A 126,129-nucleotide genomic window follows, 5' to 3' on the forward strand; every position below is an offset into this window, starting at 1 on the left:
CTTGCTGAACTTAGCCAACCCTGTGGACAAGGACCATCCCAGCCCACGGTTCTGCTGGTCACGTTTCCCCCTAATATTGTTTGTTATCAATGTAGCAAGGCAAGTTTGACTTTCGAAAGGAACTTAACACAGCTGGTAATGGTTTTTATAACTGTTATAGTAAGTGTAGCTAGTTCCTAGGGCCGTGTAAATTTTGGTGGCACGTTTTAACACGCTTAAATTTTTTGGAACACAATCTCTCTTTATTATATACAACATGACAAACTTATGAAGTCCGATGTTATGTATGACATGTTTTATATTATGAGGCAGAGGGATAAATTCATTGAAGTAAAATATTTTCGAATTCAGAAAAATGACAGTGCTTTCTCGTGGTCAAATAAAAAAAAAATTGTCACAAATCAAGAACACTAACCGAGTTAATTACTTTAATACTTCAATCTGTAAATACTTGGCATACAAGGAAAATCATTTTAAAATTCTGGAAACACTTTTGGGAATAAGATCGCGGGAAAATGACCGTACACTGATAAATTTGCCGAGTCTACACAACCGAGAGCGTCTACATTACACATATGCATAGTTACCTTGTAGAAGCCTTGCTCCAAGCCACGCCCCCACTTGAATTTACTCAGAGAATGCCGACATTCTCAAATTCATCTCTTCGATCCCCTGACCAAATAACCCCGGAGGTCATATCAAGGGCTTCTCTTTTTCCAAGGGCAAAGGTCGTGTCCCCGAACGATGTAGCTGCTTCCCAAAACTGCGTGTTGCATAGGTAATGTAGGTTACTCGTTAAAAGCCGGATACACTGTAATAACATCACTTCAAATATTTGCCAGGTCGCGCAATCTGCACTTTGACCGATTACGGGAGAAAAATCCAAATTGTTATTTTCATTAAAACCACTGTTTACATTGTGATGAAAATAGCATGTTCGTGTGGTTGTTAAAAAAACCCCAATCACAACAAATAACAACAACGACAACAGCAACAACAACAACAACAACAACAACAACAACAAATGTCAATCTATGGTTATTTGTGATTATATCAAAGGAGACACTGTGAGAAAAGGTCTAACCCAGAATATTATGTCAATCAGTAGCTAAGCTCGGGACTGAGAATGTATTGTGAATATTAGAAAATATGAATTTCAAAAAAAAAAACTACTGATTTTTGTATTTTTTTCTGAGTTCAGGCTTAACGTACCGTCGTAAGTTGTGAATGAAATTGTCCGTTGAGGTGAACTTGGTGTCGGCAAAACATGACATTTCATTTCTTCGTCTCAGGTGTGTGGAAGTCTACGAAACATGCACCTCGGGGAGAAGTTAATAACCTTGTTTGGATACAGTAACGGCATATAAAAGCGCGCTGATGTACGTGCCGCAGTTGTGTTGTGTGTAGGTGGGATAAGCTTATCACCGTGAAATAGGAGAATGCGCTCCACAAAGGTACCGGCACGGTCTAGAGCTCTGCAGTTTCGGTACCCCGAGTTAGTTTTGGGATACCGCCAGAACTGCGGAGTTGTTCTATAGACTTCTCAGTAACTTGCATAAGTTTGACAGTGGATTGTGCATTGTCCGAGATAAGCAGTCGAGGTTCCTCTTCCGCCGTGTTGCACTTTCACAGCTCAAACCGGGCATTCCCCCGTTGATAAAGATCGACCATCGCTCTCCATATCGCAATGGAGCCAGCCAGGAAAGATATCTTTGTTATCAGAGGAACACATCATTTGATGGGATATAACAGTATTTATCAAAACCATCACTAGAAATTACAAATTTCTTTCAGGACTGATATTTATTTCTTTGTGTCATAAGCAAACGAGTTGAATTTTCTCTTATTCTGGATGTCAGTCAGGACAATGATAGGGAGCTTTGTTATAACATCAGGGTTTTTTTACGAAGAGTTTTCGATGATCCATTTACACCATTTTAAAAATTTTCAAAGATCATGCCTATCAACCAAGTACTTTTTAAGAGGGCAAATTGTCGACGTTTGTCGATACAAATTTCGGTCAAGCATTTCTTACCCAAGGATGAAATATGTTTGAAGCAAAACAGATGATTTTGGAATGAGGCAGTTGCTCATTGTCATATTTTTGAAGCACGTCTTCCACTTCCAGTGTTGAAAGAAAATACCTTTTAACATCTCTGTTGGAAGTGATAGTGGGTACTTACAGCAGTGCTCTCTGTCAAGTCTCTCACTGGTTGCCAGGCAACCAGCCTGATAATGGATGAGACAGTAAGATGCTCCATGTTTGACTAATTGATTTCCAGCGAGATGCAAGATGATCTGATGCTTTCAGAAGATTTTAATCTCACAATGTTTGGATGGAGAATGCAAAGATTCATACCTAGCAAGAGTTTTTGATTTGGTAATCTTGAGATTCGGTGTAAGAACAGAGAAATTACTATCTATTATTTCTCAGTGTCCTCTCATGCAATTCTAAATTGCCTCATCACAAAGATCAATATTGAAGCTCATTAATTCAAATAATGGAAATTTTCAGGAGGGAGAAATCCACATGGAAGAATGAAAACATAAGAATTAAAAGATTAAAAATGTTAGAAAACATCGATATATAGTCCAATATTTTCAGTACGATTTGTAATTGTCATGACTGAATATTTTTACAATTTGTAGTGTAAAATCTCATAAAATCTGTCCTAAACTATTTTTACCTGGTGTTTTAGCATTTAAAGCCATGTATCTGGTATAAAAGAATGTTATTTATCCTCATTATGAATTGAGATTTGAAAAGTGTCACTCAGCAACAGAATTTCATCAGCAAAACTGGCCACGGACTGCGGAGATCCCAGGGGTACTTCGATACAAATAACTGTGAACTTGAAAATACCCATATGGTATTTCATCTGTCTTTGGTCCAGTTCATATATTTCATTTTTTAAAAACGTTGGCCCTGAGTGGCTATTGTCTTAAATATTTAGGCATTTCCAAATTGCCGTTAGTTGCCTGACAGAACAAAGAAAGACATGGTGAATTCTCATGGTGTGTCTTTGATTTGTCTGTCGTTCATGCACTGAATGATGGGAATAGAATTTCGCAGAGTATAAATTAGCATAATTATAGGTCCTGGGATTGAAAAATGCACCTTTATTCGTTTAAATGATCGAGAGGATTCCCATCTGCGTTCAGGGCACTTCAGAAAAAACTTTACAAGCTTGTCAAGGACACTGCTGAATGTCCATAACAACAGACATTGTTTTCAGGTGTCTGTATTTTTCAGCTGATACTATAGATACCAAGATCACGACTGTAGTGACGCAGCTGAGACAAGAAAACCAAAATCACGTTTTGCGCCATGTGTTGCCATGTAATTCCTACAGGAATGTGATGTATATGATGGTTTAACATGCAAAATAACGTGTTAATAAGGGGCATATAAAAGTTGTGTAACTTCAGAAAATGGAAAATTTTCATCGCCATTGAAACCTCTTTTGACCTTTTTTTGAAGTTGAATCTGATGAAATGCAAACCAGTGTTTCTGTGGAGACAGTGATTCTGTTACGTGGTTTATCTTAAAAAAAAGTCAAAAAGGGTTTCAAAAGTTGTGTAACTTCAGAAAATGGAAAGTTTTCATCAAGGTCCATCTGTTACCATTGAAACACCTTTTGACCTTATTTTTGAAGAATAATCTGATGAAACACAAACCAGTGTTTCTATGGAGACGGTAATTTTTTTCCTTCTTTATCAGTCATAGTTTGGCCATTGTGCGATGACGTATGTCTTATTTACTTTTCTCTCTTTAAGTATTGAACAATTAAAAGGAGGAATTGTTTATCATCGATCCAACACCTACTGAGAATTGTAAACTGATAATTGTCTCCTCTGCGTCAAAAATAATCCAAAGTATTTTGTTACCATGGTAACAGCCAGGCCTGGCACAAAATCGTGCTCCTCAGACTTTCACACACACAGGTTGAGAATTACACGTCTGTCACATTTCAGTCTTGTCTTACTGGTTTTTGTAACAGGCTTGGCTTGTTGCTCTTTCAAAGATTAAAAATATACATATTTTAAATGATGATGTCACATTTTCCATCATGGAAGCCTTGGGAAGATTTTCACTATGGATAGAGATTTCTTTTGTCATGAGTTGGTGCTTTTCAACATGACATATAAATTCAAGTTATGCAAGCACTGTGGTTTATACTGTTATCTAAGCTATTTACATATTATTTTTCAAAAACACAAAACATTGTAGGCCTTTTTGTAATTTTGTGTCAGATGAATAAAGGAAAGTGCCCTGATTTTTGGATTTGTCATGTTAGAGTGGAGTGGTTTAGAATTAAAGATGAATGTAATAGGCATCATTGTAGCTCATTCAGAATTTTTCATTGGGCACTTTAAGGTGAAACATTTCACATTTGAATTTTTCGGAATTTTGGGTTTGAGAACTGATAAAAATCAAATCCTTCAGCAGGATTTGAAAAGCACACAATTGATTGATGTGGTTTCAAGCCGTACATGACGTTGTGGGATCTGCAATTTTAAAGCTCTCTTCAAGAACATGAATAAAAAGCATGCTGACGTGAAATCTCTCCGCTTTTCATGCAGATCACGTTTCTGAGATGATTTTACTCAAATGGATCAGTAATTTCTCCTCCGCTGGACTTACAATGGTAGATAAAATGGCCACGGTACTACAATGGCTTTTCCTTCACAACTGCTCCCTAGAAATGCCATTTTTCATAATCTGACACAGCTATCAGTAACATTCAAGTACTTTGATAATGATTCTTTAATTTAAAATGAATAATTATGCGGTATTAAAGTTTATTTAGACAGTCTCTCACCATAGTCATATATTTTTTTCTGTGATCACAATCATGACAAATTTACACAATTCACTGAAAATAGGCTGCATATTTCAATCACCAGGAGAGGCGACCTACTTTTTTTTCCACATAGAAAAAAAAATGCGGAGAAGAAATGTGAAGCAATTGTAAGGTACAGGAATTTTGATTGCCCCTGATTTGCATAATTGCTCAACATAGCTGACATATTTTTATCCTGTGCATGAATTGTATAATTTCTGAGTAAAGCCATCGAGAAGAATCGAATACATGAGAATTATCATCGGCAGATTTGATTTTTGGGAGGAAGAAAATTCTTTAACATTTATTGTCAATCCATATTGACGATAACGCAAGGAACGGATGACATTTCACTGTAATTTAATATATTTTTAGATTCCACTGCTGAAAGACAAAATTTTATTTTCATCAGAATTCCATTGCTGGGTTTCATTCACAAATGTGATATGATATTTTGCCCAAGGGCAAGTATTTGAGTAACCTTGAATTTTTTTGAAAAATGAAGAGAAGAAATGTGAAGCAATTGTAAGGTACAGGAACTCGAAAAGCAGGGACAAATTTTTTTGCAAAATTTTTTTTCAGGTAATCAAAACTGAAAAAATATCAGGTTGTAAAATGTGACATAAGTCCTCAATGTTTTCTTGCTAATGTGGAGATAGAAAAATGATGATCTTCTTGAGAAAAAAATTCAAGTCAGAAAAGATATTTGGGAAAACATTGATAATATCAGCTGGCTGGATGATCAAAATGGTGTCCTTTTAAAATTTTCTTTTTCTTATCCAAGAGGTAATATTTACATAGTGAATAATACAAGAGAAAATTTTGTTTTTGTTTGCAGTGGCAGGAGTTCATTTTCAAAGGGATAGAAAAAAAAACAAAAAACCACGATGAAAAAATTGGATGTTTTTGCAGATGTTGTAGAATATAAATGTATGAATATGGTACTTGATGACATTATTGGTGTTAAAATTGAATTCAAAATTGTGCAAGATTTTTTTGTCAGGTATGGGACGGGCGTTGCTTAGATGAGTAACAGTGCGGTACCATCACCCAAATTGAAAAGACACGGGAATATTGCCCGGCTAATATCACTGAAAAATGGATGTGTCATAAGGTGTCTGTAACCATGACGACCAAAACACAATTCTAGGGAGTGTACCACGGTATAGTCACATAAACCTTGCTGCTGTGTCAGCAAGCGTCTGATCACCGTAAATCGATGAATACAGTTAATTTAAATAATGAGATAGCCTACAATACACACCCAGACAATGTAATGCAACCGTGCGTGTATTGATTAAGGAATTTTTCAAACATTGGAATTCCATAGCCATGCATAATATTTGGATTCAGTGGAGGTCACTCGACAAGGAATATCCCGTAATGGCAATGTTCAGGGAATTGCAGCCATGCCTTTGGAATAATTCATCAGCAATTTGATCGCTCTCAGTTCTCAGCCCATGTTCATGTCAGATAAATTTCTTTGAGTCGTTTTAGGGTTTGCAGTCTTTTTCAATTTCACTTACACATTTTACAATGTTTTTATGTAGCTCTTGAATCAGTTTTGTGTAAATTTATGTGGCCTTAAAATTTTATTACATCAAAAATTTGACATTAAAATCTCTGAGGTTGTAAAAGCAGTATGTTTGTTTTTTTAAATTTTGCTCGTTTATTATTGGGAAAGTCTTAATTTGAATTGTTAAATATTTTTTACAAAAAAAGTCAGGCATTTATATTTGTGTAAATTTATGTGGCCTTAAAATTTTATTACATCAAAAATTTGAGATTAAAATCTTTGAGGTTGTAAAAGCAGTATGTTTGTTTTTTTTTAATTTTGCTCGTTTATTATTGGGAAAGTCTTAATTTGAATTGTTAAATATTTTTTACAAAAAAGACTGGTATTTTTATTCCTGTAAATTTACACAGCCTTAAAATTTTATTGCATCAAAATTTGAGATTGTAAAAGGGTGTAAAAACAGTATGTTTTTTTAAATTTTGCTTGTTTATTATTGAGAAAGTCTTACTTTGAATTGTTAAATATTTTTCACAAAAAAGACATTAAAATACTAGCCTGCAATAATTCTGCCAGTATTGTTATCTTTATTTGTTATCCAAATGATTTGGAATTTCTCTGGTAAGTTAATGTACTACAAAATTCGAACTGTTTAATTTACTTGGTGTTTTCTGGTTGATGAGATTTCTATACTGTGGAAAATATTTAGCTGAGTGTTGTATTTTACTAGATTTTTCTTGATCTATTTTTTGGTCTGTTTTCTTGAAAATGAAAATCTGAGATATTGGCAATTCTCAACTTGATACTACATCTAATTGATTTGAAATATTGAAAACCAATAGATACACAAAGGTCAAACTCAAGGTCGAAGGTCAAACTGTGACAAGCTGGTTTTATCACTGCTGCAAATTCAAAGGCCATTATGAGTATATAGCACTTGACCTGTTCGAGGTACATCTGCATTGGTTTCACTATTAAACATTGTCCTTTGAATTTGTGTGGTTTACCCAAAATTTAAAAATAATTTTCTTCTAGCATGACAATTTGATAAATATCAAGATAAAATGATTTAAACACTGCCAGGTGAATTTTAAAAAATCTTTAAAAAACTGCAATATTCCCTGCAATCATTATTTTGTAGATGTTGAGGGATATGAATTAGTGGTGATATGTATATCTGGAGAATTAAGGAACTGAAAGTGAATTTTCATTTATAAAGCTTCCGGAAAGGAAATTAGATCGTAAATCTTCTCTCTAAAAAAAATGACGTTTACGAAAGAAAGTAGTATAGTTTTATTTCACTTTGTGTATAGTCAAAAGGAAGGAATTGAAAATTGAAAAAAAATTGAGAAAATACTCTATGTCGTTTGAATACACCTTTTTTCCTGGCCTCCTGATTTCCATCACTTGTAGGCATGGCTCTGCATCTCAATTATGTTCAACCGAGAAAGAAAGAAACGAGCTAAGTGTCATGAGGCATATTCTTCTCGTAAACTGACATGTGCTCTGAAAACCTCGTCAGGTGTGAGAAATGGACGACTGAAATTTGCATATGAAAGCGTCCAAGTCCTTGAGATGGCAATCAGAAAATTAGAAAAGCTAAAAATAAGAGAAGAGTCCCAGGAAGATGACTTCTTCTCCAGGTTGTATGGATCTCTCGCAGTATTACTCTAAAACCCTGAAGACAGTCAGGTTTCACTGCATTGAAGTCAGCGCTGAAATCTACCCAAATCTTGCCCCCCTGTCGTTCGTTTTAAGAGGCCAAACTTGTTCACACAGGGATTTCGGAAGATGTAGGGAATCTTTCGTGCTGAGAAAATATTGAAAAAAGAAATTTTAGAGAATTCTGTCAGGTCTGAATTGCTGAAATAATGTGTAATATTTTACAGTCCTTTTATTCTAGATTAGACAAAATAAATTTTAAAATTATTTTGTAATTTTTTCAAGCTTTTTTAGGAAAAACCCAAGAATTTTCACAGGTTTAAATCACTGGAATAGCATGTAATACTTTACTGTCCTTTATTCTAGGTTGGATATAAAGTATTGAGATAGAGTAAATTTTTGAGATCGATTTTTAAATTTTTTTTTTTTCAAGAAGGTCAAATTACCGACTGTTATTGGTGAAAATTTCTCAAAAGAATAAATCAGATAACAAGAAATTTTGATTGTTGAATGTAATTTGATAATTTTTTTTTACTGATATTGATTTTGGTTGACACTGACATAAAAAGCCTGCAGCGTAAAGACAGTGATTTAAGAATCTGATCAATATTTAGGTGTGATCATCGTCAAAAAAGGGCAATGGAAACCACAGTGAGAAATAGTTACAGATGCTAATTAAGTCAGTACTACTGATGATGATGATGATTTAAGTGAGGATGGTAATGTTGATATCTTTTAATTCTTTAATTTTTCATCAGCCAGAGTCAGGACACCTGTCACATAAATTAATAATTAGTAGTGTAAGATCAGGTTCACAATCATAATTTATAATATAGCAATACATATTTTCCTTTGATTATCACAATTAATATGGCAGGTAAAGAACTGGTAAGCCTTACAAAATAAAAGAAATCAAAAAAAAAAATCTGTGTATCAGGGGAAATTCAGTTTTTAACGGAATATATGATACTCCTCCCAGCAAGCTTTCTTTGTCATGTTGTCTTCGCAGCTTTTCTATCAACTACTGTCAAAAGGCAATTTTTGTTTCTGCATGAAGATTTAATGACCTTTTCATTAATTATGAAGTGTGTGATATTTTCATGAATAATAATAAAAGAATGATGAAAATAAAATGTGAATTTCCGATGAAAGTCACTTTGTTTTATTGAGCACAGAAATGATGTAGTGTCTGACTTATGGTGGATGTGAGTATTCAAGGTGTATGTAACTAGAGCTTGTGCACTGGGCATGTAACAAGACTTTGATAAGCCCCTCAGAGTCACTACCTGTGTCCCCTGTCAGGGAAGTGTGTTCTTCTTGCTATTGAAATGTGTAGCAATATTGCACACCCTTATTTCAGTGAATTTAATATTTTATACTTAATTTTTCACGAGTGAACCTATCATTTGCTTTGAATTTCATTTTTAATCAGTGCATTTGACGTTGATTCTGTTGTATGATGTGGAGTTCGACATTTTGATTTACTTCTCAAAGACAGGGAATGACACTCAAAAAAAAAATTTCAATAAATCACAAGCACTTATAAAATACAAGTGGCTCTCCCGGATCCAAATTGTCTGTGACATTGAAGAATTAAAAAATAGGACACGAAACAGCTGAATAAACAAGAGAGACCTGCTTTTACTCAAGTACATAATATTCATTTATCAAGGTGACCAATCATAGATCTTGTATTCAGCAGGTTTAATCGCTGCCTTCTCAAGGCATAGGGTCAAAGGTCAGCTTTGGTGAAAAATTTGATTGACAGTTTTATCACAGACTTCGGCTTTCAATACCTGAACATTGGATTAAGACGTGTCCTTTCTTGAGATGGAGTGCTCCTGTTTCAAGAAATATATAGATATGAATATTTGATCGCTCATGCGAAGAGACTGCAACATGCTTGTTTGCCAGAAATTTAAAAAATTGTTTTTCTCTTGATTTTGCCGTTCTTAAATGATTTTCTTTCAATTTCCAAATTACTCCTGCAATATTGATCAGCTCTTTACAATGACAAGTACAGGTAATGATACAGAATATATTTTCGCTGGTAATATTAGTAAGTGAATGCATTTCATTTTGCAGTGTCCAGGATGTAAATAAGCAGAATATTATGGGATTGGAAATAATGACTTCGTCATGGCCATAGGCACAGAATTTAATAATGGTCTGGTGAATAAGAAGAGAAAAGGCAAACTGTGAATGCGATACTTTGGTAGTGAATAAAAATTAATTACAAAATCGCAGTGTGCTTGTATATGATATAGCTCCTGTTCATCTTCAGGATGGTTGAGTTTAGGAAAAAATTCATCAATAAATGTTTGTAGTTGTTACAAAGGAAAAGACAATTTTGATTTGCTATTTAAGTTTGATAAAATCAAGCTTTTTTAAAATAAAATATTTTGACTCGCATCTAGCATTTTGAGCATTACATTACGTGATACTGATACCGCAGCAAAGCTTGAACACCAACCAAGGGAACTTAATTTTTTGAAAACAGCGCCCTCTAGCATTTATGATGGTTGAAGATTGTTGGGTACATTTGTAGTCCTATCTGTTCATTCCCTTGTAATTGAGAAATTGCATTTTCATGAATATTGTACACAAATTTTGTGTTTACATAACTACCGCTTCATGCATTGCGTACTTCAATAAAATTCAGACACTGCAACAGATGGAAAATCCTAGAAAACGTGACAGTTATCAATTTTCTTTTACAGCCTGGGCCTTCACTCACCTCAAATACCCTGTATCCCTCCACTTGACAGGACAACGCCCTCCGAAGATGAATTGAAGGTTCACATCTTATAGAGGGCGCTGTCACATGTGAACTTTTCAAAGTTTGAGCAAATTTGTGCAGTGGATAACACATGCTTTTATGAATGTTCAGATAAGAGTACAAAGGCAAGTCACCCATAGTCCTATGTCAAAATCAGTAATTATTTTATTGTAAATATTCCACTGATAACACACTGAATACAGTTTTTAAGCATTGACAATTTGCAAAAACAGTTCAAGGCATTATTTATTACATTAACATCTTCAAAAATATAGTATTTTTATGAAATTAAATAAACCAAGGGAAACATTCTGAAACCAAGACTAACAAGAACTTGTGACAATTTTGAGTTTTTCAGAGAAATGGTAAATTTAGTCAATGTCAGGTAAATCATTCGATGAGTAAATTGTATACAATTTTTTTGAGCACATGTATATCTGTCTATAAGAAGTCAGTTCTTGGACGATTAAATTTTCTAGACAGACGCGGGAACAGAAAAGGTATGAGTGGGAAAAAAACAAATAAATGACAAGATGCCAAGATTCACTTCGTGAAATCATTTGAAAAGCAAGACACAAAATGCAGCACTATGCCCATCTAAAATGTGATACTGCTTTTCTGAAAGACATGCATGAAACTTTTGACAAAAATATTGAATACTAGTGTTTGATTATTTTTATGTGGAACCTGTCTTCCTTAGTACAGCAAACTGAAGCATAGCAAGACATGTTACCAGCAAATTGTCCTGCAGTCCTTGTCACCGTGCAAAATTGACGGTAAACTACACAAGTTTTCAAGATTCTGTAGTGGGGACTCAGAGCCAATATGCCAGTAACATCAGGAAGTAAAAATGAGCTACATTGTGATCTGAAATTAGTACCAACCAGGTTTGTCAAAATGGCTCTTTGTGAATGTAACCAGTCCAGTGCCTATGATTGGTTCATCATTGTGATGTAATGCACTAATTTACATATTCAAGTGACATTTTGAATGATCATCATAAGATAGGTCATATTCAACAAGAGTTTCAGAACATTTTACAATAGCGAAACACAGCAACATCTCGCTCCATGAGCTTGTAATTTTTGATTTGGTGGTTAAGCCGTGAGTTTGCATATTGCAGACAACATTTGACATCTCTGTGAAATTTCATAATTTCGTTGGCAAACCCTTCCAAATTTAACCCTGAAAACATTCTGTGAATTACAATATCTTAAATAGCCGACAGGCATATTACTGTACATGTAGAACAATATTGAGAGTGTGTAACTGTGATGCAATACACTCAACGGCACACTCAAACAAACACCGACATTGCACAGATATTTCTGAACCAGCATGCCACACACTTACCATCATACACATCTATATTTTTCCCACTTCACATATCCCACTTCATATATAATTGTCAACCTTGAGTAGAACGCCCATATTTGCATAATATTATACCTGATTAACATAAAAATTTGCATATATCTAATTTGCATATATAATAGCAAATAATCGCTGGAGCTAGCAGTTTTTCTCACGGAATTTGTTCCAATTTGTTGTTTTCATGATCAAGGATGGCTTCAATAAAAGGAGATATTTTTATGAAATTTTGTAAAAAGTATACATACATTCCTAATTTAATTTGCTCCACATATTTGAATAAGTTTATATATACTCTCTCTATGTCTGCTTAACACCCTAAATTTGATGCAATTTGGCTTTTTCTGAAAATATTTTATAAGTTCTTCCAGACAATTTATATTGAAACAAAGGCAAGACTATAGAACATCAGTCTTTGCTGAGTTGTATTATAATCCGACATCATCCATAAGTCAGGTTTGTATTTCCTTTATGATTAAAGGCACTGTGAAGACAAATTACAAATACACGGAAGTTCAGACCCACTTCGAGCCTCTGCAGGTGCTTCACAACAAACAAATGCAGCTTCAACTACAGCTGATGCGTACCAAAAATCTTTCCTGGATAGTACTATTTTCTGTATTAAGACAGAGAAATTCTAACTTTCTAACCCTTTTCTGAGCTAGCTAGTATCAAAAAGAGACATGACACGTGAAAGTTTAAATGTATCATATAAAGGTGACATCAAAGTATACTGAGCATGTATATGCATGCATAATTAAGTGTGTACATGCATATATTTGCATGCATAATAAATGATTTGCAACATCATTATTATTAATTATGCACCTAAAAGTACTGGATAATCAAATCTAATCTATTACAATAATGTTCCACGTATGATACATATATGATATAAAAATGTCCATATATCATTTTAAATTACTTTTAAATCTTATAAAAAGTCTCACTTCTTTTTATGTTTATAATCTATTTCTCAGAAAAAAAATTTATAAATTTTGTTGTAATGAATAACGAAAAGATTGCAACAATTTCAAGCACAATTAAATGGCATTTCGACAACAGGTTTATGTAATTCCTATGAGGCATTTACAAAATGTTACTTTTCGTCTGTAAAAGAGACGATATAAAATTTAGAAAATTTCTATAGACTCTCCACCCTCTGCAAAGTTTACATAATTCAAAAGGTAATCAAAGTCAGTTTTAGATTCAGATTCAGACTCCTTGCACATCGAATCTATTTCACACTATTGAGTTGACATTACACAAGCCTATCACTGACAAATTTTAGTCTAGCCCAATTGTTTTCACAGCAAAGTCGGACCTCTCTGTACAGGGAAGTGCTGATGAAGGGGTTGAAAGGCTGATAATTTTGATTCCTCATCAAAAATTTTTCCTCATTCATGAAGATTCTACTACAATTTGAAATGGAAAACAATTGGAAGTACTGAACACGACAAAAACTTAGTACTCAGTGGACAATGGAATATCTTCGATTGATGACTCTGTCAGGAGTTCGGCAGCTGACGGAATCATCTGGAGAAATTCATAAGAAAAGGGGATGTGCCTGAAAAATTTGTCGTTTGAGGGCGCTCTCTATGAATTCCCCCCCCCCCCCCCCCCCCCCCCCCCCCAAATAGAAAGCACCGTCAAATAATAGATCTTTCAGTCTGAGGGGGATAGCGCCTACCTTAAAAACAGTAGGCTACTGCACTTTGAGGGGAAATGAAATCTATGCGATGCATTCAAGATTTGGAAGTTCAATATTGCTGCAAAATGTAATACACCCTACATTTCTTTGTGAAATTTAAATCTTGAAACATAGCTGACAGCCGTTTGATTCAAATTTGAACGGTATTATTTTTAACCAGGCTTGATTAGCTTTTATGTACAACTAGAAAATGCTTACTTGTACACAATTCTGACATTAAACGGAACTTTAAACAATATTTTTATAGTGAAACTTACGAATGGACTATTAAAATGTTGTGAAGTAGATATCTAAGTATTGCAGATTTTTACATAAGAAAGCTACAATATTAGTGTACTAACACACATACACACAAAACCTGTGTTCACTGCCATTGCATGAGGTGTGGATGAAAAAAAATGTACTGCACTAGTTACAACTGAAAATTTTCAACAGGCCACAGACTGAGTACTTGATGTCTAGTGTGTGTCTGATTATTAATCCTAGGAATTTTTTACCGGTGTTTTGTCAGCTGTCTGCTCAGCTTTGCTGAGATTCAATATTCTACATAAACTTCAATAGCATTTGTTGCCTTTGTCACCATTTTCAGTATCATTGTCGAATTTAACCTGTTCACCCCCAATTCCCTGCGAACAGGTCCACAATCACCATTGATAACAATGGTTTTGGGACAAACCATGGTTGGTGAAAGGGTTAAATCTAAGACATGGGAATACCTGTTGTCTGGTGATTTTTATTTTCAGTTGCCAGGTCTAATCTCCTTATTTCAGATGCTCTCTTCACAAGAGGCACACGTCATTTCAGTGAAAAAAAAAAATTAAAGCAGGAGTGATGAAAAAAATATTGCTTGTTACTGAGGTGATGGCCACATCATCATGATTGAGTCATTTGATTCCTTCTTAAAATCTGGCGATGTGTACGCCCCCTTCTGCACGTGCACTACTTTTGATTTCTTGCCAAGGTGACACAAAACTTGAGATTCAACTTTGGTATCGAGCTTCTTCTTCTTTGACCTGGCAGAAGATTGGGAAAACAAAATGAGTACCAGAGATGCAATGCACATACGTGAGCCTGACAATGATGTATCTTTGTAGCCTGTGATTTTTTTACCACAAGTTTCTACATGGTGCAAGACAGGGACTCTGAAATATTGCTCTTTGTATGCAACTGTTGTAAGCATAAAACACGGTATCTTGGTTATTTTGCATTGTATGCATACAGAGCATAGAAAGCACAATCAACCCTTTGAGCGCCAAAGTCAATTTTTGTCGCCTACACCAGTCAACTTTTTTCTAAATTTTGCAAAAATTTTGCTAAAAATCTGAAGCAAATAAAATGTGATGTTAATTTGATCCAAAATTGTCCAAAAAATTACAGAAAAATTCACAAAATTGGTAAAAAGTTGCACACAATAATTTTGGTGGGAAAAATTGCAGTGCTCAAAAGGGTTAATGAATATCTTGAGTCATTGCTATTGGATTTACATACTCAATTAAAGGTATACACTCATTGACATTTTGCATAAATGAGCACCATAATGATATCACGCTTCAAGAGCAATAATAGCTTTTTACATAAACTCCTGACTTTACAAGCAGTAAGTGTACATGTATGTCTTTTATAGCCTTGTTCACGGTTACAGGTTTGTTACTAATATAAGCTGTACGCGCGCGACATCGCACACGCAGCTTGAAATGCGGACAAATTTATCAATGTTGCACACATGGCCCTTTTTGCAGCTAGTACTCAGAGTCGTTAATATGTTTTTAGTATTCATTGTTACACTAGCAGTCACCCACTGAGAGTGTATTTTCGTCGTTCTTGCATGCGTAATTTTCAAAAGCGTTATCTGAAAATGCGGACAAATATTTATTTTTGCATATTAATAAGAGAACAGTGACGTAAACTGTGAACGGCCCTATTCAATCCATCATCCAACAGGTGAAAGGTCAATTACACGATGAGGTACCCACTACCCATTACCCAGTGAGGAGTACAGTGCCTTGCTCATTGGCACAACGGCGTGCTCTAGTTTCAAACTCACCAACTCTGATTGTGACTTCCGCTACTCTGGCCATATCTGGGTCTCAAACTCATTGTTCTTTGATTGTGAGTCCAATACCCTACCACTTACTGGATCCACATGTGTAGTTTGAGAGCCTTCTTCAGATTTTTTTATTGTTCCATCTAAAATATTTTCACATTCATTTTCATCAGATGACAAGTATCCAGACGGTACACATGAAACTTTCTACTTCCAGTGGAGATAATTTTTTGAAAAACAATACTGCATAATACCCTTCAATGCGTTTAATACTTACACTTGCCAGAACCTGTTGAGTACACCAACCAACTCTGGCACTCTGTTTTCATTCTTGGTATCCGAGAGACACACCACCAGGTCGTTGCCCCCTTCCAGTTGCACAACCAATAACTGGTCACTTCCTGGGGTCACACAGATACCAGTAACCTGTACAGAAAATGAAGATAACCTCATATTCATCTACATTTTAAATGTTTTGAATCTGACATGGCACTTCAAAATCACACATAAAATGTCAGTAGGCTTGCAAGGATTACAATCAGGGCAGACAACAAATAACACAGGCTTGGTTTGTAGCATGCTCGCGCTCATATTTTATAAGGATGGAACCACAGCGGGGTTCTGGGAACTATATCAAGTGAGAATCGCTGTTCCAAAGCCATTCTCCCTGATGGAAATGTTTGAATTTTATGTGGGAAAATGAAGATGGATACTTTTATGATTGTGTCTTATAATTTAGACAACATTGAGGTCGTTGTCAAATTTGATATGTTTTTGTGACAGTTGCATGGCAGTCATGATATTTGGCCTTAAAAAACTGCCTACACAGTATTCATACAACCCAGGACATGTTACATGATATCCTGACAAGTATTTCTTACCTGACTCATTGGAATGCCGCCTTTCATTGGTTTATATTTCTTGCTCGGATCTAGCTTGTAGATGTGTTTATCTGTGAACAGCAGGGCTCTGTCTGCATTCTTGTTACGGTGGTTTGTCTGTTGGAAAATCAAACACATCAAATTTCTCTGTCAATCTTAGCTCTGTCATGTTTAAAGTGGAATGCTTGGGGACAGATACCAACTTTTTTACTCAACTTTTTACATTACTGTACTCTTCTTACCTATTTCTGTGTGGGCTCATTTACTAGGATAAATGAAGTTTTCACAGTCTTATTTTGTGAAAATCTTTGATTTAGTTTTCCCAATAGAGTTAACATACGGATGGTGGCCATTTTGAATTTTAAATATTCATAGGTTTAAGGTATTTGTTTCTCTCTAGTACAAAACTTTGCAGAGCAATTCCTGATTTTTAGTAGTGATTTAGAAAGAGAATAGTTGAGAATTTCCTTGTGGAAAGCAAACTGGTAATGGAAAATTCTTTAACACTAAATTTGAGAAATGAGGTGCTTTTTACACACAGTACAGCTGTTGAAATGTTAATATAATTATATCACTATTAACACAGTTTACCAAATCAATGCAAGATGATATACCTTGTGTTGTGTTTTATAAAACAATTGACAAAGGATGGCAATTTTTTCATCCCACCCTAAATAAAGGCGACTATGCATTTTCCAATAATTGAACACTGAGATTTTCATTTTTTTTCAAAAAACACATCATATAATATTTGTTAATCAGAACCTGTGAATGAACATTTTAACACGTGTTAAGAAAACAAAATTCTTGACTTGAGAATGACCTTTGACCTACCTTTCGACAAAGGGATGAAAAGAGAATAATGTTGAATCTATCTTGTGATTTGAGTTGACCACACGTATTTACAAAAGCTGCCGTGTCATTGCTGTAATGGACCTGGAAAAAAAAAACGGAACATAAACTCAATTCTAGTCCAACTTTCCTACTTTAAAGGAAAACATGGATGAATCTGTATGGTAAAATAAATGTAATGATGGAGTATCTTTTACCTGCTGTTGCATTACAGTGAAGCATGTTGTCAGAGTGGAATCTTTCTCTGATTGAAAAGAAGATAATTTGTCTAGGACATAGAGGGCGCCCTGCATCTCAAAGCCATTATGTTCTGATACAGTACCGGTATGTTATTTGCATCTTATTACGTCTGATGCCTGTTTTCTGTGTCTACACTCTGGACACAACATGTAACACTTCATTTTGGTTTTCAATGAAACAAGATACTTGATTAAGTTGTCTTTGGTTACAAATTGCAACTTTATCAGTTCTGATTATGAATAGCTTTTTTCCAATTTGAAATCAAATTAGTGATACGCTCAAGTGACTGTTAAAGACATCCGACATGAATTAGTCTGTTTCTTATCCCATTGTTAGAATCCAGCCAGTAACAGGCACATCTAGTGAAGGCACAGGGGATGAATGTAAATTGTGATGAAGTGCACCGAGGTTACCCTCTCTGATACTGTTTGCTATTTGGGTAAATTCAAGCTCAAACTTGAGACAGAACTCAATGTTTACGTCAGAAGTCGATGTAACATCATGAGCTCATGAACTACAACTGTCCTGAAAAGAAACATGAGGACATGACGTCACTTCTAAATAGCCTGACTTTAGCTAACTTACTGATGACAAGTAATTTCCATGCCATGTTCTGTTGTATCCCCAGTCTGGTCGTTTTCCATTCAGTGCATCCATGGCCGCTATCTTGTTCCTTACTTCTGGGATTTCTTCTTTTTTCAAAGGAGACAGGATCTTGGCTGCTCTCCACCTGTCAGAAGAAACATTAAAATCATGAAAATCTTTTTCTTGTTTTGTTCTTGTTCTTATTATTATTAAGCTTTTCTTTAGATTCCTTTAGCTTGTTAAATACTGTCAAAATAAATTGTTATAAAATCTGGTAAATCATGACAAATCTACTTTTACATAGTATGGATAATTTTTCTATGGAAATGTATACCAAACAAAACACACACCAACAATGAACCAACCACAATAAAAAATACGTACCTCCGGTGCATTCGTTTCATTCATCTGAGAACTGGTTCAACACCTTTGGTGGCAGTGGCCAACGCAAGTTTTTACCATAGTCTGTGGTTGTTTCCACATCTTTGAATGTGTAGATCACTTCTTTCATGTACGTCCTGGCTTTGTACGCCTTGTACGTACTCATGATCAGGTATACCGCCCTCATGCGGTGGGCACGGCGACGAGCCATGGTGCCACGCCATATCTAAAACGGAGATGACAACTTGTTAGCGCTTTCAATCTCGAAAAAATCATACAGTTGACTCATTTTGTTAGAATTAAGATAAAGCTAGGTTTCATTTTGCAAACAACTTTACTACAGCTTTGAGTCAGAAACTGGTATCAATAACAGACAAGATTACCGCCAACATTTCTGAACGAGTGAAGAAGTCTTTTAAAGATTTGAAATAAGCACAGGTTTCCTAGGTAGTATGATTTCATGCTGGAGGTTGAAGGTTTGAACGTTTGAACTATTGAAGACTTTCTAAATTTTGGTCTCAAAATAAATTTTAATCTACTGGTTGAATAATTAATTGAAAGGAAAGTATTCAAGAAGCCATTCAAGAATTACTTTACTTGTAGTTGTTAAAGAGAGTGCCACCATGCACTTTTCGCTGTTTTTTGACAAAAACTTTAACCCAAGTTTCACCTATAAACTTTGACCCTTACATTCTGACAACACAGTAGAGGTCATTAACTTTCACCTTACCTTTTGAAGATAGAGCACAATGCCTGGAATGAGTTTTGTGCGTGCTTCCTCAAGAAGGAAGATAGTCTTTGGTGTGCGTACAAATAGCTTGGTACGTCCATATTTGACATCACTCTCAAATCCTTTGTCCTTGATCAGAAACTCCACAGCTTTCCTGTCAACACCTCCCCTGAAGTTTGGCCAGGTGTACTGGGATAGCATCTTATACCTGACATAAGGGAGAATGTCATAGACTTATCATTTGAACAGTGTGAACACAGGCAAGCTATCCATTGTATCAGAAATTCTGTTGTTGTCAAAGAGGTTTTGGCGAGATAGCTTTGCAGCAAAATTTCTGTCCCACAAACCATCGGAATAAAATGTCAGGATGAAGGAAACTTTACATGACACACAATTTCTAATCACCCTAATGATTTCATGTTCTGGTGCAGTGGTTTGCCGAGTCTCTTACAATACTGCATGGACATTTTCCAGTACATTTGTTTCAAATAATGTGATGATCCTACATGCAAATATGTGTTGATGGGTCTTTCATCTTAATTTTGCACGAACATTCTGTTAAGGTGGCTTGCTGGTAAGAAAAAATGAAATCAGGATTTTTCTGAAACTTTGTACAGATGTCAAGCTGGGGTAGATATGTTAAATAGTAAAATAAAAAAATATGGTCCCCATGCAAATTTTGGAGATATGGCGCCCTCTATGTTGTCCCGCAAAAACATTTAGCTGAAATTTGTTAAAATGTTGTATTTTTTGATTAACTAGTGTTATTGAATAATAAAACTGAAATAAAGTAAAAACAATTTGACAGATTTTATACAACACAAGTCCCCGTATTGTAATATATTAGTTTTGTGATCTACTTTTGAAAATATCAGAAAATATAGCAACGTTTCCATGAATAGTGCTTTTATAAAAAGAGCAAAGTTTGGCCAAATTTTGATACTTTCATTACAAATGTCATGATCTGAATCTACATTTTCTTTAAACTCTCATACATTAAGCCCAATAAAATACAGATTTCGAATCAAACGAAAAAAATGGGGGTCACCACACAAATTTTTAAGATATTGGCATTTTTAATACAAAAATGCTACACTGAAGCGCCCTCTAGCGACAGATCCCTGTTTAGTTTAATATATTCGAAACTTTCTTAATAGGTATTAAATAAAGTTTAGTTCACTTAAATACTGCAAATAATCCCACATTTGTCACACTTAAAGCGGGCCTGGTACACAAAGTTTGCTATCTTGGTGTCAACTTATTTGACAAACCAGATTTGAAAGTCGCATCTCAAAGTAATTGTATGCTATATCGCGACAAAAAGACCACTTCCGAAAGAACGCTCGCAGAAAGAACGTTCTTACGCGTGCGCAGATACGATGCGCAGTACGAAAATTCGCGTACCCGCAAGCTACGTTAAGAAGGAAGGATTCTAATGAAAGGAAACAGTCTCTTGGTTTTCCTGGTAAATTTTTCAAAGTTTACAACAACTTCAGTTCAGACTTTCACTTTCCTGATGGAAAATCATGTGAAAATGGACTTTTTCTCTCAGTTGAACCCTCCCTCCAGCAAGCTTGGTATGATTCTGTAGTTTTTTGTGATTTTGTTGGACCCATATATATGTGAAATGGGGGCTGAAAGCATAAAGAATACCTTTGTAGGAATCTTGAATAGTGTTGTCTGTATGCAAATCCAGCTCTCCTGACACGGACATTCTCCAACAAACCAAGGTACCTGACTTGATGTTCTACTCTGACGTCATCAAACAGCAGTGGTGATTTCTGTTCATTTGGTTTGATACAACGTACGTAGTATGGCTCCTGTAATGTGATAATAGATGGCACACAGCCTTTTATACAAATCATGACATAGTGCAAACTATTTTACATGTGGTTAAAATCTGACTTAGTCTCTACAATGTACATGAACACACGTCTATCAAACAGTAGGATAATTGGTACAGTACATCTTATTCATCAATTTTTCATTGATGAGAACATAGGCACTGGAAAAGCAGCATTATCTGGATTGGACTCTAACTCACAATCCATGGTTAAACCCACTACGTCTGTACCCAAATACCATTGGTCACACTGACGTAACATTACACAAAAGTGGCGTAAACTATACATTATACATAAGGTACCATAGAAATGTTTTAGTAAAGAAATGCTGGCTATCTGTCAAAGTGCGTGTAATGTGTGCATGGAGTAAGCCCTGGCATAATTGTTTTATTTCAGTGGAAACAAATTATGGTCTAATCAGAGATTTCTTACAGAATCTTGATATATTTTGATCTACTTTAATGTCAACAAGATTCCCTGAGTTAATGAAAATTACACTAGCCAGTCTCTTGGTTTTCCTGGTGACAACTTCAGTTCAGACTTCCATTTTCCTGAAATTAAATTACAACATGATTACCTTGGAAATTAAGTTCTGGACTAATTCAATCATGGATGTCTTGAACACAGTCGCTGCATTTGCTGGTCTCTTGGTAACCTAAACAAAAAAACGTAAATAAGAAATCAGTAGATGATACAACACAAGTACGGTCATATTTACAGAATTTTCGCCATAAGGTTTTTTTTAAATAAATGACTTGACAATGATTACAGCACAGAAGTGTAAAATCTACATAATCCCTAAAACTCTGTGAAATACCAGTTATGATAATGAGGTGACAAAAATCACCATAGTAACGAGCGATTTTGGCCGAGACAATTTGCAAACATTTCACATGTAGATAAGCCATACAGCAAAGACTTTGGCTGCAGTCTTTTATGTCACTGACACAGGAAAATGAATCTTGTTAAAAATGATTTTTTAGGCAAAAAAAAAATGAGATCATCTGCATTGAATTGCCATTGGTGGCAAACCTGTTGCGCAGACAGTGGAGTTTTCAGATTCTTTTTTTCAATTAATGTGTACATGTTTTAATTCATCACAAAATATGAATTGAGCTGCCAGAAAAATAAGTGTGCCATGGAAAATAGTTAACAAAAAAATCATATCTAGGATTGATGGAATAGAATCATCCCAATGAAAGGCCAGTAAATCCAATTTTTGATGATTTTTTTCCACTGCTTTTGTTTTGAATGACAGCCATATTTTTTTGTTCTACTCCCCTTAGCATGTTGAGATACACTGTATTCAGCTAATCAACCCAGCTTGTACATGTACACACTACATTGCTATTGTTAATGAGTGCATTCTGGTCAGGACTACAATTCAAATGTACACGATAACAGTCAAGACGCTATGTTGACAAGCTAAATAATGGACATTTCAACATTCTTTTAGTAGAATAAAAAGAATTTGCAATTGACATACAAAATAAATATAATGAAAATGTCATCAAAAGTTAGAGTTACTGGCCCTTTAACCCTTTCACCACCATGGTTTGTACCAAATCCATTGTTTTCTATGGTAAAGTTGGACCTGTATACAGGGAACTGGGGGTGAAAGGGTTAAAAGTATTTTTCAGGTTCTTCCACTGTGGTAAATACAGCAAAGTGAAATAGGAACTAACCTCTAGGACTGAGATCTGACCTTCAGGCCACATTTCACTCAAGGTACGGTCACGACTACTGTACAACAATCTTTTAAAGTCCTGGTACAATGTGTCTTTATTCTTGTCAATGAATCCTTCAACATTGTACCTGTGTGTTACATATTAGATATCAAACAAGATCAGCGTCATGGTCATGAGATGGATGATTAGTAAAGAAGGAAAACAAGTTGGGCAAGTGGCAGCTTTTTACTGGTATGCATTTTTATTAATGTGGAGGGTGGATTTCTCTTCGTCATTTCAATATATGGAAACGTTTCATAAGCAACATCAAAATTATTTGAACTGATTTAAATCCTATCAAAGCTGATACGAAATCATATTACACAAAACTGTAAAGATAGTAGGGATGAGGTGGAGCAAAGTTTCTTGTCAACTTACGTGACATCACCTGCGTAATGAGCTATACTGAAATCTCTGTTGTGGGCCAGACTTTTCATTGTGGGTTTGGTCTGTCGGCTGGTGTAGTGATTGTGTCTGGATAGTTTCTGGTCCATGGCTTCTAGAAACATCTGATCGGAAAAAAGCACAAACACTTCTGTGAAATTCTGATGAGAAAAGGTGTGTTTTTTCATCAAAGCTTAAGTTTGGAATGGCAGGATATGTGAACTTACATCTGGACTGGTATGTCGCATGAACATGTCCATCTGTCACTGTCCTACATGTGTACTTTCTCTACAGTACAGGTACAAATTCAAAGCTTACATTTTTCCAAAAATTCTGATAGTGCTGCTCATGGAATCACCAAAAGCCAGGGATAAGTTATTTAACATATCAGTAAAAATAGCAAAGGTTTGGAGCAGAAAAAGAAGAGCTCTGACAAGGAGAAAGCTGGTAGGCATGAGTACAAATCTATTAAAAGCTGTGGCATTCAAGAGTTTAGGAAAGGTCTGACCAGAAATGTGCTGAGGACTAGCTGGGTATGGCACACAGTACGAGAGATTTCCCATAATACATCATGATTTGTACCAACGTAGATTCCCCTGTAAAGTCTACCATGTTTCCCATGTGTAGACAAATTCCTGGACTTGTTGTGAAAATTCTGAAAACGTACTATTAAGGACACCTTTCTTCTCAATTCCCATTTTAAAGGATTAAGAAAATTGTGTGTGATTGAGAGAGGAGATAGCATTTTTGTAAATTTTCCACTGATTTTGTCCTCAGCCACACAGAATAAAGTGATGGAACGTAGGGAGACTAGATGCACCTGTCTTATGAAACAAAAGGATATTGATTTTTTTCCAAATAGAAAAGACAAAAGAAATTTACATGCTAACTTTTTTCAGAGAATGACCCCTTCAGTTGCTCATAACTTGCTTCCTAGAACTGTGACATTTGTAGTACCTGCAGAATGTGACTTTTATGGGTATTTAACGGTTTCTTTAAAATTTATACTACAATATTTCAACGTACTTTTAATAAATATAATTAAATAGTTATCGTGAGACTTCGCATTATTGCTTTTATGCAAAACTGAAAAAGTTATAAGAAAACTAACGTCTTTGGTACAAATCAAACAGGATTATGGGTAATTTATTGTACTGTGTGGCAGTTACATATTGCAACCACAGACTATGAAAATGACCAGATGACATACAGCGTTTTGCTCTGTACTTTAATATCCCTTTGAGCACCAAAGTCAGTTTTTGTCACCTTCATAAAATATACCCCTGTCAAATTTTTTTTTGATTTTTGCCAAAATTTTGATGAAAAACATTAGCCATTGAAATATGATTTCGATTTGCTCCAAAATTATCAAAAAAATTACAGAAAAATTCGTAAAAATTGGCTAAATGTTGCACTAAAATTTTGGTGGGAAAAATTGCAGCACAAAGGGTTAAAGTGTCTTGCTCTGTACTTACCACATCTGTAACTCTACCAACATTGATACAGGCTTCATCCAATATGGATATGATACCTTTGTGCTGTAACTCTATCATGTCACATATGATACGATTATTGAAATACTCTACATTGGTCCATTCTATGCCTTCTCTGTTGTACTCCTCCTGTTCCTGTTTCAGGACCAGCTCAATGAACAGCTGTTGGAGTTTCTCATTGCAGTAGTTGATGCAGAACTGTTCAAAGCTGTCAATTGTCAGTGAAGACCAAATATATTACAGTGATAATCTGTCAATTTACAGAGTTCTTCAAGAGTGAAACGTCAATTTTGAGCCACCCCAACACAGCATGAAAATAGCTAATCGTGTTGTTACATTCTGGAAATGCTCATTTAGCAGTAAAATGCCATTGTACACGTGAATCTCTGTGACGTGTGTGATGTCATTCATTGAAGCAAATTTTCCTGTCCTAATACTAGTCTTACTTGATCGTTGAAAACAGCACCATTTGTTTGCATAGAAGGGTGATGACGTTCAAAGTTTAATAATGAATGAAATTCAAGTACATACATCACTGCAATGTACCAAATTTTACTAGGACATACAATGCCCTGGGCATTGTATTGTATGTCTAGATGTATGGCTTGCACCAGTGGAGGGGACCTGTCTGCAAGGCAACTGGGAGTGGGATGGGTAGAGGGATGGGGGTGAGTGAGTTAGAGTTTATTCAGTTTGTGGCGTCAAGAAATTCCGAATGACACTTTCCCTACCTGTTTTCCTCAAAGATTTCAAATCCATAGATATCCAAGACACCAATGACAGTGCTGTCACCCACTTCAAGGATGTCTCCTTTCACTTGGATGACATCATTGATCTTCTTGACAACCCATGTGAACAGTCTCTCATACATGGCCTGAAAAAATTGCATTTATTTATTCATGCATTTCATCTCCATTTATACAATCCTTTGAATGAATCTATACATTAGACCTCTTCAATGAAGTAATTTATAAATTTCTTGAATGAATTGTCTTAAGCAGATTGAAGGGAAAAATGAAATGGTGAGATTTGTCTTATGTTAAATCATCAGAAACAATGTAACTAAATATACACATATAAGGGCAACTTTATCGATGGTTATAAACATTATATGGAATGTTTTGATGTGAAAAATTGGCAATGCAAATTAACTATTTAATATTAATATATGTAAATTGTTATCTTATTTGCATAAATGTTTACCTTTGCCAATGCATCTCTTCCATATTCAGCATCTTCTTTGGTGTGTCCCTTTTCGATGACTTCCCCCCTGGCGGCAACGACACGATAACAGAGTGCCTTCTCCAAGTTATCTGGGGAGACGTCAAGCAGACTGGATATGGTAGTTAGAAGTCCTCTGTTGGCTACAAAGCTGGTTTCTCTGTCTTCAGTGTCAAATGCAAGATTGCCCTATTTTGGAAATTTAAATGAGTATGCAGTTTCCATTAACGATACTGGTGGAATTACTTTCAGAAAGCAAAAGTAGAACACAGATTCAAACACAGTACAAGCACAGATAGTCAAGCTGTGAACATGCGCATAATGGAATATCCTCAACATCACTCGATGCCAGAACAAAACACAAGGTTTAGCATTCTTTTTAAGGTAGTATGTGCCTCTAGAGTGACAGATTTAGACTTTTGCTCAAACTTTCCTTTAGGAATCTTTCAACCATTCTCTTCACAAATCAAGAATATAAATCAGGGGTCATCATGCAAAGTTTGGTACTAGAGAAACAAATTACCGGTACATAAACTGATATTTGAAATTCAAAATGGCTGCCATCCCTTGTTAACTCTATGGGGAAAAATGAAATTTTTGATTTTCAAAAATCTTTCTCACTCTGAGAGCTTCGGAGTGAGCCCCTACAAGTTGTACATCAGAGACTATTGTACCGTACAAATTTGAGAGTCCAAAAATCTATACCTGAGACACATTCTACCTTAACTCTCATATGAGTATAACTACTGTCAAATATCACATAACATAGAACGTTAAGAATTTTTCTTCCCATTTCATATCCCAATATTCTATATTCTATTCCTTCAGTCGTGCACATTGCTAAAAGAAGTTGGTTTTGCTTTTCACAACTTGTGAGTCTTACCAGGTGCAATGTTGCAGCAATGATTTTCCACACACATTCCTGTTCACTGGCAGAAAATCCTAGTAATTTCATGGCACCCATGTTGTCTTTGTAGTTTTGTCTGTCATCAATGGAACTCACCTAATAGAACAGATCATTAGAAAATAACAGTCACTGCTACATGAATTCTATAAATTATGATGAAAGTAGATGCATGCCTGTGCCACGTTGTTAAGGATAAAATTTTCAAATATAATTGCACTTTTCTGCTTTCTACAATACAGATAGTGGTGTCCGGTATTGAGTTAAAAGTGGTATTTTGACCCAAATAATTATATGCATCTTTTTTCTCCCTAGCGTACATACACCTGAAAAATTCAAAAAAGTTGTTTTTCTTGAAGCATAATACTATTATCACAGCTATTTGTAAAGTATATGCTGATCAGACAAATAGGGCACACACACACAGATGTGGCAATCGTAGAGTTAAATAATTATAATGGAAAGTAACTGGTTTAGCATACAGGAAACATTGATACTGATAGGTACAATACAAGTGTAATGACACTGTACATGCATGTTAATATGTCTCCATGGTAGTAAACAACACCAACTGACAAGATCAAGTTGCATGGTAAAGTTTCTGTAAAAGCTATCAAATACATGTATGCTAGAAAATTTCATTACTGACTTTAAAATCATGAAAGCAAATCCAAAGGCACTTGATCTCTAAATTGGCAATTACATGGTAAAGAATTATTTTGTTGAACAAATGAGGGTCAGTGAATCTTAATTGTTGTTTAATCTGTGTTTCTGTCATCTGATGAAATGAAACACAGGAGTTTCATGGGTCAATGTTGCGTGCTTTCTTTCTGAGGTATTCAATTAGGAAGTAGTGCGCCCTCTTTGTCAAATATGTCTGATCTTTTTTTTAAATAATACATTCAGGAATATTAATGTACGAAGTACCCTTTGGATATCTCCCTGGTTGATGTAGTGATACTGGGATACGTCTCTTTGAAGATGAAACTTTTTCAGACTTGCTTCGTTGGAGCCTTGAATCAACTGATAGAATGCATGGAAACTTCTCTCTCCTGTTTGTTGTCGCACAACACGAGACTGTGTGGTCAAAGACAGAGAGAAAGAAGAGAGAATTTGTGAGTGGGATTAGTATTCATAGGTCTGGTATTCTTTGGGTTACACTAGTCGGAAAGAGGTCATCAACACACCATTAAACACATCAATAATTCCTAAGCACTCAACCTTGCGATGTATTCCAAGCCGACTGCGTGACCTTCCCTACATTCGCTTTTCATTACATGAGGCAGTTTTCACTTTATATCCGGTATCATCTCATGGACCACAACACAGGAAATTGGGGGTGATAAGGTTAAACTGCGAGGGGTGAGGAGGTTGAAGAGACAGTGTGAGCATATGCTCAAAGTGGGTCTTTTACACCGACAGACATAACACAGCATTTTTTTAGGACTTCCTGATGGACGTTTCACATGTCAATTTCAAAGAGTACACTTGTGAAAGAAAACATTCCAGTACGTAATATAATCCAAAAGATTGATACTAAGGCGGTCATTATTTTGTAAAACCTGATACCACAAGAATCATGTCTCTTCAGTGTTTGGTCCATCTTGTGTACAACACATATCTTTGTGTGCTATCATTGAAATACACAGACAGCATCAGCCATTTGTGATAATATATAGAATATATTCAGTAGTTTTCAATGGAAACTTCCTTGCAAATTGATGACGGACAGTGTTGAAGGCCTAATGCCATGCTATTCTAGTTGATTCTCTTCCATTCAAAGGTCCTAGGTTGGTAATTTTGGTATGTTACAATGATCAGTATGCCATTACAGATAAGCACAGGAAACATTTATGGCTTGTGAGATATAAAACACGGTGAACTTCAGACTTAACACATGAGTAAAAGAATGTTTTTGTTTGAAATAGTAGTTCCTTCATGAGTGATAAAATGAATTGCTCTTGTTTTTACAGGTCGCTGAGTATGACAGACAACATAAAAAAAAAGACAAATTGATGGTGTTGGTGAAAAAAGTAGCTCATAGCAAAATTCTCAAAGTTAGCTTTGAAAGTGTGCCCTCACACAACAGGACTTGGAGAATGCGATACTGGGTATCGTTTGCAGCTGGCATTTTCACAGAGAGCTTTTTTATTTGAAGAAAAACCTGGTGACAGTAAATGGAAGTCAATTCTGGTGCTATAAAATGAGAGTAAAACAGGAGATAAATATGAAATAAGCTGGATAGTGTTTGTTTCTAGGAAGATCTGGCTAAATATAGAGGAGTATATATACATGTAATACCCTGGTAATATCACTGACTGATTTACACCTCTGTTCCGCTTTATTTCATTGTCAAATTGGTGAAATTGGTAAAAAAGGCAAACTGGTGAAATGAAATATGTTCAAATATTATCACACATGCAGGTCATTCTTAGAGTTTGTACTGGGTACATGTTCCAATTGTTTAATGAAGATTATGTGGCTGAAATTCAGTCAATGTTGAGAATGGCAACAATTTGATTCGATGCAGTAATGAATACACATAGTTGTCCTCACCTTCTCAAGGAGGTAATTGTTGATGTGTCCTCCTATGGGATCCCCTTTGAAATCAAAATTGATATCCATGTACTTGCCGAATCGACTTGAGTTGTCATTCCTGTTGGTTTTGGCATTCCCGAAGGATTCCAGGATTACGTTAGACTGTAGGAGAATGTTTTTGACCCTGAAAAAACACAAACACGATTTGTTTTAATAATTTGTGGAGGAATTCAGAGAAAAAACTTGTGAAAATCTCCTCACATTGACACTGCAAAAATATCTGGTATGCTGACAGAATTAATCCAAGAGAGGTGTAAATAGAGTTCAAAAAGGATGATAAATGTCTGGAAATTAATTATAATGAATCAATTGCAGCGTGAAATTTCAGCTTAAAATTAGATGTCTGCTGTAAATGGGCCATGTAAGAGGAAAAAATCGCATGTGAGCCAATATGTTATTATACAGTGTTGTTTACAATGAAGACATAATACACTGTACAGTAATTATGGCTGTATGATGATATATTGCAGCCAAATACGGTACAGCAACAGGGTGCTATTAAAATAACAATAATTTCATTTTGAAGTTCCCCTTCTTACTCGCTAATTGCGTTTCATGGCACACACTCTGACATATAATCAGCCAAACTCAATTTCATAAAGTCAAGACATGTGGGGTGGGGGTTGGGGTACCGTCTCTTTATAGATTTGTGAAAATGATGTAATTAATTGCTCCTGTATGAGGGAATGAGGGAACTGGGGAAATTGGTCATTCATTAACTTCTGTTTTGTTCCAATTTTTTTTAATAGATGCAGTTCATGTCTGGGTCACAGAGTGTGCTATATGGGATAAATGTAGGTGATAAATGCCGGCCAAGTACTTTGTGTATGTCTGAGTAAATATGCTTGTTTAGTGATCATTTCACACTCTTGTAAAGTGTATACTCTACAATATCGAATTGACATGTCATTGATCTTCACCAAAGGAAGTTTCTGGTATTGCATTTTGGATTTCTGGATATTCCTAAATTGAGTCATAGAATTCAGAATAGGGAAGCATCGGCACTCTGCCATGGCACGTTGTGAATGCTAAGCATAGCCATTTGGTCTGATGATGCACTTAACACATTTACATGTTTGATATATATGTGTAAACTGCATACGCAACATCAATGAGATTCAAGCTAGATTATGTGGGAGCACTGTGACAGCAGCCGTTTTTTAAGATATGCTTAAACAGGGTTAGACTCATCCACTCCAATGGTGCTAGGATGTTATCGTACTTGTTTACCATGGAATGTACATGTAGACTTGCCCCAAATTCCAGGGTATATGAAATATCTATATATTTCCATGAATTTTGCTGTTTTTTTATTTCATTGGGGGACTGAACATGTTCTGATGGTGTAAGCAGTAATGCCAATGCCTTGGCAGCAACTATTATTGCATAACACAGGAACATGACACAAAACAAGTATTGGGCTGGTCCAAGTGGAATCTCTAGGTCATTACTTTATACTGCCTTTTTTGTCAGAAGGTGGGCTGACTGTGGGTGCGTTATCTTTTTTAACGACTGCATAGAAATCCTACTTGAACCAGCATCCATAACTTTTGAATATTTTTTGTTGTATATTTTTCAATTCAGTTCATCAGCTACTCTTTGTCATTTGGCTTTCTCAAATTCTTTTATTAACCCTTTGAGTGCCAAAGTCAACTAAGAATTCTGTTGCCTTTATAGAATAAAACATAACCAGGTGCTTTTTGTCAGACCAGGTTTTTCCCAAAATTTTGGTCCAAAATTGTAGCCATTGAAATGTTGTGTTCATTTGCTCCAAAGTTATCAAAAACTTACAGAAAAATTCATAACACTTGGTAAAATGTTACATTCAAATTTAAATGGGAAAAAATTACAACACTCAAAGGGTTAAGTACTACTAGTGTTTAGGTGAACCAGCCAAATCAGGATGTTTATGCTGTCACTTTTAACCCTTCCACCCCTCGTTTCCCTATGCATAGGTCCACCTGTCCTATTAAAAACAGCAGGGATATACCATATGTAAAGGGGTTAAAGCATGGTATACGCTATCCTAACTGTGGTTAAAGTAAGCTGGTAAAAAGTGGAGCAAAAAGGCAATGAGATTGCTGCATTTCTGATGATATTGTAGTGAATCTTGCTGAAATAGATATATTGTTATCAGGTTTTCTCGACCATTTTAAAAATTGACTTACAGAGAAGTGTACCAACTACATTTCTACTGATAATGGATATCAGAATTTGAAACCTAATATGCATCAATAATCTTGTTTGCACCTGAAATTATATCCATTCTACCTAAATATTTTAAAGGGCATGTGAACAGAACTCTGTCTAATAATGTTTCTGTGTATTTAAGTGAGCAAAAAAAACATTTACTATAAGTTCTTCCAAGATGATCAACATCGTGCAAACAAGTTTAACAAATGTTCTTTCATACTTTCTCTCACGAATACATTTGTGGAAGAGTTCTCCCTACATATTTTTTACAAGAGGACTTATGGCATGTGGGTTGATTTTTCCTGTTGAAAACTGTGGATGTTTTCATTCTGATTCTAAAAATATTTGTTGAATAGCGTTTCACTAGACAACATTCAGACTTCAATAGAGGGGTGCCACGCCCTTGTTACTTTATTTAAGGAAACTGTATATAAATGTTTGGATAAAAGGTGATCTACATGTATTGTCTGTCCTTCAGTGCCTCAAATACAGTAGCCTCATTTACTTTTTCACTTTTTTAAAACTGTTGAGAAAAATCAAGAATAGACTATCAGGGTAAACTCAGACAGGATGTTAAACCTCATACGGCATAATTTTTTATGCTATAAACATAACGCCAAATGAAAATTTGGAACGTTCAGTAAGAGGACGGAATCACCAGGAATTTTCATCCTGCTGAAAATTTTCATGACCAAATCTAAAATGGATGAATTTACTAAAGACACACCTGTCTAACCTGGGTAAAGAGTTTAAAATTTGCTAATCATAAAGTATCAGAAAACGTAAAAATAACAGTGCAGGTAGGTAAACCCTGGGAGAAACTATTATTTTTCAAATACCGGTATACAACTCACCACATGTGGCCATTTCTGCATTTATCTTTCACTAATTATAGCAATATGGTATTGTGGAGATGAAGGTAATGGAAAATACATTATCAATAAATAAATACAATGTTTGGACTAATTTTAGACCAGTCAACCTTTATCAACGCATGAACTGTTTTGAATGGAATTATTATCCTTCCCATTTTTTTGCAGCATGTTGCACATTATGCTGATATATCTGCCTACCTTTCAATTTCTTGTCGGCCTTGTACGTTTGTCACCGCCGCAATATATCTCATAATGATCTTGGAAGCTTCTGTCTTTCCTGAACCACTTTCACCTGAGGATGAAGAAGAAAACATGGGAAATTGCTATTACAATCAGCGATAAGTGTTTGATCCACTTATTGAAAGTGAATTTCTTCTACTGATGGAATTGAAATGTTTAATGAGACTGAAAAAAGGAGCAAGCATAACTATGTACTCAAGGCTGGTTTTGGCATTCCCAAATTTTCTAGATGAAGTACTCTGCTCTGAATGCACTTAATGGTATGACAGTTAAAAAGACATTAGGTTCTTTGGGGTTAATGAAATCGATTTTTCACAATAATGCCCATGCCTACATGTATCTACTGGTATATTATGTCCATCCTTTGAATTTGCTTTTCTGTGGTATTCATTTCAGCAAATCTTTGACAAGTAATATTCATATTCGATGTTAACACTTTGAGCGCCAAATTGATTTTTGTTGCTCTTATAAAATATGCCCCTGTCAAATTTTGTCAGAGTTATGCCAAAATTATAATGAAAACCTGTAGCCAATGAAATGTGATATCAATTTGGTCCAAAATTGTCAAAAAATTTACAGGAAAATTTATATAAACTGGTAAAATGTTGTAGTAAAATATTTTGGTGGGAAAAATTGCAGCAGCACCAAAGGGTTAAAAAGCATGAGGACTTTCTGTACCAGATAGGTAGACAGATAGTGTCTGTCATCTTTTATCGGCAAAGGCTGTACATAACCGTCACACTCTGAATATGATGTTACTGCAATTCTAATGTCATTTTGTACCATTGTTCTTTAATATTTTTATTCACTACTTTGGCATTGTGTGTGTGTATCTCTTCTTATGTAGGCATAATAAAAATAATTATATTGACAATAAAAAAGTTATAAGATGATATTCAGAAACTGAAACTTTGTAAACACCCATCACTTTTCATTCAGAATTTTTACATACATTGTATAAGAGCATATTCTGTAACACTGTCAAATTATAGTAGAATAGGATGAGTAATATATCCATGATATTTCATAAATATCCTTTATTATCATTCATAGTTTCAAAACAATGAACAATAACAAAAAAATATGATCTTTTCTTTGACAGCAATCACAAGTATCTGTACAGAATATTGTATTTATTGTATTATCTGTCATTTATAGATATCCTTGATACATTTTTAATCAAATGAGGTAATTCCTGTTTTCTGGATTGCTATTTTGGTCTGGATGTTGACCATCTTTGTCCTTTGGCAACTTGCCAAGGCTGATAGGTTATTCAAATCAGATGGTCCACAGACATTACATGTACATGGACAGATTTGGCAGATTGCCAAGGTTGCTTAAAAAATGCTCAAAAAAGGAGCCACAAATTGTTGATATTGCCTCCCTTTTTCCCGTACTTCCTGATAATATTAGTTATCATGGTTTCTTTACATTTACATACAGCAAAGTTGATGAAAAGATATTTTAACTTAAAAAGTTCTCATACACTGTGATAGGAGCCAGGGGATAGGAGAGTACCTTATATATGGCTACATTTTGAACTTGAATATGCATGGGTACTACCATATGACAGCACCAATATGCATGAACTTCAATTTCTATCAAGTCCAATTCCACATTTTTATAAGTTGTTACTTTTTATTGTACATTTTTATTGTTTTCATTTTTCTCTTTTTAATGTAAAGCGCATTGAGATATTTGAATATGTAATGCACTATATCATATAAGAAATAAAATTTACCATTATGTTAATTACAGACAACTGCTCATTCACCTATTTTCTTCATAAATTAAAGTAGTCTGCACCTCAAAGTTGAAAGATGTAAACTTTTGCCCCGACTTTCCTAAATGAAACTTTAAACCTATCCCTTTTGAAACCAAGACTAACAATCAGGGGTCACCATGCGAAATTTGGTACAAGACTGTAGAGAAACAAATTACTCAATATTTACCAACACTTGAATTTAAAATGGCCACCATCCCTGTGTGAACTCCATGGGGAAAATAAAAAGTAAAATTTTTAATTTCCACAAAAATAAGCCAGTGAAAACATTATTTACTCCAGGAGCTTCAAAATGAGGCCCAACAAGCGGTAGACCTATAAAGCATCTTCAAAGTTTAAAGGTATACTGTCACCTGTTCCAATTTTGCCACAGTTACCATGGAAAGAGAAAATCTAACCAATCACAGATTTTAAGCGGGTGGCCGCTTTTTAAAAACAGTGCCCTCACATGGGCATTTTGAATCAAAGGAACGCCCATTTGACCATATATGGGCATATTTAGATTATAGGTGACTGTATACCTTTAAGAGTCAGAATATTGTCTCTGAGGAGCATTCTACCTATTATTCAGTCTCCGTCAACTTCAGACCACAGTACTATGTGAGGTACTATTTCTAATGATTCAAATAGCGTTGATCGTGATTTCCGGTTTGTTACTAAATATAGCTGCACGCGCACGACTTTCGGACAAATATGCTGAAATTCGGACAAATTTTGTCGTTGTATGCGCGGCTGTTGTTGCAGCTTGTAGTCTCAGTCATCAATTCATACGAATAAGTGTGACGCTAAATAGCCATTCTAACACTCGCAGGTTTTATTTTCGTCGTTTATGCAGAAAATGCGGACAAATATTTATTTATGCATATTAATGAGAAAGAACAGTGACGTCATTTGCGATCAGCGCTATTGTGAACTTCATGAACTTTTGGGACACAAAAGAATAATTTTCTTCTATAACTCATCAACTGAGCTGCTCAAAGAGGAAAGCAAGATATCGTACACCATGTTCATAAGTGATTATACGGAACTCTGAAATGAATTATCCGATCTACGAGGACATCAATTTTACAAAATTGTTGAAAGGCAGAAAGCAATGACTTGTTGACAGGCTTTTCGATGCACTGAAACATCCATACGTCCTGATGTAATAACTGCGTCCACAATGCCATGACCAGAATCGATAATGTATGAGACATGTTGACATTTATGGAGCAGTACATTCTGAATATCCATCAGTTCTTTTAACGTTTCTCATCATAGTGCCAAACTACTAGTATTAGGAATCACGATCAACAAGCCAGAAGTTGTGGTGAGAAAGAATGCTGGATGAAGAATTGTCTTTGACGAAGAATTGTTCTTTTACTAGCTAGTAAGAGTAAGAGCAATTTCATATTCACGTTCAGTATGTTTAATACCTACATACCACTTACAAGTGTAAATTTTGTACTGCATTCATTGGAAGGAATGGGTCAGACTTAATGGGGAGGGGATATCCAATTTTCACACTTCAGTCGATTAAAATGTGTCTAAGATTACACTTCTGGAAATTGAGTAATATAGGTACAATATTGGACAGCTTAAAGTTTTACATTCAACACCAAACTGTTACCAGAATGTGAATTGTACTGGTGTCCATGGAAACAAAACTTCGAGGATCTTGTAAACTGTTCTTGTGAATGCTAACACATACCCCGGGTAGTTTCATATTGTGCCACAAGGTGAATGATGAGTAATATTCGTCTTTTTTGGAGGGGCAGAATCAGAAACAACAGCAAGTTGTTAATAAATGCCTTATGCATATTAATGCATATTAACAATGATCATGCTTGCAGAAGTGGACTTGTCATGCCATGAACTGAAATCATGATTTAAGCGGAGTATACAGCCGAAAGAAATGAGCTAGATTTTGTTGAACTTGATATCGATGCTTTGAATGAAAGAGTTTTTAGGAAAATAAAATCATTCCAACTTAAGTTATTGACGTCTCTCTTGAAAATGGAGATATGTCAGATGCATTCAAAACATGCAGCTGGTATGTATCTCTCAGCTCATCATAATAGAACGTATATGGATTTATGTATAGACTATCAATGGCCTGGCAAAATCAGTGATTGGTACCGATCATGATTTTATTGTACATTCGTCACTGACTACCACTCAGCATACTATATTGGCTGCTGGTGACAGAAATTCACATACACATGTACGTTTATTCAGACTGGCTCATTTTCGTCACATCACTATGATGTGCATGCATGTTTACGGTTTTCATCCAAATTATTGATTGGCATCTAAAATTTCTAATTTGCTCACTTTGTCTCACCAAAATATATAATTTGCTTCTCCAAATTATATTCCCATTCAACTGACAAAATAATCACTACTTGGTGAAAATCCTTGATTGGGACAGCTGTGCTGAAATTACAGACTTCTGTTTGACATCTATGGCTACAAACATACATGTAGCTCTCCTGGAAAGTAGATTTCCCGGGTGGATCTAAATCCCATCAGTCGGAAAACATATCAAACAATGGTCAACTAATTGGGTTCTCAGAAGATTCATCGCCATGGAAACTATTCAAAACTTTCCCTTTCTAAGTCTAATACACCTTTTACCCCGTAAAGAGCTCCAACCGGCTTTAGAAATAAAAAACAAGAGAAAAAATTGGACTTCTAAAGCTACTCCCTGCTTCTACCGGCTGATGTTTTTCAAATAGTATTCCAATGTGTTCCCCTGGGTGTGATATCAGAAAAACATTTGACTGTTATTTGCTAAAATTGCAAGCTGAGGATTATTGAATCCATAGTAATGGGTTCTGCCAATGTCAGGCGATGCAGGGTAGGAGATGGCATACATGCATTATCCCTGCTTTTATGCAAATACATGTAAGACTATTGAGAATGAGTTATTCAAGCTTCAATCTAACATTCTGCTTGACAAATCTTCTATCAATACAGCAATCTGGGAAAATGTATAATGGGTGGGGGAGGGGGTTATATTACAAATATGCTTCTCACTTGATTATTTCAGGAGACAAATAATGTCATTAACTTTTTTATGTACAATAACTGCATTAAGCTGTACAGTGTATAAATCTTGATATCTTTGATGGAAGGATCATGGTGATATTTTTATTATTATCTGATATTTTTTTCTGTTGAAAGGAAATATACAGCAAGGAAATGAAATCATTCCACTTTCACACAAGTATGAGAAAGCTGTTATGATATCTATCAAAGCATCCATTCTACTGATTGGATCCAGTTACAACTACTTTGGCATTAGATTTTGTTTTTTCGATTTAATATCATATGTCATTTCCTAAAAGTAAAATCAGGCGACTTACGTTGCCTATGCATTGGTCATGAACAGCAGAAAAAGCATCAAAAACAGAATTTCTGTGTTCATATTGAAGCAATAATGATTTTTAAAGTGGTTAATTGCAATTCTGTAATGGTAGAAATATATATAGTCTGCCTGCCGGAGTTTCATTGTGAGGTATAAATACCGTACTTTGCTGAAAAGATTACAATCACTGTCAGTCCCGTGAAAGCATTGTAAAATTGGCATAGTAGAGGGAATAGAACATTTATATGACAAAGGAGAATTATGCAATATAGGTGTTGTTCCAGAGTGAAGAGAGCATTTGGGAGAGAGAGAGAGAGAGAGAGAGAGAGAGAGAGAGAGAGAGAGAGAGAATGGGGGTAGAGAAGGGATGAGTCTCATATTTTGCAAACTGACTCCTCAAGTCTGATGAACTGACAGTAGTAATTGTGGGTAGCGCTACCTCTTCAATGACAAGCACAGTCAACTGAGGCTGTGTGTTATTTCAATTGATGTTGCCATGGAAACCATCAACAGACCACACAACCTTAATCAATACTGTGATGAATGAATGACTGGGATAAGACATGAAATAAATGTGATCTGAGAAGAGAGGCATCACACATCTCGAATGTGCCAGCCACAATGGTTGCCATGGCAACTGCACAATCCATTAATGATGTCACTTTTCAGGAGATGAATGATGAAATGCTTTATGAAGCAATGTTGTAATCAAAGCCTGTGAGCATGGGTTCATGTTCTTAATGACAATGGTACGTCAAAAATCCCAGCACGATGACGCAACATGCTTTTTTTGGTTTTTTCAAATCGGTACCATCCCTCTGTACATGCATCAATTTGTGAAGGATGTCCTGTGGTTTCTGGCATGTTTGGCGCACAGTGGTAAATTATGCCGGAGCATCACAGACAGGGAGCCCACTAGCTGAGATACATTGCTGCTTGATTCTCTGCTTGTGTACACGGCTGCGACATACACAAATGTAGATCCCCCAGCTTGTTGAGTTGAATGACTACAAATTCACCTCCCTCATGATCAGCAATGGCTAGTTTTCTTTCTATTTATTTTAAGGTAGAATGCTCCTCGCAGACAGACATTTAGGCTCTAAAACTTTTACAATGGTTTTCCGGTCTACCACTTGTGGTGCCTCATTTTACATGTAAAGTTCTTAGTGTAAGAAAAATTTTCACTGACTTAGTTTTTCAGAAAATCAAAAAATAATTATTTTTCCCTGTAGTGTTAACACAGAGATGGCAGCCATTTTGAATTTCAAGTATTGGTAAATCTTTTGGTAATTTGGTTCTCCAGTAAAAAATTTGCACAGTGACCCCTGATTTTTATTACAGAATATGAAGGAAACTGGTTGAAAGATTCCTTGAGGTAAGTTTGAGCAAAAGTTTAAGTCTGTCACTTTTGAAGTGCATACTACCTTATATGGACAACAGCTGACACTTTTATCCAGTATTATTGTTCTGGTAAAACAATTTCTTGTTCTTCTCCTAAAACTTGAAAAAGGGCCTACAGTTCAACTTGTCAATGAAGCATTTATGGGAGAAATGTCCTTCATGTATATTATTGTTGTTGACGATTTGATTTAAGTCTTGACTAGAATTCATTTGTCAACAATAATTCATTGTACACAGTGTATGTGTTGGCGAGGTTACTGCTTTGAATTTCAATTCACTTTACGGAGAAGAATGAGTAAAAAGTATCTGTATTACAGAACAATAATTATGAAAATATTATCAAAAGTGACTGCTTTGGTCTCTCTTTTATACTGCAACCAACCAGGAATAGCTATTTTGGGAAAAAGTATTATACGTGCTAACTTTCAAGGAATTCACTTTTATCATAGCAAGCCTGATATGAACTGAACTAAACATGACATCAGCTGTCAATGTTGCTTTCGTGTTTAGTGTTTTGGTGGAATTCAGGTACATTAGACTGAATTCCTTGAAGCAAGATGTGTAACCATTTACTGTATTTTTATATTCTGTAAATGCATGAATATTTTTTAGCAATAAACTACACCAAGTGACAGTACACCACAAGATTGTGACAAGTTCACTACATATGGAGTGAACTGGTCAAAATTGAGTAGTATACCCATTTCTGGGATGGTTTATTGCTATTATATCATACCAGTATATTGAAATTCTTTTGTGAAATGTCAAAATATGAATTTTTCTCCAGCTGAGAGCTTGCGCATGTTCTCATGTGCTATATTGTGAATAGAGCATGGTTAGTTTCACATCACGACCAATTAGATTGCTTTATTAGCACAATCAATATAATGGTATGAAATAATTATCAATATCGTCGAAATTAATTCAATTCCAGGACTTACAATGACAATGTCAAAAACTAAGGTGTGTATGTAGGCCATACCAGCAACAAGAAAATTTGAAATAATAACATACTTTGTTACAGTAAATGGAACATGAAACAGTAGCTGGTGGATAGATTCATAAACATCCTCACAAACTGTCAACAATTACAGCTTACTACCGGTACAAATAGCAAGCACTGTATGCCTTGAATGTAAACTAAGAAGTAAAATTGACATGTACTTTTAATTCATGAAAGCAGAATGATGCTCTGAAGCTATGTGCAAACAGGGCAGTGATTTTTTAAAAGCAAATAAAGTGGTAATCTGACTCTGCCTGCAGGCACAACTCTCTTGGCTATTGAGTCAATTTTTATTAGATTTTAATTTCTAGACGCTTAGAGGAATCTTGCATGGCATATCGAAAGCTCTTTTAAGACATTTAATGATCTGTTAATGACTTGTTCTACTAAACCCTAATTTTTGCCAGGCGTATGTTCGGGTAGAAAGTTCGGTGGAATATAGGCTCATGATTGTCATAAAAACAGCAATTTCCTCTCTGTAATGTAGCGTTGCATACGGTCATTTGCTGGTAAATTTTACCGGTTGTTAAACCTTGTAAATCATAATCCGGTGCTTTCAGCTTTATGAATGATTAATATCATGAATAGTACATCAACTACAATACTTCAAATTTCATAAATTATGCATCGTTGGAAAAGGAAGTAGAAATGCAATACCTCCTGATTACCCATTGGTCTGTCAAAATTAACTTTTACTGTGGAAAATCAAGCAGGCCATTCTTTTGAAAACTGATACATTGGAAGAGTATGCCTCAATGTTTGAGTGGAAAATGAACCAGAGAACAAAAACCCCCAGAAAAACCATCCAAATTTTATCTTACGGGACGATGGAACTACAGTTTTTTGTTAAATTGACAATTTCTCTGGTCTAGATCTATTCTCCTAAATATTCCTGGCAATTTGGTAAAACAAGGCCTTAGGATGTAAAGCACTGCAGTGATTACAACTTTATCTCAATCCTCGCATGTGAAATCCACAATATACAACTTGGAACCCTTTTTTCACATTCATAACAGGTATCATGAAGTAGTACATGACTTGGCAAGCAAAGTAAGTCTTTAATGTTTGTCATCACTTTGATTAGATAGACTGTACCATTCCACTCTCATGCCAGCCTTTGAAATTGAAATGAAATATTGGATCTGTACAGTATATGGTATACGGGGTCATGAAAGACAGGGTTAAATGGAGGGGTGTGTGCATGTCAGATGCACTGTGCATTAAAATCAGAATTGAGTGCCATCATCAGCTCATCTATATTCTCATCCATATTTCAGTCAGACATTGCCATGGCAACCGGTCTTTGCTCATATTAGGTTTCACATTTTCAGCTGTCAAGTAGCAGCAGTATCTCTTGCAATCATCCAATGACAAAATGCCTGATGATCTGCAGAGATCTGGGGAGACGCCTCCTGATGCATGTCAAGTTAAGTCTGTAGATGTACATTAGGCAATAACACACTGTGAAAATCCATTAGTACCGGGTATACTAAGCTGTTCGTGCTTCCAAAGCTGTCACATACAATGGAAAAAAACGATTTTCACTTTGCAGTAGAACGTACGGTTCATAAATTTTTTTAAGCCAGCAAGGAAAAGTATTTCAAAGGAGGCATTCTGTCATAAATAGACATCTTTGCTAGAGTTCATTGAATTTCCATATACTGTAATGATGGCACTTTGAAGCTACATGTTCACTGCAAACGTTCACTGCAAACATTACACAGCAGTATTGTGCCAAGTACATTTTGTGTTGGAGATGCATTCAGGCATAGACAAAGAATAAATCACTCAATGCAAATATGTGTACAGCCATCAAATCTTCTATCCATAGTAATATTTCACTTCTTGTGCCTGCACTTAGTTTGCCAAGGTTCCAAGCCACAAGAACTCATCTTTTTTTTCATTCCATCAGTCCTCAATGGCTCTTGCAAGCTCTATCATGCATTGATGAGGAGTGTTTGCAAAGACACTGTTCCAAAACCTCACCATCATTTCAGAGTACCCTACCGGAATCGGAAAACTTAACCATTACCGCGGTAAACGCGAGGGAAATTACTATTGATTATGCGGAATGTAGATGGGTAAAAATGTTCCCATGGATAAAGGTACATGATTAATTTTTGAAATCTTCTCACACTGCGCTATACACACTATGCTATATTAAGTGAATGCTAAATGAAATATTTTGCTCAAACTACCTACGAAGTTTATCCCTATTCTTTTGTAAAAATTGCAGAATGACTTTGTATCTGACATAAAATCTGAAACTACTAGGGTTTCATATGAATAAAAGGACACATGATTTCTCTAAGCCAACATGATTTCTGTAAGCCAAGGAATTAACTACAGGGTCCATACACTCATAATCATTTCAAATTCAAGGACATTCATGGCCTTATTCTGCAATTTTCAAGGAACTATTTTTATCCAAAACACCATTTTTCAGATATCATTTTAAATTTACACTATCACTTTCATATATCAATTTACTTGTAAGTTTCACAATATCCTTGCTGATCATCTTCCCACATTTGATATTCTAAATTTAATTTTTCGTGATACAAAACTCAAGGTACTGTTAAAACTAAAAGTGTCCTAACACTAAGGCCAAAAAAAAAAGAAAAATGTTTCTGGTCAACGCGCGCGTCACTTGAACAACAGCGCGTCACCCTTTTTTTTCCTGGTTTGTGGCCGGAGGCGGCGGCAAACTACGTACTGATTACTATGACACCAAACCAAAATGGCTGAAGAAAAAGAGAAAATTCTTTGGGGCACATGATCAGTGACTGCATGAACAATTTAAATGTTACTATATTGATAAAACTGTAAAACTCAGTGTTCTCCCCAGGCCATAGCGCTCCCCCTACGCTTTCGCCTCTCCCCGCTACGCTTTAAAATATTCCTGCCATCCTTTAGTTCACACGCTCTGCGTAGCTACCAGCTGATGCATGCATTGTCAATGTCTACACATTAGCGCTCACTGCAACTTTTAACCTGTTGAAAGAGTGAAAGGTGTGAAGTATGGTATGCATCAGATAAGTTGTCCGGAAGTGTTGAGAGGAACGATAAAACAATAGAAGAATCGGCTGGGTTGTTCACAAATTTTCATTCCAGAACGACTATTACGACCAACAAAGACCTTAATACTCAGTATACATTGCGGACAAGTGTTCACAGAGGTAGGCGGTGTAGCACTAGTAGGGCCTTTGATCATATTCCCAAGCTTTGATCAACGAAATGGACCGCAAAAGAAACAAGAGTTGACTGGTGAGGTTGATTATGATTGTACAACGATGAGTTTTGTCTGAGTACCATCACGATCGTGATCGAGTTCACATTGCATACATTTCAATATGGCGGCGGCCATGTTGGTGGACGGGTTTATAACGTGTTGACATTGATCCTGGCGTCGCATGTGGTTCCACTCTGACACGTTCTCTGAAAGATTTTACACCTGATTTTCGAGGGATTCTAGTCGTACTTAGTTCGTGTCTTGTGATCATCTTGGTGGTATTTTTAAAATCAAGAATTGAACGACGATGTTCAGTGTCAGTAGAAGTTATGCGGCAGCGCTGGTTGAAATCTATCCCCGTGATGAAAAATTATTCGCGGTGTTTGTCGTTCAAAAATGATATAAAACTCAATTACATTTGAATTGTGTAAAGCTTAAACTTGTGAATTTTCCTCTTTGTTGGCAAGTTTTGACAATTTATTAGCAATATATGTATTAATGAAACTCCAATCAGACGAACCATTTCTTGCTCTCAAAGTTTCAATGTGAATCTTCTGTTTTAATTGCAATTGTAATTGCAATACTGTGATGATTTATTTAAGTGTAACAAGTCATCGTTGATGACACAGTCCCCACTTGTTAATAATGGCTACTTTGATTACATGTCCTCAGAGAGGATAGAGTCCTCTTCATTAATTAGGTCTGTGATAAAAATACTTTGATACAGATGGCGCTCAATGGCCAAGAATGAGTTCCATGGTGATGAAAACATAAAACCAATGTAGGCCACCATCCTAAAGTTCATAAAATGAGTCAACTAGGAATTAATCACAGGATGTTGCAAAAAATTTTTGCATACAATTCTATCACTTGACAGATTATCACTGGTACCATATTTCATAAAGTTTGATGCAGTATTTACAACACTATGAGATCAACATCTGTATCAAGTTTCATCACATTTGACGCTGTATTAATTTGTGGCTATATCATCCTAATTAGGAAAGTTCATTACTTATGCAATTACAAATTAATTAAAATGACACTGATGTTCAATGTTCAATGTTAAAGCAATGTGACCTTAACATCAGTATAAAGTTTCATGAATTTGATGCAGTACGTATTTCTTGACATATAAGCCTACTTACGAAAATTCAATAATTGACATGTTGCTGCTACATGACGTGAAACAAATTGACGAGCATATGTATGAAATAGGTCAATGTCCTTGTACCAACTTTGAATGATACTGGTGGAAAATATGTCTGAATTATAGCTCTGTACATCTGAAATTGTAACAAAATCACCGCCATGCAGCGATATTTGATTTTACTGTTTAAAAAATCAACATGTATATGTATGACGTAAGTCAATGTACATGTACCAACTTTGAATAAGATCAGTTGAGACTTAATTGCCAGAGTTATGGCTCTTGACATGAAACAACCATAACAAAATTGCTACCATGTGGCCACATAGGACCATCTCGTGAAACCAATCGACATACATATTATAAATAAGTCAATGTCCTTGTACCAACTTTGAATAAATTTGCTTGATACATGTCTGAGTTATGGTTCCGGACATGAAAAAATCGGAAAAAAAATGGCCACACGGCGGCCATATTGGATTGTATCATAAAACAAATCAATGTGCATATGTATGACATAGGTCAATGTCCTTGTACTAAGTTTGAATAAAATCGGTGAATAAAATTAGTTGAGACATGCCCAAGTTTTGGCTAAGGACACGAAAAAAATTGTAACAAAATGGCTGCCATGCAGCCATATTGGATCATATCAAAAAACAAATTGACATACATATGTATGACATAGGTTAATGTCCTTGTACCAACTTTGAATAAAATCGGTTAAGATATGCCTTAGAGTATTATGGCCCTTGACATGAAAAAATCGTAACAAAATGGCTGCAAGGCAGCCATATTGGATCGTATCACATAACACATTGACATGCATATGTATGACATTAGTTAATCTCCTTGTACCAACTTTGAATAAAATCCGTTGAAACATGTCTGAGTTATTGCTCTGTACATGAAAACATCGTAATACAATGGCTGCCTATCTAGCGGCCATATTGGATCGTATCACATAACAAATCGACGTACATATGTAAGACATAGGTCAATGTCCTTGTACCAACTTTGAATAAATCGGTTAAGATATGCCTGAGTTATGCCTCTGCATATGAAAAAATCGTAACAAAATGGCCACTAAGCAGCCATATGGATTGTATCACAAAACAAATTGACATGCATATCTATGACATTGGTCAATGTCCTTGTACCAACTTTGAATAAAATCGGTTAAAACATGTCTGAGTTATGGCACTGTATATGAAAATATTGTAATAAAATGGCCGCCTGGCGACCATATTGGATCGTATCACAAACAAATCAACATGCATATCTATGACATTGGTCAATGTCCTTGTACCAATGCTTGATAAAATCGGTTGCAACATGTCTGAGTTATGGCTCTGTACATGAAAAAATCGTAATAAAATGGCCGCCTGGCGGCCATATTGGATCGTATCGCAAAACAAATTGATGTGCATATCTATGACATTGGTCAATGTCCTTGTACCAACTTTGAATAAAATCGGTTGAAACATGTCTGAGTTATGGCTCTGTACATGAAAAAATCGTAATAAAATGGCCGCCTGGCGGCCATATTGGATCGTATCACAAAACAAAATGACGTGCATATCTATGACATTGGTCAATGTCCTTGTACCAACTTTGAATAAAATTGGTTGAAACATGTCTGAGTTATGGCTCTGTACATGAAAAAATCGTAATAAAATGGCCGCCTGGCGGCCATATTGGATCGTATCACAAAACAAATTGATGTGCATCTGTATGACATATGAAGTAATCCTTGTACCAAGTTTGAATGAAATCGCTTCTTGCATCTCTGAGATATCTGCGTGAACGGACGGACGCACACACGCACGCACGGACGCACACACGCACGGACATGACCAAACCTATAAGTCCCCCCGGACGGTGTCCGTGGGGACTAATAAAGACCTGGGTTTCCATGATGTTCAAACTGCACACTTGTGTGTTACCATTGCATTTTGTTGTGAGTGTACATCACTACATGTATGTGTGGATGTATGTGTGCAAGCTTACATTCATATGCAAATATAAATTAATGATATGCACATGATTATGCAAATTAGCCACTACGCTTTGGCGCTTTAACTGACCCTCCTCCCTCCCTTGAGGAGAAGAAAAAAAAAAAAAATCTGCGTCGCCGCACCATTTTTTTAAGAAAGGCCTGACCGGAAACATTTCTTTTTTTTTTTTGGCCTAATATAAAGACTATACTAACCTGATATAACGATGCACGTGTCTTTTGCCCTTCTCTTCATTGTTTTGTATGCAGCATCTGCGATCGCAAAGATATGCGGCGGCCTCTCGTAGATTTCCCGTCCTCTGTACTTATCCACAACATCATTGCCGTAGATTCTTAAAGTCTGATACGGATTGACAGAGACGCAAACTTCCCCGATGTATGTGTAGATTTTGCCCTTCTGGAATCTAAGAAACGAAAAATATGGAAGTTGATCACAGGTATAGAGTACAGACTTGTTAATTTTAACCATTCAGACAGTGATCTGACAGTCTACAATGATCACAGGTAAAAAGGATTGACAGTTCAATACTTGGGAGCAATTTTTGAAAAATCAACTTATCTGAAGAAAATTGAATCATTTACTGTTGTTAACCACAAATCTAATACTTTAATTATTGATTATTAATCCAAAGTGAAGTTGACTCAATGTGACAGGGCAAACAACCATACTGCATTAGCTGAGAAATGTTACCTTGCAACGACTCTGATCTATTACTTGGATGTTTACATTAGAGTTGAAAAAAAGGTAAATGTTGGAACTACACACAGCCATGTTTACACAGAGTGATATAATCATGTGTACTGAAAATATGAAATGACCATTCAAATAAAAAGAATGTAAAGAAATATGTTTAAGAACTGATCACGCATCTCATGTTTGTGTATGACTAAATGAATAATCATACAAGTACATGTATGACAGTCTGTCTATATATATATCTATATATATATATATATATATATATATATATATATATATATATATATATATATATATATATATTATATACATATACACAAATATAGATATTTTGATAGATTCATACTTATGTGTATGTGTGCACATGCGTACATGTGTGTGTGTCTGTCTATATATATATATATATATATATATATATATATACCCTCCCACACAGTTATATATATATATATATATATATATATATATATATATATATATATATATATATTGAAGCTTTGTTGTTTAGTGTTGTAAATTGTTATGGGTCTTTCTTTGCCATTTCAAATGCCTGACAAGCTGTGACACAACATACCGAATCACTCTTTGTGAACATGACATGTCAAATACCAGAGTGGAACATATCACGTCAAATACTAGCGTGCAAACAGAATGTTGACTTTTCTTTCATAATTTCTTTTTTTAATAACCTGTCCAAATCACAATGCATATTTACTAGTAAAGTCAGTTGTGCTAGCCACAAAAACTCTAAATTTTTGTTTTCATGTGTTAACAATAGCATTTGAGTGGTGCAATCACCCTGTCACTGCATTTTCAGCTATTAATTTTCTTCTATGAATTCACAAGAGGTTTTTGTCTCTGCAATGACTAGTGTAGCCTTCTCAATCACCATCAGATCAAGTTGGCTAAAACATTAGTACCGTTATGTCATATATTGAACATATATAGCACACTCATTAGACTTAATCACACCAAGACATAAAAAGATGCATGTAAAGTGTTTTCATCTACTTGTTTTGCTAAGTCGTACCAGTAGATGCAATGTATGTAAAAATGGTGAATTTCATTGACTTGACCTGGCAGTGATGTCATACGGTATTTGCCTGTGTTGCATTTATCCTATTGGTAAATTGATCCTTCAGCTAATTTTGAATGACTAGACCTGAAAAGGCGTAATGACAACACTGTCGTTCTAATGGTTTAATTAGATTTTCTGATGAAAGGCAAGCGTCACGACCTTGATCAGAGTCAATTATCAGCTTAGCTACATGCTACATGTTAAATTGCTTTACATGGCTAACGTTACCTGTTGAACTTTGACCCAAAGATTGATGGCTTCAACACACCTAGACCTAGCTATGCAAGTGAGCAAGTGCTGTTATTTGCATGATTTTGATAGTGAGCAGGTCATGACCTCAGTTGAGGTCAATGTCACCAGCAAAACCTGTTGAAATGTACACTGCTAATGCATCAATTAACAAAATTAAAGATACTTTATGCTAATAACTGAAACTCAAATAAGGAGGGTACATGCATAAATGTGCAGACACTGTTTGTGTCCCTCTGAATGACACACTGCATGTCATGGAAAAGTAACGACAAGATAACATCACTAAACATGATAAACACATAACTGAACAAGTTCCCTCATGTAGCAAGCCTAACGACAATATTAATGATGACAAGGTGATACGCAGATAACCGTAAAACAGAAACTACCTTTACTCTTTTCTCAAATATTTCTCAATATTTCATCGTACAAATTCCAAGTAATTTGGATTTTACAATACAACATTTATCATATTTTTATCCTTGCCTTATTCCATCCTTTCACAAACGATCAACTATAAACTATATACCTGCTACATTCATCTGTTAAATTCACACTGATACTGATATTACTGGTAATAATGAAACTTTGAAAACGAGATAAATACTTCATGTATGAAAAGACTATGTTTACCCCTTTCAACCTTTAGTCGTTGTGCTGCAGATATATCTGCATGATAAAATATGCTGGGATTAAAATCAGATCAGTGTGACTGTTTGATGGACCTATTGATTGATTGATTGATTTTATGACACTCAAAATTATCTTGAAGCCCCATCTCCATGTCACCAACTGCCCACACTGTTGCAAATTTGCTCATCTTATAGTATATTAATTTTTGGGACAGGACAGTTATGGTAGAGTTATAATTGTGCTATGTTTAAACTAGACAGACCATTCCCTTGAATTTAACAATCTCACATCACTGGATCATCCACTTTATTGGGACAAGGCACAGATGGGGCAAAGTGCAAAATAGTCACTTATACTGATAACACGAGATGACACCGCAGCCAGAGACATCGCCTGCTGTCCACAATTAAACTTTAATCATGTGATGAAAGAGTTGCCATGGCAACTGGCACAGATATGGTATTTCTGTCATATTTTAACTTTTTGAAGGTTGATGATTTTGAAACAAAATCTTGTCTGTCCATATCAAAGCTGTATAGAGAATCAATATGCCAGGCTGGTGCCAAGACAGTACTGATGGTGTTGTAGGAAGCAATATTGGATCAATATTTCAACAAGTTAAAGATACAAAATTGATGTTAAAAATGTTGCAGTCTCCTCATATTGTGGTAACACTCCAGCATTACTTTGTGAATTAGTTGTGGCTGTCTCTACAAGTTATCTCTACAGTGAAGAAAATTGAATAGAGGAAACTGATATGCTTGACTGAGTGACACAAGTCTTTCACAGATAGGGTCAGACAGTTGGTGACAGGTCAAAGGTCAGGTAACAGACATCAAAATACAGAGGACAATGCACATGCTCTTCTGCTCGACGTGTCATCAAATCAAACATCATGCAACAATGTTGAGGACCTGTGCTTACATCAGGATGATTCTTTCAGCTTTATAATTCATTGTTTTGTTTCAATCACAGTGTTTCATGATAATAAATGTGATTTTAATACATTGGCAATTCACTGTAACGAAAGGTCTTTTGCAAGGGGTTTGAGAAAAGGTCATCTACTGAGTAATTTATAAATACAACACAACACCTGGTAGGTCTCCTTGCAAGGCAGACACGATGTTTTGAATGTAGGTGAAAAAAGCTAAGGATTTCATGTTGCTAATAAAAGTTGAAAGAAATTTACTATGTTGTATTCTTTGTGATGAGTATAATAAAACCATCTCCAGAAAACGGAAACAAACATATAAATCAAATAAATTAGATAAAATGTGTCTTGAAATCACATAAATCAACTATGTAATTAAGAGATGCTATTGCTGTATTAGCTTTATTTGCATATTAAAGATGAAGGTATCTGCCTTAAGCAATATTGACATGTACTTTTGAACATATTCATACCGATCAATCAAAATCTTTCCCGGAGTACCCATGGCTACACAATCAGCTTCCGTAATAACCAACATTTAATAAAGTACACACAATGTCTAGGATAATATGAACATTCATAATGTTCTGTAAATGCTGACAGATTTATTAGTAATTGTTAGTTTAAACGGAGAAGGAGAAGGGGAAGCAGATTCTGACTGTGCTCCAATCAATATGCCACACAATTAATCTCTGTACATAATCAATATAGAAGGAATTTCAACTATTTGAGAAGCAAGATTTTTGGGAAATTTATCTATTGATATCTTCATTTTTAGAATGTTATAAATCTCCATCAGGAAAATACTGCTCTCTGGATGGGCAGTCTTACTTTTAATGACTTGGACATTTTTTCATTTACTACTGACACTCTGCATTTTTTGTTCTTTTTTCGTTTTGTTGATAAGAATTTCACATGCTACTTTAAAGGCCTTGTGTAACTGAAAGATGGCTGTGTGGTCAAGGCAGAATTTGCCTCGGGGGACAGATATTTGGACTCTCAAATTTTTACAAGATTTTTCTGATCTACCACTTTTGTGGACTCATTTTGGAGCTCTTGAAGTAAAACGAAAATTTGTCTATTTTTGTGAATAATGAAGTTTAATCTTTTTTTACTGTGGAGTTTACACAGGGATGGCGTCCATTTTGAAATGTAAATATCAGTAAATTTAAGGTAATTTGTTTCTCTGGGTTCAAATTTGCACGGGAACCACTGTTTTCAATTTTTTATTTTGAAAGAAAGTCTTGAAAGTTCCTTTGAGGAAAGTTTGAGTAAAACTGTAAGACTTTCACTTTCCAGGCATAGACTACCTTAATAACATTTGCAAGAATGAGTATTACCCCAACCCTATCTTTATTCAGATGTACAACTTTGCCATACACATCCAAAGGATTCCTGCATACCATTGTAAACAAGCAACAATTGGAGTAAAAACCAAACATTCACTGAACCTGCCTAAGGAGAATACATTTTGCTGTAATTTTTATCAAAATCACAAATTTATATAGAATATACATATTGAACTGAATGCTGTAGGAAACCAAACCATAATACTTCATTGAAGTCCCCAAGAGAAGTTACGATCATGAAAGGATCATTTACATGTGTTAAAAATATGTTTTCTCCATTTCCAGAGAAAATCAACGGATGTTAAATCTGTTACGCATTATGTGGAGCCCTGCTGAGAAAAAAGGAAATTGATATTTCATTGAGCAACTTCTGTTGAGAGATAATTTCTGCCTCTTTGGATTCAATTACGATAAAATTATCTAACGTTATCTGAAGCAAATACCTGGCACACTGCTGAACTGTTTTGACCACCAAACTTCCTGCAAATCAGCTTCAAATTTTACAAGCGCTGTAATAAAATATGTGGGTTGCATTCTGAAATTATAATACCAATACAAACATCTTTAACTTTCTGAAGACGAAAGCAGGATTTTATTTGGTATCAAATTAGGAATTGAAAGTCTGTTGCTTCCAGGGTATTAGTCTTCCTGTATTCAAAGTAATATACACATTTTTGCGAACTATGGTCGTAAAGTTTTTATCTTCTGCTTTTCATGAATGTATAGCATGAAACAGGTTTATAGGTGCAAAAGTTATACTCAAATCTGTGTTTATATCTGTGTGCTGAGTGGCTTTCACCTATATATCTGACAAGAGTTTTATATTATGAGAAATTTGTATGTATTAACCATTTGGCACACCCCCATTTCTTTATTCTGTTCATCCCCAATTCCGTGTAGACAGTTCCACTCTCACCATTGATATATATCAATAGACCAATGGACCAGACAATGGTAGAGAAAAGGTGAAATGAGGCTAGATTTGGTGTATTGAACATCCTACACAGTGAACAGGGAGTGGAAAGGGATAAGCCTGTATAGGTAGTACATGTGTATAGGAAATTATGCAATCTGTCTACATATAAATTGTAAAGTTTGCTGGTAGGCTTAGAGAAATCAAACCCCTGATTCTTGATATAATATATAAATCAAACAATAGAATATGTCATTTTATTATTCAAGTCCTTTAGTCTGTTTACTCTGGAAATGTAGTATAGTTTCATTATTGTAAACAAGCAAAATATTCTATTAAATTTTGGTCTACGTCAAGGCATGACACTTGGGACTCTAAAATTTTTACAGTACTTTCCTGGGGGATCACTTTAAAGCTCTTCAAATAAAAAAGTTTTTTGCAGTCTTATTTTTTGAAAGTTGAAAATTTAATTTTTCCCAAGAGAATTAAACATAGGGATAGCAGCCATTTAAGTGTCATTAAATATTACCACCAGGAAATTAGTTTCTCCAGCACCAAAATTTCCACAGTGAATCCGGGATTTTATGATTGATTTTGAAAGAGAATGGCTGAAACTTTCCTCAAGGAAAGAAAACAGTCTTTGAGTTATGAGGTGCATATAAAGCAAACAGTTTGAAAAAATGGTAGATTACACAACCTGCAAAGCACCACAGACACACTTACATGTATACTCAGTGTGTGAGTATTTCAATATTGCCTTATCTCCTAATAATTTGACATGTATGGAACATGTATGGGGTGTTTATCATCAAATAGCACATTGTTTTGTGGGAGTGTTTTCATATACTGTGGTCCTAGCATTGCAAGAGTCTTGTTTATGTAAACATTGACTACACGATGAATGGTTTTTTGGTTACACCCTAGCATTCCTGCCTGACACTACAATATCACCGTACAATTTACATTCAACTTCCGAGAGATTACCGCTTGGAGGAATGAACTATTTAAATTTTGGAAGGGGAGATGATTGGAGTGCTGACATGAATTTTTCATTGCTGTTCAAAGACTTCACGATTTATTTCTGGATTTTGTTTGGTATGAATATTTTTTGCCCTGGATTAGAATTCCACATTTTTTCAGTCGACACTTATAAAAGTATTTTTTTGCAACAGCTGCAAGGCTACAAATTTTTTTATCCACATTTTTTCCCTACAGTTTTTTCCAAAATTTGATAATCCCTCCCAAGAGCTAATGGTTTATCCCTAAACCCGCAGTTTCCCTTGGAGATACCGGTATGTCGCGCAAATGAGGTCAATGGCCATGACTGACTGACTACACATGGCCCATTCACCATTCCAATATAGTAATACTTCGCCCATAATGTGAAACGACCATAAAAACTAATCATTTCAATTAAACCATGTCTGGAAAATGTACACCATAAAAATTCATTGCTTACACATTCATGGCTGGGAAAACTACTTGTTTTGTGATAATTTCTCACAATGTGATCATATTCATTTATCTTTGTCCCTCATAATAAACCATATTTGCTGGCTGTCATGCAGTTCTATAAATCTAATGGTTAAAAATATGACCCAGAACTCTAAACAGAATTCACTTTCATTCTAAAGTCCATTGCTAAATAATAAATTTGGTTCTATCCCATCTATCTTAAATTTGACAGCTTGGCTATGTTACTCTCATATCAATACAGTCAAAACAGTATGCTTCTCATTAAACTGAACTATTTCCATTTTGTATGAGTAATTTTGCATATTTATTGCGTGGATATACAAACATAACATTTTTTGAGGGGGCAATAACATGCAACATATCTTTATTTCTGTGACACCAATGTCCACCTTTGTGGGTAGGATTTTGATGTATTGCGATATCTCATGATATCAATGATGTGTTTCAGATACTACTTTGGTTTCTACATGAAAGCTATAGAGAGAGAAGCTTACGCAATTTAGGATATGTTGATAATTGGCAATGCCAATTAGCTATTATATTGCCTGTCTGTGCAAAACCAATCAACAGAAATTATGATTTTCTAATATCCCATTTGCAGGAAATAAGGCCTATTCTGTATTATTGTTGGTCAGCAAGTAGTAATACCATCTGTAAACTTCTTGACAGTACGACATTGGAATCCTTTTCCAGTCCTTGCGACTCCTCTCTTTTCATGTTTATATTGTTATGTTGAATGATCTTAACCTGGAGGTAACAAAAATGTAGATACAACTTTATATACTCCAGTTCCAAAAATTTCCTGGGCTTTGTTGAAATTTGGAAAATGAAGGACTGTGACAGAATGTCTTTTACTTCAATGTATCCTGAAACACACAAACCATGACAGAACATGCTGTATTTTCTGAGATCAGAACATACTGTATTTTCTGAGATACGCCCGTAAAATACACAAGATGCAGTGACGTAATCTGCACAATCCTACCAAGTAAAACATTACATGAGTAGTGAAATATACTTTACTAATGTCTAATTTGCATAAATCAATTGTTATGGAAATGAACTTATTTGTTCAGTTGTTAGCATAACTGTCCTACATAAGAGATTGTTATCAGACCAGTCTGGTTTTAAAGCCCTTATAAAGAATAGAAAGAAAAGAAGCAGTAGTGTTAGCGTAAATTTAGGATACGTCAACTTAGACACTACGACTTGTTGATAGCCACTCTGATATCTGTACTTGGCTGCTTGACAGCTTAGGCAGCTACTTGGTTACTATATAGCTTAGGCAGCCACTTGGTTACTATATAGACTTTCAAGAAATACACAAGCATAATGGCCTGCTGTTTGCAAGAACAAGAATATGGTAACTTGGTAACACACATGTATCTTTGTTAATTCAATACATGTTTTGTCATACATGTATCATAATTTTGCTGTGGTAGAGGAGGAAAACTTGCGAATTTCAAAAAAGGCTGCACTTACAATATTTAATATCTGAATACTTCTGTCTCCAAACCACACAGTGTTTTCATACAATATATCATCACTGGCATTTTAAATTTGACAAGTTTACACAACAAACATTTCCTGTAGCTATTTCTACTCTCAATCATTGTCAGTCTGCCTCAAAATTGAATTCACAGTTGATGTGTGTGTGTGCGGTGGATCTTTCAATTGACCTTTTCCTTACATCAATTCACGACAACTAACTTGCTCTTTTTTTAACTGACTGTATATAAGGTTAATGACCCTGAAATTGTTGATTATGCGTCTCCCATAGAGTACAGTCAATGGGAGCATTTTCACTTCAGCACACTCAGGACAATGTTTGACCTTTCATGTGAGGTCATCCATGTGATCACAAAGGAGTGTAGACCATATATTATCATAACAAAGCACCCATTCTCACATTATTGTTAAGAGAAGATAACTGCCTTGAACCAGGAAACTGTGGACACTTTCTTCAAAAGCTTGTACAATTTGTATACCTTTTCAGTTTGACACAAGACAATCGGCAACTGGAGTCAATTTTTTGCCACCTTTATAAAATGTCCCAGACAATTTTTTCAGATTTTTTCCAAAATTTTGATCAAAACTGTAGCCAATGAAAAGTGATGTACATTTGGTCCAAAATTGTCGAAAAATGACAGAAAAATTCATAAAAAATTGGTAAAATTTTGCACGAAATTTTTGGCAGGAAAATTTACAGCACTCAAGGGGTTGACAGTTTTCTGCTGCTGTTTACTTAGAATTCAAGACTATCAACATAGTAATGGACTAGATCAATATTTGAACCGACTCATATAGCCAAGCAAATTTAAATACCACTATAATAAATTGATGCATTTGCAATTACACAATACATGGCTGGGTGACAGATTAATTAATATCTCTAACCAAGACAGAAGAATTGTCATTTTATAGAAAAATATCTCTACAATAACATAATTTACATTAACACATGTTATAAATGAATGGTTCTGCCTCTTCAGAACTCAGGGTTCTGCCCACGCCGGACGGCGCTGGACGGGCCCGTCTGGCACTCAGAATTTCCGACCAGCATTGACAAGTGACCGACCGGCACTTGCAGTTCAATGCTTTGAACAATCAACATGAATGTCTATGAGGGACACTTTTGAGGTCAAGCAGTTCATAAAAATGCATGAAGAGTTGATGAAAACAATGGTACTATAGAATGCCTTTCAATAAAATGCTATTTAAACAATACCACTGGTTGATTCATCATGAAAGTACCTAAAGCACTTTACTGTTCCCTTGGAACTGTACAACAATTCACCCATAACTGACGTCTTTTGTATCATAGTGGGCTGGCAGCAGTACATTTCCTGCTGGTGAAAATCTTTGGGCAAGACATTCACGACACGAGTCTCACTCATGATAATATCTTTGTTCAGTGTGACAATAGCTTTCATTTGGAAGGTATTTTACTCAAAAACAGGACGAGATAACACACACTGCATCATGGTATATATCGGTAATTGTTTGTGCCTTGAAAGATGCTCCAAAACAGATCAATACAGTGTAAAGAATTTAAATGAAGTATTTAATTCACTTAGAGCCTCACAAAAGGAAAATTGTTTGTCAATTAATGTTTAGCAATGATTTAATCTGTGTGTTTATGAAACATTGAAATAGAATTTTCCATCTTTCCTCTGCTTAATAGATCAGTGGAGCTGACATTTATTTCACAATGCTGCACCAGCTGTTTGTACGTAGAAACAGGGCAATAGTACCGGTAGACACATGAACACAGCATAACATTTCTCAATTATACATATGTACAACATGTAGCCAGATACTCCGTACTAAAATATGGTATGATTGTGCAGATGTCGTGCCATTAATAGACATATGCAGATTGTCAGCTGGTAGCCACCCCAGCTTTGTTGCTTGTTGTAGATTATTGCTATGGGAACCAGCTACCTCCTCACTCTTTTAAGGCCATTTTGAAGTAGTAACATATGACATTGTAGAAATGTTCATTGACAAATGACAGGGTTTTTTTTTCTGAACAGAATGTAACAGATACTGAGAACTTTTACACTTTATTGGGAAATCAAATGTGCATTATATTGACTAGAACTAGCATGTGCAGTGACAGTACATCCTTCATACCCATCATGAGTTCAACACCTGTTTAAATGTATCAACCGTGTTTTGCTACATGCAAATTACCGGGTAATGCAAGTCTGACACGTACCTGGTACGACAGCTTTCCAGAAAAGCGCACCCGGAAATTTCATGATAAAAGTGTCACCTTTGTAAACATATTTATTACGATCAGAATTGTAAACTAACACTTCTGCTATGCTCCATGACCTCTGTGACTGACATTCATGCAGCTGAACCGTCTCAGAAATATCACAGCAAAGAATTTCACACCGGGGTCAGTTATAGCTATTAACACAGTGCCTATGACTGGCTATCCTACCAATGTACCATATGTTTCTGCAATGCCAACAATCTTGTTATCAACAGTTGTCGATAAAAAGTGAACAAACAAATGCTTTTGCGTCTGGTTTTTGGCCTGTAATGATTCGGTATGTTTCAGACTTTCTCTTGGGTATGGTAGAGTGTGTGACGCAAGGTTCAAAAAACTTCCAATGATTTCTGACTAAATTTGTATTGTGATCTCTGCAGGTGTTATGACGTGTTTCATTGTAGACTAGTCAACCCGTTTTTTCCCGTCTCTATATTACATCACCATTAAATACCAATCTCTCATTGCAATAAATGTTGAAAATCAAAACCTACTTCAGTACCAACACAATAAGTTGTACAGTCATTTGTTTGCTTGTAATAGAGATTTGTGACTGGGAAGACTTCTGAAAATATGACCTTGGTATACACACACACAATACCAAATGACTTTGTCAAAAATTTAACTTGACCTGAACTTATCAAGTCCATGGGTCTAGTCCAGAAGTCAAGTTAAGGATTTTGACATTGCTCTTTGAGCTGTACATGTAATGAATGATGCTTATTTTATACATGTACAGCAACCTAAATGACCTGGCATAGATCTTTAACATGGTGCAATATTGAATTAATGCATGCGCATGTTCAATGTTTAGCTCCAGGATATAAAATTTTTTAGAGTAAAATTTTAATACAGTGCCAAAAATAATGCTGTGAAGATTTTTTCATGTCGAGTATTACTGGTACCCAAGATTTTAACAAAGCTTCGAATTCCCCCTGAAAAACTTTAAAAATCCCAAGACAGAAATAACCATGACAAGGTGGGGTGATCACAAGAATAAGAAACACTGCCAGGGTTGGGAGGACTTTGTACCCCCCGTATGAGGGGATGTTGTCACTACCCTGGGAGGAAATGACATCATTAGAGAGCATTGCCGTAATAGGCCACATCAGGTACTAAACAATATGCACTCCACTGGCTATTTATGATTTTATATCATCATTCAATAGCAAGGGGCTTGTCTAATAATTGCACATGGAAGAGACTTGTACCTCCATGCTTTGATTTCACAAGATGACTGATTACATATAAAAGAATCATTGGCCAACACCTGTACTGTATGCTGTTTTCATTAGTGTATACTCACTTCATAGGAATGCTACTATATGAGATACAACAGAGGCATATGACAAATAAAATCGAACAACTCCCCCCCTTAAAAAAAAATTCCAATTAAGAAAACAAATAAAAACAAACAAACAAATCCTCTGGCATAGAAATAATCATGATGGCATGGTAGTGGTTCAGTATGCCACCTATGGGGATTTTAATCTTCCTGTGTGATATGAGACGGAGTCAGTACCCCAGTGAAGAAATGACATCATTTTTACACCCCTCCTCACCTGGGGTAGGGGATTTTGTCCTGAAAAAATCCCTCTGGCATAGAAATAGGCATAATTGGATGGCAGTGGTTCAATGTTTGACTAAGGACGGGTTTTTTGTTCTTGCTTTTAGATGAGATGATGTCAGTACCCCAGGGAAGGAATTACATCAACGTTGACACCCCTCCCTACCTGGTACTACAATACCCTGGACAAATACTGTACATGATAACATGAATAAAAAAAAATATTACTGTAAGTGTAACAGTGCATTGTCTTGTGGGCAAGTGGTGAATATGGTGCTGGGTAAAAGCCTGTTAAATAGATCACATCATCTTTTCAAGGGTTGGTGAACACATATGTACAGAGACACCTGGTGATAGTGAACATATACCGTATGTACATGTATGTTCTGTTTCATTCTTTGCAGGACTTTACAATGTTTGGATAAAATAGTCAACCATGGTTTTGTGGTTTGTTTGTTAAAGGAAAAAAAAAAAAAAAAAAAAAAAAAAAAAAATAAAAAAAAAAAAAAAAAAAATATATATATATATATATATATATATATATATATATATATATATATATATATATATATATATATATATATATATATTTATATATATATTTGGGTTTTAAACCATAGAATCAATACTTTTTATTCTTGGACAGGGACAGAAAGGTGCAGACAAGACTCTGAACTGATAGCACTAACTAAATATTTGAAGACACAACTGTGCAGGACACTGTGCAGCTTCAATGGCATACAGTGTTGAAAAATATGAACAATAATGTCATTGAGATGCTGCATTGAGTACACTATCCTACACTCATGCAGCTACAATTAAAGACTTGTATGATGGGTTAACAACTAACTCATCCCTGAACGGGTAAATAAATGCCAGAATCAAAGTATCACACTGACCTGGTTAAAATACTCTTTGAAAATTAACATGTTATTTAAAAGTTACTTTACAGCCTACCAGCTCTTCTAAATACGGTTGCCTATGAAGTAAAAGTACTAGATTTAATTTAAACATAGCTAAATTGATCTGCATTTTCAACAACACTGGCTCTATTATCATACACTCAATTACTGTCAAGCAAACGAAGGTATAAGTTTGTTTTATTATTAAAGCAATTTCTGAACTCATGCATACACGTAAAAAAATTTAAAAATCCCTTCAAATACAGTTAACATCAAACATTTCTTTAAATCTTACAAGGAATGTCTACAAAGCCCTGGGGAATTTCACCTGTAAATAATATTTCGAGATGAACGAAATAGATCAACTGGTGTATTTCTATAAATAGAGACACGAGAGTTAATCAACAAAAGTTTTGTGGTCAGTGACATATCCACCCATTTAGTAAACAAAGTTCCATCATCAAGATCATATTCCGGCTACCTCCATGGTTTTATACATGTATAAGGTAGTCAGAGCCAAACACAGACTATACTGGATAATGCTACAAGCATTTTTACTGGGTTATGACAGGTTTATGAGCATGAAAAGTCAATTTATATTCCTGGCGGACATATTGTGTTATGACTGCTGGGGAATACAAGAAATGATTTGGCATATTGTCTGAAGAGAATGCATGCCAGCCAGCCATCTGGGTGTAACATTGAAGATTTCTCTGTAAACCTCGAGTCATGAAACAGCTCAGAGTGACAAAGATTTATTGAACTGGTAAAACTTTATGTTATTACAGTGAAATGAATTACAATCATAAATGCTTCTGATCGGCAAATTAATAAAAAGAGGTAAGAAGTCAAAATGGTGGGCCAAACCCATCTTACGATTTGCAACTTGTCTTGGGATACACAAATCATATTAGGGTATGTTCAATATGGATTGTGTATTCTTTCTGAGTCTTTTCACAATGTACTGTATTTCTTAAGACATCTTTGCATTTACACAAATATAAAAGTATTGATTTTATATATATATAAGGTACTATTAATATGTGAATTAAAAAAAATTTCAGGCAAATACAGAATGTTTCTTTCTGGTGAATCCGTTGCATTCCGTAGAAGTGTATCACAGTTCTATCAAATGGTCACACTATGAATAAAAAGATATATTACGATTTTTATGATGGTATTATAACCCAAACACTAAAATCACAGGAAGAAAAAAGTCAAATTTTCTGTGAAACCAATGAAGCTGTTGGGTTTTGAGTTGGGATTTTGGTATACCTGGTACTTCTGTCCCACTGACAATTAAATCAATGCCGAGGGGAAAATTTGCTCAAAGTACACTTAGTGTTATCAAAATAGTGTTTAAGTACAGATAGACTGTCTATTTGCCCACAGAGGCACAGATAATAAAGCCATCTTGCATGTGTCAACAAAAAATGATAAAATATATTTGATTAATATTACTTTGAATAAAATGCAGTTATCATACACAGAGTCTGGTTCATTATTTTTTGCCTCAGGTTTCAACAGAGCATCAATTTGCTGCGGTATTTGCAGTTTTTCATAAGTGTACACACACTGGCGTAAATGACAAATCCGCGTTTATGAAGAAGAAAGAAGCAATCACAGCTATACTGAATACATTGTGTGCGGAGGTCAATCTACTGCAGGTTAACTGATGTCAGGCAGTTGAGGCTTATAGCTCTTTTGATTTTCATTTCTGGTATGAAAGAGGCGGTGGATTTGCGTGAGAATAGACCACACAAAATGCACTGACACTTGCAGCAGACTGATCTAATGTAATTCACAATGCAATTCTTTGACGTTTTGCTTTCAGCTTTTCAGCAACGCAGGCACGACTGAAACCGATGTCCTTTTCTCTGTTTAACACTCACAGGGTAAATTAACTTGTTTTCTCGAGGAAGTAAAAAATTATCAATATCCTGAATAACATCAAAAAATCTATTTAGGCGTGAAATTTTATTTGGGCTGGTTTATTTTTTTCCATCAAATGGACTCCACCCATCAGTAGGGATTTTAGGTCACGTGACATTTGTGTTGAACGTACGCGTTCGATGCAGGTCTAGTCCGAACTTTCGTGTTAATTCTTAAATAGACCAAATAATCAGAGAAAATGAAACTGTAGTGTTGAAGATTATTATTTTAACTTCATTTTGGGAAATTTTCACTTTTGTACTACGATAAATGGCAAAGCAGCACGACTACAAACTCACGCGTACCGGCGATTTTGGCGTCCATTATGAGCGTTGTGCCGTGACCTCGAATGTCCCGCGAAGGAGATCGAACATATACCTCTTTGATAGGCTCTCCGCATGACTTATTCTGATCGCATCACTATTTTTTTGGGTTGGTACGAAAGTAGAGATCATGGGCTTCATTTTGAGGGGGCAAACGTTAAAATCGGCCGAGAAAAACTCAATCTGTGATCAAACTTTGTGTTTCGGTTGTGTTTTTTGAAAGAAAATCTTGATTTCCTTAAACGTTCGGCCCCAAAATTAATTTTATGATAAATATTAATTGTAATTCTGCAATAATTACGAGTCTGACGATGCGAAAAATGATGCTTAAGGCCCTTTTTAGCGAGTATGGTTTCACCCCAACTTTACATCCGGGCACTCCCAGGAATCACTGTCATACAAGTAATCGGCGCTTCGCCGCATGTTCTGTGTCAGGAGGTCTAAGCTGAGTTCCGACGTTCATGATTTTGCAGCTAGATTTGTCTGATTTCTTATCTAACGCAAGGATCTAGAGAAACATACTTACCCTTTCAAATGTTATCTTGTTCGAAGTAGTTTGACTTCCGGGTGATATTTTTCGATAGACACTGGGAAGTTGTCAAGCCAGCACTGCACTGCAGTGTAGGCATACGCACGAGCACCACACTTTGCCGATACTGTACTGAAATTTTAGTTTCTATCTTTAGTTCACGAGAAGGGGACTATTTTGGTTCTCTCTGAAGAACAAGGCCATAGATTATTAATTTGTTCTTTCCTCATTGATGGTGTCCCGGACTTTGAAAAAGTTGTATTTATACTGGTTTGTATTTCGGACTGCTGACTTCGACATGTTCGAGGGTCTATGTTATTTCCGGGGCAGCTTAACTTTGCATCCAGTTTAATGCAGTTGTTCATTCTATAAATGCGTGTTGCTGTTTTACGGCATTGACAAAGGGTTGAGAACGAAGTTTTTTTGACTTTTTGGAAAAGTTCTTTGTTTTAACTTTAAATCGACATTAATCAGACATATTTCATAATCATTTAATAAAAGTTGTAATCACACAAAAAAATTAAAAAAAAATCGAACTTCAAATTAAAAAAAATCTAAAAAAATATTTGTTAAATTTAAATCAAGTTCTAAAATGTCACAGGTATCATTTGATTGTTTACATGTATTGTTGTCTATTTGTTTACCTTGTAAATATAAATCTAAATAACTTTTTTCATATATGCAAAGTAAATATGATGGAATATGATTATCATATTTCTGTAGATGTTCACAATACATAATGCATACAGCGATCAATGTCACAGGTATCATTTGATTTTTTACAGGTATTGTTTTTTGTTTACTTGTAAACAGCATTCTAAATAACCTTTTCATTTATAAAAATTAAAAACCATTGAGCATTTTGTCAGCAATATCCACAAAAAATTTCATCAATTTTCAATAAGAAATGCTTGAGTTATTGCAAAAAGCACAAGAAATTGCAATTCTAGTTTCCTCAAACAATGTTCAAAATGGGGTCACCTGGTGGTTATGATAACTACAGGTGTCTACCATGGCATAATTTCTAAATAGGAGAAAGTTTTTTTCAAATTCAACAGGACATATCTCTGCATGTATTGAACCGATTTTCATCAAACAAAATGCAATCAATTGGTCTTGAAGAGAGCTTTCTTTTGATATATAATTTATTATTATTGTAGCTGTCTATCAATTTCATGTAAAATCCCTACCATCAGTGCATTTAAAATTGGTGATATTCAAATGGGGCTTGATGAGTCATGGCATGCAGGCACAGTGATCCTACTTTATGAGATAGATACATGTACTACATGAATGTGAAAATTGATAATGTGGTTTTCCTAGTACTGGGTGTTCCACAGTCCAGAAAGCCGGCACAGATACCAGTAGGTTTGTTATGATAACAAGAACAGACATTAACTTCATTTTATCGACATCAGTGATGGAGTTACACACGGAAGTACCCCAGGCTGCTGGAATTTTTTGGCAATTTGTTGGTTTTTATCACCTTGGCTTTATACTATTCTTGCAAAAGTTTTTTTCGCAATGCTACCTTTGCAGTAGAATTTCAAAGACAGCTGATCTTTCTGTTCTGGGTCACTTAATTAAAGGTCAAAACTGCAGAAAAGCTATTATTTTTATGACATATTGACTGCTTTTTGATGAATGCTTCCTGCTAATACTGTCATATGTACAGTGTATTATGTGTATCAATATATTTTGTGTCCTAACATGTATACGAGGATTCGAGCTTTAGAAAATGCATTCAGCAACTCCTGAAGTATTACAACAGAGGAACACCACACCAAAGTAATTTAAAGAAAAAAATTGTATAAGGTGAGGCAGTGAGTAGAATGCTATTGCTAGAAAATGTAGTCCACACTTCGGTAAAACCTGGTAGATTTGGTATAATATCTTATTTTACGTATATTTTATGAAAGCCAGTGGTAGAACTATTGTGCATGTGCAGGATTCAATACTTTGTATCAGGCTTTTTGGTTGATTTACACCTGATGTAATCACTGTTTACATATGACATAATCACTGTCTAGCCAATAGGAAGTGACTGGAAAGGAAATCACAAATCAAACAAGCACATCCTCCTTGCAAAGATTGTCTTTGCTAATATTCATGGCAAACAATTTGTATGACCAGCCGCTGTTAACCATGAGGCAATGAAGTACATATCGATGCACTTTCCATGTGTAAACATTTCTTGCACATTATTAAAAGTTGCCAAATTAGATGAAGTGTGATACACTTCAAGGGATTTTCCCTGTGGGTTTTATTTTTGTTTTCTGCATAATCCTTGTGGTCATAATAATGACTTTGTTTTGATTGAAACTCTTTTGGGTGACCTCATATCAAATTATACCCTCCAGTGCAATTGACACTTTGCCAGGACAACTTATTCAACAGGTTGTTTGACAACAAACCTGACCTCAACATCACATGAACTACATTTTCTTTGACGCATGTGTGTGGCTATTTTTACCTGTTGCACAATCTTAGCTCCCAGAAATAGTCATTATGCATACTTTTGCAGTTTTCTTAGATTGCAAACACAGGCCTCTTTAATAGTTTACATCAGTTCAGAGTGAGAAAGCCAGCACTTGAGGACCAGCCATTGCAGTATATATACTAGCTATCAACCTTGGTGTGCAGTCTTTTACATGTATGTATGATTTTTTTTCAAACTTCCATATTATTTTTCTCACTTCCCAAGGAGTAGCTTCCTCTGGAAAAGCAATTTTCCCACACACTTCCCTGGCTAATGAAATCATTTCCTGGCTAACGCTTTCGCTGGGATAATTTTTCAATTACCTCATTTAACTGAGGTGTTATGGAACGGCTGCCCACGTACCGGTAGTTTCCAAATGGTATCTGTGAGCAGTATCATAGAGAGATTTTAAATGATCGTCAAAGCAACTACTGCATTTGCGATAATTTTGAAAGCTAAACTAGTTCTATGTTATCAAAATGGTGGCAATTTCTTGAAAGTATGAATAGCACAACAAAATTTGTGACCATTTCAGTCTATTTCAATAAAACATAGGGCCAAAGTCCCTGAAGCTACTATAGACATGGATAAAAAATTAAGTATTTCCTGACTGTATGAAATTATCTCACTAAGGTCATCCTAGGGACATGTAAACCAAATATTAATGCTGTCTGACCAGCGGTTTTGAAAAAACAAGTGACTCAACAGTTGACAGAGCTCTGCTGTGTTATGTAGAGAATAACCTTTTGTGACACATGTATTGATGAAGAAGGTGGATATCTTTAATTGCTCATTTCAGGATGGCCTGACCAAAAATGGAAAAAATTCCGTAAAAAATCAGATTTGCTTATTTCATCAGACTATATTAGTCAATAATAGCAAATAAACGAGAGTAAATTACATTCTAATTAAAGTAAACAAGACTTGCTTAAATCAAGATTTACATCATAAAAAACAGCATACATGTATCTGTCAGGTTATAAAGAATCTTGAGCTGGTTATCTTTTAATATCAGTAGTTTCATCCTATTAACCAAGCACATTTTAAATTTCAAATTAACATTGTAAGTAAGTTCTGTTGAATAAGTTGAGACTGTACTTACTCAGAGAAAGCACACTGAAGAGACAAATGTTTGAAACTTAAGAAGTTCAAGGTCATCAAAAGCATAAAAAGGAATCATGTTACACTTTCATTGCACTGTTTACACAGATTGCATAATTGCTATAAATAGCACATGAGGAATCTTACAGCCTAGCTTTACCATAAAAACCCTATCACTTTGACCACTCTTTTAATTGACCACTCTAGTTTTTTCCTCAAAAAGTAATCTTATTTTATCCTTACCAAGTCAACCAATGGAAATTAGAACTTTCTCTATCTCTATTTATTTGACCACCCTATCATGACAAACTATTATGACCAATTTCTTTTAGATAACGTAAATGGTGGTTCAGAATATATCAAAGTTGGGATTCAGGAAAGTTGCCTTTACATGTTTTAATCCTCCAAGATGTCAAAAAAGTTAACTTTCTGATAATTCCACACTAAAATTATTTTGGCTTTGATAATTTTCTAATTAATTCAATTATTTAAAATCATATTAATTATTTTTTTGTGGGTGAATTGATAGGGTTTATACAGTACAACAATTACATACAATGTAAGTCAAGTTTTGACCAAAAATGACAAAACAATTCCTTAAAAATACACATTTGCATATTTCATCACAATTTGAACAAATCTAAGTTGGGTTATCCCTAGGGACCTGTATACCAAATAACAAAGCTGTCTGACCAGCGGTTATGAAGAAGAAGATTTTTGACCAAAAACACCTTTTTTAGCATTAATTTGCCTATTTTCAACAATATCAAAAAATTAAAAAAAAACAGTTTCTCAAAATCATATTTTTCATCTACGCAAAAAATATCAAATCAGTAAGTACTGCGGTTCTCAAGATATTTGAGTGGACGGACGCCTCACAAACGGACATACATACATACATACATACATACATACATACAGACTGACGACGGACGCCGGACGGATACCCATCCCAATAGCTTCTATAGACTATAGTCTATAGTAGCTAAAAACACTACACAGGCTGAAGACATTTTTTTAAGTTGCATGAAATTTTTGCTACAGTAATATATAAAAATATTTGGGAGCATACATTTAAACAACATAGTGATAATATTTCTAAGTTCTTGATCCTGTACTTGGTATTGTTTGGGTTCTACTTTATAGCAAAATGATAAGACAAAATTTTAACATGCATCTTTTATAGATTCTAGGTAAAGTTTATTTTTTTCACTTTCCTGTACAAATATTTGACAATGACAGGGATGATGCCGACAAGTTGGTTAAACTAAATAATTTTGGAAACAAATTTTGCAAAACATTTGAATTGAAGGTGGAAGTAAAAGCAAATCATTTTTTCAGAATTTCACTCATCATAGGACAGAGTTGAAAATGGAGATGATACAAAAAATCCAAGTGTGATGTTGTTATGTATTTTTTAGCTATTTATTTGGTTAAATGGTGTGAGTGTAAGTACATCTAAAGGCAAACTTCAGAAGAAATGTAGAAGCCATGAGGCTATTTCACAAATATGTATTGGGAATCCTGTACACAAATACATATTGGGAATCCTGTACTATGCTGCAAATTTTAACACCTGCGTGGTACAGAAGTGTCTGAGATAACGGAACCACATCCTTACATTATACGCCTTTAGAAATAATCTTATAAGATCACTTTTCAAAAGTGGCTTGTCTTATGTTTTGATCAGGTCTTATACTTTAAAGTTTGCCAACGTATTGACTGATTTATCAGAGAACCACTGATTCCAGGGTTCAGTCATGCATGAAATAGCATTCCAGACTTATCCCTTTATCCTGTTAGCATCAGACATAACATCGGAATGGCTGAGGCATTCCAATGTTTGGTGTTCTGCATTGGTTAATGCTTAGTAATGATGAACTTCAAAAGTTGATATTCATTACCTACAGCAATCAGCAAACATGGAAAAGCAAATGTATACAGACAGTAGAGAAAATCTTTCTTCCCTGACTCTCTATGATTAAAGATTAACCTTTCGAGCGTCAAAGTCAACTCTTGTTGCCTTCATAAAATATACACTTGTCAGTTTTTTTCCCGTTTTTTGGCAAAATTTTGATAAAAAACTGTGGGCAATGAAATTTGAAGTCCATTTGATCCAAAATTATCAAAAAAATTCACAAAAATTGGTAAAATGTTGCAGTAAAGTTTTGGTGGGAAAAATTATAGTACTCAAAGATAAATAATGTCCTGCCCTTGCCCACCCATACATGTAGTGCAATACATGGCAGTGGTAAAATCCGCAGTTATCAACACCTATAGTTTCGAGGATGAATTTCGTCCCAGTCTTTTGAATGCCATTTTGTTAAGTTTGTCTTTTTCCACAAAATCAGTGATATTGACTGGTATAAATTTTAGTTTTGAAAAACTGAGAGAAATTGGTAAACAAGTCTTCAGTTTCCATTCACAAATAAAGGAAGTGATGATTTAATATCAGGTACCTTCTAAAAATAGGCTATTTATGCTAATTGCTACTCCAGCAAACTAAGAACCTTGCAACATCGAACATTGACATATTATCTAAGTTAATAACATTAGTTGGTTTAAACTTTGAATGGTGACCCCTAATTTTTATTCTTGATTTGGTAAGACAATGGTTAAAAGTCTCATTAAGGAAAGTTTGAGCAAACTTTTAGGTATTGCACTTTCAAGGCATATACTACCTTAAAAAGTTTTCTGCCTCCCAAAAGATGCTGAAAATATTTCTTTGTGAATATCGTTACAAATATTAAGTGCAATGAACATATTTGGAACTCAACACTACTTACTAATGTCACTTATGTCTACAGTTAGGAAGTACATGTAATCTGTAGGGTTTGATTTGCATGCAGTGTACGTTCAAAGAGTAAAAAATGTGAAAGCAAATTCACAGGATTATATTTTGAAAGAGAATCAACCAAAAGAATTTTAATACCTCTGAGGGAAATACTTCGGGGGATACATTTGGTGAAACAAAATCTGAAAGGAGACGGATGTTGTGACCTTTATTGCTACTCAACTCAAGCTGACGTTCACATCCAATCAAAAGACGTTTTCCATTCTTTGTTTGTTATATGTGAGACCTGGGTAGAGTGAGAGAGCAACTACCATAAATGGTAGGATGTGTGTCCAAAAGCTGAAACCCTGACCCAATTTTTTTAGACTCTCGCTGAGCATTGGGTATATAAAACCATTTCAAACTTGCTTTGATATCAATCTTTCAAATTAAATATTGATGACTTTGGGAAGGTGTGCTAACTACCGTTGCGTGAAACAAAAATCTGTGCTCACAACGTATTTGGTAGTATGAGGGACCACCGATCAAGGTTCTGACTGCAAATGTAAGAACAAAGGAAAGGAGTACATGTAATATTGCAGGGAAACAAAAATCGAATCGTGATCTGAGATCAAACCAAAGACAGTAGAATGGAGACTGTATACGATCAAACCAAAAACTTTCTCACTTCCGGTAGGCAGTGGAAATTATGCATGCAGTTAATTGGAAGAACTACATGTAACACCTCCCTCTTTATCTGTGGGTTGTAGTAATGTACATATAGCTTGGTTCTCACATCCTGTAGTGTAACACATAGTCTTGAAATTTAAACAGCTTTTGAAAGCAAATGCCAAGGTGTGGTTTGACTTCATTTCTCTGATGTACAATTTATTTTTTCGAACTTCACTTTTTGAATGTGACTGAGCCAGAAGGGTAACATAATACGGCAATATTGGCTTATGCTCAATAATGGTTTCGAAGATGACTCAGAGTGAAATTCAGATTCCAAAGGATGTGCAGACCATAGACTTATCTTTGCTCATAGTCAAACCTTTGAAAATCATTGGAAAAATGAAACACTTTTCAGATTTCACAATGACTTCACCTGTCACAATACCCGAATAAACACATTCTACAATAGTTTTATCAAATAAAAGTATACTTACAAATAAATATACAAGAATGTACTACTTCAAAAAATTTTCTGGAACATTTTGATAATAATGTGGAAACTCATGCAAATTTACGACAATTTTATCTGGTTTACTGAATTATTTTATTTTGAGTTCATATCAGTACTAATAGTACTATCATTCTAAAATAGCTGAACCACAGGCCACTGTGTATCAATACAGGACTGGAAGACTTTTGAAACAGGTATCTGGGTAAATTTGGCCAAGAATTATGAAATACAGCTGAAGTTTATGATTGTTAGTTTCAAGTTCAAGTTTTTGCTAGTGTGTAAACTTTTGAACTTGCCTTTCAGAGTTACAGGAACTTATCTGCCATGATTGGTGCACAAAGTATGCAATTCTTCGAACAAAAGTAACAAATAGTGTGAAGAAAAGCTTTCGTTTGAAATCACAACTTTTTGTCTGTACATTAATTTCGTCATTTATACTTTCATGTTTAATTTTTAACCAAAAAAATTAAAATTTAATTCTTGTTTACATTTTATGAGTTTGTCATATCTTGCACGAAAACATGATCAATCTAGACACGGTACTTGGTGAAGATACAACCGTAAAGTGATCCAAATTCTAATTGAAGATGCGCCAAATCTGAACAGTGAAGTATGTACACACACTGTACCTAACTCAACAAAGGCTGAAAATCGATATCCATCACTGTAAAGTGCTCCAGTTGACGGTTGTGTGCGGCGACTGAGCGCTGGCCGTCTAAACAGAAAGCTGGATGCGAGTCCCACATACATATGCGGGGCCGTTATTTGCAAATAACTTGTCATAATTTATTTTACCGCCGGTCGGACCGGCCGGCCCATTGGCCGCACCCAGGTCAAAGCCCGGCACGGTTTTGGCAATGTTGAGGATCCGGCCATAAAGTATGCATGATATATACGGCAGAAAAATGCAGTATCTCGATTAAAACAGCGATAAAAACTTAGTATTTGTCAAACGAAAGTCAATTAAAAGCTAAAGTCACAGGATTAATTCGAAGACTTGGCTAAAAATATATCTGTATGAATTCGAAGTAAGATACTGATAAACAGACCGTGATAAACAGGCAACCCGTTCCTATCAAGCGCACATAAAACGACACACGCGAGGCTACATGCTGCTACCAATGACAACATTAGAAATAGGCTGTCTCACCTTAACTTCAAATTTGCCATGAAATTTGCCATGTCCACCGTGTCCAGGAGGACAAAATCCCCTTTGCCATATTCAGGCCCTTCGTGTGGCTCAGCCATGTTACCCAGTTGATTGTGATCATACAACGTCTAGCCGACCCGTCAGAGAATGTGAGTTCAACCCACTAGGCCACTCAGCCAAAACTCAATGTTCAGCTGACGACAAGGCCTGCAGCATAGTCTAGTGTTGTCAGCTTGCCACAGGATAGCTAGCTAGCGCCGCAGTTCAAATGGAGTCACGTGACACCCTGCTCAGTCCGCGACTCCTCTTTTTTGTCTTCTAAAATACAGGTAGATTCATACCGTTGCTTCTGTAGGATATTGTTTTGAGTTCAAAGGGATGAGACTCTGCAGTTTACAACCAATATCCATACATTTTTATTTCTTTCCTGTTTCGATAGCAGGAAGCATATGTTTAACTTATACCAAACAACAGTATCTCCGGGAGTAGTCGTAGCGGGCGCTATACATAATTTCTCACAGCTGCGTTTAACAGTGTTTATCTGTTCTCATTTGCCATTCTTTTTGCCAGCCCGCCAAAGGGCCAGAAGCTGTATTAGTGTTGATGATTTTTTCAAAATCGCTCTCTGTTTTTAACGTCAACCTACAGTTTCTTGTTCTACTCCCATGTTTGAGAAAAATTGTTCAGCTTAATTGTCAACTCAGCATGTACATGTGTACAATGCATTATTATAGTTGACAAGTGAATACTCGTCCAGACGAGAATAATCAAATGTAAACAATTACATGTACAGTGTATTCTACATGTATAGATGCCTTTTAGCAAATAGTAGGTGTTTTAAGGTAGTATGCACCTCGAAAGTGAAAGACTTAAACTTTTGCTCTAACTTTCCTCAAGGGATCTTTCAATCATTCTCTTTCAAAATCAAGAATAAAAATAGGGGGTCACCGTGCAATTTTTTGTACTAGAGAAACAAATTGCCCAAGATTTACCGATATTAGAAATTCAAAATGGCCGCCTTCCCTGTGTTAACTCTATGGAGAAAACTAAAAATTTTCGAATTTCGAAAAACTAAGCCGGTTAAAAGTTTTCTTTCACCAAGAGCTTTAAAATGAACCCCCACATGTGGTATATCAGAAGAGAATTGTAAAAGTTTGAGAGTCCGAATATCTGTCCCCGAGGTGCGTTCTACCTTAATATGCTTTGGGGAGTACATCAAGAACCTTCTATCGACATAATAGAAATGGCAAATAAAACTCATCAAAAGTTACAGCTACTGGTACCTAAACAGAGGATTGACTTTACTGGTTCTTATAGGTTTAGACTAAATGATAACTTCTTTTAGGGTCTATGGTTTACACACAGTCCCTCCATGTGATGGAGGTACTGTGGTTTTGGGATATCACATTTGTCATATTGACGAAATCAATATAATCATAAATGAAACATATTTCATCAACCTTAATCGATACCGACAGAGTTAAATTTTTTCTCATATGAAAAAAACACGGTGCAATCAAATAAAAATAAATTCATGAATGCTTTCAAAATTCTGCAAGAAGTAAACCATGAAAGTATAGTAGAAACTGTTGTAAAATTTTCGCTTTTTTATTTTTTCAAAAATTGAAAATTTATTTTCTATTTATGCTTATGTACCTGTTGCTCTTATATGCCTTGATTTTTAAGCACTGTCCAAGAAGTTAAGCTTTGGTAGCTGGCAAAAATAGTCCATGGCAAAGGTACTTGCTTTATGGGCAGATTGCAACTGTTAAGGGATTGAACATTATGTGAACATTATGTCTAAATGTCTAATGCCTAAATGTCTAAATTCTAAATCGTCCATTTTCTAAAATGATTGAACTGTGCAATTTATTTGGTAGTGATTTGCCGCAGTCAATTGCCTCTGTAAAATTATCTAAAAACAGAAAGTGTCAGGTTGCTGTCTCTCACTAGGTCATGTAGATGCCTGCTTATTTTCAAGGCGACAACCGGCATCGAAGGGAATGGACACGCACTGCCTCTGAATTCAAATGTTGGTCCTAGCAACATTTTTTTACATCAGGACCCCGGGATGACTCATGGAGTTGTTCTGTAATTAGCAAAACATCGTTTTGTCAGTGTATTGCTTCTCCGTAAACCATTTTCAATGAAAACAAAATTATTTGCAATTTTTTGTGTTTTATTGAGTGACAGTTAGCTAAAAATGAGTCAACTGACCTAGCCTTGTTTTCATGATTATGTTACAGGACAACAGACTTTTTTTCATGTTGGCTGAATTCGATGAAGGGATAATTGGTGCACTGAGTAATTGTGCCTCACCCTTTGAAAATGAATAAGGAAATAAAACAAAGAAAAACAAACAGTATGAGCTATGAATGAATGAATAAATTTACTGATAAATTAATATGATATACAAGACTAACAACTTGATAAATAATAAACAAATGAGCAAATCAAAAAAATATTTAACAAACAAACAAATAAATAAACGTATAGCTTTATCAATTTCTGCTCAGATTATGTTTACGCCATTTTGCCACCATGTACGTTTGATACAGCTCATGATAACATATTGGAGTTGAGCAGGGACTTAAACAAGCCTGCTGGTGAAACACAGAATTGCGATTTTGAACTCTACCACACACCGCATTGACTGAGACCATTACATGTACCTGCCAGACAGAGAGGAAAAATATTACCAGGTTAGGGGGCTATTGAAATATAGATGACGTCATCCTATGACCCTTTAAGTTTGTGATCGAGCATTCGATCGAGCGAAGATCATCGCTTCGTAAGTTGGTCTCTCTCTTCAATGCATGTAATCAAAGCTTCTGCTCGCGTAAAAGATAACAGTATCTGGTGCAATTAATGTATGGCTATGCTAGTTTCGATCATATTAGTAGATTTTCGCTAACATGATGTGTTATTTACGTCGCCTACACATTAATTGAGCAGCGTGTGGGAGACTTGTTGTCAAAACACCTCTGCAAGGTACACTGGCATTGCCAAATCGTTCGTCAGCTTGGGATAGTTGCAAGCATATGTCATTAACTTTCAAGTTCAAGTGATAAGCTCAACACAAATAAGTGGGTTGGGTAAGGATGTGGGTCGTGGAATGTACAAGTCCAAAGAGCAGAATGGACCTCGGTCTGTCTATTTTTTACATCCATGGTCTGTCGACTCCGCAGAGAGGATCATGGGCCATCTGCAGCTGCCATGTCGGGACAGACTGAAGCTGTACGAGGAAATAGAATTGAAAAATCAGTAGTGACGTTGTTAAACCACAGCAGACATCAAGATACTGAAAAATCATTGCCTTTACCGATTTTCTAGGTGCTGTTCTATTTTCAAAACTATCTCCGTCGCAGGACTCGAGGTGTGATTGAAAATTTTTGTCTTGTCAGCAAGTTCAACTTCCCATTTTCTCAGAAATTTGGACTTGATGGACATTAAATTTGCATAAATGTCTAGACACCAGTTAGGTCCTCCACCTATGCTGATGTACACTTTAATTGTTTTCTCTCGCTCTGGCTTAAAGAGTCTCACTGCAAACATTTTTCAGCTTTCATCTCGCGTTGGAAATGTCAGATTGTCAAGTGGATCCTAGTTTTGTCGATAACAAGGTGAAGAATTTGTGTACTGCGCCATACATGTTCTGCAGGTAACAGTTCAAACATGGCGGATATGTATGTCTTGTTTTCATATGGAAATCATTTGTATTTCTGGAAGGTATCGTTTTTTGAGGAAAAGCAAAATGCACGTTTTAATTGGCAAAGGAGATAATCATATTGAAGAACATGTCTTTCGAGGAGTGTTTGAAAATTTTCTGAAGGATGATGCAATATTTTGATTAAGTTTAGCGGTCCAACAACTACAATACAAATTTGTTTCAAGTAGGTGGAAGCCATCTTGCGCAGAAAAATGAAGCAGTCTTCTTTTGGTTTTACTGCTCATGTATTTCAGAGTAGGGCTGTTTGATCTTTCTAAAATTAAGATCAGGACTTATCACAATGCTCTATAAAGTGTACATATATTTGCCGTGTTAAAAGGGATTTGTGAAGAGTTCGGCATTTAAGTAGGTCAGCTTTGCCAAATTGTCAAACTATCCTGATACATATCTCCCGGACTAGTGATTCAACACAAAGGTACCTAGACTGTGGAGAAGGACTTAAAGTTTAATATATATCTATTTATGATGTTCATAGTAACAATAGGTTCTAAAGGTTTTCAAAATTAAGATGAATTTAATTGTTTCATGCGGATGACCAAGACCATTGTCATTTTACATTATAGCTTGTGTTCTCAATTTCGGTAAAATTGCCAAGTTTATAGAATGACAAATGTGGTCTGAACCCTGTCCCCATGGTTTGTTATGTGTAAATTTCCTTTTATTGGTGAGCCAGTGTTAGTTGACATGTGGTCAGTGCAGAAATTATTTACATGTAAAGACAACTCTCATGATGAGCTTGTGCTACAAATACAGTGACTTAATGATTTCCATATGTCAGTTATCTTTGAATGTCTGGTGATTATCAAATCATGAGTATTGCTTTACAATTTAGAATTTGAACATCCTTGTGTGTTGAAATAGATATAGGCTGTGGAGTGAAAATGGAATGACCAACATATATGTTGACTTTGCCAGTCCAGCCTTCCATTGAAGCCAGTTGCACCTGCTGACTTGAAAATTACTTAAAATTTTTGGGGGAATCAAATTTGACATTGAACTTAGTCGATTACTGTCTACTATACTGTTTGATTATTTTCAGAATTGTGTAACTAGAACCATGGGTCCCGATTCGAAGTCGGATAGCAATAAAAGGTATGTATCAAAGGTTGAGTTTTTGTGGCTCAAAGGCAGATTTGGGGCAATTTTCCTGCGTTTAAATGATATATGTTTTGTAAGAGCCCAGTGATGCACAGTGTATTCAAAAATGTTTTTAAAAAAACGCTTGATTTCAAGGTCACAAGGGTTGTTCTTAAGATAGAAGGATTTACCGTAAAATCCCTTTGCGTTTAGCCAGAATTAAACTAAATATCCACATTAGTCAGTTTTATCACTGTGATAAATTGAAGATATACTAACATCAAATTTTGAAATCTTCTACAGAAAAGAGTCAATTTTTTTGTTTTAACCACAACAGCCATTTTATCAGTGTCTGGATTAGTTTCACTTTCACTTTACATAGAGTGTAGTACAAATGTCATGAATATTTCATTACCATGTCTTTCTTTCCTTATTTTCTGCCTCGCCATTCATTTGTATGTTTGGTAAGATGATATTAAAGCAATTAAAGGCCGACAGCTTGTTTGAAGACTGTTTCTCGTGGCTTTTAAGTTTTCCAAGCATTTTCCTCAAATAAATCTGCCATTGTGAACAATTGTATAAATACCTTCATTGATAGGCAAAACAGCAATGAAGGGCTTAGAGTAAACCCGTCACTGACCTCATTTCTTGATAAACTCTGAAGCTTTATTCAACCTTTACACTGTGTAAACAGTGTATCGGTTGACGCTGAAAAAGATAAGAGAATATGACATACCTGAAATGCAGAGTACACATTTATTCAATGATTTGTGCAAAAGGGAGCCACACTTCATAATTTTTTTGAGTTGAGAATGTATAGGTCACAACAGTATTTGGTGTATATGGTAGTGCCATGAATATCTTTTGAAATCATTTGTAGTGGAGGAGAGTAAGAGAGAGAGGTTGACATTAACTTTTTTTGGGTGAAATCTAGAGCACCAGTACCCTGGTAGATCTGCAAAGTTTGACTATTACTGATTTTTCAGTTAAAATTGATATTATGTACAGTAGCTTTGCAAAGGAAAAGCTTCCGCAAGTTTTAGACTGTTGGGAACAACTAGCAAATGGTTCAATCATGTTAGTTGCTTACATGTTATATCTACCTGGGCGTGACAAATCTCTGTTTTCAATTTTATGTAGCTGTCCATCTACGGATGATGAGACCACCCCTAAGACGTTGGTCGGCGACGACATACTTTGCTACAACAGCAACAACAGTGAGTGGACAACCAAACCTAAATATATCCTGGATCAACTTGATAAAGAAGGGTGCAATGACCTCAGCATTCTGGAACAAACCTTGCCGATGGAGAGCCCACCAGCAGTAGATATGCTTGAAGACAGATTAGAAAGACAGTGCAACAATGTAACGTCACAGAAGAAAGAGCAGCAGGGTGAACGGGCCAAGAAAACACACAAAGTCTTTAAGAAGGGCGTGACTGATGAAGTTTGTGATAACAAAAAGTGCAAAGATGGTAATATAGTTGATTATGTTGACAAGGACTTTCCTAAACAAAAGCAGAATAACAGAGAAGGTACTGATAAAAATGGCGTTTCCTATAAGATCACGGTGGAAAATCCTGAGCAACCAGCCAGTACCCTGATATCAGATAACCGATGGTCAGATACAGAAGAGAAGAAAGACATTGAGAAGTCCCTCAGTCGGATTGCCATTACCGAAACAAACTTTGGTCCGGGGGTATCAAAGCTTGCTACAGATATCATTCCGCTCAGGGCAACCCAAGTTCTCCGTGTGGATGATGGGGCACTTCTGTTCAACCAGGCAGATTCAAACAAGTACGAAGATTCAAAGTCTATCCGAAACCAACTTCAGAAATTGAAGGAACGAATGTTTGAAATGCCGGAGAAGCATGACAGTGGATCCGAAAAGAGGCAGAGGAAATCAGAGATGGACGAAACGGACGGTGATAAGGAGCAGTTGAGAAGTGACAGGATGGAGAGAAGTTTGAATGACACACAGACCAGCCATGATGCTGAATATGATGCCATCACCGGCAGATGTACTGGTACAGCAGATGATGATGGTGGCACAGGAGATGAAACTGGAGGGGATGAGACACAAGGTAACCAGATGACTGGGAGAAAAGAAGAGAAAGATGCTGCCATTCAGACAGATTTGCTCGAAACAGAAGAGCTCACTCTAGAGGAGAATAAGCATTGCAGCAACAAAGGGGATCACAAGAATCAAGATGGTAGAAGGAAACGTAATGACTGCAATAAAGGTGAGCTGGGAAATAAAAGGATCAAAAAGTTCACCTGGAGACTGATGAAATTCTTAGCCAGTCTTCCAATAGACGTTGAGAAAGTGGTGAATGAACTACTGGAGTTGGATGAAGAGCCAGCAAAGACGTCTCCAACGAAAGCGGAGATGACCACAGCATCTGAAGTCTCTCGTAGAAATGCTAAGAACAAGGAACATGATTCGAAATATTCTGGAAACGGCGTCATAGCAATTGAAGCACTGCGAGACGAACCGGAGAAGGCTCAAGTTGAATTAATGGAGGAAAACAGCAAAAAGTTAGTTCAGAACAGCGTAACACAGCAAAATGATGCAAAGAAAAACTTGAAAAAGTCAACTAAAACAGCCTGTCAGAAAGATTTGAAGAAAAGTGGCAATAAGCCAAACTCAAACACATATGAAAAAGCTGCGAAGAAAGCTAGCAACAACTTACGTCAGAGAGGACAGAGTAAAGAAGTGGAAAAGGCACAAGGTATGTACCAGAATTTTTGTTCCTTGATGATGAGAAATGGGAGGAAATGTGATGCAAAAGTTTATTGGATGATCAGTAGTTTCCCTTGTTGTTCAGTTCCTGGCTAACATGACAGCCTGCTAGATGGACACAAAGTTTGATGTGAGACAAAACACCTTTAACTTGTTTGCCCCAATTCCCGGTACAGAGTCCTTACACTGCTAGAAAGTCCAGGAATGTCCTGGGAAATTGATAATCCACCCCAATTTTCAAAAATGACGAGATATTCTGTCAATCGGTTTGGGTCAAACTATAGTGTTGAAAAGGTTGAAACAAAGTGAAAAACAAAGTAACAAAGTAACTAACGAGGAAAAGCACATGTATTGTCATGCTGTGTAAGTTCATGGGCTCAGCACTGGGACGGTGTATTGAAGATTTATGATTAAAAGGCTGAGGTTTTCATAGTGAATTGAAAGCACACTGATTATACAGGCTGTTAAGAGCTCTCAGTACTGTATGAATGAAACTTATTTTTTTTTTATCTTGAAGATCATGTCATTTTTATGGTGTTCCTTTCACTTTGCTCATTGGTGTCTTTTTGTATTTGTTTCTATTAAGATTCTACAATTCAGAAAAATGGGAGGATACAGAAAAAGAAGAGCGGAAGAAAGAAGAAACAGGGAAAGAAAAGTGATGATGCTAAGGCTCAAAGGTAAGAAAGTTGTAGGTGTCTATGCATCTGACAGCGAACTGAGTACAGTGAAATTACATAAAACCAGCATTTATCCACCAACATATGCACAACTCCTTGCATAAGACGTTGACTTTAGATACATAGCCAATCAGGATTTTTTGGTAGACTCATCCAAACTTTTTGTCATGCTAAATGCCATGTGCCCTAACTATGCAGCCAGAAATGAGAGCATTCCTTATCCTGCTGTTAAATTAAAGAATCTTGTGTGAAAAGCCGGAAATGAAGAAAAGGACAAACAGGAACAAGACAATGAGGTTTCCAGGTGAAAAGACTGAACAGACAAGCAAAGGAAGACAGACAGCGAAGATTAATAAGAAAGGGGGTACCGGAAATGGTGGCACGCCAGCTACACAGAGTACAAACAGTGGAAGTACTTCTCAACAGGTAATTATGTGATACAGTATATCCTAAGTATACGTACTTCAACAGGTCATGCTATCTGTGTGTAGCTCATAGTGAACCAAGCCGGTAATTCAGTAACATTGCCTGTCTGTGGTCCTAGTCAAATGTAAGCCGCCTTTTCTCCAGTTTACAAGTGCACAGTCAAGTTCCCACGAGGCACAGTGACATTGTCTTGAATTTTTTCAAATAACAAATAATGTGGATCATAAGAAAAACAGCAATGTTGAATAGCAGTGTTGAGTGCATTGTCATAATGGTCTTTTTTGTCTGTAAGATATCCAGTAAATATACATGTACTCTTCTGTCATCAGTGATACGATGACATGAAATTTTTTGTTACCTTCAATACTGATATTGGTAACATATCTGCATGAATAACACCATTCTAATTTTTCTGCATGAAATTTCTCATGATAGAATTTTTAATACACTGGGCTGAATTTATCTCCAACACTGATATGTCACTTATATTGTGTATCTGTTTATAACATCTGTAGAGGGCAAGCCAAGGACAATACAGTAGTTTGCCAGTGGGCAATGGTGGCGCCGGTGCAAATGGATGTGGAGATGGTGACGAGGATGATGACGAGGATGGTGACAGAAGGCCAAGACGCGGGCAGGGATCTAGGAGAGAACCCGTGGACAAAACTATAAGTGATGGTGAAACAAAGACTGATCCAAAATCCAGTCCAACTGGAGCTGTTCCTAAAATTTTGAAGGTAAGTTTGCTATTTTCTACCTGAATTGCAGACCATAAAAAAGCTATCATTAAACAAGTAGAAAGATATTTGTAAACTGTACAGAAGCTTTCTCTATTCATGGTGTGAATAGTCAACTGATGGTACTCAAGTGCTAAATACATGTAAAGGTTAAGCCTTTTAACCCATTGAGAGCTCTAATTTTTCCCACCAAAATTTTAGTGCAACATTTTACCAATTTTTAAGAATTTTTGTAATTTTTTTTGATAATTTTTGACCAAGTGGACATCACATCTCATTTGCTGTAGTTCTTTTTCAAAATGTGGGCAAAAATCTGAAAAAAATTTGACTTGTGTTTACTCTATAAAGGTGACAAAAAATTGACTTAGGCACTCAAAGGGTTAATATGGCTGGCACAGACATTTACACAGACACTCGTCAAAACACTGGTTTCCATGCAGTAAATCAAGCAGATACAATAGTGCAACGCTTTTATGCAAAATGATTACTATATTGTAGATATTAACCTTATCAACACAAGAACTAAAGATGGAAAGACCTACTACAATGGTACATTCAGGACTTCACTGACGTAGGTTTGTGATGTAGACTCAAATCTGATATAATGTTGTGTAAACAACCCTATTATTTGTTTGTTTTTATTTTTGCCATGGAGGGTGGGAAGAAGGAGATGTGGTGGGGTTGCTCAAGTTGCCTTCTGTTGTAAAACCAAGCCATGGTTTTTGACTACAAATACAGGATTCATGCAATAATTCCCAGCTATAGTTTGGTCAACTGTTCCATATTTCTCTGCAGTTGAATTATTCAAATATTTACTATGTTTATTGCTACACAAATATTTTATGCTAAATATACATTTTGTATTTGAACATGTCGATTTTATTCATATATCTTCCATGGGTATTGGCTACATAAATATTGTACACTAAAGCATAGACCCTTTAGGGTCTGTGGCTAAACATGTATTTCTCAATTTGCGTCATACATGTGAAAGAAATATCTACTGGTTCATTTTTCAAGACAATAGTCGTCTGCATGCAAGATACAGTGATCACCATCATTACTGTTCTGTTCAAGAAGGATGCATGTTACACATGTGTGATTGACTTACAAATACACATTTCTCTCCATGTTTGGGGCATATTTGGATGATTTTTGAAAAATGCAGGGAAAGCTGTTCAAGAATCCAGTGTGTAACTGAAAAGTGAAAAGTACAGTTACCTAAAAGAGTTGCATGAAGCAGAAATACAGCCTACATGATCTCTCAAAGTGTACCTTTGATGTGTATAATCTGCCTACACCAGCTGTGCACAATGACATTCGCACACATAGTAGGATGACAGCATATATGATATCACACATCCATCTCTGATTCACATGCAGTGCACATAGTTTTTCAAAAGGGTCAGGCTCTGTCGTAGAAATCTCGAGGTATATGGCAGAATTTCTGAAAATTTTGTAAGTTTGGAGACCAGATCTGCATAGGTGGTTTTCATATGTAGGAAGAAAATTATTATTAATAAATATCATTTTCAGGTGTAGGTTTTTCCATGTTGACTCCTGAAGATTCTCTTTCTGGCCATGTATGGTACACAGTCTGTAGTACTTTGGACTTTTCAAGAAAAACTCCAATACCTGTATTAAATGCAGTTCAACCTTTATATACAGCTTCCATATTTGGTCATCGTAGGAGGGCACTTCCAAATAAGGAAGGTTGTTCCACCTTTCTGGCAAAACAGGGGTGGTAGGTTGTTATGGAAGTGTTTTCGACAGCGCTGGTCTCACTGTGTGATCTGGATCCTTCAACCTGTGTATGCCAAAAATCAAAATCAAATTTATCTTGCCTGGCAGTCGACCATCGAATCAGAATCCAGATGGGAGGGTCTTCCTAGAAATTCATAGGTGTTTTGCACAAGTAAGGTTGTGTGGTCAAGGGTTCAAAGGTGTTTCACTTCTGCATTTTTTACCGCAAAGTTTGCAGAGCAAATTTCATCAACAGCATGTTGGAATTTCATGGACTGATATTTTTACAATCATGCCTTTTGGTTACTTTTATAGGGTCGGATCCCCGTTGTTCCCAGCACAGCAGCAGGAGCTGCCACAGGGTGTACAATTGCTTCCAGCAGAATCCGTACAGCTCATTGGTAAGCATCGACCCAACAGTCCTGGTGAATTTTCTAATTCAAAATATTTTGTACATTTTCATTTGGGGTGGGGGTTGTGAGCTGGCTTGATTATCAATCATTACATTGTAAAATTCTAAAGTGATGCTGTTTCTGAATTAATTGCCACACTCTACTCAAAGCAATGACTGACTAAAAACTTTTACATCTGCGATTTATATACCAGCAATGTAAACCTCCTATGTGGATTTCAAGTTTTTTTAAAGGAAACACCATTTATTGTCTTAACAGGATTTTTACCCAAATTGCAAAATTGCAAGTCTTCCATTATTACCATAGTGTAAATTATAATCAAAGATGACTTTTGTTCATAAAATTATGCTAATTACAGATATTTTCATAAAATTTAACCCTTTGAGTGCCAAAGTCTATTTTTGTAACCTTTATAAAATATACCACAGTCAATTCTTTTCTGATTTTTGCCAAAAGTTTGGTTAAAAACTGTAGCCCATGAAATATGATATCCATTTGGTCCAAAATTATGAAAAAACTTTCAGAAAAGTTCACAACAATTGGTAAAATATTGCATTAAAATTTTGGTGAAAAAAATTACAGCAGTCAAAGGGTTAACTACTGAAGTACAGTGGAAAGTAAGAGTTCTGATATCTTATCTTTGTTATTAGATATCGCTTTCGAGGAAATGACTTTGCCCCTCAAACAGTTACTTAAAGTCAAATGGCTTCCAATACAGATTTTCAGAAAAATAAGAAAAAATATTGAAAAATACTTCAGTAAAATGAATGACTGCACTCAAATAGCACATGGAAGAATCTAAAGTAGGATTTTAACATTTGACAGCTTATAATTGGAGGAAAGAACAACATTGGATGTCTATTTGCAATGGCTGATATAAGTAAGTATGTGTGTGTGTGACAAATTACACTAATGAGTGTTCTACTTAATATTCACAGCCCGTTAATCCATCACTGGTGGCACACAATGAGCATCAATCCAGTTTGTTCATGTTTCATTTGAAACAAAGTTTCCACTGGAACAAACCATGGCTGCAGTGTAGCTGCTCTTCGTGTATTGTCATCAAAGACAGGTTACTGCACGTGGTTGAATGCACTCTGCAGGTGATTAACTGTACACATTGCAACCCTGTGTCCCAGGCCTTCCAAGCTAGCATAGAGATGTGTACCATCAGCGTTCCCTACCGGTCTGAATGTCAAATCCCGTTCTGTGAGAAGCTCAGACCAGTCGTGCCACATTCAACAGAAAGTGAGTGAAACAATATTATTTTACATTTTAAGGTAGAATGCACCTCCGGGACACATATTTGGACTCCCAAACGTTTCCAATTTTTTCTGATCTACCACTTGTGTGGGCTCATTTTGAAGCCCTTTGGAGTGAGATACTTTCACTGTCTTAGTTTTTTTGAAAATCGTAAATTTTATTTCTCCCCATAGAGTTAAAACAGGGATGGCGGCCATTTTGAATTTCAAATATGAGTAAATCTTGGGTAATTTGTTTCTCTGGTACCAAAATTTGCACGGTGACCCCTGATTTTTATTCTTGATTTTGAAAGAGAATGGCTGAAAGAGCCCTTCAGGAAAATTTGAGCAAAAATTTAAGTCTTTCACTTTTTAGGCGCATACAACCTCAAGCAGCACTCAGTCCATTTCACTTATTTTCATTTCACAATTTTCAATTCACCCAACACTCAACACATTTTACTCATGACTGATAATACCTTGCATAGGATGTATATCTCCCACATCACATGCCTGACCTAATATCCTAGAACTTGCATTGTGTGAGTGAAAGTAGAAAAGTTAATCTAATTTCATGATCTTCCCACACTATGTAAATTGTTCCAGCACTTTTATAGTATGACCAGTGGTACATCAGTAGATTATATAGCTTCTTTTGTTTTTGTGACAATCACACCAGGCTTCTCAGTTAGATCAATATTTTTTGGATTGTTCCACACCTAAATAAGCTAGTTTTGGTGATATTTTTCTATCAACAAGGTGAGATAAGCAATGATCTTTTCATTTGCAGACAATGATGTGTGGTGGAATTCGCTGTCCAGGCTTATCCATGACTATATATCAAAGATACTGCGAATGGGAGCCCACAGCAATGACCCTCAAGTCCAATTTCGCCCTGATGCGAAAAACTCCCAGAACTCGCTAGAAGGTTCTAGTCGAAGTATGCCGTTTTATGGCAACTCTCATCTTCCTTGTGTACCAAGCAGAAATGCACCTGTGTGTCCACCGCCAAGGGGAAATACCTATTCCAGACTGGGCACAGATGAACACCAAAAATTCGCATCCATGGTGGAGGTTCCTGCTAGGATGCCAATCTCAGCTTCGTTTTATGGAGTTAGATTCAACTCAGAGTCGAGTCAGACATCCAGGTTGGATGGCCAGGGATTTCAACCAAGGTTCCCGCCTAGACGTGATCCACTAGCAAAGCAGTCAGGCATGTCATCGCTTTTTCAGGAAGGTTGCAACTCCTCAGCTCTGATGAGACATCTCACTGACAAAGATGACTATTCTGTAGATGGGGATGAGACCCTCACAAATCAAGACCAGACCCTCACAAACCAAGGGGAGACCCTCACAAACCAACCAAACGAGGCACTGTTGGTGCCCAGGGGAGGAACTGCCTCCAATGGGCAAGCTGAGGCCGCCGAGCGACACCCCACTCTTGATCAGCCAAAAGCACATGAAGACATTCTCCATGCGTTCATCAACGACAACGCTGGAAACACTGGCATGGTTCTGCCGTCGCTGTCCGATATAGCAGAAGAGATACCTCCTGCAGCAGAAGTACCTGCAGTTGGAGCAGAAGCTAGGGACAGTAGATTGATCGGCGTGGTAACCCAGGTACCTGCGCTGTGCATAAATGACGTCCTTGCTTTATCCAAACATTGGTGCCATTTATCAGAAATGTTGATGAACGGGGCCGGGGCTCAAGATTTCCAGGGTGAAGAGGGCCTCCTTGTTGATGAGGTAAGATGGTATGGCAAGAGTGAAGATAAGGGACACACAGACAGCAATTTGTAATAATCAGTGATAACCTAGGGAGCTTTTAAAGCTAGGGGTAGGGATGGAGTGTGTAGCTCGAGGCGCCAGGAAACCATTTCATATGATGTTTGTACCCAAAGGTTTATGTCCAGGCAATAGGCAATATTTTGGTATAGGCAATGGTAATTAACCCTTTGAGCGCCAAAGTCAATTTTTGTTGCCTTTACAAGATGTACCCCACTCAACTTTTTTCAGATTTTTGCCAAAATTTGATGAGAAACTGTAGCTAATACAACTTTATGTCCATTTGTCCAAAATTATCAAAAAATTACAGAAGAATTCATAAAAATTGGTAAAACGTAGCATTCAAATTTTGGTGGGGGAAAAATACAGCACTCAAAGGGTTAAAGGATAATTTAGTGTCTGTACGTCTGTTGTAAGGAAAGTAAGATGGCCTTCAAGCTTATCTCATGGTTCTGCATATACCGGTACATATTTTCTGTACGTACAGTAGTACCAGTACAACTTTTCCTGGGATTACTGGCATTCCAAATCCACTGTACCGTGTGAGAAGAAAAATTGGTGGGGAATCAGAACACATGGTTATTGACAGGGGTCATATACGCATGTGTTCTGATTCATTCAATTACATTATGACTCCATAAAACTTTTACGGCCATATTTTATATTGGAGTTTTATGCTACTATGTAAATCCAAGGGAATAGCATGTTAACTGCAGACTTGATTTTAAATACTTCTGTCATAAATTTTTCCACCCAGAATGTTTAAAAGTTAAAAAGCTGACAAATTTCAATTTCTTCCTTGTTACAGAAATTCTGCCCCGTTAATGGACACTACACCCACAGTGAACACTGGTCCATGTATGGCACCATTGGAAGAGGAAAATTTGGAAGTTGCAAGCTGGCAAGTGATCTGACGACGGAGTTCATCTGTGCTGTCAAGGAGGTGTGTATTTTTGTAATGACAGAGGATGGTTAAATAGACTGTCACAAATGTTTGATGGATAAATTTTATGTAAGGTTCATCAGTGTTGACCCAGTTTATTCCTAATTTTATGTGGGCTTCACAAGGCACTGTGCAACCAGCATGGAAAGTTATCCATGTCTGCCTGCAAAGAGCTGTCTGTGATATTACCTGTAACACCTGCGATCAGCCAAAATAGCTATCTTAGGCTGTGTGATTCTCTTTTAACCTGATTGCTGTCAGTATGTATCCATGTTAGGCAGAAGCATGGGGAGAATTAGTTTTGCAAGAGAAGACATTTACAGAAACAGGGAAAATTGTCACATACAGGTATAAACAAAACTGAACCTTTTTTCTGTTGTTGCCCAACTTGCAGGTGGAATTGCGAACATTCATTCATAACTCACAGGAGGTTACAATCTGGTGTATGCTGAATCATCCCAATATTCCCAAACTTTACGGTATCCTCAGAAATGGAACCAAGATATATTACTTCATGGAATACATCCGAGGTGAGGACATGTACAAATTACTACTCCATTTAAACCCCAAGCCCGACACAGTATTGACTTGTGGGAGGGGGGGGGGGCATTTCTTTCTTCTGCATTTGCTCATGACTGTCTAATTGTCCATACAATCAACACTGCACAGGTCGAGGAAACATGGTAAGTTCAGTGAAATTTTTGGAATAATTTCAGCATGAAGATTACTATGAAAAGATTGCACTGTGTCTCTTTCCAGTTTTAGATGGTTGAAAGGGGAAGTGTTGCACTAGTCATTGTGCACATTTGCGCCTTTTACAGTATCTAATGTTGTATACACAGTATAAAACATATATACAAAGCTGCAGTCACTCTTGAAAAGCAATGGTAATTTCTGACCAGAAGCCATGGCTAGTGCATCTGTAACATATCCAGTGTCAGTTTATTCTGCAGAAGTTATCATTGGTATATCAGCAAAGTAGCAAATATTTGCGGATGTGACAGAAGGAACCTCCGTGCTTTGTTAAACATTGCCTTTGTTTTTTTTCTCTCTCCCAGGATGTAACATTCGTGAAATCTTGGATAATCATCTGCCCCAGATTCCAGAAGCTGTGGCACTTGTTTGGGTCTACCAGGTGATTGATGCGCTGAGGCACATGCATATGCTGCGGATAGTGCATGGGGATGTGAAAGGTATGCTGGGATATGCAAAGTGAATTGCGGTGAAGAGAGTACACATTTTTTGCTCACGTGTTTACACACATGGGCATATGTCGCAGCGATGTCTGTCTGTCTGTCCGTCTGTCTGTCTGTCTGTCTGTCTGTCTGTCTGTTGGTCCATTATCTCAAAACGGCTTATCAGATCAGAATCAAATCTGGTACATATATTCAGTTAGCAAATGGCAAGAACTGATTAGTTTTTGGTGGGTGTGGCTTGCATAGTTTTTGCTCATTTGCATAATTAATGATTTTAGAAAAAATGGATATATATTAAAAACAACTACACACAATTTGATGAGATTTGCTACAAATGTTGATCACACCAAGATATATCAGCGGTGGGAACCATTAAGGGTGACATGAAAGATAAATGCTAATTTGCATATTTAATGAACTTTCCTAACTAGGGATATATGTCTGATTTGACTCGATCAAAATTAACCAAACTTGGTATGTATATTAAAAATACTATTATTTAACATTATTGAAAGTCATTAAGCGTTTTAATTTCAGCCAATTCCTAATTTGCATATTTCATGAACTTTGTTAATTAGGAATATATATTTGAAATGACTGGACCAAAGTTGATGAAACTTGCTACATGTATTGAAGCCACTATGATACAACAATTTTTAAAGTCATTAAACATTTTTACTTCAGCCAATTCTGAATTTGCATATTTAATGAACTTTCCCAATTAGGGATATATATCTGAATTAACTTGATTGTAGTTATTGAAACTTACTATATACATCAAAGATACTGTGATATAACATTATTGAAAGTCAAAAGACATTTTTACTTCAGCCAAAACCTAATTTTAATATTAAATGAATTTTCATAATTAGGGATATTTATCTGAATGGACTTGATCAAAATTGATGAAACTTGCTATGTACATTAAAGACACTATAATACAATATTATTGAAAGTCATCAAGCATTTTCTCTTCAGCCAATTCCTCATTTGCATATTTAATGAACTTTCCTAATTAGAGATATATGTCTGAATTGACTTGACCAATGTTGACAAAATTTGCTACACATATTGCAGATACCATGATACAACATTACTGACAATCACTAAGCATTTTTACCAAAGCCACTTCCTAATTTACATATTTAATTAACTTTGCTTATTAGGTATATATACCGGGATTTACTTGATCAAAGTTGGCAAAACATGCTATGTACATCGATGATTATACCAGGTACTAGGTCAAATCAATATCGAAAGTCATTTCACATTTTCATGTCAGCTAATTCATAATTTGCATATCTTATGAGCTTTCACAGCTCGGCGTATATGGCTTGAAGGACTTGGCCAATGGTAATTACACTTTCTAGATAAAGTGGTGATACAATAAGAGCAGTCAAATAACTTTAATATTTTTATTTCAGCTAATTATATATTTGTATACTTCATGACCTAATCGGCGGTGATTATTGTTCATTATGTTGATCATAATAATTTCAATGAAGTTGCAAACATGTGGCAAAGGTTCAAATTTACACATAACTTCAATATATACTGAAACACGTGAGCATTTACAGTTCATATCTGGTCCTGGTTGGTGTGTGGTCCTATTGGTGACAGCCGAAAATGCAATTATCAGGGACATATTACACAATATTGTCTGACAGTACAAGTATTATAATAATTGATATGAACAATGAGCAGAAGGCTTTTCAGTATGACGTTTGAATATGAAGGGCACATGATGCACTGAAAGATGGGATTATTGAGAAACTTTATTTTGTGTAAGCATTTCTGATATTCCTGGAAGTATCAAACTGATGATTTCCAAGTGTTTAATTGGATGTGACAAACGTAATTATGTACATATCCTAGTTGGCATGTGACTTGCATATTAAGTAGAAATTGTTTGTGTCTTAATGAATACAGCCTCCAACGTTGTGATCACCGAAGATGGTGAGACTGCGTACCTGGTAGACTATGGCTTCTCCAGGCTGCTGCCTCCCGGCCAGAATGACTTCCCAGCCAAGGAATCGCCACAGGGAACGCCAGCGTACATGCCACCAGAGATCGCCGGCAGTGAAGTACACGGCAGACCAGCAGATATCTGGAGCATCATGTGCCTCCTTCTGCATATGCTGAATGGATGTGCACCATGGACAAGACAGTTTGAAACTGTCCCACAAACTTATTATGCGGTAAGTATTTTGGAGTAAGAGTAGTATTCCCAGTGCCATCCCGTACTGTTTCCATGGTCCAGTGCTGTAAATATGATCAACATGCTGGTAGAGATGATACTAGTTACAGAAATATTGGTCTGTGCTTCTTGAACAATGGAGACTTGTGTGTGTCTAGAAAGAATATACATGTATTCAATATTCTCTTCTTTAGACAATGGCTACAGACATTGAATGAGCATTCTCGCAGGCTTTGAGGTCATTTCACATGTACAGTTTGTATACCACGAAGAAAGATTGTTACTGCATTTTTGGATTTCATTGTGATCAGCAAGTTTTGGTGGAGCTGCATGTTGCCAAGACAGTTTTTTTTTCAAAGCAATATTTCTCATCAAAGATGACAAGGAAACCCCCTATACTATATATTTTCAAAAAGCAGAGACTCTAAAGTTTAGTATGGTAGCAGTAGTTTATTCAAAGCATGAAGTGGGTGTATATTTGGGGTAGAAAACCTCAATTTCGGTATTAATGATAAAAATTAATTTAAGTCAAAAACTTGATGCTATTTTGTGAAATGTAATATTTCACTTGAAAGAAGAGTATATGTAGAAAAAAAACAACCACTGTATTTGTTATTATCTATCCTCATTCTAAAATGGCAAGGGTTTAAAGACTGACACCCCAAAAAATTGATTAAAATCATGATAAGCAAATTAAAATGCCTCTTATTCAAAATGTAAGAATTTTATTGCCAAACAAAATAGTCGTTTTGTTATATAGCATTTAAAGAACATAATGTGAAAATTTCAGAAAATTTTATGCAGCCAGAGTGGAGTTAAATTCTTTGGAAATTTCAAAATTGGGAGGAAAAATTGGGTGATTTGCATACATTTACATATATTAACACTTCTTTATAACACAATTTTCAACTGCTTGACAAGCTACAAGGTGAACCCAACCAATATTTTAATCTTGGGTTAACAAATTAATTAAAATTGAATAAATATTTGCAAAAAAGTGATTTTTGAGCAAAATATGCCGTGTTGGGTGCAGCACCCCCTTAATTTAGCTATTAAAAACGACATCCGAACAATAGTAAATACATGTATAGGGAAATCTTTAAAATTAGTGGCATCTTAAATTAACGAATTGACAGACATACATGTTAAATTTGCTAAAAAGGGATGTTAGCTGAACAGACATGCTTTACAGTGATCACCAAGTATTTTCCATCAAAATCTGCAGAACCCTGCACTAATTCTGTTCACAACCTCCTACAGATTGTCACTAAACCCCCTCCTGTTGGCGAAATTCCTGATACCTGCTCCAGTGCCCTGCGGGCATTCATTACATCGGGTTTGGAAAAGAACCCAGAGAACAGACTGACTGCGTTGCAGTGTTTCTATCACAGTGTCTTCGTTGAAGGTAAGCTGACATCCAGTGGTAAACATCTTATAAATATAGTCTTGATAAATTTTTTATTGAATAGCAAAAGCCCTTATTACATGACTTGCTCACTTTTATTAAATCCATGTAGTCAGAGTCAGTTGTGTAACTTCAAAAAGTAATTCTGCATTCTGTTGATGTTTTTCTGTCTCATGCATCGTGCAGCTTTCAATGAGTCACATGATTATTTTAATATTTGTCAGATGATGATTTGGCAAGATGCGTGAGCCTCCCGTTACCGGAAAATACTGGCACACAGTCTTGGAGTGGACCTTCCATGGTCACCATTCCGGAATACAGAAGCTTACCGTCCGATCAGAACGTTGTTGATACCACACTCTCACTGCAGCCAACTAGCTGCAACAGTGCATCGAAACTCAAAGAGAGTGCCAATGTTCCACCAAGTTCAAATGATGTGCCGGCAAATCCTGCTAGGCTGTCTGTTGTGGAAGTACCTGCTTGTGGAAGCGAGCAAGCCGTTGAGTATTCACCTCCAGCGTAGCAGTTAGTTACCATGACAATGACATTGATGATGACGAAGACATCTACTCTGCAGGGAGTGACTACAACATCCCTCGTAATTTGCCGTTGAGACCCCTGGATGAAGTTGAGGAGGAACATAACGCCCTCGAAGCTAGCTCTGACACTATTATTGAAAGGGGTGCCACAACTGGAGATCATGCAACCGCTTCAGTTACTGCACAGCACGAGGCCATGAGCGAAGAACACGGAATTGGTACAAGCTCAAGGGATGTGCAGAAGATAGAGCAAGCCCACAACCTCAACAGTGACACGACAATAACAAAACCCATCGTCCAGCCAGTGTTGGTGCCAAGGCCTCGACAAGGTGCTGGGAGCCAGCTGACCCCGAATCAAAACATGGCTGAGATACTCGCTGCGAGTCCGGTAGAAGCCCTGCACGAACAGCTGAAGACCCTTTCAGTCACAAAGCAGAAACCAAATGGTGAGAAAGATGTTCAGGATGGTGAAGACACTATGGATGAAAGACGCAGCAGTGGTTCCCGGAAGCAAGATGATGAGAATGATAGCAAGGAAGGTCTCAGCATGGCAAGTGTGACAAGTCCAGGTGGCGATGCCACACCCAAGCAACCAGTCCAACTGGCACCAACTCGACGTCTGGCACCAAACTTTGAAGTTCCCTACAAGCCATCACGAAGGAATTCATCAAAGAAAAAACAACCACCAAAGAGAAGCCAGTCAGCTATTGGCTTTCCTGGACATCAGACAAACCCACCTCCGGTACACCATTCTCTGAGCAGCCCAGCATTAGAGGATGAAGAAACACGACAGAGAGAGTACAAGAGAACAACATCTATGGTGTCCACTTCAAGTGGTGAGATACAAGAAGAGTTTGAAACTCTCCAGACAGGTAATCATCTCTATGAACTTCCATTATCTGTGTGCAGTTGTGAAAATAGCAATTTAATTTACTGCTGGCAATGACATTGAAAGTCTTCACTTTGTTCATAAAACTGTTGCAAGCATGTATAATTTCCATGGTGTTGGCAATAAGTAATCCATGAAAAGTTAAGTATGCCACATTTGACACATGATGTAATAGCGCTGATCACAAATGACGTCACTGTTCTCTCTCATTAATATGCATAAATAAACATTTGTCTGCATTTCCACACAAACGACGAAAATAAAACCTACGAGTGTTAGAATGGCTATATAGCGTCACACTTATTTGTATGAATTGATGACTGAGACTACAAGGTGCAACAGCAGCTGCGCATACAACAACAAAATTTGTCCGAATTTCAGCATATTTGTCCGAAAGTCGCGCACGTGCAGCTATATTTAGTAACAAATCCGAAATCGCAATCAACGTAATTCTGAATCAGGGTTGACACATACTGCTGGGATCAGTTTGGAACTATTGGCAGAACCACGCCAGAGTTTTCCATCTTCTTACATCCTCATATTTCTTTCTACAAAAGATAGAGCCTGTTGGACTACTGCTCACTTTGATATGATGTATAATGTTAATACCCTTGCCATTGAAGTCAAAATTAAAACACTTTAGCTTTTTACCACCAAAGTTTGGTGCTGCCGCATTTTTACAATCGCAAAGTTAGACTGCAGGTAAACAGGGAGGATAGATAGGGTTCGAGAATTTTGATAATGGGAAAAGGTAAAAATCAAGAAGAACAGATTTTGAACAATGAGTCCACATGTCATTCTCTTTCACCGTTTTTCAGAACTAGTCCAGGGTTATCTGAAGGATAACCCTGATGGGATGCTGAAGCTCTCTCTGTCATCACCTCTCCCACCCAATGACGTGAGCAATTATTCATCTTCAGCGACGTCAGTCAGCTCTGGGAATAGTGGCATGTATGCCAACAGCCCTAAGGTAACAACACAGCTTCACTTCATGCACCTTGTGAAATTCCAAGCTCACTTTACACTAGTCAAAGGGATTGTAGCAGGGGAAACATTTTGTCAGTTACTGTAGCTATGAAACCCAGGGTCTTCCAATAATCTCTTTAGACCAGCCACAACACGCCATGTCTCATCAAGAATTCTCTGCCCATTGAATTTTCTCACATTTTTGATTTTCTGCTTCGTAGCAATGGAGAAAACTGTATCTTTGAAAAGAAAAACTTGTCCAAGAAGATCCAGTAGAAAATAGGTTTTTAGACAGTAGATTTGTAACACTTTCCTTGATAAAAGTTCAACCTATACCTGTACACCGTCTGTATTGAAAATGGAGAGGATTCACAAAGGCCTATTAGTGAAATTTGAAAGTTTGCTCAAAACACACTCTAAAACACCAGACCATTAACATTACAGAATCAAATCAATGGCTACGAAAAAACAGTTATTGCCAGTAAAATAGTAGAATGATTTCAAATTATTATTCTATGAATATATACAGATTGGAAGCATTTTATCGCTACAGATCATGAGATATGACAACATGGCCTATTTTCTTCAACTGTGCCATTTAATTTAAAAGATAAAGGTATTCTAATCAACAGTTAATATGTGGATCATAAAATACCTACCTGTATTTGTATGACTCCTTCTTTTTCAGTTCTTTGATGAGGAGACCAGAAGAGAGAACACCCCGTTTGGTAGTAGCAGCAATTCTTCCGGTATTGGTACGTATCTAACCCCGGATACATCCCCAACTGACGCAGCAATGCAAACAACCATTGCAGAGTTATGCCGAGCATTGTCCAGAGACAACGGCATAGTGCAGTCAGGTAAACACAGGTCCATGTGTTTTTATTCACACTCGGGTTAAAGTCTTCCCGTGTATTTCGAAACTCGACTCTGCACTGATTGTTACTTTCCCCGAGCAGTTTACCGTGCTGTTTTCTGCTTGACTTTTGAACTGCATGTCAGTTTACATCTCGGGAAACTTACCTCTGCACCAATTGGTTACCTCTACCTGAAAGTCACCATACACTATTCACCTTGACCTTTGAACTGCATTAGCATGCATGCATGAAGACTTGCAAACACACTTCCTATCCTGTACTCTGTCTTCCATGCCATACTCACAGTAGGGTACAATTTGCCCTGGTCAAGGCGGTACAGTCACCTTCTCCCCTCCCCAAAAAAGACCCAGGGCTCCACTGCCAAGTATCAGTATAGCGAGACATCAAAAGAAGTCTTTGTTTTAACAGCTTGAATACAGGGGCTCATTATACCATATAATATGAATTTCTTCTGTTGGTTTTAACTTTGAGTCCCTATTTCCCTGTAAAGAGGTCCATTGCTGGTATAGGAAACAACAGGGTTGTACTGGAAGTTAGTAGTGACAGGATAAAGTTGCATGTACAGGCATGACGTGACTGTACTAATGTGAAATGTGAATCCATCACGATTGGTAAATTTGGCAGATGTGTGTTCTGACCAGGCTTTTGCACAATCTACTCTTTCATACAGGTGCTACCGCTATTTTTGAAATTGCATCAGTCTTTTGCCTGGGTTAAAGTTAATCTGGGTGGCACAACTGAGTACCCTTTTAACTCCCCCTTTCCTCTTGCAAATTAGTTTAGTAAAAGTGATTTAAGCTGGTTGTAGAAGGGCGTAAAAGTAATCAATCACCTTGGTTCTGTGTCTAATCCCACTTCTGTACTTTATGCACATACAGGATATGTTAGTGAGAGAAATGAATCATACAGATGCACCAGTTGTTTTCAAAAATGAATTGTATAGATCTTCTATGATGTTTTGAAAGATACGTCATCCCAAGTTGCATTAACTTTCCAGCCTTGGAGACCTGGACAAATGATCTCTCTAATGCTTGACAGGGCATAATTAAGGGCATAAAAGTCTTATTGGTGTAGTTACAGCAGTTCATTCATTCATTCATAGTGACTCATTATGAATTGTTGATAATCTTATGTGGTACATTGTGTACTCTGTCACATGATCGGACAGGAGAGAACTGCAGCCTACAGGGATTGTGCCTGTTCACGATTGTTTCAACTTTTACAGTAGAGATAATTGCCCAGCATGATCCAGCACAAAGCCAAGTGACCTGGTTCCTTTAAAGGCAATTGCATCACTCTGTGTATTTTCTCACTTCCTTCTGCAGGAACTAGAGTGACCGTGTCTCGCCAGGATGGCCAGGATGAAATGCGTATCAGACTGACACCACAGAAAACCACTAAAGACATTGCCAAGGGAATCAGTGCTAAGGTAACGTAATACTAAGTTCTCTATTTCCGCTGAGGCTAAGGTTTCATATTATGTTTATGAAGGATAATGAAACAATGAACACACGGACACATGAAACAAGGTGTTCATTTCCAGTATACATGCACATGTAAGTTTCATTCAGTTCATGGCTATTTGGAATTGAACATGTGACGGAGATATTGTAGGCACCAAGGGCTTGTCAACATTGACTTGTCATTTGTTGTGAATTTTACCAAGAAATTCCTAGGTCAGCATTTTGATCATTGGCTGTTCTGCAGGGTATAGATATTCATTTGAATCGATATGTGATGGTTGTTTAGGCAGCAAATGTATACCAGAGTTCCTTTGGGGAGCGCCCTCTAGCTTCTGACGAACCTGTTCATCTCAAATTGCCTGTGTCTGTCCAGCCTATTGAAAACAGTGGCGAGTTACCAAGTATGGTGGTGAAAGGGTTTAACATTTTGTAGTCATCAGTACAGGTTTTGATCACTTATAATGCAATCCTGTCTTGCCATCCTGCATCTTTCTTTCTCATGCAGTTCCATTTGAATCCACCAGTGTGTCTGATCAGTGTAACTCCATAGGATTGACCCCCCAAAAATTGATCATGACTGTGAACGTCAGACTGCTTGTTTGATTACTCAAATCTCCCTCCCCACAACCAGTAAGACTAAAGACACCTTGGCACCTTTGAACCTGTTCGCCTCTCATATTCCCTGTGTACAAGTCCACAATCTCCACTAGTGGCAATGGGTCTGGGCCAAACCATGGTAGTGTACTGCCTATAGGAAGACTTCCATTTCTTGTATCAATTCATCCACAGGTTTTCAGTCGCCCCAATGTCTCGGCTTTCACCCTGGTGTCCGAGGATGGTGATCCAGTGCCGCTCCATAAGGAAATCGGGGAGAATGAGTTGCGGATGAGGATGGTACCAGTAGGTGAACACGACGAATGGACCTGGAAAGTTACTAGGGATGGAGGTATCCAGGCCAGAGAAGACGACGAAATCTTCTTTGATATCGGTCACTTCAACTGAAGAGCTTCTACATAAAGAATATCAACAAATGCCTATGTCAAATACAGAAAGATTCAGAACAAGCAAATTGACATTATATCCAAGCATATTAAGGCTTACCCCTTTTCCTGCCAAGTCCGTATTTCACCATCAGGTCGAGATGGTTAAAATTACTGAAACACAACATATTCCGTATGGTGTATTTTAACATATTACTGTACATTTGAAGGCTGTTGTAAACATAAATACTAGTGTAAACTTGATTTTTTGGACTAAAGATGCTATAATAGACCAAACCAAGTGGGTGAAAATACGTCATGTTTTGGCTCAATACCGCTTTTTAGCTCTGCTGTCAGGGACGCGGAGCTTATCAAATAGGTTGATTTTCCGTCGTTGTCCGTCGTCGTCCGTCGTCGTCGTCGTCGTCCGTCGTCGTCGTCGTCGTCCGTCAACAATTGCCTTCTCCTCTGAAACTGCAAGTCCAATCGCTTTGAAATTTTATATGCACTTCACTTGGGGTGACCTCACTTCAGTTTGTTCAAATCGTGGTGAAATTTGCATATTTGTATTTTTGGGGCATTTTTTGGTGTTTTTGGTAAAAAAATCTTCTTCTCTGAAACCGCTTGTCCGATTGCTTTGAAATTTGATATACAGTTTACTTAGGGTGACTTCAGTCAGATTTGTTCAAATCATGGTGAAATTTGCATATTTGTATTTTTAAGGCAATTTTTGTCATTTTTGGTAAAAAAATCTTTAAAAATCTTCTTCTTCCTACCAGTCAGATAGCTTTGATATTTAGTACATATGTCCCTAGGGATGATCTATTTCAGATTTGTTCAAATTGTGCAGAAGTATGCAAATTTGCATTTTTTAGGCAATTTTTGCCATTTTTGATCAAACATTGTATTTCTCAAAAAGTACTGGTCTGATAGTTTTGAAATTCGGTATACAGGTTTCTATAGATGAACTAAGTAATATATATATCGAATTTCTGATGAAATCTGTAATTGTGTATTTTTGGGGCAATTTTTGCCATTTTTGGTCAAAAAATGTGTATTTCCAAAACTACTCATCTGATAGCTTTGCAATTTTGTATACACGTTCCTACAGATCACCTTAATGATATTTATTGAAATTATGATGAAATCTGGAATTTTGTAATTTTGGGCAATTTTTGCCATTTTTGGTCAAAAAATGTATTTTTCAAAAAGTACTGGTCTGATAGTTTTAAAATTCGGTATACAGGTTTCTATAGATGAACTAAGTAATATGTATTGAATTTCTGATGAAATCTGTAATTTTGTATTTTTGGGACAATTTTAGCCATTTTGGTCAAAACATATGTTTCTCAAAAAGTACTGGTCTAACAGCTTTGAAATTTGGTATACAGGTTCCTATAGATGAACTAAATTTGATCTTTTGAAGTTATGATGAAATCTGCAATTTTTTTTTTTTGGGGGGGGGGGGGGCAATTGTTGCCATTTTTGGTCAGAAAATTTTATTCTCAAAAAAACTACTCATCGGATAGCTTTGGTTGACATATTCTTAGGGATGATCCGATGTGATATATTCAAAGTATGATGAAATCTTCATTGTGTATTTTGCAGCTATTTTAGCCACTTTTTTTGGCCACTGCATTGAGCTATCAAAGATTTCCACCTTCTTCATCAACATGTGTCAAAAATAGTATTCTCTACATAAACACAGCGGAGCTATATCGGCCGCTAGGTCGCTTGTTACTGACTTGGCTGATTGGGAAGTGATACTGTCTGGCAGGAAAAGGGTAAAGTCCCCCAGTTTATTACCAGATTTATGTTTAACCCTTTGAGCGCCAAAGTCTTTTTTGTCCCCTTTATAAAATACACCCCAGTCAATTTTTCTGAGATTTTTGCCAAAATTTTGAGAAAAATCTGTAGCAAATGAAATGTGATGTCTATTTGGTCCAAAAGTGTCAAAAAATTCCAGAAAAATTCATAAAAATTGATAAAATTTTGCACTAAATTTAGTCATACATGTAGATGTAGTATACTAGCTAATGCTGTAGTTCAGAGAGCAGTTCTCTATAATACATGTTCTGGTAGATCTCCAGAGTGTACCTTTTCATACTGTGTTATATAGCTTCTTTTCACCCATGTGTACTTAATTGCTGTAATTGTCGAATTTCAAAGCTGAAGAGTAAATTATCAATGTTACCATAATAGGTATAAAACATTCTTTTCTAAGTATCGGTATAACCCCTCTGCTCTAGTTTAGCTGAAATATTGAAAGGTTAGGAAAGAGCAGTGTTGCAGCCAAGAATTTTAAACCAGGGGACACTCTGTCCCCCCTACCGTTTATTTTTGGGGACATTTTGCAGATTTTGGGGACAACATGCGTCAGATATTATTCCGATTTTGTATTATTTTGTTACAAATTAGTTACACAAAACCAAATTCAAGCTACCGGGACCACTTCACCATGCTAGAATTTCAGGCAAGTAATTGTAGCAGCTCGTATACCAAATCTGCTGCCAATCAGAGAGCTCAGTGGGACTACAAGCAAGTTATAATGGCATGTGCTGCTTCAGTGTTTCAATTACTTCTAATCAAAGCTCCAAAAGTAAAAGCATGAAAAAAAATCATGCGAAATAAAGGTTATTGTCATCATCAGATATTACTTGCAGATTTTGTCCAACAAAGTTGACTCGTGAAAGTGCCCGAGGTGAGCTGCAGTATGCAAGAATGCTGGAGAACAGATTCGATTTGGGAATATTGTCAAAAGGGCAAATCCTGGCTGCAACACTAGTAAAGAGTAATGGATCATTACAGTTTTGGGACCAAAGAAATAGTAAAACTATAGTTTTGTGTTGCTGAACAAGGGGGTTGTACTTTTACAAGTACAGTACCCCCAGTGTGTAATGTCATGACGTCGTTACTGTTAAGTAAATGTGAGCGTGACCACGAATTATCACATATGCAAAATGATGTAAAGATTCTTTGCTTCTCTTATATCCTAGTCATAGTTTAGTCTGTATAGTACATTCATATATCCATTTTTATTTACCAAAATCTTTCTGTATTCTGTCTTACCCAATAACCCAATAAACACAGACAAAATTCCTTGTATGTATTATCTCAGTCATGTATGCAATTCAGCTGATAAAGTTATTCACTACATCACGTAAAAGTCTCATATAATCTACACTATGTAAGCTTTCTTGAATTGTACTTAAATTATGAATCTGTGTAGAACAACCAAAACATTTGATTGGATAGGTGCCTTCTTAGGGACCAGATTTGATCATGTAGAAAAAATGTTTGGAATTTGAATAGAGTTAACTTATAAATATTCAGATTTGTCTTCAGAGCAAGCAAATGATCACGTCTTGTTAAATTTTGCCGAGGATTGTTTTTTAAAACACGCCTTATCAAAGAGCCAAAGCTGTACCGGTAGATGAATATTCAGGGGTGGGCAAATTTCAGAGTGTAGTGGCTGCCAGACCCTTGACATTGAAAGTTGAGCAGAGCTGCATTGTTACTACCCAGGTGTACTGTCTATTTGTTATACAAGGGAAACAGCATTCACTTGTCTGTCAGACTGGTGAATGACTCACAGACCAGTCAGAGCAAAGGCCTTGGTGGTCCTGGACTGCGACTTCCTGAAGTTGCTCACTCCTTAAGATTTATCATAATTACAGTCAAATCACATATGCTATGTCTGTGTGTACTTTGCAATTGCAATCATTGCAATTTTTAATGAATTTTTATCTCTCTGTATATTTGACTGGGTGTAATTCATGAAAGTCATAATAATCAAATCGTGAACTTTGAATCTTTTAATGTGACAGTAATGCGATCATTGAACTTTTTTCACAATACTTCAGTGTCTTTGTATACGTGATGGGGATAATACGCATCGGTACATCATTGCATTTTAATTGTCTCTTTAACAGAATTTTGGCTGTGAAATTTCAATGTGGGTACTTGTAGATGTTGTAGTCTGTGCTTAGCAAACAGACATTAAAAGTAGAGTACTGTATGTCTTTATTCTGTGTGTTTTATTTTTCCCCAAGCTTCAGTTCAAATAAAGTATTTCATCAAACTGTTGTCAAGCCCAAACCTATGACCCTAATACAGTTCTAAATGACAGTGATGAGTGGAAATACATCAAAATATGAACACAAGAGTGACACCCAAGTTTCTGTTGCAAAATCTGCGGTCTGCTTTTGAGTACAGTACTGATAATCTTTTGACCATAGGCGCATCAGTGTATGTACCTCTTCACTGGCATAAGTGGCATACATATGTATCAATGTACGTGGATTCAGCAGAAAGGGCAAGAAAAGTAAATTTACTGGAAAAAAACTGAGAAGTAACATATCATCTCTGCTAAAAGATGTCGTTGTACCTCCCAAAATTTCCCACAATACTGTCAAACCCTGGATCAGTAGATTTTAAGTGAATGAAATTGATTCTTATGAAGAGCGCTCTCTAACTTACAATGTATCTGACACCTTAGAATCAATTTAGAGATGTCTTGAAATTTTGCCAAAGCCCCTCATCATTTAGGTACAGTTAATATGCAATTTTTTTTGGTGTCAACATAGAGGAGATGTTCCTGCTGTGGGTGGACCATCCATCAATTTGACCAATAGGATGTATTGTTCTCATGAACACTGTTGACACTGGAATGCAACATGCATCCTGAGCCAGCATGTGCATTCAATTCAAGGGTGATTTTTCATTGGAGTAGTCCTTCATGGCATATTTATCTGATTTTGTCACATCAAACATATTTAGATACATGTATGTACTCAACAGTTTTTTGTGATATGATCAGTTTAGACCACTAGATGATAATCCAAATACGCTTCTAATAAATCTATGAAATAGAACTGACAACATCGCCACTCCACACATCTCCACATTCTGTTTCCATGTGTCTCAAGTATGCGCTATAGATTATTACATTCATAATATTACTCAATACATTCTCTGATGGACTGCTTGAAGGCTGAACGTATCCAAGACTGCTTCCCACACCTGTGTGCCAGATATGCAACCTAGCCCCAGTTTAGCCCTAACTGATAGGTGGGAAATATTTTGGTGTTATGGTTTCCCGGGGATTAACCGTCCAGATACAACTATTGAGCTTTGGTTTCTTTTGCATAAGTGAACCGCTACTTTAGCTATACGTCGTTTTATTGACTTTATCGAAAGGAACATCTTGGTGCCTGGTTAAAAAACCTACAAATTTGGTGAATGTTACTTTTGAAAAGTATAGCACAAAAGAAATTAGTGTACATAATTACATTTACTGCTTAAAGACCAAGGACAACCAACATACATATAAGAAGTATGATAGATACTTTAAATGTAATATGGCAGAGAATTAACCTTGGTTTTGTTAATATCATCAATTCTTATGGAGTACTGATCACTGTCATATATTGCTTTTTTATGGATGGATCATAAGCAACTTTCTCACAAGTGATTATGCTCCACCTCTTTTCCTTTTTGCTTTTCTCCTCTTAGCATTTCACTTTCCTTCCTCCCCTCTTTCAGTGTTTGGCTGCAATTTTGGCTCTGTTTCTCGTTGACAATTGAAAGTGTGATTAAATTTTAGGATCATCCCGAAAGTAATTTCCCCATGGCAATATGTTCAGAAAAAAGTGAAGTTCAATGACACATTGATGTGCAAATACCTTGGTAAAATGGCTTGTTTTGTTCTCGTTGTTGTTTCTTCAGTTTTGATGTTCAGTTTATTGCTGTCATTGAGGCATCTGTTCTGTCAAAGTGGTTTCTCATCTTGAGGGTATTTTTTTTCAGCATGCCATTGGAGATCTGATTACTACTGCAGGTATAACATCACAAGAGAGCTGCCTTCACAGTAACAAATTGTGCTGTTCCTATAACCCGACCTACTCCAGTTTTTACCTGCCAACCCTAGACTTTTTAGCAGTTTAGAGGTACTAAACATTGAAGTCAAAAAAAGGAAAGAGTTTGAAAAAACCCACAAAATCATGCTTTCGTTTCCTTGGGTTTGATTTATGCTTGAACGAGGATGGCTTTTATGTTTTTATTCCTTTATACGCTATGATAGATTTTTCTGGAAATGTTGTGGCCAGTGTTTGATCGCCCTGAACTCTTGAGAATGCATATTTAAAAGATATAAATATTTTGGAGTAAAAAAATCCCTTCCTACCTACCTACCCTATTTTTGAAAACCATGTTATCGGAACAGCACTATTTTTTTTTGCCTGTTTGAACTCCAAGTTCTTAACAATTTACAGCTATAAAGTTTGTGTTCTTCATTGCTGGAATTCAGATTTAACAAAGTGGAATACATAGTGCAAAACTTTTATACATGGCGATTCAGCATTTATTGATATTAACTTTACATACAAAATGATATATGGATTTGTAGATATTTTTATTTACATCTGCACATTGCCAAATTACGATGTTATGCACAGTTTTTAGAATGTCCTTGTTTGACCATTTATCTATTGTTATAATAATAATGTTTATAGCGCAACAACACACTTAAGAAGTGTGGTAAGGCAAAAATACCTTTACAGTTCAACGATACAAGGATTAACAAACACTGGTTGTAGCTGCTGCTGGGGGAGAAAGTAAGGTACTTGAAATATACTTAACAAGGGGTAATTATCTGACTGACTAAAGATGTAAATGAACTTCTCTTTCTGGTCTAAGTCAACGAAACCAGGACTGCACATAGTTATTGAGGAAAATAACATCTCTCTGTAAGTGCTATATTTTGGACAGATCAGTTACATAATGGAATTCATCCTCTACTGAAGATTTACAATACTTACAAAATCTCTCATTTGCAGGGACTTTTGGGATTGATCTCCGCCCTAATTCAATTTGTAAGTTGTGATCAGAGATTCGAAGTTTTGTAAGCCACTTCCTATAAGTAAAATTTCTTATATCCAATAAATAATTTTCAAAGTGAAAAGAAGTTTTAAATTCTCTATATGTTCTGAGTTTATTTTTTCCTGAACCCGGGTTTCGTGAATCATTATGCAAATTTCTGAGCCAAGTCTGATGATAACTCTTATACGTCGCGCCTCTCCTTTGAGGTCATTCTCGCGAGCCAGAGCATAATTTCCGCTCCGCTGACCTACGCAAAAATCTTAACGGGTAGCGCTAAGCTGTTTCCGTAAAGAGGCACGTTGTTTACGACGATGCTTGTTTTGTCTGGTATTTGTACAGTGTATTTACACTGTACCAACCGGTGATGTCAGTAGTTATTATATGCTGTACCACACAGTCCCTCTGGAGGGACTGTGGCTGTACTAAAATTTGCGTAAAATATATCAAATCCCTGAAACTATAAAAATTGCCATGTGTACCTCATTTTATCTCAAATGATTGACGTCGTATATTAACAGTGACACATCAATCAATCAATCAATCAATCAAGCTTTATTATACTCAACTCACACTAGCAGAGTGATTAATTTACCTACATCATACTTTTCATAGGCTCCTACATATTAACATGTGAGACAATCTCTGAATATACAAAATGCCACAAAACTTTTTTGTAGATGCCGAGGAAGATCTTAAGATTACAGTATGTGACAATTTGAAACACATTCCAGTCACTTTACGCCCTCTTGGATCTAAATGGTTTAAATATTGCCCCATAATAGAGCACAGGAGTGTTCAGTGTAGCGTTATGTAGCCGTCGTTCTCCACGTGTACCACATTAGGGAGCCGTCATTATTTATGGCCTGGGGGGGGGGGGTTCGGAGGAATTGCTTTCGAAACTCCAAAATTTCGAGTACCCCCCCTGCCAACCATGACGTGTTTGAGTAACCCCCCTCTCTGCTACAGAAAATTTGAGTGACCCCCCCTCCCCCCAAAAAAAAATTGGGAAAGTTAAATATCTACAGTAAAATGGATTGCTGCTGCTACAGGCCCTGTACAGACTCTGCTAAACCCTGTGGTATAGGTCTTTGTCGGAAGGAGGTTCCAATTGCTGTGGCAGGGGCTGATGTACAGGTCTGTATCCAGTGCTCTGGTGACATGCAGTTATTCTGTAGGATTTTTTTTCAAGAGGGGGAAGATGTGGTGCGAAAGCACCACAAGAGACCACATAAGCGGTCGCGGGGGGGGGGAGGTCAGGAGGGGGGTGTCCCCCCTCCTGCCATTGGAGCTTTTGAAAAATAGAGGTTAAAATGGTGTTATTTGGTGGCACTTGGGGAGTATTTTTTCGTATAAAAAACTCAAAGGAAAATAAATCTGAGACAGTATTCCAAAACTTATATTGCAGTTCACTGATTTCAACTATATTTTTTGAAACCGAAAAAATAGCGACAGACATACATTTATTCATATTTATTATTTATTATTATTTTCCTGCAATAAAAGATGGGTTTGTTGTCAAGGCATTCAACTGGTTTTAAACTTTATAGCATCAGAATAAGCTTGCTTTACACATTTTCCCCTATCGGTAACCTATACAATGTAGAATATAGAAAGCAGACGTTTCTCATTAATGATCAGGCAAGTATATCAATCTTTAATCAGGAAATACTGAAAAATGTACTCAGTACTAGCCTCTAACATAAGGCTTGCCACGTCGAATAGCTGATCATTCTCGTCTGAAGATCACAATAACGTGAAACACATAGTGTAATGAGATTTTAGTTTCTACTTGAAACCACCTGTATTATGATTTAATATATATATATATATATATATATATATATATATATATATATATATATATATATATATATATATATAATATATATATTATGTGTGTGTGTGTGTGTGTGTGTGTGTGTGTGTGTACACAAATACCGGGTATGAATATACATATCTTTACTATTATTGTTGTATTAATTCGTAACTCCACTAAATGCTTCAATACATGTCAACAAAATTGAGTAGCCCCCCTTTCTTGTTCTCCACTTTTGAGCAACCCCCCTTGTAGCTTTCGATTTTTTGAGTGACCCCCCCTCAGATTCATCCGACCCCAGGCCATAAATAATGACGGCTCCCTTAGCAGCTCGTCGCCTATGCTTTTCTGGAGTGTCCACGTGCTCATCACCCGCCAAGCTATACAGTCACGTATTTCACTATGTGGGTCACCGTACTGCACTGTCATTGGTCCATCGTTTTAATGCCCCCCCCCCCCCCCCGGTCGTACGTACGCGTTCACCCTATATATATATATAAATTCGCAAAAAAAGTAGTTCGTCGATCAACTTTGCGATAGCGACACTGAGCTCAGTACGTCGTAACGATTATGGTGCTGTTTGTCTTAGGGTCTATGGTTTCTGCGATTATCTTTATGTCTTTCATATAGCGAAATGAGGGACTATTTGTTTTGTAAAATCGCACTGTTGCAATATATAAATTGATTGCGAAATTCTCGATTTGGCCTCTCTGCTCTGCATGCTCTGTGTGTATCAATACCCGAAAAATCACATGATTGCAAAATTGAATGTATACAAATAGTTGGGAGCGGCGCGCCGTCGGACCACGTATGTTTGTTGTGACGGCACTTTTGATCGGAAAAGTGACATCGCAGATGCCAGTTTCCGTACCTATTTCAGGTCTGTAACAGTTTTAAAATTTAACACTCACTCTTCCTATCGACTTAATCAAGCACTTTCTATATTACAGACGATCATAGATCAACGCTCGCGTTTTATACCAGTGCTGAAGATGTTTCTACGTCCATCGTACGTATGTACACACGCCATGCTACACTGTGACAGTTATGGTACACGGCAAAGGCCACTATGCAAGCTTATTTGTAATAGAAATGTAGGAAGTTTGGAAAAAAGAATTTCCATTTGTTACAACAGCTCAGCCTGCGGTACATTTGAAAGAACTGGTGCTGTGTTTGACTATCCGCGATCGCTTGCAACAAATCGGGTATACCATGGAGGTAAAAAAGTTCGTTCTTTTACCTCCATAGGCTCCATTGGTGAATTGATATGCCAATTAGAAATAGAAAGGGTCATCTCGGAAATCGTACCCCAAAATGCAGAAAAAAATCAATTTTGATGCAAAAAGGATAGCAGATGTGAATTTAGAGATGTATTGGAAGCCATCGATGCTGGTTTAATGGATAAATTGTGCCTTTTTTGTATGGGCATGGAGGTAGACTACCTCCAATTTCCATGGTGTGGACATCAAGACATGTACTGATGCAGTACATGCCATTTTGTTGTGTATATCCTATATAGGCGTCGCCAACAAAATTGGATAAATTGATTAGCTTTCCTTAAGGAAAGATGATCAGATCTCTATTTACTATTGCTAACATTGGAATCAATCGACAAAGAGATAATAAGAAGAAAGAAATGTGTTGTGTGTTCCTGTTTAAATAATTATATTCTTTTCCCCTGTACAGTATTTGATTAAGGTGCAGATTGGTTGTCAAATATACAATTCACACGAATTCAGTTAATTTTTCCCACAGGAACCAAGGTACTTTTTAAAATGTCTGTGAGCAAAAGGCATGTATTTATAATCATTAAGGGTATGTTTGATGTTCTTAATCTGCTGTCTCTCAACAGAGCACATTCGCACAGTTCAGAACTAATGTGTTGTGTGTATGAGACCTCGCAAAGACAGACAAGAACAGAACAGTAGACAACAAAAACATGGCAAACTACCAGCCAGAATACGAGCCACAAATGATAGGCCACCAGGAACAGGGTGTTCCGGAACCATATAGGCAGTTTAAGTTTGAGGACAGTGCAGACCAAAGTTGTGTGTTGAATGCCTTCCTCCAACTTCAAGGCCTACGAGAGGAGCTTGACCAGTGGTCCAATAAACTAGACTTGTGCCTGTCTTCATTGAGGAAGCATCCTTCTGTCGCCAAGCATGTAGACCCAGCGCTGGATGGTCTTCCGAAGAGAATCAGAAGAGGTGATGGTGCAGGAAAGTTTGAAGGTAAGGCATGTGTTTCTCTGCAAAGTCTGCTTGATACATGTGCGATAGTGTAAATGATAAGTCCTAAGCATTAAGCATACAGCGGCACATCAAGATCAGCCAAATACAGTCCTCCAGTCTCTTTGCATGATTGATCAATCTTCATACATGTAACCCCAGTCATTCAATGAGAAATTATCTTTCTTTCAGTAACAAAGACGCAATAAGATATTCCTGTCTTAAAATTTTCAAGACTCCATGGCCCAGTTAACTGTGCAAATCACATACTTTTGTGCCTTTTATGTTAATTACATCAGGAAATACATTAATGAGACAAAACTTTTATTGGGATCAATACTATTTAACTCCAACTGTGGGGTTAACACCACAGGTTCATAAACAAGCTTGAGAAAACAAGGAAAATTTGAATTAACTGAAATTTTAAAGTGTAACGTGATTGGTGTGAAGTCAAAGATTGAGATTCGTTGTTTCTCTTCTTAAAAATGTGTAGGTGGGGATTTGAAAATGTTGAAAGACATTGGTGAGGACGAAGAAGAATTGACATGTGATCAGTGGACCAAGACAGACTCCATTGAACTAGAAAAGGTTGGGCAACATGCATTTAGTGCCAAGACTCTCTCAATTTCTGAAGAGCAGGTAAAGGCTTTAAAAAAAATTGTTAGTGATTTAACAGAGTTTATATTCATATACAAGGAAGTGAAAGTCAAATTTTAGGAATTGATCCATCATACTAAGTTTTTAAGATTTCTGTTTTGAGCTCATGGCATCTTCAAAAGGAAGTTTAGTTAAAGTCCTGCTAATCGAAAGCAATTTTAATATTTTAAAAGTAGGCATCTAGAATCGACAGTTGATGGCCATGAGACAAACAAGTCATCACACTCTAGTGAAATGTATGAGAGACAATTCAATGTACAAGACTACAACAAAAATTGTGTGTAAACCATCCTCACTCTTGTCAATGCAAACAGTAACTTTCTCTCCCCTGAAGTAGGATTTTTAATGTCACTGTGAACAATTTACAAGTATATGGTCTTTTCAAGTATTGAATATGTGATGGATATTTCCATTGGTCTCTCTGTCTTTATTTTTAGTCCCCACGGACACCGTCCGGGGGGACTTATAGGTTTGGTCATGTCCGTGCGTGCGTCCGTGCGTGCGTGCGTCTGTGCGTCCGTCCGTCCGTCCGTTCATGCAGATATCTCTGAGATGCCTGGAGCGATTTCATTCAAACTTGGTACAAGGATTACTTCATATGTCATACAGATGCACGTCAATTTGTTTTGTGATACGATCCAATATGGCCGCCAGGCGGCCATTTTATTACGATTTTTTCATGTACAGAGCCATAACTCAGGCATGTTCCAACCGATTTTATTCAAAGTTGGTACAAGGACATTGACCAATGTCATAGATATGCACGTCAATTTGTTTTGTGATACGATCCAATATGGCTGCCAGGCGGCCATTTTATTACGATTTTTTCACGTACAGAGCCATTACTCAGGCATGTTTCGACCGATTTTATTCAGAGTTGGTACAAGGACATTGACCAATGTCATAGATATGCACGTCAATTTGTTTTGTGATACGATCCAAAATGGCTGCCAGGCGGCCATTTTATTACGATTTTTTCATGTACAGAGCCATTACTCAGGCACGTTTCAACCGATTTTATTCAAAGTTGGTACAAGCTTATTGACAAATGTCATAGCTGTGCACGGCAATTTGTTTTGTGATACGATCCAAAATGGCCGCTGTGCGGCCATTTTATTAGGATTTTTTCATGTACAGAGCCATTACTCAGGCACGTTTCAACCGATTTTATTCAAAGTTGGTACAAGGACATTGACCTATGTCATACATATGCACGTCAATCTGTTTTGTGATATGATCCAATATGGCCGCCAGGCGGCCATTTTATTACGATTTTTTCATGTACAGAGCCATTTCTCAGGCATATTTGCATGTTTCGACCAATTTTATTCAAAGTTGGTACAAGGACATCGACCAATGTCATAGCTATGCACATCAATTTGTTTTGTGATGCGATCCTTTATGGCCACTGTGCGACCATTTTGTTACGATTTTTTCATGTCCTGAACCATAACTCAGACATGTATCAAGTGAATTTATTCAAAAGTATTTTTATCACAGACCTAATGAAGAGGACTCTATCCTTTCTGAGGACCTGTATTCAAAATACCCATTAACAAGTGGGGACTGTGTCATCAACGATGACTTGTTTTTATAACAATTAAACTGTGTAAAAATGACCCCCAAAATGCACAGTGTCTAAATGGAATTATTACTGCTATTTTCATATTTGATAAACAATTTATTGACATTTGTATTGTTTTTCAATGTAGATCCAATACAACAAAGCATGTGCCCCAGAGAGACACGGAACAGTTGGGGACACCGGATTTGCTGAGGCAAGTAATTTCAGTACAGCAGTTGTTAGGCAAGCCGTGCCCTCAATTTCAACTCCAGGCATCAATCCAGTACAAGAGGAACAGGAACACATTGTAGCTGCACAGATTCAACAGCCGGCTTCTTTTGCCGAACAGCTTGCCGGAGCTCACCCAGACAGCACATCAGAAAGTGACGAAGTGCTGGAAAAGGTAGTTGGTTCTGACTTGAAACTCACTGAAGATGACTGTAGTCTGTCTGAAGGAAGCTACACTGAAGGAAATGAAAGCAAGACAGAAGTAGACAACCATGGAAAAGCTGTTATGCCTGCCAGGGAATGTGGAAACCCAAATCCTGGAAAATGCCCTCCCCCTGTACCCATGAGTCTCCTTTTCATGCAGCAAATATATGAACAGCGGGAAAGGGCGAGGCCACAGAAAAACATTGAGCTTGAAACTCACGAATCTGTTGATGATGATTTACAGGCTGAAAATTCTGTCGTAATCCCCAAGGACACAGAGGAAGTGCCTCATGATGATCAAAATACAACTTTTTCTGAAAGTCAGTCATCAAAACAGTGAAAGTGCTAGTGACTTTAGCTGTGAGGTTAGCCACAGTGGTAGTGCATCCAGCAGCAAGCAAAGCGATAACAGTTTCAGTGACACTTCCGAAGGTTTGTCAAAGTCAAGAGAAGGCCTGGACTGCACTGTAGTTTCAGACGATCATTCTGGCAAGTGTAGCCCCAAAAGGACAGATCACGGTACTAGTTCTGCAAGTTTGCCTTGTTCTTCTGCTGCCAGTGGACAATCCCTGACAGGGCAACTCTCATTGCAGCCTGTGCCGAGAGGGAGGACTGTACACAGAGAGTGCAAAAACCAACAGAGTATTCGACCGGTGAAAAGGAAATGCTGTCAACTGGCAGTTAAATTTCCCCCGGTGCAGCCAAGTGAACAGACTGACAGCAGTACCCAGAATGTTTTTGAAGGCAGAGATGCTGTATCAGAGCAAAGTGGGAAAAGTAATACCTTCCGCCCTGTGCAGCCAGCAAGCCTTACACCTTGCGTTGTGACACAAGATGTCAAAGGCAAACAGTTGCACGAAAACGGTATTGCCCGATTTGAAGGCGCTGAAGGAAATGGAATTGGGACAGAAACCATGAAAAAGATCTTTAAGAATCCAGATGTGGCTGGGGGTCAGGCAGCGCTACTCACGACAATCAAAGTAGGAGATGATAATTGTCAAGAAAATGAAGAGAATTGGACGAGTGTTAACAGAAATGTTAACATCGCCATTCCTGAGTTGTCACCCACGACAAGGAAAGTGCCGCATTCTATTACTGGAATAGATTGTACAGGTGATGTTAAACACAAACAATTGTATTTCAATGGGCTTCCTGCATCACCTGATGGTAAGGAAGACTCAGAACATGGTCTTGAGTGTGCGGAAGATGACTTCAAGCAAAGGAACAGACATCAGTCATGTGAAAGTGAGAACATCATTACAGCTAAGCAGGAGGCCTGTGTTGACGCGAGCGCCGCCTCCACACTGATTGACAGAAATGAGACAAGTGCCTCTGCAGCTAAACCTCTCCCTCTGCCAGCATTACCAGCCTACCACCCGGCCTTCCTCCAACACAGGCCAAAAACTACTGCACCAAGTCGTAATTTATTGGCCGCGCTGTCGCAGAAAGTCGGACACTTTTTCATGGAGACAATATCAGCCTGTCAGGTAGAGACTGAACAACAAACTTTGGTAGCACCCACTACTGGAAATGGGAGCAGCCAACTCAAATATCCAGGTAACTTCCTTGTTTACTTCAGAAATACAAACCTACGTGCATTTCAAGATTGTTAAAAGGTAGCTGAGTCATCAGAAAACAGGCTTTGTAGAACAGGATTTGTTTTTGAGCAGAATAATGGGGTCCCAGGTTGCGCATATTTATTGCATTATTCATACCGGTACTTCAATAACATTGCAGTCAGTTAGTGTCCCATGCCCTGATTCAAGCTGTTATTTTGGTGTGCATGTGAATGTAAGTAATTTTGGCTGTCCCATCTTAGCTGCCAAACTGGGCTTCATTGCCTTGCCTTGCCACAATAGCAATGTTAAAAAATGTGTTGTATTAAAAACTGGTTTCACATACATGCAAATTGGTTTGTCTTTGCTCTGTAATCATGTTTGACCTTTTAGGAGTGATTTATCTGATGTCAAAGGTCATCCACCCATGCAGTACCTAAAATAGTCTCAACAGCTTCGTTTAACTCTGACGTCGAAAGGTTGCTATGGTTTTACCTTTTGTTATGTTAATGATTACATAGAACTGGCTTTATCAATATCAGCATTGTTGTGCTTCTTGGAAGCAAGGCCGTTAGCTACATAACTATGTCAGCCATGTTTACTCAACCCAGAGCTCATAAATTCAGAGTTCTTTTCAATATCAAATCTCTCATTACTGCAGTCAAGTGTTCTTCATGGAGTTCAAAATTTCACATTTTTTGAAATCATTTCAAATTTTTATCCTATACCATTGAAAACAATTTTAAGGTTGAAAAATATGGTATGTTTGCACATGAAGATACTTCAAATACTTTTGAGGGCCAATCTGACATACTAAATGACATTGTTTATTCACAGAGACGAAATAAAGGAGAACGTTTTTATCAGAAAATTGATGATTAATGCACAGCACTGCAGGAACTGGCAGATTTTAATCAATTTGATTTTCAGTGACTTGAGCAAGGCGTTTGGTTGAAAAAGTTCTGTTACACAATCACAGGTTTAGTTGTTTATTCTTTGATGAAGTGTCTCAACTTTTTCAATAACAGTTACGATAACTGTTGGTGTCTGTGTCTTCATTGTGTGTGTTGCCTTTGTAGATGTAAGCATTCTGTCTAAATTGAATAGCTTAGACATGAGAAAGTTCTCCTAATCTCAGTATGCAATCATTGGTCTTTGGTTTACACTTGGCACTAGGGATCAATACTTTCACCTGCTTTCTGTCCATATACAGCATGTACGTGGGAATTTTGATGTAACAAGGCCATATGGAAATGTATTGACCCTTTGAGTGCCAAAGTCAAGTTTTGTCGACTATAAAATACATAACAAAGGCAATTTATTTTTTCAGATCCAGATAATTTTTTTTCATTTTCCAAATTTTGTTCAAAATTGTAGTCAAGAAAGACTGATATCAATTTGGTCCAAAATTATCAAAAAACGTACTGAAAAATTCATTAAAATAGGTAAAATGTTGCACCACAATTTTGGTTGGAAAAATTACAGCACTCAAAGAAGTAAAAGACAAGGGCATAAACTAATAATCTAATAATTGCAAATGTGGATATTGTTGTAGGAAATATAATAATATAAGTGAAATTAGATATTTCAAGCTCGAGTTGTTCAAGATTGTCCTGATTCTACGCTATACAGGTGTACGTGTTCAAGTTTTCTATGGGCAGAAGTTAATAGCAACCGTGGCACATCTAAGGTCAACTAACACTGTCCAAGAGGTCTACAACTTGGTCAGGGACAAGGTGAGTTTCACTGTCGGACAATCACTCCCAAGTCACCACTTCATTGTGTCCAATAACACTGTTTGTAAATGTTGCTGCCATTTTTTCTGCCAGTGGTTAAATTTCCGGCTGTGAACACGTGAATGAACACGTGAAAATAGTTAGTGCTCAGTGGCCTTCTAGTTTCAAAGAAGAAGTGTTCTGAAACTGTTTTCAAAGATGATAACATATACCTGTACCAAGATTATTGCCAATAATGCATGGGAGAGAAAATATTATTTCCCCACTGTTTCTACTGTTTTGCCAAAAAGTAGAATGTGGATTTAGATTTTTCTTTCTGAACTTCTCCTCAATTTGTTAGCAACATGCTATTGAAGAAGTATACAGGAAAAATTGACACGTGAAACGTAACCAGATACATTGACATCCTTGAAGATTGTAATAACTTTGACATTAGACTATGCAATTTGCCAAAGTCTGTAAGCCATGCAGTTATTCTGGGTAACAAAAAGATAGGAAAAAAAGCCACAGCAAATGTGCAGGTAACTTCTCAATGTCTTGAAAGTCATTTGCAATAGACTCACACATTTATTAGCTGTGTGTTCTTCATTTCATCTGTAATGTGAATTGCAGAGTTTTCAGCCGGTGAATGTACTTTCTTGATAATGACTCATACGTTTATTTACGCAACGCTTTATTTACGCACTTTCCATAAGTGGACACATTTAATGAGATTAATGTGAATCGGTCAAGAGTTCGATATTTAACAGTGTGCGCTTTCTTGTGTTATGCTGTGTATTGACTCAAACAAGTATGATGGGTGACAGTATTTTATTGCTGTGTTTCAGGTGAGAGCCAGTACTGGCTACACAGACTTCCTTCTAATGAACCAAGCCAATGGCCAGCCCATGGATGGCGGCAGTGACGTCGGCAAACGAGATATCAAGGCCTTAGTTCTACCAAACCATTAACAATCAACAACAGGACAGTACTTGTTGCTTCTGAAAGTTGCAGGGTTGAGACTTACGAGTACATTTGTATTTCTGCTTTTGATACAAAGAGGGGCGTGACATGTAAATAGTTTAATAATTTGAAAGAAGTATTCATCCAGACTTACAAATCTGTTATCACAGTTGAAGCTGTAGGTCTTTGGCTAGGCAGGGATTGATGGATAGATGTGAGCGTGCTCCAAGTGTTCGGAATTGAATCTGTACATATCACTATCAGTGACATGAAGGGTGCCACCTACAGTTGACTTTGATAATGACAAATCATGGACCAGGAAGGTCAAACACTTTTGAAAATGGCTTTGACAAATCAGAAGACAGGATGTTGAGATATGAAAAGATCAGGATGTATGTTATGTATTAAGAGACCTCACCCGTAGGAAAGCAACACAGTTGAGCACCAAAAGGGCATATGTGTACCATACATGAAGTCACACATGTGTATCTTTATGATTGGTGTACATGTATTTAAATTGCTAGGGAGACTTTTCTAGCTAATGAAATAACTGAAACAGACACCGTGTATTTTAACTCCTCAAAATGATCTCCAGGAGATTTTTAGCTCATATTTGGTTTTATATATAAATACCAAAAAGAGCTTATATGATGAGTCTAAATGTCTGTATATTTGTGGGTATGTGCGGATGTATGTCCGTCACACACAAAGGCTCCCATACCGCCAAAGCTACCGTCTCAGTATTTGGTGTACAGGTAGATGTAGGGGTTGAGATGTGAATTTGTTCAAATTAACACATCAGTGTCAAAATGTGCAAATGAGGTAAGAAAAAGGGAAATTCTGAAACAGGCTTAAAACAGGCTTACTCCACTGACTTGAGTCATTTCCTGTCATTGTCATTGAACTGTTACATATTAACAGACCTGCTCAAACCATAGACAGTAGAGGGGAGGAAGACCGTCTATGGTCAAACTAAGGCAGTAAGGGGGCTAGCTGCCTTTCTGCTATGCATGTTGCTAAAGTTGACCTCCAGTACCTAAAGTTTCAAACCTTAATTACTTTTGTCATTCTTGTTTTTCTGGTTTAAATATTTCTTGTTGTTTTTCTGGTTGTACTGTGCAGAAATCATTGTCATAACATCAACGTAGAATTTTCCTGCACTGAACAGATAGAAACAACATTTATTGTTGATCTTTGGTACCCATACTGGTATGTACCAATTCTGATCAAATTTGAGCGACACCGTATAATTGCGGTATTTTTTGTCTATTTTGACGGGAAGGTGTGGGGTATCATAATCAAACCACTAAAAGAGTACAACTTTTACCAATAAGTATTTTACTATGTACATATTTTTATTTTTCAATTTTAAAGTTACAATTTATATATGTATATATAGCAATATTTTGAAGATCTCATGTATATATTTTGGAATACACTGTGTATGTAATCTGCTGGCAGCTTTCACTGGAGGGTCAAGCTGTGTACTCAGCAATAAACAGCAATTTTACAAGATTTTGCTTCTATGACTGTTATTGGGAGCGTTATAGTGCAGGTATCATGGCAATGTGGAATGGTTCAAAATTGAGTGTGAAGATGATCTGCTGTCATTCCATGGAAAGTATTATGAGTGCAACTGTTCTTAGGCTTATTATTTCCATTGTTCATGACAACTCACAGGCTGTAGACACAATAGCAAATGAGAGCAAGTTCAAAGTTGCCCAGTCACACCTTGTACACAAACCATTTTGTAACAAGAAGAGGTTTAGACCAGATTCCCCACTGATGTCCTATAATCAGCGAGGCCTTCATGATTGACTTGTAAATGATATAGATGCAGCTTTCCAGTTATCTTAATCTCATCTTATGCTGTTGGCAAACAGGCCTGCCAATAAAATGAAAATTTAAATCATGGTCTGATATGGCACCTGCAGGTTAAATTGAACTAACCGTAATCTTGACTGAAGTTTCTGTTGGAAGAGAAAACTAAAATGAGAAATGCAATTTTCAAAATTTTCTGAATAATAAGCAGCGTTTTTCTCTGTTTGTTTCAATATTGCCATTGACAATTAAGCTGAGAAAAGAGACAATGAAGATAGAAGTATTTGATGCATAGCATGCATGCCTCATGATCATTGACAAACATGAATGTGTGCGCCCTCAATAGTTAAACAAAGTAAAGTTCGGCTCACTCTTCAGCCGTAGAGGGCGCACTACACCCACGTTGAAGGACACGTCTTCTCTATACTCTCATTCTAATAAATAAATTACGTTCCACTCCATTCATTCATTAATGATGGATCAGCCAGAGGGGCAGCTTTATTACAGACAAGTAGAGCAAAGTATACAGTACACATTATAACTGGGGCTTTCGTCAAGTAAACATCCTTGAGTTACTGACTTGACAATCACATTCCAGAGATTAAGCATCCATGACGTGATATATTACAGTCTTTACTATTAGACAATAAAGTAATCAGTTCTAGTCTAGACATCAAACCATCAACAGTGTCTGTTCCTGTGTTCACACATACATTACATACACAGACATATCACAGTGTACTGGCAACACAGTCTGTCATTGCATTCCAGTGCGAGCTAAGGGACTGGTCAGTTTCTTTGGCCGGGGGGGGGGGGCCGGTGGATTCATGGGGGGGGGGGTTCACCCTGTTTTTGACTTTGGTGATAGGGGGGGCCACCATGTTTTTGAAATGCCCAATAGGGGGGTCAGTGTGTTTTTGAATTTCGACACAGGCTCATCATTGCCTAAAATGCATCGCATCAGCCACAAATTTTATCTAGTTGCATTTTTCGGCGCGCCCTTCGGGCGCGTAACTTTAATAATCAGACATATTTTTCAGCAAGCCTAACTTTAACATATCAGGCATACATATATCAGAGATATATGTATGTTCAATATTTTTCAGCGTGCTCTTTGAGCGCATTACTTTAATATATCAGACATTTTTCAGCACACCCTTCCTGTGCATTACTTTAATATACAAGACATATATATCAGAGATATCAGGATGTTTCATATTTTTCTCCGCGCCCTTCGGGCGCCATACTTTAATAAATCAGAAATATATGCCAGAGATATCTTGATGTTTGCTAAGTGAAAGTGTACTATTATGAAATCTGCATTTCATATGAAAAGCATGACAAATTCCTGATACTTTTCTGTTCTCTCTGTGAGAATTCAGTATGAGAAAGCAACATGCACAAATATCAATGTTCCAAGAAAAGGTCATCTCAGACTCTGCATACATCAGATTTGGCTAAAATGCCTCTCTATGGTTCCTCAGGAGATTTAATTGGATGGCTGGCAAGTCTTAACACCCATCAAAGTTTTGATTTACTGCTTTTTCCTGTTTGATATTAACGATTGACATCCATTTCTGTACAACAGTTCAGTACATCTGGTTAAGCATAGAAAGTGTGAAATACATTCACAGCTCATTCAAAATGTACTGTATTCAAACTTTAAGATTGACATTTGAAATTCCTATCTTACAACTGACATGCCAACAATTTCATTAAAACACAGAATGACTGTTAAAATATAAATGTATGTAAAATATTATATATATATATATATATATATATATATATATATATATATATATATATATATATATATATATATATATATATATATATAATATTACATATATATATATGTACGGTACATTAGGGGACGTTTCCATCTAAAAAACAGTGCATATTCAATGCACATTCACCCCTTGAAATAGGGGTTTGAAGGGGTATGGAGCTCCTAATTAAAGTTATTTGCCATCTCGTAAGCTGTTTGCAATATGTGATTAGAGATAGCGATTAAGTGGGTGTACAGGGAAGACATCTCTGCCTTACACACTTCACTCATACAGATAATCGTTCGCCTTGAACTTCTTTGAACATTGTACCCTAATTTTCACAGATTAGGACCTATAAATATACTACAAGCCATATGTTAGTTCAAATTAATAAAAGTAGGAACAAATTCCGATGTCCTGAAATGATAATACTGTTGTCAAGGTTTAAACGAGATTGAGTTTGTGCCGCTTCACTGTACAATACCTTGGCATAAAGTAGTACCGGCCAAGCTATTGGTATCTGAAGTTGTTGACTAAGCGTTATGTAATGTCTGATTATATCTGATATAACTACGTTAGATTGCATATTATCAGTGCAGAAAGAGCCCAAAAAAGTGTACTGTTTTTTAGATGCGAGCGTCCCGTCATGAGTATTATATTGTTAAATATTACAGTTGTCGCGTGCGGGGGGTCACCCTGTTTTCAAAAATTTGGAATAGGGGGGTCACCCTGTTTTCAAAATTTGGAATAGGGGGGTCAGCCACTTTTTGACGTCGGCAAAAAATAATCCACCGCCCCCCCCCCCCCCCCGTGGCCGAAGAAACTGACCAGTCCCTAATGGCGTGGCGGACGCAAATGAAATGTAGTACCCGCGTCACCTGTGCATGCCGTCCAGGAAAAACCAGAGGTCAAAAAACCTTAGATAAGGAAAATTCACTGGAAACCTGTGTCCGAAAAACAGTGCATAACACAGGACCACGGGGCGGTGGTGTCGGACTTCACCACTTTCGTTCATTCCCTATTCCCTCAATACGAAAACACAACAACAACTTTGTTTTTTGGGGATTTTTTGAAGATAACTTGGACGAACCCGTCTGTAGGCTGCTGAATGTGCCTGGCTAGACTGAATATCTAATTCTAAACTTCCAACTTATAGCTCCGTAGCCCCGCCCACGCATTAATCATTAATACCACGTGCCAAATTTACGTAACGTGAAGACATCAATTTCTCTCTATACTATCGAACCGCGAGAAATATATTTTCCCCACCTAAACAAGACGAGTTTTTCCCTCTTCTGATCAAGGCAATATTGCCTGAGCTGTGTGCTATTGGACAGCCTCCCCATTAATCACACTGTCAATTCAAGACCCTACACTGAATAGTGGATGTCAGAAATATCTTTATAAGGTGATCGGAGTTCAAATTTCCCTTCCCGAACCCAATATTACAGCAACGTTATTTCAAGACGCTTACATGGATTTAATCCCCTGAAATTAATAACTGTTAGTATTGTGCATTTCTGACCACTATGAACAGTAAAGTACATGAAGTGTGCGGCAATCATACATATCAATTGGTGACTGCATAAACCCAACTGCAGAGGAGCAAAGTGACACCCAACAAGCAACTGACGAGTAAGGTCTCAGGAACTAGAAGTGTCAATAATGGCAGAAGTGCAAGAAATATTATCAATAATAATGTTATCATGTAACGTGACTCGAGAATGGCCTAAAGCCCGACGACAACCGAAGGTGTGCCTCAAGTAAAGCACGTTTTATATCGCCCTTGAATGCAGCCGCCTCGAATATTATTCTGTTATCTGGAATCCCCAGCAAAAGAATCTTGTAGACAAGGTTGAGCGTATTCAAAAGAAATTCATAGAGCATTTATGTTTTAAACTTAATATGCGCTATTGTTCTTCAGGATACTCAGAATTATGCAAATGTTTCAAATTGTCTCCTTTTTACAATCGCAGTAAGGTTTCTATAAAAATGTGTTCATTCTGCGGTAAATTGTTCTTATTTGACTAAAATACCACTGAACGGTGAACGTAGTCTATGCTAAACCTTCCATTTCGGCACACTCCCACAGTCCCTCTATGGATAGAGGGACTGTGATTTCGGGCACCCTTTTCCAGCATTAATGTTCTCGAACACTCCTTTCTGCCATATGCTGTTGTAACAATATATCGAAATTAAACTCGAGTATTGACATTTTTGACATATTTGGTCCTTTTAATGCAAGTATAATAAATTATTTTTATTTCGATGATTAATGTTCACCGTAATTTTTTTCGTCAATTGTATGTTTTGTGTAATTTTATGTATTTTCTATGTTTTGCGGAGCCTGTAATCGGAATTTACTCCTGTTGGTCATCCGAATAACTAGATAAATAAATAAATAAAGCACTCTTGCCATGGATATATGGCTTGTGTTGGGTGCTTGTCGCTTTGTTTTCACTGTCCTTGAGTTTTTTTTCAGCCCAATGGTAGAATCCTCCGTGCAAAGAAAGATTTTGATGCGATTTTCTTTCAGCTTTATTCTACTCAATATAGAGATCAACGAACACGGTGCACCAGCTTACTCGTACGAGTATTAAAGTTTCATTTATTCCTCGGTGTGCTGGAACCAATAGAGTGACTCAACAAATTGTAATATTAATTTTGTTGACGTATTCTTGCGTAATCTGTCTGCTTTACCCCGTAATAAACTATATTAGTGGATGTGTTGATACGTTTGATAGAACGCTCCGCGGGGACAGATATTCGGATTCTCAAACTTAATTTTACAATTCTTTTCTGATATACCACTTGTGGGGGCTCATTTTAAAATCTTGGTGTAATAAAACTTTTAACGTGCTTAGTTTTTCGAAAATAGCAAATTTTATTTTTTTCTCCATAGAGTTAACACAGGGATGGCGGCCGTTTGGAATGCCAAACATCGGTAAATCTGAGTAAATTGTTTCTCTATAGTTCAAAAATTTGCGCGGTGACCCCAGATTTCGATTTAGATTTTTGATTTTGAAAGAGAATGATTGAAATATTCTTTGAAGAAAGTTTGAGCAAAAGTTTAAGTCTTTCACCTTCGAGGCGCATACCCCCTTAATGGTACATTTTCTCGTTCATTGCCCTAAATCACATTGGAATGGTTTGAGGTTTTAGATAGCACTCTTTTATTGTTATGAGCAAGCGAACCAAGGGATTAACATTTTTTATGCAAGCGATGAGGGGAAGGTCTGTATTTTCAACGCAATGCATCTGAATGAAAAAAATCATAAACTTTACAAGCTGACCGTGTTTTCGAGCTGAATACAACTTTTGCGACATGTTTAATGAAGCATGGTTACCACAGTAGTGCAGATCAAGGTGGGTATTTGTATTGGGGAATTATGACAAGATAAAGACACCGTTAGTCTCTACTTATGTTGATGACAAAGTAGTTATGATAATTCTGGAACCATAATTGTAACGGCAACATCTGGAAGATTCTGGAGAAAGTCGTACTTTATTAACGAGGAGGTTGACAATTTAATGTGATCTGCTTTATTTAAAAAAATAACACGAGTTCGACAGTGCACATTTTGAAGTATCTGAGTAAACACATTAAAAATCCTTGTAAACCTGAGTAATGTCTTCTGATTTTTTTTACGATAGTTTGATCATCGTGTTTTGAACGGAGTGTATTCATATAATTGCACATACTCAGTGTTGAAATACATTGTATTCCATCGATTATCAAAGTTCCATTTTTCTGATTAAAAGACAGTTTACGATGGGCAACCGAAGAAGGGGTTCATACAAATTGAAGTATTTTGTTTTGCTCTCGGTATAAACATATTGCAAGACAAAATTTGCTTTTTGATCCTTGGATTGCGATTGTACACAAGAGAAGACCAGAAACTGATATCGTGATTTTTTTGTGTTATCCATTCGAGAAGGTAGTTACCTGGTTGCCGAAATACAGCAACAAAGTGCGTGCCAAGAGGTTGTTGATAAAAATGTTGGCTCCATCGTTTTCGAAAACATCGTGATAGTAGAATAAATAACATTCACTGTCCTGGCAGCAATGCATCATTTATGTTACTTGACATGCGCATCTATGTTACCCCATGTTTCACCAATGACTCGATGAATAATTAATCTGGCCGATCAACTTTGGAACGTGTGGACTTGGTTAATCCATGTTTATCCGATCAGAATGGTACTACCATCACAGTTTTGATAAACGACTGCTTCCTCTGATATGATCCCTTGAGATATCGACGAGTCTACAACATCCTGTTTTGAGATGAAATGTGTAAGATACATGTAACTCCATTTGCAAACGAAAACATTACAAACAAACAAACAAACAAAAAAACAAACAAATAAAACGAGGCGGGCATCTTGCCCGAAAATAAATGACATTTATAATTACTGAGTATTAATTATTTTCAGAGGATATGCTGGAACAGTTACTAAACTATAATGGCGAAAACGTATTTTATTTGTTTCTTGGAACTCCTAGTAAGGCCGCGTTCAAAAAAAACTGGTGAGGGGGGGGGGGGGGCTGGAGGAATCACGATTGAAATCTTATTTTTTTCAGATCCCCCCCTCAATACCCTCAAAAATTTCAAGTCCCCCCCCTCAATACCCTCAAAAAATTTCAAGTCCCCCCCCCAAATTACCATATAGCCGCATATTTATTAGGAATGCACGCAGAGTAAAAAAAACATGTAATGTGTCGTTCTGCACGCAAATGTTCAACACTATCTCTTATCAGCAGGTTGTAGAGCCATATACCTAGGGCAAGTTCTTAAATTGATTCATTTTTAAATGCATCAGTGAACTTTTTGGATTTCTCAGTCTAAGCCGACTTGAGTTTATCCAACTCTGGCCAGTTCAATGGCACCAGCTGAAAAGCATACAAAATGACAATCATGAGAGAGTATGAAAATTGTGTATTCCTAGCTACGTTTAACCAAATGTGAAAAAATGAGCACAGTGACCTACCAAAATTTTTTTTTCAAAATTACAAGACATATACAACTTTATAGATGCCACTTATAAAATGTTTACAAAATTGACAATACTGGATTGGACGGTTAAAATATTCCATGAAATTAATGTTTTAATCTCAGAAACTTTGGGTGTAATAATGACAAATTTGATAAAAGATAAAGATTCCATTTAGTCACACATTTTTCCATTTAAATTAGAGTCTTTACTATTCAAAGTTTTACTTTTGTGTTATTGGTACAATGAGATGTGAAAATTTCATTCACTGCATAAACTTGAAATGAATGGTTTTATATATTGATTTTAAGTGATTTTAGAAAAACTGACTTTTCATCGTATATTTGTATAAGATCAATTATGGTGACCCCATCTTTTTTCTCTATATTTTATTGTTCTCATATGCCAGAATTCAAAAATCCATGGTAACTGTTAGTCCCCTAGTCTTCTATGTGTTGCTCTCTTGCTGGATCTTGTGTACAAGTAGATGTATGTTTCACTGTCAATTGAGTGTCCTATGACCGAAACTCTTTTTAAACTACATCAGAGTCAGAGCTACATGTATCACTCTCACTGCCAGTATGTAGTAGCCGGGCAGTAGTTGTATTAATTTTTATTTTGACAACATTTTTGTTCAGTTTATACAATTGTGTTCTTGTTCTATTCCCTACAGAATGTTGAGCTATCCAGTATTCAGCTTGCCAACACAGCCTACGTGTACCGTGCATTTGCATCATTCAATTATCACCAATATTTAGACAAACGGGCTTTGTTGACAAACTGAATATTGTGTTTTTCAGCATGCTGTAGAGAGACACCAAGAAACTGTGTTTGATACATTGCATAGAAATATTGAAAAATTATAAACAGTTGTAGCTCCTGCCCCATTACAAGACAAACTTGTTCTACGAAAATTTAATGGCATTCATACAGTTTTAGACTTTTTCGAGATTAAGACATAAAATATGACAAAACGGTTCTAGATTTTGTTAATTATTACTAACATTACAACCATTGGACGACATCAAAATGTTGGGAGTCACAATATTTTCAGGTCCCCCCCTATAGGCAGAGCAAAACTTTCAAGTCCCCCCCCTCGACTACCCCAAAATTTTCGAATCCCCCCTGAATTTCTCCAGCCCCCCCTCACCACACTTTTTTGAACGCGGCCTAAGTCTAATGAAATACTACTACTACTACTACTACTACTACTACTACTACTACTACTACTACTACTACAATATTGACAACCCTCGCTTTACTAATTATTTTGTACACATGTATTGCTTTACTTCGATTTTTTAAGTAAACATCAACGGCAGGGTGAATAAATGAAAGAATGAATAGATTGATTGATGGATGGGTGAACGAAAGAGTGCATGAATGAATTGAGGAAAGAATGGCTGAATGAATGGCTGAATGAATGGCTGAATGAATGAATGAATGAATGAATGAATATCTAGGGCAAAGACTTCGCCCGAGTGTTACTGCACAAAAACTTACCAGTGAGGGCCATTGCTCGGCTCAACTCATCCCGTAGAATCTTCAAAACTTCTTTAACTCCTTCTTCTCCCTGTTAATCAAGAAATGGCATGACAGACCGAGAATGACCTAGTTGCATATAAAATAATTACCATTTCCACT

At 36.5% G+C, this 126,129-nt stretch overlaps 5 protein-coding genes across 10 annotated transcripts in view; 3 read left to right on the forward strand and 2 right to left on the reverse strand.

Annotated features, from left to right (window-relative positions):
- Window positions 1-10,938: 10,938 nt before the first annotated feature.
- On the reverse strand, window positions 10,939-72,285 carry LOC139140693 (unconventional myosin-Id-like). Its single transcript, XM_070710074.1, is given in 21 exon segments — window positions 10,939-14,893; window positions 16,202-16,350; window positions 16,806-16,922; window positions 17,640-17,741; window positions 18,483-18,627; window positions 18,867-18,888; window positions 18,891-19,089; window positions 19,594-19,801; window positions 21,247-21,413; window positions 22,015-22,092; window positions 23,123-23,252; window positions 23,543-23,673; window positions 25,024-25,249; window positions 25,773-25,915; window positions 26,245-26,451; window positions 27,146-27,265; window positions 28,094-28,243; window positions 29,723-29,888; window positions 33,031-33,124; window positions 47,200-47,408; window positions 72,057-72,285. Coding segments are annotated over 21 exon segments (3,024 nt in total). The 5' UTR covers window positions 72,155-72,285; the 3' UTR covers window positions 10,939-14,730.
- Window positions 72,286-74,800: 2,515 nt separating this feature from the next.
- LOC139140697 (enolase-phosphatase E1-like) lies at window positions 74,801-90,966 on the forward strand. 4 transcript variants are annotated; one of them, XM_070710080.1, is made up of 14 exons: window positions 74,831-74,847; window positions 75,619-75,717; window positions 76,826-76,878; window positions 78,004-79,595; window positions 80,193-80,286; window positions 80,526-80,712; window positions 81,228-81,449; window positions 83,508-83,593; window positions 84,544-84,853; window positions 85,637-86,592; window positions 87,440-87,574; window positions 87,969-88,104; window positions 88,633-88,767; window positions 90,700-90,966. In XM_070710080.1, exons 3-9 carry the CDS (start codon window positions 76,844-76,846, stop codon window positions 84,605-84,607), a joined length of 2,280 nt encoding a protein of 759 aa, XP_070566181.1. In that variant the 5' UTR covers window positions 74,831-74,847; window positions 75,619-75,717; window positions 76,826-76,843; the 3' UTR covers window positions 84,608-84,853; window positions 85,637-86,592; window positions 87,440-87,574; window positions 87,969-88,104; window positions 88,633-88,767; window positions 90,700-90,966. The 4 variants fall into 4 exon arrangements, with proteins under 4 accessions (XP_070566180.1, XP_070566181.1, XP_070566179.1 ...); XM_070710079.1 differs by lacking the exon at window positions 75,619-75,717 and having other exon boundaries at window positions 74,801-74,847; XM_070710078.1 differs by lacking the exon at window positions 74,831-74,847 and having other exon boundaries at window positions 75,537-75,679.
- Window positions 90,967-92,596: 1,630 nt separating this feature from the next.
- LOC139140701 (uncharacterized) lies at window positions 92,597-102,105 on the forward strand. 2 transcript variants are annotated; one of them, XM_070710084.1, is made up of 5 exons: window positions 92,597-93,783; window positions 94,619-94,770; window positions 95,455-95,521; window positions 96,970-97,073; window positions 97,897-102,105. In XM_070710084.1, the coding sequence occupies exons 1-5, from the start codon at window positions 93,108-93,110 to the stop codon at window positions 98,107-98,109; spliced, it is 1,212 nt and encodes a 403-aa protein (XP_070566185.1). In that variant the 5' UTR covers window positions 92,597-93,107; the 3' UTR covers window positions 98,110-102,105. The 2 variants fall into 2 exon arrangements, with proteins under 2 accessions (XP_070566185.1, XP_070566184.1); XM_070710083.1 differs by having other exon boundaries at window positions 92,795-93,783; window positions 95,455-95,626.
- A 5,399-nt stretch (window positions 102,106-107,504) lies between these two features.
- LOC139140694 (uncharacterized) lies at window positions 107,505-112,140 on the forward strand. Its single transcript, XM_070710075.1, has 4 exons — window positions 107,505-107,662; window positions 108,635-109,013; window positions 109,504-109,649; window positions 111,380-112,140. The coding sequence occupies exons 2-4, from the start codon at window positions 108,722-108,724 to the stop codon at window positions 112,001-112,003; spliced, it is 1,062 nt and encodes a 353-aa protein (XP_070566176.1). The 5' UTR covers window positions 107,505-107,662; window positions 108,635-108,721; the 3' UTR covers window positions 112,004-112,140.
- A 9,645-nt stretch (window positions 112,141-121,785) lies between these two features.
- Window positions 121,786-126,129, reverse strand: part of LOC139140695 (2-Hydroxyacid oxidase 2-like) — an 11,031-nt gene continuing 6,687 nt past the window's right edge. For both annotated transcript variants that reach the window (XM_070710076.1, XM_070710077.1), the window contains 2 exons: window positions 125,989-126,058; window positions 121,786-123,768 (listed from right to left, as the gene is read on the reverse strand). In XM_070710076.1, coding sequence (XP_070566177.1) covers window positions 123,701-123,768; window positions 125,989-126,058 — 138 coding nt within the window. In that variant the 3' untranslated portion in view covers window positions 121,786-123,700. The remainder of the gene's footprint in view (window positions 123,769-125,988; window positions 126,059-126,129) is intronic.

The sequence above is a fragment of the Ptychodera flava genome, chromosome 9, assembly GCF_041260155.1.
Source record: "Ptychodera flava strain L36383 chromosome 9, AS_Pfla_20210202, whole genome shotgun sequence".
In the NCBI taxonomy this organism is placed as follows: domain Eukaryota; kingdom Metazoa; phylum Hemichordata; class Enteropneusta; family Ptychoderidae; genus Ptychodera; species Ptychodera flava.

What these genes read in the sequence shown, in the direction of transcription:
- LOC139140697 (XM_070710078.1), top strand. Translation starts at nt 75,638, where the DNA reads ATGTCAGATTGTCAAGTGGATCCTAGTTTTGTCGATAACAAG. An exon ending in AGAAGTGGAAAAGGCACAAG is followed by an intron (nt 79,596 to 80,192) that starts GTATGTACCAGA and finishes GTTTCTATTAAG; the next exon opens with ATTCTACAATTCAGAAAAAT. An exon ending in CTGTTCCTAAAATTTTGAAG is followed by an intron (nt 81,450 to 83,507) that starts GTAAGTTTGCTA and finishes TTACTTTTATAG; the next exon opens with GGTCGGATCCCCGTTGTTCC.
- LOC139140701 (XM_070710083.1), top strand. Translation starts at nt 93,108, where the DNA reads ATGAGCGAAGAACACGGAATTGGTACAAGCTCAAGGGATGTGCAGAAG. An exon ending in TGTATGCCAACAGCCCTAAG is followed by an intron (nt 94,771 to 95,454) that starts GTAACAACACAG and finishes CTTCTTTTTCAG; the next exon opens with TTCTTTGATGAGGAGACCAG. An exon ending in CAACGGCATAGTGCAGTCAG is followed by an intron (nt 95,627 to 96,969) that starts GTAAACACAGGT and finishes TTCCTTCTGCAG; the next exon opens with GAACTAGAGTGACCGTGTCT.
- LOC139140694 (XM_070710075.1), top strand. Translation starts at nt 108,722, where the DNA reads ATGGCAAACTACCAGCCAGAATACGAGCCACAAATGATAGGCCACCAG. An exon ending in TGGTGCAGGAAAGTTTGAAG is followed by an intron (nt 109,014 to 109,503) that starts GTAAGGCATGTG and finishes AAAAATGTGTAG; the next exon opens with GTGGGGATTTGAAAATGTTG. An exon ending in TCTCAATTTCTGAAGAGCAG is followed by an intron (nt 109,650 to 111,379) that starts GTAAAGGCTTTA and finishes TTTTCAATGTAG; the next exon opens with ATCCAATACAACAAAGCATG.